The 144,179-nt window shown below is 41.8% G+C and overlaps 2 protein-coding genes across 6 annotated transcripts in view; both read left to right on the forward strand.

Moving 5' to 3' along the window:
* Positions 1 to 8,347: 8,347 nt before the first annotated feature.
* cwc22 (CWC22 spliceosome associated protein) lies at positions 8,348 to 105,337 on the forward strand. The gene is made up of 21 exons (XM_085985979.1): positions 8,348 to 8,562; positions 24,793 to 27,332; positions 32,620 to 32,810; positions 34,635 to 34,702; positions 41,234 to 41,350; positions 43,411 to 43,647; positions 48,327 to 48,455; positions 48,953 to 49,121; positions 49,259 to 49,312; positions 53,267 to 53,402; positions 59,148 to 59,354; positions 59,699 to 59,761; positions 60,169 to 60,282; positions 62,613 to 62,697; positions 81,761 to 81,821; positions 92,336 to 92,413; positions 92,680 to 92,832; positions 97,217 to 97,344; positions 99,017 to 99,118; positions 99,810 to 100,042; positions 104,372 to 105,337. The coding sequence occupies exons 1-21, from the start codon at positions 8,552 to 8,554 to the stop codon at positions 104,968 to 104,970; spliced, it is 5,475 nt and encodes a 1,824-aa protein (XP_085842105.1). The 5' UTR covers positions 8,348 to 8,551; the 3' UTR covers positions 104,971 to 105,337.
* Positions 105,338 to 141,840: 36,503 nt separating this feature from the next.
* Positions 141,841 to 144,179, forward strand: part of znf385b (zinc finger protein 385B) — a 588,958-nt gene continuing 586,619 nt past the window's right edge. For 2 of the 5 annotated variants that reach the window (XM_085985988.1, XM_085985990.1), the window contains exon 1: positions 141,844 to 142,076. The gene's annotated coding sequence lies outside the window, so the exon portion shown is untranslated. Of the gene's footprint in view, positions 142,077 to 144,179 lie in introns of all 5 variants that reach the window. The other 3 variants (XM_085985989.1, XM_085985981.1, XM_085985982.1) reach the window with 3 other exon arrangements.

The following is a 144,179-nucleotide window of genomic DNA, read 5'->3' on the forward strand; positions in this document are numbered from 1 at the left end:
CGGTCTATAATTCCCTGTTTTCTCTCTACCACCTTTTTTAAATAGTGGGGTTACATTAGCTACCCTCCAATCCATGGGAACTGTTCCAGAGTCTATAGAATTTTGGAAGATGACCAGCAATGCATCTACTATTTCTCGGGCCACTTCCTTAAGTACCCTAGGATGTAGATTATCATGAGGATTTATTGGCCTTCAATCCCTTCAATTTCCCTAACACCATTTCCCTACAAATACTGATTTCATTCAGTTCCTTCCTCTCATTAGACCCTATGTTCCCTAACATCTCTGGGAGGTTATTTGTGTCCTCCGTTGTGAAGACAGAACCAAGGTATGTATTTAATTGGTCAGCCATTTCTTTGTTCCCCATTATAAATTCCCCTGATTCTGACTGCAAGAGACCTATTCTTGACTTCACCAATCTTTTTCTCTTCACATATCTATAGAAGCTTTTACAGTCAGTTTTTATGTTCATTGCAAGCTTACTCTCATACTCTATTTTCCCCCTCTTAATTAATCCCTTTGTCCTCCTTTGCTGAATCCTAAATTTCTCCCAATCCTCAGGTGTGCTGCTTTTTCTGGCCAATTTATATGTCCTCTCCTTGGATCTTATGCTATCCCTAATTTCCCTTGTTAGCCACGGTTGAGTCACCTTTTTGTTTTATTTTTATGTCAAACAGGAATGTACAAATTCTGTAGTTCATCCATGTGATCTTTAAATGTTTGCCATTGCCTATCCACCGTAAACCCTTTAAGTAACGTTCCCCAATCCATCCTAGCCAACTCGCGCCTCATACCATCGTAGTTTCCTTTATTTAAATTCAGGACCCTAGTCTCTGAGTCAAATACTTCAGTCTCCATCTTAATGAAGAATTCTATCATATTATGATCGCTCCTCCCCAAGGGGCCTCGCACAACAAGATTGCTAATTAATCCTTTCTCATTACATAATACCCAATCTAAGATGCCCTGATCTCTAGTTGGTTCCATCCCGTATACACTCTTGGAGCTCCTCCTCCACAATATTGTTACTAATTTGGTTAGCCCAATCTATATGTAGATTAAAGTCACCCATGATAACTGCTGTGCCCTTATTGCATGCGTCTCTAATTTCCCATTTAATGCCATCCCCAACCTTAGCATTACTGTTTGGGGGTCTGTATACAACTACCACTAAATTTTTCTGCCCCTTGGTATTTCTCAGCTCTGCCATACAGATTCCACATCATCAGAGCTAATATCCTTCCTTATCTCCTCTTTAACCAGCAATGCTACCCCACCTCCTGGTTCTAGACTACCCAGCCAGGGGAAACATCCTTCCTGCATCTACCCTGTCAAGCCCGGTAAGAATTTTGTATGTTTCAATGCAATTACCTCTCATTCTTCTAAACTCTAGAGAATATAGGCCTAGTCTACTCAATCTCTCCTCATAGGACAATCCTCCCATCCCAGGAACAGTCTGGTGAACCTTAGCTCCACTCCCTCTATGGCAAGTATTTCCTTCCTTAGATAAGGAGACCAAAACTGTACACAATACTCCAGGTGTGGTCTCACTAGGGCCCTATATAATTGCAGTAAGACGTCTTTACTCTTATACTTAAATCCTCTTGTAAAAAAGGCCAACATACCATTTGCTTTCCTAATTGCTTGTTGTACCTGCATGTTAACTTTCAGTGATTTGTGTACAAGGACACCCAGGTCCCTCTGAACACCAACATTTCCCAATCTCTCACCATTTAAAAAATACTCTGCTTTTCTATTTTTCCTACCAAAGTGGATAACTTCACATTTCTCCACATTTTATTCCATTTGCCATGTTCTTGCCCACTCACTTAGCTTGTCTATATCCCCTTGAGGCCTCTTTACATCCTCCTCACAATTTACGTTCCCACCTAGCTTTGTATCATCAGCAAATTTGGAAATATTACATTTGGTCCCCTCATCCAAATCATTGCTGTAGATTGTGACTAGCTGAGGCTCAAGCACTGATCCTTGCAGTACCCCACTAGTTACAGCCTGCCAACCCGAAAATGACCAGTTTATTCCTACTGTCTGTTTTCTGTCCATTAACCAATCCTCAATCCATGCTAGTATATTACCCCCAATCCCATGAGCCGTAATTTTGTTTAATAACCTCTTGTGTGGCACCCTATCGAAGGCCTTATGAAAATCCAAATACACCACTGGTTCCCCCTTATCTATTCTGCTCGTTACAACCTCAAAAAATTCTAACAGATTTGTCAAACACAATTTCCCTTTCATAAATCTGTGTTTACTCTGCCAATCCTATTATTGTTTTCTAAGTGCCCTGTTACCACGTCCTTAATAATAGATTCTAGCATTTTTCATACTACTGATGTCAGGCTAACTGGTCTGTAGTTCCCCGTTTTCTCTCTCCCTCCTTTCTTAAATAGCGGAGTTACATTTGTTACCTTCCAATCCACGGGAACCGTTCCAGAATCTATGGAATTTTTGAAAATGACAACTAATGCATCCACTATATCTATAGCCACGTCTTTCAAAACCCTAGGATGTAGGCCATCAGGTCCAGGGGATTTATCAGCTTTCAGTCCCATTAATTTTTCCAGTACTTTTTTTTTACTAATACTAATTTCTTTCCATTCCTCATTCTCACAAGACCCTTGGTTCTCCACTATTTTCAGGAAGTTTTTTTATGTCTTCTTCACTGCACTGCACTGCACAGAGGTGCACAGCTGCACCCAGGCTCTCCCATGACTCCCTCCATATGCTTATGGAGGGAGTCACAGCACACAGGCTGATCCTCTTCCCTTCCAATGAGCAGAAGATATCTCCCCAGGAGACCAACACAGCCTGGTTGCACATTGCACAGGCGGGCACAAGCAGGGATGTCGTCAGGAGGACCAGGCTGCAGTGGCGCAAATCTTTCAATGATCTCAATATTCACAAAATGTTACTGCAAAGCCACACTCAACCTCACTCTGCTGTGCCACTCATCACATCCTCATCACTCTGCCTTCCCTACCCTACTCCTGCGCATCCTTACTCACACCAACTTACCTTACACCTCCACCCATCCCTCTCTATCTACATTATCACTTCCCCATCTCACTAGCCACCCCTTACACTCGCCCTCATCCTAGTCCAATCATACCAACTAACAACACACAAGGGTAGGCACATGTGTGTTTTAGCCAATGTTCATGTAAAGTTTCTGTTGATGTGCTGTCAAACATTGAAATCTTTATTTTCAACACTTTGCGTTCTTGGACAGATTTGTGTGCACCTTTGGAAGTGGCTTAATGAGTGTAGTGAATGGTGAGACACAACGGCACACCCCGCAATGGTGGTGACTGTGAAAGAAATGGCTTGGACATTGTAGGGATGCTTTATGTTGTTGGTTTGAGGTGGTGCCAACCTGGCGCATCATGTGGCAGCCAGGGTGTGCAGCATCAAGTGAAGTAAATCTGGCCATGGTGAGGCCATCCCTGGTGTCCCAGGCAGTAATGTGGTCGGGTCCTGATGCCCTGTGTCCCGTGCAGCATCAGGTGATTGTGGATGTTGGTGCTGCTGGTGTGCTTGGTGATGCTGGTGTTGAGGCTGATCATGGTCAGATTTTGAGGACCAAGGTGAGAGAGTATAAACCGTACCCATGCTGATGGAATAGATGGCAGGTAAACTTGAGATGACAGAAGCAATCTGTCAATGGTGAGAGAGGTTGTTCCAATGAGGTGACACTGGATAGAGTTTGCTCCAAACACTTGCAACCTGCATAAAGCTCAATCTGTCTTCCAAATGCAATAAGCAACAGCTTCTGAGCTTGGAAAGTAAACATTTGTGAGATGGGAGCTTTTATAGCACATTTCAAGCTGTCAAGTAATGAGATGATTCCATGGCCATTCAACTCCTGCCCAGCTTAACAGACGTGATCCCCAAGCAGCGTGGACCCTGTTGGCGGTGAGTTCAAAATTGTTGTTAATCCTCTGTTAACAAGGTCATAATGACTTGAATTGCCTCCCCATCACTATGTGTCAGGTCTGCTCAGCACTGACAGACCCAACATTTGTTAAAGGCGCATGGCGGCGGGTTGACAGCGGGGTTCCGATCGACTGTCAAAAGAAACATTTTCCCACTCGACCCGCCACCGATCGTGCCCGCTGACTCCCCAGAAAATTCCCCCCTTAACCCTCTCTCGCGCAGATGCTGCCTGACCTGCTGAATATTTCCAGCATTTTCTGTTTTTATTTCTTATCAAGTCCCATGCTCTAACTTTGATTCCTATAGCTTTTGATTTAATTTTGTATGCAAAACTTTGTTAGAAACCCAGAGAATCAAATGGCACCTCTATAAAACAACAACAACAACTTGCATTTATATAGTGCCTTTCGCATAAAAAAAAGTCGCAAGATGCTTAACAGGATCGTTATCAAACAAAATTTGACACTGAGCCACATAAGGGGATATTAGAACAGGTAATCAAGAAGTTTTAAGGAGCGTCTTAAAGGAGAGAGAGAGGTGGAGAGGTTTAGGGAGGAAATTCCAGAGACAGGGAGGAGCGAGGCCATGGAGCGATTTAAAAACAAGGATGAAAAATTTTAAATTGAGGCATTGCTGGATCGGGAGCCAATGTAGGTCAGCGAGCACGGGGGTGATGGGTGAACTTGACTTTGTGCAAGTTAGGATACAGGCAGCAGAGTTTTGAATGAGCTCAAGTTTATGGAGGGTGGACGATGGGGGGCTGGTCAGGAGAGCGTTGGATAAGTCAAGTCTAGAGGTAACAAAGGCATGGATGAGCACAATCAAACAGGTTCGCCAATAAGTTGTGCCAAATTTATGAAGGAAGGGTTGCATTTCTTTCGTACCCACTCTAGGACTTGAGCACATCTAAGAAACTTTTCAAAGAAATTCAACTCGACTGACTTAAACATTTAAGAGTGCAATGAGTTGGGCTTGCTGGATTGTTTTACCCATTTCCCCACCTGTTGAGTTCCCAATGTCATATGAAGTCAGAAATAGATGGTAGAAAGGTGAGAAGCAATAAGCAAAGGAGAGAAACACAAAGGGCCAAACTAATTCATAATGAGAGTGTGAAAAAAGCAAGCCTGAAGGCTTTGTATCTTAATGCTAGAAGCATTAGGAACAAGGTGGATGAATTAGTTGTGGAAATAGAGGTAAACAAGTATGATTTGATTGGGATTACAGAAACGTGGCTGCAGGGTGGGCAAGGCTGGGAACTTAACATCCAGGGATATACAATATTTAGGAAGGATCGGCAAAAAGGTAGGGGAGGTGGGGTAGCATTGCTGGTAAAGGAGGGGATTAATGCAATGGAAAGGAAGGATATTAACTCGGATGAAACGGAATCTGTATGGGTAGAAATGAGAAATAGCAAGGGGAGGAAAACGTTAGTGGGTGTGATATATAGGCCTCCAAATAGTAATATGGAGGTGAGGGAAGGCATAAAAAGGGAAATTAGAGAAGCGTGCGATAAGAGCACAGCTGTCATCAGGGGTGACTTTAATTTACATATTGATTGGACTACCCAAATTAGTAAAAATTCTGAGGAGGAGGAATTCCTGGAATGTTTTCGGGACGGTTATCTGGACCAATATGTCGAGGAGCCGACTCGAGATCAGGCCATTTTAGACTGGGCATTGTGCAATGAGAAGGGACTTATCAGCAATCTTCTTGTACGAGGCCCCTTGGGTCAGAGCGATCATAATATGATCAAGCTCTCAGTCGAGATGGAGAGTGAGGAAATTGAATCAGAGACTAAGGTCCAGAACTTAAATAAAGGGAATTACGAGGGTCTGAGACGGGAATTGGGTAAGATTGATTGGGTGGTGTTTCTGGGGGGATTGACAGTAGAGAGACAATGGCAAGCATTCAAAGATAGAATGGAAGAATTCCAGAACATGTTTATACCGGTTTGGCATAAAAATAAACCTAAAAAGGTGACTCAACCGTGGATAACGAGGGAAATTAGGGACAGCATAAAATCAAAAAAAAGGGCATATCAACTGGCAAAAAAAAGCACCAGACCGGAAGATTGGGGGCAGTACAGGATACAGCAAAAGAGGACAAAGGGATTAATCAGGAAGGGGAAAATAGAATACGAAAGTAAACTTGCAGCAAACATAAAGACAGACTGCAAAAGCTTTTATCGGTATATCAGGAGGAAAAGACTGGTAAAATCCCAAGTCGGTCCCTTGCAGTCCGATTCGGGAGAATATATAATGGAGAATAAGGAAATGGCAGACCAATTAAACTCATACTTTGGTTCTGTATTCACAAAGGAGGACACAAATAACCTCCCAGGAATATCGGCAAACATGGGGACTAATGAGAGGGAGGAGCTGACAGAAATTAGTATCTCTAGGGAGATGGTGTTGGGTAAGTTGAGGGGACTGAAGGCCGACAAATCCCCGGGGCCTGATAAACTACATCCTAGGGTACTTAAGGAGGTGGCCCTGGAGATAGCAGATGCTCTAAGGATCATCTTCCGGAACTCCATTGACTCGGGAACAGTACCCGTGGATTGGAGGGTAGCTAATGTTACCCCAATATTTAAAAAGGGGGGTAGAGAGAAAGCAGGGAATTATAGACCAGTAAGCCTTACATCGGTTGTGGGCAAAATGCTAGAGTCCATTATTAAGGATAAAATAGCGGAGCACTTGACAAATGGGGAAAGGATCGGACAGAGTCAACATGGATTTACAAAGGGTAAATCGTGTTTGACTAATCTGCTGGAATTTTTTGAGGAAGTAACTGGTAAAATAGATGGGGGAGAGCCAGTGGATGTGGTGTACCTTGACTTCCAGAAAGCCTTCGATAAGGTTCCACACAAAAGATTATCATGCAAAATTAAGGCTCATGGAATTGGGGGCAAAGTATTAACGTGGATAGAGAACTGGCTGGCGGATAGAAAACAGAGAGTTGGAATAAACGGCTCGTTTTCGGAGTGGCAGGCAGTGACCAGCGGGGTGCCGCAAGGATCTGTCCTGGGACCCCAGCTGTTCACAATATATATAAATGATCTGGATCAGGGAATTGGATGCAATATTTCCAAATTCGCTGACGACACTAAACTAGGAGGAGGGGTGGGCTCTGATGAGGATGTCAGGAGGCTACAGTGCGATTTGGACAGGTTGGGGGAATGGGCGGATACATGGCAGATGCACTATAATGTGGATAAATGCGAGGTTATCCACTTTGGGGGTAAAAACAGGAGGGTAGATTATTATCTGAATGGCAATAGATTGGGAGATGGGGAAGTGCAGAGGGACCTGGGTGTTCTTGTGCACCAGTCACTGAAGGAGAGCATGCAGGTGCAACAGGCGATTAAGAAGGCAAATGGTATGTTGGCCTTCATATCAAGGGGGTTCGAGTATAGGAATAGGGATACCTTACTACAGCTGTACAAGGTGCTGGTGAGACCGCATCTGGAGTATTGTGTACAGTTTTGGTCGCCCCATCTGCGGAAGGATGTTCTTGCCATGGAAAGAGTGCAACGGCGATTCACCAGGCTGATACCTGGAATGGCGGGAATGACCTACGAAGAGAGATTAAATAGTTTGGGCTTGTACTCACTGGAGTTTAGAAGATTGAGAGGGGATCTCATCGAAACATATAAAATTATGGCAGGCCTGGACAGGCTGAATTCAGAGAGAATGTTTCCAATGGCCGGGGAGCACAGAACCAGGGGCCACAGTCTAAAAATAGCGGGCAAATCATTTAAAACAGAGATGAGGAAGAATTTCTTCACTCAAAGAGTGGTGAGCCTGTGGAATTCCCTGCCACAGAGGGCTGTGAAGGCTAATTCAATAAATATTTTCAAGAGAGAATTGGATATATTTCTGAAGGCTAAGGGGATTAAGGGTTACGGAGAAAAGGCGGGGACGGGGTACTGAACTGGTAAGATCAGCCATGATCTCATTGAATGGCGGAGCAGGCTCGAAGGGCCGAATGGCCTACTCCTGTTCCTATCTCTATGTAAAACCAATATGAAGCAAAGCCTTGGGGCTTTCCAAAGGGAGCTAGAATATAACAAATTATGAAAAAGAACACGAACGTAGCACAAATGTTTCTTTGCTTGAGCATGTACGTCAGAAAAAAGGCAATTTTTCTGAGAACTCTTGGATAAGATGGTCCACCTATGGAAAGAAGGTTTCTCGATCTCAAATTATATTTATTTTGCGGGCGAAGGCGGATATTTCCTGGTTGGGTAGGACTTTGCTGCTATTTATGCTGTGCCAGTGTTGTTGTGCAAGGTGAATTTGTATTGCTCAATGGCAGAGTTTGCTTCCTGGTCCAATTTATCGCGCAGCAAGTGGGAGTTGGGTGGCCGCTGCGTTGCAGCCCTCCGGCCTGAGGGGGTGCTGTCGTTCGCTCGCTCTTGGCAGCACTGCACTGGTGTGCGCGGCGCGTCCTCTCTGCCGTCTCGTTGCACTGGGACAGCGCCATATGGCAAAGTGAAAGTTCAGGTTCTCGGGTGGTAAAGTTTAGTCGTTAGGAACCCCAGCAGCGTGCGGTGCCCGGCCCAGCACCAGCGGGGGCTGCTGCCTTGCTCTCAAAAATGCCCAGACGGTGAGTTCTCGCGTCTTGCGCCAGGTTTCAGTCGTGTTCGGAGTGCAGGCCGCGATGCCTGGAGCCGCTGGTGATCAGGAAGCCGGGCAGAGAGTGCGCTGGGTCGGTAGCTAAAGTGGACGCGCTGCAGGCTGAGGTCGGGGCCCACACGTGTCTCTGTCTGTCTGTGCGTGTGGCGGCGCTGTGTGTGCCCCGGTCGTCAGAGGGTTTGACTCGGGCCGAGGCGGTGGGGAGCCGGACTGCTCGCAGTGTAAAGGCAGCAAGCGGGACTCGGCTCTTTCGATGCCGGTCGCAGACCGGTGCTGCTGTCTGACAAACCTGCTGATTTCAAACTTGGGACTGGTTATCAAACTCCAGGTCAAAGCAGCTGCTCTTCACTCTTCGGGGGTATTTCTTCTGTAAACTTTGTGTTCATGAAGATATTTTTCTGGCATCACTTTGCTTGTAATAATCGCAATTTTAAAAATACAATTTAAAGGCGAAACACATTGTTCTAAGAAAGTTAATTTCTTGTAGGCTGAGCTCCTGTTTTGGCTTTTCCCTTCCCTTTCTCAGGCGAATCCAATAATTTGTTTTAGGTTTGACTAAATGACTATACAAATTCATTATAAAAACTTGGAAGGCACCTTTTTCTGTATTTTAAGCCAGAGATTGTACTGGTTAAACAGAGTAATAGAAGAAACTTTGTTTTACTTCATGTTAACAATCCATGTATGTAACAAATTTAATAGACTGTGCTGATAAACCATTTTGTATTAATGTTGAAATTGTGATTTGTTAAAGTTTCCCATATACGTAACTAGTGAAAACAAATTAAAGTACAAGATCTGGGTGGTGATAGATTTGCCTTGTTTTTTATTTGTATATTTAAAATTATTCATGAGCTTATACAAAAAAGATTGGTGGCTTATTGATGGCTCAGCAAATATACCCAGTGAGTAGCCAAGCCACAAGGTCCCAGATTGATTCCTGATGTATTCTGAGTTATCTGATCTCAATTGGGGTGGCAGTTGGGAATGCTACGATTGGTTTCAACAGCTTTGGCTAGGGAGGGGGAAATTAGGCAGGGTTTCCACTCCTAATCAATATCCAACAACTCCTGCCAGAATTCCACGTGAAAAATTAGGGAAGTCATAATTGGACTTGTCTCTGATGTACCTCCCATGGTCAAATAGTCTGCTGGTACTCGCTGTCAAGCCTTCACACATGAATATGTGCAAAGGCTAGACAGCTATACTTCAACAATGCCTTCAGAAGAGAAGAAAATTGGTAAAGGAGGAAAAAAGCTTACCCAAAAACCTTACGACATCAAATATTTTCATACAATTCCATGTAAATACTGCAGTTTTTTTCCCCGATTACCAGTGGGGGTCCCATAGTGTTTATGATGGTAAGCCAGGTAACCTTTTATCAGTCATGCTTTGCAATCTTAACCATCTCGCCCCTTTTGTGGCTGTTGCTCAGTTATGTGGCCTGTGTAGTTGTCCCTGAAGTAAACACCCAGCAGGCCTCGGAAAGCTCCCAGGGAGAAAGAAGGTTGTAGATAAGTGGTGGCCTTTGAATATGGGGAATCTAAGGCCACAGCATGGTGGCTATGAGGCTTGAGGTGATTGGCTGCAGCCCTGACCATTGCTAACTGGGAGACGGCCACAACAATCCAGCAGCCAGAAACTGGTCATGTGGATAGTCTGAACTCAAAGCTGCCTCCGGAGTCATTAATTGAATTATGCTTAAGTCAGTGGTTTTCATGTCCAATACCATTTTTTGTCCTCGCCCCACAAAGTGACCAAATTAACTTTTCAACGCATATTATCATTGTAATATATTTTATTCCAGATTAATTTAAAGTGTAGTTTAGGTGCCAGCCTAGACTTAATGGTAGCACTCTTGTCTCTGTACCAGTAGGTTGTGGGTTCAAGTCCCACTCCAGACACTTGAGCCAATAATCTGGGCTGACATGTTAGTGCACAACTGAGGGTATGCTGCCTGTCAGTGGTGCTGTCTTTTGGATGAGATATTGCACCGAGGCCCCATCTCCCCTCTCAGATGAATGGACAAGATCTACGGCACTATTCCAAGAGATGGGGAGTTATCCTAGTGTCCTGGCCAGTATTTATCCCTCAACCAACATTACTAAAAATCAGATTATCTCATCGTTATTTTATTTCTATTTTTGGGAACCTGCTGTGTGCAAATTGGCTGCATTTCCTACCCATCAACACTGACTACACTTCCTAAGTACTTTATTGGCTGTAAAGCATTTTGGGATATCCTGACTATATAAATGTATCTGAAAGGCACTATATAAATGCTCGTTCTTTCTGGATAGTGAGAGAAACTTTTCTTGTCTTTTTAGTTTGAGCATACTTTAATTGTAATCTGTTACACCTGTGAACTTGGATTGTGACTGCAAGGTATCTGCGGATTGTATCGAGGATTCCCCAGTTTCAGACTTGTGTGCCTGAATTTTCATGTGTCAATGCTCACATTTGTTAAAAATCACCTGAATTTCCAAATTAATGTCTTTGAACCTGTTTACATGGATTTTTAATTTCCCTTTTTTGTGTTTATCTTCAGTTAAAACTATTAATTTAATATTTGTGTGTGTGAAGCAATTTAAACCAGAAGTAGAATCCAAATATTTGTGTTTGAGCACAAAGGGGATGCAGGTACCACATGGGAGTTGACTAGAGAAGATTAAGGGGTATGGAATCACAGGGAGGTTAAAAAAACTGGATTAAAAATTGGTTTGGAGTGGAGAAAACAGAGTAGGAGTTAACTGGGGGGTTTCCAGAGTGGTTGGAAGTGGTTTGTAGTGTCCCCACAGGGTTCGGTTCTGGGGCCACTTTTGTTCACTGTCCAAATCAATGATTTAGATATTGGCCTAGAGAGAGCTTCTGTAGAATTGACTTTAAAATGTTCATAGGCTTTTGTGGTGGTAAGCTCCCCTGGCGCTAATTCTGACTATATCATGGTGAAATGGCAGAAAAAGAATGCAGAGCCCACTGTGCTCTCGTATCATAAGGAAATATAAATGACAGTATTCAAATTGGCGAGATAACATCATTAAAATTCAAACTAAATGTAGTCCAAAGAGAGCTGAATTCTTGCAACATTTTCCATACAGTAGTCTATTCTATACTTTTGAAATGGTGAATAAAGGGGCTACAACAAACAACTTTGTAGATTTTTATTTTACAAAGAAAAAGTTAAAATTGTTCAGTACCGCCCTTTTCAGATTTCAGTCAATTTTGTTGATGATTACATCTGTTAATCTCATTTGTGGTAATGCTACATTTGGGATATTGGGGAACAAGTATACATACCAAGCAATTAATTTGTGTTTTAAATTATTGGATGAATATTTAAATGCAAGTAAATTGGTTCCTGAATCCTTCTCTTATTTACTCTTCCACCTCCCCTTCCCTGATGGCGAACAAATTTTACTCCATGCTATTAGGTTGTTCACAAAGCCGAATGTCAAATTGTGTTGCAGAAGAGCTTATTGATTTATTTATAAAGAATATGCAACCAGTGTTAATTCCTTGGTTTGTCAGCAAGTTTTGAGAGATCCCATGGTTGCCTAAAAGAAACACAATATACAGATAAGTATTATATTTAATGTTAACAATTTTTGAAATAATTTAGATACCCCAATACAAAATCCAAAGTAAATCATTTGTGAGATTTTGCTTTGCAACAAAATCAAAGCAGGCAAAACTAACTTGGTATATGTGCCAGATGACTACAAAACATGTTTGCAATTTCTGTATTGGATTACAGATTTGTTCTCTTTTCTATATTTCCCATCTTATCTTGTGTGGATCACTCTTCTGATTCAGAGCATCAAAGCTGCATTTTAAATTGATCATGCAGGTGCCAGTGATGCATAGCTCGACTGCCAGTAATCAAGTCCTTAATGAGAGGAGAATGACCTTAGAAGTGTGGGTTGTCTTTAGGTAGTCTGAGTAATTGAGAATGTTCCAAGCAGTGCTGGTGAACAATCCTCATCCATGAATTTTGGTGTTCCAGTTGTATGGCTTCTAAACTTAGACCTGCTTCTGCTCTTTCTTCTAACCTGAATATTGTAAATAGCAGCTTACTTTTAAAATGCAGCATTAAAATCTGCTAGGCAAACCCAAAATAATATGCTGATTATCAGGGGTAAAACATCTATTTACGAATGATTGATAAAATGTCCTTGAAGTTTTGTGTACTTTTTTGAATGGATCAAGAGAGCTGAGAAACATTTGACTACTATGTAAACAGCTGAAACACTCCGGACTTGTCGAGCAAAGGACTGGGACAAGCGCCAACACAGAAATTTGCAGCACAAGAGGAGGCCATTTGGTCCATTGTGTCTGTGCTGACTTAGCTGGAGCAATACAAAACTGTTCCCACTGCCCAGCTCTGTTCTCATAGCCTTGTATCTTCATTTGTTTCATATGATTAATCTGCTGTTCACTTTAAAAGATACAGTAGTCTCTGAATCAACTATGTACTGTGGCAAAGCATTCCATGCTTTAACAATTCTCTGTTCAAAGAAATATCTCCTAACTTCACTCACTTTCTGTGGCAATTTTAAATTGACCCATCAACACTGACTTCCTAATCGGAGGAAATAATCTTTTCCTATTCATCTTGCCAACATTTTTTTATAGTTTTAAAAATATATTATCCTTTGCTGCTTCAGTGGAAATAGTCCCAGAATCTCCAGTCTCTCCTCATAACTAATTTCTCAGCCCTGGTATTGCCCTAATATATCTGCACTATGTACTCTCTATGCCTTTGATGTCCTTTCTATAATTGGGTGACCAAAACTGCACACAATACTCTGTAGCCTAACTATTGCACGACACAAATTTATCCCATCCCCTTTGTCCTTGTGCTTTGTGCCCCTATTTAAAAACCCAAAATGCCATTGGATTTTTTAAATAGTTTTATCTACATGTACTTTCAGGGAATTATGTATTTGAACCCTCTTCCTCCACACTCTTCAGTGTCTTTCCATTGTGTGTATACATACATTCATTGTTTTTCCTCCCAAAATGCATTATGTCACACTTCTCCGCATTAACTTACATGCCACCAGTCTGCTTATCTTGCTAGCCTGTGGTAGTCCTCCTGTAATCATTTATCAAACGTTGTCCTTTTGTCACCAGTAAAATTTAATATCGTGCTCCTCGCAACCAAGTCCAGATCATACACTGACACCTGGGCTCCAACCCATCTCCAATCCTACAGACAGAAGGAAAACTTGAAATTAAGAGAAATGAGCATTAATTTTGAGTGTATTTTTAAAAACCTGGTATTTTCTCTCCTATTTTGCTTCTTATTTCCCTGCATCATGCACGCACCTTCTTCATTGAAGGTTTGAAACTTGTCCCAACTCAACTGGGGACTGTCATTGCATTAGGTTTTTCCACTTTTGATCCTAGTCGGGAGGCATAAATATCAAAATGTCAAAATAAACCAAAGCCATGCTCGTGTTGAAGACTAAAAGAAGCAAGACCAATTTGCTAAGGAATTTGCTGTATCGAACAAGTTGAAGCTTTTAAAAACTTCAGGCTAAAAAAAACCTTTTTGCAGTCACTACAAGAAAAACAAAAGTATGTAAATGAGATGCATGTTCAGTCGCATAAAAATAAATTGATCCTGTGACTTCAATTTCCTGCAATAAAAATTACTGCCAAACACTACTCGGTTCAACCATCGTGCATTCCATCTGTTACTCTGTAGAGAGTCCCTCTGATGATTGCATCACTATGCAGAATTTTAATCATTGAAGTTCTGGATCTGCAGGTGTTCGGTTGTCCTTTGGGAAGAAGCTCTCCATATTATTTGGGCAACTGCATAAAGTAGCTGAGGATCTTCCAAGTTGATTGTCCATGCGGATGGATATTACTTCATGGGCTAAAGACCGTGCCCATTGCGAAGTCATGAGGCTCATCCGATACACGTCTGGGTGAACTGTATGGTGGTCATCTGCATTCTCAGCTCCGTCCACCACTGTCATTTGTGTAGTATTATAGTTATAAGAAACTCGTCTGAATTTTGTTTCCTGACTTGATGTCCATTTAATGCACTGCTGTAGCATTGTCAACAGTGATCAGTTCTTATTTTCAATGAGTTAGTGGATGCCCTGTGGTAGTGCTCATGGTGTGATGGAGATAATGCGGTTACAAGGGTAGGAGTTGAGAAAGTGTATTCATTGTTGCTGAAAGGATTAGTCAAGAGATTTGAGAGGTGTGCACACAAACAGTGTATCAACTACTGTTTGATCAAGCCCTGAGAAATTCGAGCCAATGAAGACTATGTAACGGATGTTTCACGTATCACAAGTGTATGCTAGTTGCTGGACTTGCTGTGTAGTGCACAATACGTTAGAACTGCTACTTTATGGCGATGAAATAAGTAAAAGTGGATTTTTCAAAATGATTAGAGCAGGATTTGGAAGAGAGGAGAGACTGGGAATGTGGCAGTGGTTGGAGACTAATCGGGCGGGAATACTAGCATAGGGGAGCTAGGATTTGGATGCGTTGGAGGGGGAGAATTGCGAGAGGGACCCTGGGGGTGGGGACAGTGGGAGTGGTATGTTGGTCTGGGGAAAAAGAAAATGGATGGTGGGATTTGGGAGCTGGGCTATTGTCACATTTGGGGGAGGGGATCTGGTAGCATTTTTGGGAGACAGGAAATTTCTTTCCCCCCACCCACCAAGAAATTTTGCAACAGTACTTTTCGAACAATGGGCTGGGAGGTGTGTTTTAGCTATTTAAACTATTTAGTACGCTTACACTGTAATTACTGTCTTGCCAATTACAGTAAAAATGCACCTTGCATTTAAAAAAAAACAAAGACAGAGTTCTTAGTTCATTGCTGGGAACTCCCTTGCAGGAGTTCTGCTTTCATAGAAAATGCCTATAGCATTCCAGGCTGTGAGTGGTGAAATGGCTTTAAGCTGGTTCCTGGGTCATGGTCAGGAATGAGGCTAAAGGGATTTATTTGGGTGGGGATGGGACTTATGTGCTTGGGTTGGGTGCTGAGGAGTGGGAGAGATGGGAAGCAGAGAGGCACAGGACTTTGCATGAGGTGAGAGACTTCATTTTGACAGATGTCAGGTAGTGCTGAAAAGATCTGTACCATAGCACCAACTACTTTAGAGACTGAGCCTGGAGATTCGATTAGAGGCAAGTATAACAAATAGATAAGTTTAATGTGTCGGACAGGTGTGATGAAAGTGTGCAATATGTTTAAATGTATTGTAGATATGGAATCTTCCATGGCATTGCTCATGAATAAAAACTTTGAAGTACATAAGTCTTTTTTTGTTTCCCACAGTAGGTATAGATAAATAACAACAGAAAATGCTGGAAAAACTCAGCAGGTCAGGCAACAACCGTGGAGAGAAATTTGAGTTGACGTTTCGGGTTGGACCTTTCTTTGAAGAAGGGTCCAACCCGAAACGTCAACTCAAATTTCTCTCCACGGATGTTGCCTGACCTGAGTTTTTCCAGCATTTTCTGTTGTTATTTCGGATTTCCAACATCTGCAGTATTTTGCTATCGTACAGGTATAGATAAATATTTCTCTTACCAGTTACTTTTCATACATTTCTATAAATAAATCTGCATGCTATATGCTGTAGTTGCATAAATGACCAGCACCTGTTTATAGTTTTTATTTCTGCTGGTTACCTCAAATAGAGTTTATGTTGCACTTTGTTTTAATGTTTAAAATAAACAAATGGTTACTTTCTAAGTATTCATCTGAGTGTTAAAGGTTTACCTGGCTTTTCATGTTAAGTAGTATTTACATAGTATTACAAGCACAGAAACTGGCCATTTGGCCCTACAGGTCCATGTTTATGCTCTACACCAGCCTCCTCCACCCTTCATCTAACCCCATCAACATGTCCTTCTATTCCTTTCTCCCTCGTGTTTATCTAGCTTCCCTTTAAATGCATCTATGTAATTCGCCGCAGCTACTTTGTGGCAGCGAGTTCCACATTCTAACCGTTCTCTGGGTGTTGTCAGCCTTCTTCCATCGCTGGATGGAGGGTGAGAAGGAATCAGGATTGCAATGTGCTCTTTTACACTTTGAATTACTAGTCTTGCTGTCAATCATTTTTTATAAAAATCCTAATCTTTCCATCCCCATCAAAATGTGATGCTCATTAGACGAGTAATGGAGGCAGCTTTGGTCAGCAACTGGAAGTTTTGTTTGGATTGCTTTCTTTGTGTAGCAATGATAGTTCTGGGAGTTATGTCTTCCAAATACTGAGAAAACAAGGTAATAACCAGAAAGATTTTCAAAAATATTTTGAACAATTTTGTTGGTTCTTGCTAGTTGTTTTGTTGGTAGCTGTTTATTGATTGCTGAAAGTTGTTTGACTGGATTGTTGTTCTTGATCGGTAGTTCTCGTTCCTGCTGTGGAATGGTGTGTTGCCTCCCTGCTAAGTTCTCATTTGTTGCTGTTCTGTGCTTATGAAATTTCATTACAGATTGAATTTGTAACACAGCTAACAGGCTGCAAACAGCCTGTTAATATAATAACTGAATTAGTTTTTTTTTGGAAAATTACCTCCAAGTTCAGTTGATGCTTTACTTTTAGGAGACTTACTGAGAGAAGAACAGTAAATAAATGTTATGTGGCTTTATTGCACTAACAAGTAATTGCTTGTACTGAATTATTTATGTAATCCAAAACTTTGTGGTTTACAAGTTTTATATACAAATAACGTTAGTTGCATCATGGGCCATATTGCTGATGGCAATGTGTGAGGCTTAAAACAGCTGGCCCTGGTGTGCTCAGTTGCCTTGTGCCAATATGAAAAGTGGAGAGACTCGCCATGTCTGATGTGGTCTATAGCCAATTGGGACGAATCAAAGCATCAGCAGAAAACAATGGCCAATAAAGCCTAACCCAATAATTCAGTCTCCAGACAGGCACTCCAAATTGAGCCCTAGATCAGACAGTGGAGTAGGCCTCTGAGAGAATCTTCTCCAGGATTTACAACAGAATTCAAGAAACTCTCATAGTGAGTATGAGCATTTTATTCTGGATTGTTTAATATATGTGGGATCCTGCATTCTAAATTTTACTTGGGTAAAAATTTTCAGGCAGCTGAAAAATCAAGATGAAAGAAAGACTTGCATTTCTATAGCGCCTTTCATGACCTCAGGCTGTCCCAAAGTGCTTTACAGCCAATGAAGTATTTTTTGAAGTGTAGTCACTGTTGTAATGTGGGAAACGCAGCAGCCAATTTGCGCACAGCAAGCTCCCACAAACAGCAATGTGATGACCAGATAATCTGTTTTTGTGATGTTGATTGAGGGATAAATATTGGCCAAGACAACAGGGATAATTCCCCATCTCCTCTTCAAAATAGTGCCATAGGATCTTTGACATCCACCTGAGAGAGCAGACTGGGCCTTGGTTTAATGTCTCATCTGAAAGAAGGCACCTCTGACCGTTGTGCTCAAGTCTCTGGAATGGGACTTGAACCCACAACCTTCTGATTCAGACGAGAGTGCTACCAACTGAGCCATGGCTAACACATGCTGGATCAGAACAAGTTCACAAATTTATTTGAGTGATCGATTTCTGCTAATTGACCGTGTGGGCTTGGTAGCCTTGGAAATAGAAGAACAATTTTCTTAGTTTCTTATTGATTCAGTTGGCAGGTACCGATGAAAAACAAACTGCTTTTGATTTTTGACATTTAGTCTATCAGATATTTGGCTGAAAAGAGCACTTCTCTGTTAAGCTCCCAATCACTTGTTTTTACCTTCCAGTCACATGACACTTGGTGTTTTATTTTCATGGAGTTTTATTTGGAGCTGGTGTACTTGGTCACTGCCTTTGTCCTGTCCGACACTGTGCTTAACCAGCTCCCTTGCAGCAGCAGGCGCATGGCAGTCTGGATCTCCCAGGAGCTGATGATGTGGTGCTTGTTGTAATGGGCCAAGTGGGAAGCTTTACCTGTGATGCGCTCGAAAATATCCTTCATGGAGGAGTTTATGATGCTCATGGCCTTGGAGGTGTTGGGGTGAATGTGTTTCCTCACTTTGTAGATGTAGATGGAGTAACTCTCCTTCCTCTCCCTTCTCCACTTCTTGCCGTTCTTTGCTGGCACTTTATTCAATGCTTTCTTGGTGCTCTTCCTGGGCACTGCTTCTTCGACAATTTTGAACTCTATTTCAGAGATGTGACGCCTGTGAGGCCATACTTTCAAGTTTGACACCTTACAAAGACATAAAGTGACAGCAGATGCAAGTGTTATTATAATCGAGAAATGGATGTTGACTTGTCTGATTTTCCAGTAAAGTTGTAAATTGTTTCTTGAAGTTTTTTCATTTGTCCTAGACATGTGATATTGGTTGTGGTATTGCTGTTGTTTAAATAATTATTTTAAGACATTGTAAACCACAAGTAATGTTGAGACAAATGAATGCTTCCCTAATAAATTTTACAGGATATTTTGCTTTATTCTATAGCTATTGATTTAGATGTCTATCACAATGTCTTCTCGGAATGAACTGTGATATTTGAAAACTGGTATTTAATATTTAAGACTGAGAGCTGGCTGAAATAGAAGACTTTTATCCCATCTATTTTGGCTGGATTCAAACAGATGGAAGGGCTATGTTTTAAACCCCATGTGCTAAATAAACCCCAGATTTTAAAAGGGAGCCATGGTAATTTAACAGCAAGTCTATTCCTATTTAAACGTGCATTTTAGGACCTGATGAAGAAAGATATTAAATCTCAACCCCCATCAACTTTTACCTAATTTTTAAAACTTAATTTTGAAAATTCATATCACTTATTAAAATAGAAAATTAACTAAGTAATGCCTGCTTACAATCTGTGTGATAAGCATGGGAGGGTAAGTAGTGCACGTGATTCAGATGCTGAGTTAGCTTTAGGACTGGTATTTAACTCCATGCTGCCGAAGCTTAAAATTTATTTCAGTTAACAGTTTTTATAGGATTGTTTTAAACTGAGAATTAAAACCATTACTTGGAGTCCACCATACAGTCAAAAAGCTCTTTTGTGTTTCAAAATGAACCGATGGTTCCCACCTTTTAACAAAAAAGAAGTAACTCCAGTATATATTTTTTACTCTTCTCCCAAATAACCTTGCTGCTTATTGGTGAATGCTTGCGATGTAAAGGAAGAATTGCTTAGCCTTGTATTGTGAAGCAACTGAATTGCATGTAAAATTACAGATATAATCTGGAAGCCTTCTACTTAACCAAGTAGAAGACTTCCAGATTATATCTAACTTTACATGCAATAAAGTCTTTTTATTCAGGCAAGGTCTCTCTGGTGGGAAACTTTGCGACGGCATTTTGCATATCATAATTCACAAAACAGTAGATCAATTAACAAGGGCGCTGTTACCTCAAATATTACTAAACCTTTCCGCTCTCTGCCTCAACTACTCTCTGTGACGAAACCCTCTTGTGTAAAGAAATTTCTCTTACCTTTATGTATGACGATGATCAAAGCTTGGCATTTAAATTATGTACTCAAAACTTGATTACAGATTGAAATTGAGTTTTAACAGTAGTTTCCAAGTGTTCTGACTTTGTGGGTTGCTTAGGTGCATACTGTGGAGTCTCTCGGGTCACGTATAAAGTCTATATAGCACCGGATGTCCCAAAGCACTTCAGTGTGTGAAGTACTTTTGAAGTGTAGTCGCTGTTATAATGTAGGCAAATGCAGGAACCAATTTGTGCTCAACAATGTCCCACAATCAGCTGTGAAGATAAATTTCCTGATATTCTGTTTTTGTCTTGATTTAACAACTCATTCGAAAGATGGCACTTTCAATAATGCAGTACTTCCTCAGTGCTATGCTAAAGTGACATCCTAAATTGTGTGTTGAAGTCTCTGGAGTGGGACTGGAACCCATGACCTTCTGACTCCGAGGTGAGAGTGCTACCACTGAGCCAAGGCTTGCACCTAATGCCCTGCCAGCACAGAGAATTGGGTGTCAGCCTTGGCTCAGTGGCCTGCATCTAATGGTGGAGTGGCAGAGGGAGGGTGAACATTAAACCATAGCCAGAAGAGGGTGCAAGCTGCAACATAAGGCTGGCGAAGATTGCAGAGATACGATGGAGTGAGGCCACGGATTGAAGACGAGGAAGTGGATTTTAAAGTTGATCTGCTGGGTGGCAGGGAGTTAGTGCAAGTTGTCAAGTGCAGGATTGATGGGTATGTGGGACATTGCGCAGCTAGGATGGGGTTTGCAGAGTCTTTGAAGAGTTGGCATTCGTGTAGAATTAGAGCTGGGGAGAAGGGTGATGAGAGCATTGGAAAAGTTCTGTCTTGGGGACAACAAAAGGAAATGAGAATTGCAGGGGAACTTTTACTAAAATGTTGGTAACTGTGGAACAGATTACTGGCATGATGGTGAAATCAACCTCTGTGTTTCAAGAAGGGACTACACCGGTTCTTGTTAACAAATGGAATTCAGCATTGTTACAAATGCTCCAAGAGAATACTGTGGATTGGTAGGCTAGATGGACCAAAGGTATTCTCCTATCTGAAACTGTTATGTTACTTCAATTTTAGTTTCAGGCTAAAATGTGAAGAGACTGCTAGAGCAAAACCTTTCCACTCTACCAAAACTCTACCAGGATTCAACCATAACCTCTTGGCAAGTGCTCAACATGTACATGCCAGCAATGTGCTTACACCCTACCCATGAAGCACCTACATTATACCAGTGCAACTTTCCCTTCTGTCTAAGTGTGAATGACACTGCTGAGTAATACTTTGATCAGCTTTGTGGTTGGGACTTGCATCAATTAGAAATTAAATTAAGACTGCCCAAATTCATTTTGGTTAGGACATTTATAGTTGGCTGAGATGACATATACGCAGACTTTAAAAAAAGAAGTGGTGTTTTACCATTTGTAGTGTTGGCCTTGGCTCAATGGTAGCGCACTCGCCTCTGAGTCATGGGTTCAAATCCCACAATAAAGATTTGAGCACATAATCTAGGCCGCTACATTTGTGCTGTACTGTTGAAGGTGCTGTCTTTTGGATGAGACGTTAAACCGAGGCCTCCGCCAGACAAAAGATCCCATGGCACTAATTTGAGAAAAAGCAGGGCAACTTTCCTGGTGTACTGGCTGACATCCTTCAACCAACATCACTAAAACAGATTGACTATCCATTGATTTCATTGCTGTTTGTGGGACCTTGCAGTGCACAAATTGGCTGCCACATTTCTGTACATGACAACAGTGGCTGTGCTTCAAAAGTACTTCATTGGCTGTGAAGTGCCTTGGGACATCTTGAGACATTAAAGGCACTGTACAAATGCTTTATTATACAATGAGTTCTTGGTTTTTATTGTTGATGAAAGAATTTGATTTGGAAATCCCTGTCCCATAAATTTTGGGTAGTTTCTGTCCTTCCACACTAAGAAAGAAACAGAAAGGTAGTGACTGTAAAAAAAATAAAAAATAAATAAATGGTGAATTGAAAAAGAAATGCTGCATAAGATTAGAAAACTGAAACTTTATTATTGTTTCATGTATTGATTAGAGAATATTCAAATGTTCTACAGAAGCTGCAATTAGAATGACTACATACCATTTTTGTGTCTTTAGATGTGATACCTGTGTGTGTGTATCTCTAGCTATATTAATTAGCATTAAAATATAAACCCAAAAAAATCAGATTTTCTCCCCAAGGTTGGCAAGATTTGATGGTTAAATGCAGAAGTAGCACAATTGGGGATTTTCCCTGACTATAGTAGTTCTGTGATTAAAATATGTAAATGTTCATCAAGTGGACTTTGTTCTGCAGGTGCCCTTTTTCTTGGCCATGAGCTGTTGGTTCAGCCTCATGGATGTATGCTAAAGGTTTTTAATAGGTTCTTCACTGTACAGTAATTGTGTCCTACAGAGAAAACAGCTGCAGATAACTAGTTCTGCCTATTTTTTTATAAAAACGGCTGCAGATAACTAGTTCTGCCTATTTTTTGAAAAAAAAGGATAAAACTAGATTTTGACTGACCTTATTTCATACCACTCCTGCTGAAAGTGAAAAATTACCCTGGAAGTCTAGTACTGTGTTTCTGTACCTTGGAGCCTGATGGTGGTGCTGTTTTACCACTTTGGATATAAACTCCAATTTATTTTCAGTGGCAAAATCTTCCTTCTAGATTACATTCCAATTGCTCCTGAAAGCACCTTTATTCCCCTTTTCATGTTGTGAATTGAAGCAAAGAGTTCACAATGCAAATGGCTACATTTGTAAATATCTGATACCACTTGGTGGTTTTTGAGTAAGTTGTGCTAGTGAGCCTTCTTTGCATACTTCAAGCTGGACGGACGGTTTGCAGTAAGTGCAAATAATGTTAGTTCAGCTAGCTGAATATTAAGGTTTTCACATTGAGCTATATGTAGATCAGCAAACCACCAGGTTGCATTAGTTCTGTTTAATGGCACCCACTGTAGACCGTAATGTAGCGCTCCAGAGAACAGTTTTGTAAAAAAAGTGACCCCCCCCCCCCCCCCCCAACCTTCTGTACACTTTAATTCCCAGGTGTATAATTGGGGAAAAATAAGAGTAATGGGCTTATATTCAATGAATTTCCTAGATCATATAGTGTAAGCTTACTTCTGAGTTTAAAAAGTTGATGGTAATTATGTGTACATTTTTAGACAAGAAAGGACAAACTTGCATTTATATAGTGTCTTTCAAGTCCTCTGGATGTACCAAAGTGTTTCCCAGCCAATGAATGAGTTTTGAAATGTAGTTACTGTGGTTTTGTAGGCTGACGTGGCAGCCAGTTTTTGCTTTGCAACGAACAGTAACGGGATTAATGATCAAATAATCTACTTTGATGGTATTGGTTGAAGGAATAGATATTGGCCAGGACACCTGGAGAACTGTTCCACTCTGAATAGTGCCACGGGATCGTTTGAGTCCACCTGAATAGATTGACAATGCCTCAGTTTAATGTTTCAGCTGAAGGACAACAGGTGTGACAATGCAGCATTCCTTTAGTACTGCACTGAAGTGTCATCCCAGATGTGCTCAAGTTTTGAGTGGCGTTTGAGCGCACAACCTTTGACTCGAAGGCAAGAATGCAACCGCTGAGCCAAGCTTGCACAAATTAATTGTTAACAAAAGCGGTGGCTTTATTGGTGGCCTAAGAAAAGATGCACTGAAAAACAGTTGCTTTGATCTGCATGATGTTTGGTACATGTATATTTCCACACAAGACTTTGTTTTTGACTATTGATATATGTGACTGATATGCCCTGTAATTGTGTAATAGCAATTCAGTCCTGTTCGGTTTCTGTAATATGTTCAAGGGAAGGAAGTCTTTACATCTGACATATTTAAAGGTAAAATAAATGTTCACTGAAGGGTTGGTTAATAGGTATTAAATGATACTTTATGATCCTGCAGCAAGTTCACTAAACCCGTTGGAGTACATTACATTATTATTGTGTAGTTCATTTTTAATAATTCTTGTACTAATGTCACTGGAGCATGTCTAACTGTGTTTAGTACCGTTAGGTTTTTCTGTATACTGTCAGTAAATGCTGAGCTAAAAGTAATTACTGCCTTTGAGTTTGTTTTTGTTGAGTTTATCCACCTAGTCAGTGCATAAATATAATTTCAAACTTCAAGAGCACTGGGTGACTGGTCAGTATACTGTCCTGAGACCTGGGTTTCAATTGTGCCCTTGTTGGTATGATTAAATTCTGCCTTCTCTGTTGTCTTGATGGTATATAAAAAGAATTTGTGTTAACCCAGTTCTTTGTGGATATGCTGTGCCCATGGCATAAAACTGTCTGGAACTTTGTTTAAATTGACACTATCCAGGTAATCTCAATCACAAAAACTAGGGGGCAGGTGGGTGGGGGAAAGACTTGCCTTTATATAACATTTTTCCTCATTTCTCAAATGTTCCAAACTACAATGGATTAACAAAAATTGAGCATTAGCACTGCAAAGAGTGCTCTAGCGAGGCTTGCATTAAGGCACATTATTGGAGCAGTTAGAGCTTTATTGTGCATCTGAGCATGATGCACTTGACCAGAATGTGATGCTAATGCACAGTGTCCAAAATGGAAAATTGATTGGGAGAAAAAAAATGCTTAAGGGGGGGAATTACAACTGAGCAATATCTCCTGATCTGAATTCTACAGTAGCTGTTACTGATTTCTTACGGAGCTCTTTTCTCTCTTCAGGGACAGCAGCAACGGCAGTGATTCCAGCTCATCCAGCAGCAGCAGTGGCAGTAGTAACAGCTCTTCCAGCAGCAGTTCAAGCAGTTCAAGTGGAAGTAGCAGCAGCAGCAGCAGTAGTGATAGCAGTAGCAGGAGTTCCTCTTCGAGTCCTCAGGAAAAAAGAGGCAGATCACCAAGGAATACCAGTAGGAGAAAAGAGGAAAGGCACTTTGAGAGAAGAGACAGAATTTTCTCGCATGGGGACCACCGAATGAGGCTATCTGATCGAGAAAGAAGGGATGAAAAACCTATCGTCCGAGAAGAAAGACGCTCGGATATCAAACAACTGGGCTGGTCAAAGGATAGAAGGCCAGAGAGTGACAAAAGACGACGCTCTCCTGAGAGTTCTTGGAAGGAACCTTCAAGAAGCCGTAGTCCCCAGGAGATAAGGCGAAGATACAGCCCAGATTCAAGGAGCAAAATTGGGGATGATAGGAATAGAAGACACGGAAGAAAATCTAATAGTTCTTCTCCCAGACAACAAAGGAAAGAATACAGGTCCAGTTCCAGAAGTCCTCGTCGGTTATCAAGGAAAGAGGCTACTACTTCAAAGTTTAGTAGTAGATTAGAAAAAGCTGATAGCCTCAGAAGAAGTCCAGAGAGTCGGGACAAGAGAATATCTATGGAAACTCGTCCAGCCAGCAACAGGAGTTGTTTACAGCTAGAAGAAAGTACACGTCGAACACATTCTAGAAGCTATAGCCCTTCGAGGTCAAGGCAATGCCATCCTAGTCTTGAATCAAAGGAGAAAAATAAAGATGGCAGAAATCGAAGATCAAATAGCTCATCTCGTAGTCCCCACAGAGAAGATTTTAAAAGTTCAAAGAGTCCGGATTCACATTCTTCAAGTGTAAGACATGACTCCCAGAAAAGCAATATATTAGTGGAATCTGACCCAGGGAGAAGGAAAGAAGAATGTATTGTTACTCAAGGCAGAGGGAATACTTCTGAAAGTCCAGACAGTAATGAGCCAAGCACTCAGTCACCAAGTTATAGAAAACAAGCACAGTCTGCAGTGAGCTCTGTTAGAGAATGTTCCAGAAATAATAGCCCTGAAAGTACAAAGCAAAAATCTCCAAGTCCCTCTTCAAGAAGTAGAAGTGATGAACGTGAATGTACTCCTCGAGCACAGCAACAAAAACCTGATGGTTCACCCTGTCCAAGTGAAAGAGAAGTGCACAAATCAGAGTCAGAAAGTCCCAGATCATCCCATAATGAAATCACTGATTTTCATAAAAGCAGCATGGTACTGCCAGATTGTCTAGAAGAAAGTAAAACCTCTGCTGTGCAGGAAGAAGACAACCAAGAACCAAGTTCTGACCAAGGAAAAGAAAATTGGCCTGAAAACATTCATTCCACAAGCAGTAGACCTCTCGCCTGCTCTGCCACAAGTTCTGGGAAAGATTTGTCTGCAACTGTCAGTAATGAATCAAAATGTAAAGATCTTGATTCAGAGAATAGTAAAAAAGATAGGAGTAGAAACTCTTCTAAAAGTTCAAGACGAAGATCATCCAGTACATCATCGTCCTCGTCGTCATCATCCTCCTCCTCCTCCTCCTCCTCCTCCTCCTCCTCCTCCTCCACTACCTCTTCCTCGTCGTCATCGTCGTCTTCGTCGTCCTCATCAACATCCAGTGAAGAAGAGAATAATGATAAGCCTGGCTCTGATTTAGAACAGCCTACGTCACTATGCAGGCATGAGAAGAAAGGATCTAATTCAGAGACTTCGCCACTGAACACACGTACCAACAGTGAGAGAGGAAGTCCAGATGGTAAAGAAGAGGAGAGGTTTGAAGACTTGGAGTCATCGGATGAAAAAAGGACGCTTTGTCCTGCAGACAGTACTGGAAAGATCCCTTCTCGGAATCATAGTCCTTTACAAGAGCAGCCCCAATGCCCAACTTCATGTGGTATAATATATGGAAATCAAATATCTGCTGAAGAAGTGCAAAGTCCTGATGGAGTATCTTCTAGTGAAAAGAAACATGATTATAAAACCGATTCAGATACTTCAGAATCCTCTCCAGTTCGGGTTACACCCAGTTCTCAAAAAAATAGAAAATCTCTGTCAGATACAGAAAGAATAGATGAAAGAAGCTGTCAAAAAGTAAGTCCTGAAAATAAGGAACCAGACAGTACTTTGTCATCTGATCCAACAGGTGACAAGGACCTGCAAACTGTAGAAAGCTCGGAGGTGGAAAATTCAAATATCCAGAGTCCACATGTATCCAGTCAAAGACAACAGAGTCCCATTTTGGACAGTGTGGATGTAAAGCAACAAACCTATCCTCAGAAAAAGAGGCAAAGATCATCTTCCTCGGAGAGGGGGGTTGGTGAAAGGTCTGGATCCGAGAGTCCTGGGGCACCTCCTCACAAAATAACATCCAAGTCTTGCAGTCCTGTTTCTGGTTTGAGGAAGGCACCAGGACGTTCTCATTCCGCTTCATCACAAGAGCAAGAACACGAAGAACATGAGAGCAGCAGGCCAAGGGATGTGTCAGGTACAGTGACTTTTTGATTGGATGAGTAATTCAATATGCTAAGCTTAGTTGTACAACTAAAAATGCGTCCTCAGGAATAAAGGGTCCAAATTTGGGTTTGTATTCAGAATTGTGTGTGATAAATCAGTGATGCTACGTAAATTGAAACAGTTTAAAAACTTGAGCACCAGAGGGAACCAAGCAGCACTGGTTAAGCCCATTTAATTCTCTCATTCCAACAATTATCTAGGACAGCGAAGGCAAATGTTCTTGTATAACTAATAAATATATACTATAATATTTGGTCAAAATGAAGACAACTACTCACTTAAACACCACAAACAGAACTTAGTTTTGGAACCACAAAAACAGAAGTAACTGGCCTGGAATTTGCAGTGGGTAATAACAGGGAATGAACAACCTTCGCTGTTATTACCACTTCAAAACTGACCTCAACTTCAGGATGTAGTGCATGCGCATCCTAAAGCGGAAATCCTGAAATTGCAGTCAGTCATTCATTGCTCCGACACTGGCTGGGCTGTGCCTGCCCCACGCAACCAGCGAGCAGTGTAATCGGGGAAACTGACAAAAACTTTGGCTCTTCCGCTGTAATATCGTTAAATATCCCATTAAAAGTTAGACCCTTTTGGATTAGGTATAACTGGGGTTTTAACAGCGTATTGACTGCTAAACAAACGTTATGGCCTTGAAAAACACACTTTAATTTTGTGGAGTGTCAAATTTATCCATTAAAAAAAAAATTTAATGAAACTTTTTAAAATTTTGTTTATAAAAAGTTTGTTCATCTTTATTTCAGGTTTACCTTTTCCCCATGTGAGAGCCCCAATCTTTGATTTGGTCTGCATAACATTGTTAAAAAGTTAGAATCAAAGGAGCTTACTCACTTCCTGGTTCTCGGTCTGAGAATTCTGCATTATGATTGGCTGCTTAGACAGCTTGTTGATGCCACAGCAGCACACACTAGGAATTCCCCATTAACTTACAATGATCTCAACTGAATGTCGGAAAAGCCGTACTTCTCGCCACAGAGATCGCGAGATCTTTATGGGAAGCTTACTTCAGGGTCAGCGGCGCATGCCTTTGCTTCGCCGCTTACCGCGAATTACGGGCTAATGTGTTCAGTTTTACTTAACATAAATCAGTTCAGAAATCCAGTATATCAACCTTTTGTTTCAACTTAATATAGCATATCATTACAGTACATACTTGGCAGAGTTGGTCCTTTTCAGTGTTTTATATAGTGACTGGTAGCAATTGTGCTGTTTCTGTTTAACATACAAGCAATAAAGGCTGTTTCATCAGGTAACAATTAAGTGCTAAATCATAACAGTTCCACCTTGTACTGTGAGATGACTCCAGGGTAGGTGCTCAGTCTTCTACTCTGCTTTAATCCCAGCTTTCTTCAAAGTTATACCTTGCATACACTTGCGCTATTTAAACTACACTTATTTAAACTGTCCCAATTGTGAAGCTCCTTTTTGAAATGAAATTGAACATAACCTAATGCCCCTATTTGCAACCATGTGATGTTTTAACTTCTGTTCAAACTTCTAGAAAAACTAAAGCCAAAACTTTATCTTTTGAGTTTGTCAAGATTCATACATAACTTCAGGTAAATTATGACCCCTCAAATCACGACCGCACAATCCCTGCTCATCAAGGTTGGAATCTCGATTCAAGATATACTTGTCCAAATAACTCTAGCATTTAGCTTTCAGAATTAGTACTTGGTATATTGTATAATTTGGCTGAAAAAGGAACCTTCCTTCTCTTGATAACGAACCAAACAAAAAGAGGGTTCTTTTGAATCTTTTCTCCTCAGGATGCAGGATCAACCATTAACTAAGGGACAGGCCTCCAGGCCCTTGAAAATAGTAATAGATTACATAGAATTTACAGCACAGAAGCCCAACTGGTTTATGCTCCACATGAGCCTCCTCCCACCCTACTTCATCTAACCCTGTCAACATATCCTTCCATTCCTTTCTCCCCCATGTACTTAGCTAGCTTCCTCTTTAAATGTATCTATGCTATTTGCCTCAACTACTCCATGTAGTCGTACATTCCACATTCTAACCAATCTCTGGGTAAAAAAGTTTCTCCTGAATATATTAATGACTATCTTATATTTATGGCCCCTAGTTTTAGACTCTCCCACAAATGGAAACATCACCTCTATGTCTACCCGATCAAATTCCGTCATAATTTTAAAGACCTCTATTAGGTCACACAAGAATTAGGAGCAGGAGTAGACCATACTGCCCCTCAAACCTGCTCCGCCATTCAACAAGATCATGGCTGATATTCAGCCTCAACTTCACTTTCCAGTCCGATCTCCATATCCCTTGATTCCCCTCGTGTCCAAAAATCTATTTATCTCAGCCTTGAATATACTCCATGATTCAGCATCCACAGCCCTTTAGGTAGAGAATTCCAAAGATTTGCAACCCCCTGAGTGAAGAAATTCTCCCTCATCTCAGTCTTAAATGGCCGGCCCCTTATCCTGACTCTCCGGTCAGGGGAACCAACCTCTCGGCATCTACCCTGTCAATCCCCCTCAGAATCTTATGTTTCAATGAGGTCACCACTCATTCTTCTAAATTCCAGAGAGTATAGGCCCAATCTACTCTGTCTCTCCTCATAGGGCATCCCTCTCAACCCAGGGATCAATCTAGTGAACCTTTGTGTCCTCCTCACAGCTTACTTTCCCATCTAGCTTTGTATTGTCAGTAAACTAGGATATTTTACACTCGGTCCCTTTTATCCAAGTTATTAATATAGATAGATTGTAAATAGCTGAGGCCCAAGCACTGATCCTTGCGGCACCCCACTAGTTACAGCCTCCCAACCTGAAAATGACCCCGTTTATCCCTGCTCTCTTTTCTGTCCGTTAACCAATCCTCTATCTATCCATCCATGCTAATATATTACCCCCAACTCCGTGAGGCCTTAACTTGTGTAACAGTCTTTTATGTGGCACGTTATCGAATGTCTTTAGGAAATCCAAATATACTACATACACTGGTTCCCCTTTATCTCCCCTGCTAGTTACATCCTCAGAAAACTCTAATAAATTGGTTAAACACAATTTCCCTTTCATAAAACCATGTTGACTGCCTATTTTCTAAGTACACTATTACTACTTCCTTAATAATGGATTCCAGCATTTTCCCGACAACTGATGTCAGGCTAACTGGCCTGTAGTTCCCTGTTTCTCTCTCTCCCTCCTTGTATAGCGGGGTTACATTTGCTACCTTCCAATCCGCTGGGACTGTTTTGGAATATAGGGAATTTTGGAAGATCACAACCAATGCAGCCACTATCTCTCTAGCCACCTCTTTTAGAACCTTAGGATGCAGGGCATTTGTCGGCTTTTAGTCCCATGAGTTCTCTACTGATACTAATTACTTTAAGTTCCTCACTCTTGTTAGCCCCTTGGTTCCCCACTATTTTTGGTATGCTTTTTGTTTCTTCTACTGTCAAGATAGTTACAAAATATTCATTTAAAGTCTCTGCCATTTCCTTATTCCCCTTTATAATTTTTCCTGTATCAGTTTTTCTTTTCCAGAGAAAGAGCCCCAGCCTGTTTAGTCTTAACCTCTCAGTTCTGGTATCATCCTTGTAAATCTTTTTTGCACCTTCTCCAGTGCCTCCATATACTTTTTGTAGTACAGAAGCCAGAACCGTGCACAGTACTATGTGTCTCACCATTTGAATCGAATAATGACAGGTTTATTTTAGTATTTGCTATGGACCTTGACCTTGAAATAGTGGATTTAGTCTTGAAGTATTTAATCAATGTTGTATTCACAGAATCACAGAAACCCCACAGTGCAGATAGAGGCCATTTCGGCCCATCGAGCCTGCACCGACACATATCCCACCCTATCCCCGTAACCCCACGTATTTAATCCCCCTAACACTAAGGTTCAATTTATCATAGCCAATCAACCTAACCCGCACATCTTTTGGACTAACTTTTTCTTTTTACCATGTTTATAATTTTTTTGAAGCCATTTACTCATTTTTAATCTTCAGTTTTTCCTCATGATCATTTTTAACTTAGCCTACTTCAGCTAAGTTCTGCTGTGTGGTTGGGTGACAAAGACATGCTTGCAGTGGGCACGACATGAGTTAATCTGTTGGAGTTGCTAGCTTTTCTCCAGTTGGATGCTTTGGTATTTCAACAATATTGTCTCTAGTTTGGAACTGACAATTCATCTGTGTTATAAATACCAAATTGAAGTGTTTTTAGTGGTTCTAGGATTTAAACTTCTTACTTCTAGATTGGGTGGTGGATATTTGACTACAATAACAACTGCTCGCATTTACACACTGCCTTTAATGTAGTAAAACATCCCAAGGTGCTTCATCGCTACAAGTTGCCCAGTTCATACAGGTTCTATTATGACAGTGGAGCAATGTGTTGTGCAACAGAGTAGAATAGGAATAGAATAGAAAAGTTTGTAACAATTTCCAAAATTGAATTCTCACTCTTGGCTCAATCATTGGTAAGGGGGTGAGCAGAGTCAGATATTTCCCTTTCAGAGGCTTGAGATCATATTTCCTTAGTTGTTTAATGAGGATGTGGATAATAATATAAATATAAACATACCAAGTTTAGCAACTGATGGCATAAATGCTTCATTACTTGAATTAAAAAAAAAAGTAAAATGCTTCAATATTTTGGAACATTTAAAACCAGTACGGTTAATTTGTTTTGTCATTTTTCAGTTGCTTATATCGCAGCATAGTTTCCAAGTGCCTATATCCCATCATTGTATCTATTTCCTTCAATGTTGGACTTTGCAAACTCTGCAGTCCTCCAATTTTAAACCTCCTCTTTCTTGTGCAGAAGATCATGCCTGTTTTTCAATGTCCTTGGAATGGTCAGAGCAAAACTGCATGGTGGCAAGGGATGTAATTTTTTTATTTTAAATGAAAAGAATATAATGGGAATAAGCACAGTTTACCTTTTTGTCATCCACTCTCTCCCCTTGTGATGTCACAATGTTTAATATGAAGAGAAGGGAATACTTCAGTAAACACTATAAATAGTTAGTAGATTAATCATCATGTAATTTGAAATCAAATTGATAGAGATGTGGAATTTGTCCAGTTAAAACTTACAGCACGTTCTACAGCTGATTATGGCAACATGTACTATTTGTTTTTAATCATTCCTTATTTCAGCACCTTGAGTGTGCAGCCTTATTTAGCTTCTAGTTCAAATAAATTAAGAGTGTGATGCAAAAATGTGGCCATAACTTTTTTACATTTTGGTTAGCCCCAGAAATGGCTGAGAGCACTCTTCAGGATGACAAAGAGACCATTCCTGCCAGAGAAACTCCCACTGATTTGGAGAACCCTGTGAATACAGGGCATGGGGCAATTTCAAGTAGCTCAGATAGTGAAGAGAGTGCAGCCAGCAGTGGTACAGCCGTCCAAAAAATGAAAAGCAGCATCGTCCAGATACAGGTAAGGTTATTTTTCAGTCAGTATGAATACTTTGAGAGGCTACCAGTAGCTGAAAACAATTGGTTTACTCAAACTACTTTTCTTCAAGAACTGTAATTGTAATTTCCATGTGTGTTTGTATGAAGTTTCTTTTTCCCTATTGCTGGAGTGAATAACTTGAATTCAAACTCCATAACTCGGGAATCCCCAAGTCACACACCAATTGCAGTAAAGGTTGGACTGTTGGCTGACATGGTCACAGGCTGGTACCAATCCCACTCTGAACCATTGCTGGCCAAATCAGAAGAGCAGTCTGATGGTGACTTCAGTTTTCATTTCCATATATGAGGAAGTATTTGGCCTCTATGGTGCTTCCTCACAGCAGCGTGGCTGAAATTAGAACTCAACACAGTGGGATGATTATAAATATGAACTCAAAATAGTGCCGAGAGATCTTCAACAGCTACCTGAATCAGAGAGACAAGTGCACAGGACTTTGGTCTGCAGCTGCAGCCAAAGGAGCACAGCTGCACACCCACAGTACTGCACTGGAATGTTCGACTGGAGCTAAAACTGAGTAGTAATGTGACTTTGAGTTTATATTCATGATCATACCATCGTGACGAGTTCTTAAGTTCAGCTGATTACTGTGAGAAAGGGAAAACTGGAATCGCCACCAGCAGCAGTTCCATGAGGTGTGCAGCCCAAGATCCTGCTGTTTGGTACTGCAAATGGTTTCAACGATCTGTTCACCAATAGCCAAAAATGATTTCTGTGTGGACCAACACCATTCAATTCATCGTTCGAATATTTATTATCCTTCTCTAGTCCCATCACTATACACTTGTAAATGATGGGCTGTAATTTGCGGCCCGTACGGATGTGTACGAGGTGTGTACGCGCCCGTAAGGGCCGTGCAAGTTCCGGGTTTAGGCATGCGCTAAAACCTGGAACTTGTGATCCGTCAAGAATTTTCTTGACGGATCATCCGCGTCCCCGGGAAAAGGGCATCCACGGGTGGAGAGTTGTGCTATTAGCCCAACTTCTGCCCAGCGAATGCCTGAAATTCCTGTGCCTGGTAAAAGAATTTTTTAAAGTAAGATTTTAAAAAACAGAAAAATAACATTTTATCAATAATTTATACATTTAAAAACCTGTGAAATAAGGTAAGATAATTTTTAGCCTCTTTAAAACATGTAAATTTATTTATCAAAAAATTAAATTTTTGTTTTAAATATTTAATTAAATGCCATTTTAATTAATTTTAAGTTTTTATTTGAAGTTATTTTTTGGGGTGTTCCATTCATGCTTATGGGGTTTCTGTACATACGGAATCCCCATAAGCATGAATGGGGATCCCCTTCTGTCATCTGTTGGGCCGGCCCACGTGATCCCAAGGGTGCTTGCGAACTGCATGCGCCCCTGAGCTAAGTGGGCCTCTTCGCACGGGTACCCACAGAGGCCCAGGACCTCCCGGACCACCAGGTAGGCGCAGATTTTATTTGCAGATCGGAGGCATTTCCCTGTGGAGAGAGCGCGCACGAGCGAGACAGACTGACTGCGGGCCAGAGAGAGAGCTCTCGCTCTCTTTATTTTCCCCCCCCCCCCCCTTCTCCCTGGCCGTCTGTCTCTCTCCCCATCCCCCTCTTCCTGTCCACCTCCTCCCCCAACCAGCTCACACAGTATGGGGATAAATCAGGGTAGTGGGATTACTTTTGGGAGAATCAGGAAAATGGTACTTGATGAAATAAGCTTCATGAGAGTCCTAAATTCACACCAGGACAGAAGGGCTGACTTGCCTCTGTGCTCTGATTTTCTTTTTTTTGGTGATTTTTATTTTCTCAGCTCAACTCGAGCCAGGAGAGGCGAGATGGCCACAGTCCACGTCAAAGAAGCTCTTCTCCCGAGTACAGGTAAAATTGGATTTTATACATTTTCTAGGATTACACTTGTAAACTAACACAGTTCATTAATTGTAATGCATATTTTCAAATTTTGATCCTAGCGCTAAGTGAGCAATTTTCCATGTGTCTGCGATTTAATACGGACTTGCTGTTAAGCAGAAAATAGCTTGGGTACCCATTTATTTCTGCTGTTAAATGCTCCCCATTAGTATAGCAAAACATGCTATTGAACCAGCCTGATGCAGTTAATTTAAGTCTTGATGCCAACACTAAGAACTCACACATAGATCAGGCTTGAATGCCACTGTCTGCCTTAAATTGAGGCATTATTTATTTTTTCACATTAGAATTTCTTTTGCAAATTTTTTATACTGTGCAGTTACATCATGGAACAAGGCAAATGAGATTTAACAACATCATGTGTTTGTGTGATAGAAACATAGAAGATAGGAGCAGGAGTCTGCCATTCGGCCCCTCGAGCCTGCTCCGCCATGCAATGAGATCATGGCTAATCATCCAAGTTCAGTACCCTGTCCCTGTCTTCTCCCCATATCCCTTGATCCCTTTAGCCCTAAGAAATATACAGGAAACTTTCCATTTACCGGCACCTAAATAACCGGAAATCTCGGTTAACCGGCAAAATTCAGGAGTAGGTTCAGGTAAGTTTTACTTCATATTGTAGTTGCCTTACTCGATCTGTTGCTGTGCAAGGGTGCGGCTGTTGCTAAGTTACAGAGACGCTTGGAACTTATGGTCATTGTTCTGAACCTGTTGCTAAGCAACAGGGTTTGTTGCTTTATACGGAGCTCTCATCTCTCCGTATCTTTTACTATAGCTTTCGGTTATCCGGAATTTTTGATGAACCGGCGTCCCGTCTGTGCTGGATAAAAAAAAGTTTCCTGTATCTAACTCCTTGAATGTATTTAATGAATTGACCTCAACTACCTTCTGTGGTAGAGAATTCCACAGGTTCACCACTCTGGGTGAAGAAATTCCTCCTCATCTCAGTCCTAAATGGCTTACCCCTTATCCTTAGACTGTGACCCCTGGTTCTGGACTCCCCGGCCATCGGGAACATCCTTCCTGCATCTAGTCTGTCTAGTCCTGTTCGATACCTCTAATGAATCCGTTCCCATTGAATTGCGCATCTCTAGTTTTGTAAAATGGCACTTAAGCAACATTGGTATTTGCAGCATTTTTGTATCGTAAGTTATTGATGTGGCAAAATCTAAGTAATGTCCTATGTGAATATGTTGAAAGTGGGACATGCAGCACTTACTGCATCATAGGGGACTACACGTTAAAACTGACATGGACAAAAGATGATGCTTCTAAAAAATATATATTTAATAAAATGAAAATAAGCTGTGCACTTAATCACAAACCGAAGTATTTGCATTTTTGATAGTTCAAAACATTAGATGTACTTCCACTGTTTTTATAAAAAAAAAAAAAAAACTTTATTGGCAAACCCTTAAAATGCAGCATATCATTATAAATATTTATTTATGTGCAAAATAACATGGAAGAATAAGTAATCTCGAATGACAGGACTGGGAGCCAGAGGGGCTAACTCTAGTGACATGATCGGAGAGCTGAAGTAAATTGATTTGAAGGGTGTGGCGGAATTGTTCAACACTTCAGTAGAACACCTTTCACTGCATCACCCTGGCCATGCAGGATCAATGCATGCCAAATATTACTAAGCGCTGACCAAACAAATGTGACCGCAAAGTAATCGAAGCTTAAAAAGGAGGAAAAAAATTATCTGTACAAATCCTGCAAGGAAAATGAGGAAGGAATTCACAGGGATCTATATAATAACATGTAGAAACATCAATGTGCAGTTGGAGGAGGCAAAAGAGACCTGCAAAGAAGCATAGCTGCAGACACAAAATATAACTCAAGTCTTTCAACACCAACATGTATTTCAACTTTTTAAAGTCAAAAATCACTTGAAGGCACTTCACAAATGGTAAAGGAACACTGTTAAGCCACGAAGGAAGAGGTTAGAAGTGATAACCAAAAGCCTACTTGAAAAGCTGGTTTTTGGAATGCTTTTAAAGGAGGAGAGAAGTTTTTTAAAATTTATTTGTGGGATGTGGGCGTCACTGGCATTTATTGCCCATCCCTAATTGCCTTTGAGAAGGTGGTGGTGAGCTGCTGCCTTGAACTGCTGCAGTCCGTGTGGTGAAGCTACTCCCACAGTGCTGTTAGGGAGGGAGTTCTAGGATTTTGACCCAGTGACGATGAAGGAACGGCGATATATTTCCAAGTCAGGATGGTGTGTAACTTGGAGGTGGTGGTGTTCCCATGTCCCTGCTGCTCTTGTCCTTCTAGATGGTAGAGGTTGTAGGTTTGGGTGTGGAGGCAAAGGGACTTTGGTAGGGAGTTTGTGAGTGGGGCCACATAAGCTGATGACTCTGCCACCAATGGTGGAGTGACTGGAAAAGGTGGCATACAAGGTCAGAACCATAAAGGGTAGGGCAACATAAGGCTGAAGGAGGTTGCAGAGATGGGGATGGGGGCATGTCTGTGGAATGATTTGAAGACTAGGATGGGCACTTTAAATTTAATATGTTTGGGGGACTGGGAGCCAGTGTCAGTCATGTAAGATTGAAGATGGGGAAGTGGGACAGGATATGGACAGATACATTTGGTATAATTTGGAGTTTGTGGAGGATGCAAGGAAAGAAAGACAAGCATTGGAATAATTGAGTCTTCAGGTGACAAAAGCCTAGATAAAGGTTTTGGCAGTGGAGGGACTGAGTTGGGCAGTTTTGCATAGGTGGTAGGCCGTCTTCGTAATGGATTGAATGTGGTGCTTCAAGCTCGGCTCTAGGTCAAATAGGATGTCACGGTTTCAGTTCTACAACATTAAAACACAGAAGAGATCAGAAACCTGAAAGATGCAAATAGAGCCAAAAATAGATGAATGTAAGAAGTCACACAACACCAGGTTATAGCCCAACAGTTTTATTTGAAATCACAAGCTTTCAGAGCGTTGCTCCTTCGTCAGGCGAAGTGGAGAGATGCATAAAGACACAGCTTATATAGTCAGAGAATAATGCCAGATGATTACAGGTAATCTTTCTAACTGCCATTTATCACACCTCAGCAGAGAGATAATCACAGCAATCAAAGGTGTGAATGGTGTCCAAACAGGTTAGTCAGGAAAACATTACATCAAAGAACAATGAGGTGGGGTCACAAAGGGTAAAATGTTGCAGATGCTGGGGTCTGTATGAAAAACAAAAAACAGACAAGAAATTTCCAGCAAAAAAAATGTTTTCTTGTCTGTTTTTTGTTTTTCATACAGACCCCAGCATCTGCAACATTTTACCCCTTGTGACCCCACCTCATTGTTCTTTGATGTAATGTTTTCCTGACTAACCTGTTTGGACACCATTCACACCTTTGATTGCTGCAATTATCTCTCTGCCGAGGTGTGATAAATGGCAGTTAGAAAGATTACCTGTAATCATCTGGCATTATTCTCTGACTATATAAGCTGTGTCTTTAGGCATCTCTCCACTTCACCTGACGAAGGAGCAGCGCTCCGAAAGCTTGTGATTTCAAATAAAACTGTTGGATTATAACCTGGTGTTGTGTGACTTCTTGCATTTGTCCACCCTAGTCCAGCACCGGCATCTCCACACCAAAAATAGATGAGCATAAGCAAGTTAATATGCTATCTAGTTAATTCCTCACTGTATTCACAGTATAAACAATATGTCCCTGTCTCTCCCCCACCCCAGAACAAATGAATAACTTCAACATAAATGAGATGGAAGTTCAAGACTGGCTAAAAGGCCTTGAAAAAGCTTTGGAGGTGGATGGTATTTATCCGAGTACTAGCAGACAAGGGATGAGACTTGAGGTATTGATGGTCATTTGAGGGAATAGATGAATACTGGTAGATTCGAAGCAGGCTATCATTGCAACTACGGGCTTATTAGTCTCGCATCAAAACTAAGAATGAATTGTGATAATCTAGTAATTAAAGTAGTAAATACTTATTGAAGGAGTTATTTTGGGATCTATGGGGTTTACTGTTGAGTGAGGTGCTCCTGGAGTTGCTGTTTGAAAACTCAAAACGTTTCTAATTTACATTAACAACTTGTGTTCAGAAGCTGAAGGTAAACATGTAAGTTTGGGAATCGTATAATATGGAAGTGGGCGGGACGATGGCAAATAAAATTTAATGTGAAATATTGCACCTTGGCAAGGGAAAAAAATAGGGTGAGATAAGTAACCCCTGAGTGGTATTCATAGCTAAGGATGAAAGTAAGAGATCTAGGATTTTACGAGACTCCATGCTCAACATATGTTGTCCTGCCCGCACCCTTCAGTCCTATGGTTCTGTCCTTTTGTCACTTTTATGTTAATGTCCATTAATTGCAGAGCAGCAACCAACAAAGCAAATAGAATTGTTACACTCTACAGTTGAAACTAGTGTACAGTCAGAGGAAATTTTGTTCAAATTGTAATGTGCTCTGGTTAGATAACACCCTGTGTGTTGTGTCCAGTTCGTCAGATACAGGAAGACTTTCAAAACCTGTAGGCAGTTAAAATAAAAGGCCATAGAATTGATTTCTAGCATCAGAGGACTGAGTCTGAGGAAAGACTGGAGAAACTTGGTCTTATCAGCCTTGTAATAAGTCACCTGAGGCAAATAAAATACTTAAATAATATAGGAATGATAGATCCAGTATACCACTTCAAATTGAACCAGGAATAAGGGGGCACAAGTTCAAAATATTACAGCAATTATAGAACTAATGTTATAGTTCTTCATACACAGTTTGATCAATACTGCACATTGAATGAACTTTTGGATCGAGTAATGGTTGTAAAAGAACTGGAATTATTTAATAAATAGCTAAATGTCTTGATGGGTGGATGAGCTAAGATGGGCCAAATCAGTGTCTAACTTCTGATAAATATACCTGGAGACTAACTGCTGATTGCCAGGAGACCCATCATTTATGGAATTTTCTGGATCCAAGGATACATCAGCCAAAATATCGCACTGAAGAGCTCAGTGTATCCTCTCAACTCCTGCCTATTGATCTTTGGAAAGTTAGAGAGTTCTGAATAGCTACGTTGCAGCGAAGCAGAAGGTAGCCTTTGCTTTCAATAAATGTTGTATTTGGAATATTATTTGCTGAGAATCAACAAATTTGTTGCTTTTTTGGTATTAAAGAAAAAATTATAAGCATTGCAGTGAACTTCATCATGATTATAAAAGACAAATGTATCACTTGATCAGGTACAACCAAAAATATGGAGTTCATAGTGTCTTTGCCCCTTTGATTGAACTGTAGTGCAGATGTCTTCTGATGTTGCATATAATATTCTTTTGATTTCTTGTACGTTTTCCCTGTTGTTTCAGATAATGTTTTTCTGTGATTGTGATCTGTATTTGGGTTTTTGTATTGCTACCAGTCACAACTTGACAAGGGAGTGCATAGTAGATAACTAGTGGGAAGTTAGATCAAAAGCTGGTTACAAAGGAGAAAACAGTGGAAGTTAAGGGCATTTTCTTTGCTGGGAAGTGGGTGGCGGTGTCCTTCAGAGTTAGGGTTCTAGGACCACTCCTGTTCACTGTGTACATCAATGATTTGGGCTTTCAGATGATGGTAAAATGGGAGGCATAATAAATAGTTTGAGGATCAAACGAAGCTGCAAGGAAATATTGGTAAGAAGGTGGAATGGACAAGAAGTGGTAGATGGAATTCCATGTCAGTAAATGTAATGGAAAAAATATATATAATTGGACAGGGGAAGGTTGGGTGATGTGGAAGACCAGAGGGATTTGGGGGTTCTGATCAACTAGACATTAAAAGCAGCACCTCAAGCACAGAAAGCTATAAAAAAAACGAATTGAATGCTGACGAGAGGCAGAGTATAAAAGCTGAGATCTAATGGAGAATCTATATAAAGCCTCAGACCACAGTTGGAGCACTATAGTAACGGTTTTGAAGCAATCGTGAGGATACAGCGCAGATTCACTTGGGTGCTGCCTGGTATGAGGAATTACAAATATGAAGAAAGACTTTGAAACATTGAGGCTGCTTTTGTTGGAATAGAGGAGATTGCAGGGTGAGTTGATGTGTTTAAAATTATGAAGGGATGGAACAGAGTAGCTAGAAATGGAGAGGATCATTTTGAACTTGCTGCCGGAGTATAAAACCGGCACTTAATTTTCTGTTTCTCTGCCTTATTGATGACTATATATTAAGTAATTCTATTTATAAAGGTCGAGTGGCTCATTCCGTAGTAAATTTTAACAAGTGAAACGCAAGTTTATTTGAATGACTTAACCATCCCCTTGCTGCAAGATGTAAACTTGTTTGTGGTGAAAATGGAGCAGTCAGCTCAGTGGTAACTGTGTGAAGTTCCAACTGCAAGCTTGTCTAAAGTGCCTTTTATATCAGACCATTGAAACTAGTTCCTTAAAAGTTTCAAGTCTGGGATGCACTTCCATAGATCATCAGAAAAGTATGTCTACTAACCTGTTGTCTTTCTCCTCTTCAGACATAAAGGTCATGAGAAGTCACGGTCAAGATCCCCAAGAGATTATCCTGACAGGAATACCTGTGACAGAGGACCATCTAGCAATGGCAGATATAATGATAGAAATTTACAACCTAGGTATTTTTTTCAGTTTTGCAATACAAGGTCAACTGTTGAGATAATAAGAACATAAAACTTAGAATAACAGAAGACCATTCAGCCCACATAAAGTCTACTCCTCCGACAGACCACAGCCCTTATGGAGTGGAGTCCACCAATTTCCTCATCCTGAGAAATTTCTACACATTTTGTGTTCACCTCCAAGATAATCGTGAAACTGTAGAGTATTACAGTTTTCCCCTTTTCAGTGTTCAACCACAGCTGGCTGCGCTCCAAATCTGCTACCCCTCCCATGACTTGGCCTAGCAACACGGGGACCATCGTTTCTGTAGCAAATGTGATCATCTCAATCCATACTTCTCCCTCTAACTGTCAAGCATTCACTGCTTAGTGGAGAAAAAATTCTTCCGATTTAAGTCTTGGTTGAGTCCTGTCTATTTTGAACAGCATCCACCAGTTCTGAACTCAGTACGAGTTAAATAGTTTATTTGCACCTTCATTGTCTCTCAAAGCTTTGAAGACTTGGATGACATCACCGTTCCATCTTCCCTCCAATAAAACATCAACTCTGCATAAAAAGGGAGGCACTTGGTAAAGAATCAAGTGGTATCCTTCTTGCAAAAAAGAAAGCACTTAATGTATCCTGGTGTGATTTTACTTGGCCCAAAGCTACAAATACTGGTTCATTCCAAAATAGAACTGATTCATTGTGTGCATGTTCCAGTGTGCATTTTCTTGTATATATCTGTTAAAATCCATTTTCTGTTCCTTTGCTCATCAACTTAATTAGTGTGGTTCTCTTGGATTTTTTTTTTCTCTTGCGACCTGAACACGCAACTTCATGTCATCACTGAATTTTATAATAACACAAGAATTACTCTCCTCCAAATTATTGAAGAATAGTGTGAACCGCAGGATATCCAGAAAAAACGCTGCAGAACTCTGCCACCCCAGGCAGAGCTTTTTCCATTTATTGCCAACCTCTGCTTCTGATTATTAAGCTAGTTTTCAATCCACATTGCTAATTTGTTAATTCCATGGGCCTTAACCTTTTAAAAATCTTGCATATGGAATCCAATGAAATACCCATAGAAAGTAAAGTTGTATCTCTTGGATAAGACATTTCCAGTAATTCAAATTAGCTTCTCAAAGAATTCTAGCAGATTGCTGAGGCATGACCTTTTACATCTCAATCCATGCTGTCTGCATGTGGATCTAACATTTGTCCTCCTCCAGCTATGAAAGAAAGCTTTTGTATTTATCTGCTTCTTACAATAAGTTGGGATTTTAAATGGATGTAAACTTGTAGAAAGTTAATGGAATATAAAGCGGTTACTTTTCTGTTTAAATATGTTGCAGAATACTTTTAACTAAATTAATTTGAAAATTACATGTCTTTAAGAATATACTAGTCAATCTCCCTTGGTGTTGCACACAGAATCAAGAACAGAAAGTCTGCCTTTATTTTCTTCTGATACTTGGATTTTATATTACGTTATTTATAATTAATTAGAAAACCTTATGCGATGTAGACCATTTTTTCTCCAATAAAACTTCAACTTTTGGTTGGGGCATTGGAATGAATCTGCTGTGCAGGCTGAGGAACTGGGACATGCAAAACTGAGGCACTACAGCACCACCAATGGTTTTACTAGGTTTGCGAGAATGGTACCAGGGATGAGGAACTTCAGTTATGTGGAGAGACTTGAGAAGCTGGGATTGTTTTCCTTGGTGCTTCTCTGGTTAAGGGAAGATTTAATAGAAAGAGCAGGGGAGTGGGACTAATTGAATAGCTCTTTCACAGAGCAGGTACAATGGGCTGAATAACCTCCTCTGCTGTAAGATTCAGTGATAGTTACAACATATGTTTTCATAGGCAGTTTTCATTTTCAGTGTGGTCATAGGAATTTATAATGGGAAAAAGTTGACCGAAATCTTAACAAAAAATGTGATGGGAATTATGGTTTTATGGACTGGGTGTGTGAGCAGACATGAGATTTTTTTTTTTTTTTTTAGATACATCAATCTATTCTAAATCGTCTAAGGAATTTCATTAGAATAATTGCTTCTCATTTTAGAGGAAGAGACAAAGAGAGAAACATGAACATAGATCGTGAATCAGATCGCAGGAAGAGAGCAAAATCACCATCACCTATAACAAGAAATGAGGAAGAACCTGTTATTCAGAGCTCTTCCGAACCACCAATGAAAAAGAAAAAGGCAGAGTTGGATCCTATTCTAACACGGACAGGTGGAGCGTACATTCCTCCTGCTAGACTAAGGATGATGCAAGATCAAATTGCTGACAAAAGCAGGTAAGTGGAAAATTAAGTGAAGATCTACGTTAATTTGCTGAAATTGTAGGGCATAGAATAAATCGTATGTTCTTGCAGACAACATATCTGATTGCACTACGTAAAGAGTTGTGTTTCTGTTTTGCCCCAGTGTTGGCATCAGATGACCGATTTAGTGCCAAGCTCACCTGCATTCTATTGATGGTACACTTCAGCAATCATCTGCCCCATGCTCTGTGACATTTCTATTTCTTCCTCTCTCTCACTGAAATTACCAAAGTAGTAATTGGTGTGAAATATGGAGCTGGCTTTGTGCTCGTATATCATCCTCATTGGAAACTGGTTCGAAACTTCCTAAACCTGTTTCCCTCCGTTTGCTTATTAGCTGTTCAGGATTGATTTTAAACTCTGGGCTCAGTAACATAGAGCAGTCTTGTTTCAGAATATGATGCTTCAAGTCTTTAATCTGCTGACCACCCAACTTCCTTTTCTGGCTCCCATGTTAGCTGACATTGTTAACGGTTCTCTCTCCTCGGGTACTGTCTCCCTCTCCGTCAAATCTGCCATCATCACCCCTCTCAAAAAAACAAACCTTGATCCCTCCATTCCTGCAAACTACCGCCCCATCTCCAACCTCCCTTTCCTCTCAAGTCCTTGTATGTGTCGTCGCTTCCCAAATCTGTGCCCATCTTTCCCGCAATTCCATGTTTGATTCCCTCCAATCAGGTTTCCGCCCTTGCCACAGTACCAAAACGACTCAGCAAAGTCACAAATGACATCCTTTGTGACTGTGACAAAGGTAAACTATCCCTCCTCGTCCTTCTTGACTTATCTGCAGCCTTTGACCACTCCATCCTTCTCCAACACCTCTCCACCGTCGTCCAGCTGGGTGGGACTGCACTTGCCTGGTTCCATTCTTATCGTAACCAGAGAATTATCTGCAACGGCTTCTCTTCCTGCTCCTGCATCGTTACCTCTGGTGTCCCCCAAGGATCTATCCTTGGCCCCCTCCTATTTCTCATCTACATGTTGCCCTTGATGACATCATCCAAAAAAACAGCGTCAGTTTCCACATGTACGCTGACGACACCCAGCTCTACTTCACTAACTCTTCTCTCGACCCTGCCATGGTGTCTAAATTGTCAGACTGCTTGTCTGATACACCGTTCTGGGTGAGCAAATTTTCTCCAGTTAAATATTGGGGAAACCGACGCATTTTGTTTTCGGTCCCCGCCATGAACTCCATTCCCTAGCCACTGACTCCATCCCTCTCCCTAACATCTGTCTGAGGCTGAACCACACTGTTCGCAACCTTGGTGTTATATTTGACCCTGAAATGAGCTTCCGACCACATATCCGCAGCATAACAAAGACTGCCTATTTACATCTCCATAACATTGCCCTTCTCCGCCCTTGCCTCAGCTCATCCACTGCTAAAAACCCCCATCCATGCCTTTGTTACCTCTAGACTTGACTATTCCAACGCACTCCTGGCTGGCCTCCCACATTCCACCCTACGTAAACTTGAGGTCATCTAAAACTCGGCTGCCCGTGTCCTGACTCGCACCAAGTCCCGTTCACCCATCACCCCTGTGCTCGCTGACCTACGTTGGCTCCCGGTTAAGCAGCACCTCAATTTCAAAATTCTCATCCTTGTTTCAAATCCCTCCATTGCCTCGCCACTTCCTATCTCTCTAATCTCCTTCAGCCCCCCCCCCCCCCCCCCCCAGAGATATCTGCGCTCCTTTAATTCTGCCCTCTTGAGCATCCCTGAATATAATCGCTCAGCCTTTGGTGGTTGTGCCTTCTGTTGCCTCGGCCCTAAGCTCTGGAATTCCCTGCCTAAGTCTGTCCGCCTCGCTACCTCTTCCCTCCTTAAGATGCTCTTTAAAACCTACCTCTTTGACCAAGCTTTTGGTCACCTGCCCTAATTTATACTTCTGTGGATCGGTGTCAAAGTTTTTGTCAAAATGCTCCTGTGCAGCACCTTGGGGCGTTTTACTATGTTAAAGGTGCTATGTAAATACAAGTTGTTGTTGTAATCTGATGGCTTTTAAATGGAATTGACTTTATTTGGAAACAAAAATACATCTTAAATATAGATTATTTTTGTATTTTTTGTCAATAATTGTAAAGAATGAAATCCGCTTTCCATGTATGAAATGCAGTTGGTATTGAACCAAACTTGGTGCTGGAGCCTGCCTGATGCCCTCGACGAGTCTTTCCCTGACCCTCCTGTGAACCAACCGTCTCCCTCTGCACCACATTGCAAAATGTCCATTCACCTCCCCATCAAGGAGTAACGCAATAATATTTTAAGCCTGACTGAAACCTGTCTTACTGACGGAAACTCATTCTTAATTAAGCCCCCCAGCCCAGATTTATGTTTACGTTGCACCATATCCTCTGCCCAAATGAAGATCTCTGTCCTGTCATAGCCAATCCATTATGCCCGCAACTCATTTTCCTTTCTTTGCCGTCCTCAAAAATCTCTTGGATCTTGCATCCTCCTATCCCTTGCACTGACCAATGAATCATTCAGGATGACATCAGTTTCCACCTGGACTCATTTTTTCCTGCTGTTGCTGACTTCCTTGCCCTCAACCTTCTAAATCCTTTAAAACCTTGAGGCCTCAAATCTCGATCACCAAAACGACTCTTTCTGATTATTTATCCTTGATTCCTTTCTTCCTACCCACTCTATACTGCTCCACTCTCTCTTTTCATCCTTTGAAAAATGACTCTTCAATTCCACCCCCCCCCCCCCCCCAGCCGTGACTCCCAACTACACCTACTGCCCTTCTCCCAACAGAGTCCTCGTTCCCCTGTACGCTACACTGTTTTCCCCCTTCTCCTCCCCTCCAGCCCTCCTCAAATGTATCACATCCATGAAACATAATTCCTTGCTACTCGCCCAACTTCCACTCAGTCCTATGCTGGCTGACTTCATCAATATTCCCTTTCCATAGCACTGTCTCCACCTCTTTCAAAACCATCTTTCATAGCCTGTACCCCAAATGCACCCTGAATCCTCCCCATTCTTTCCAGCCACTACTCTATCTTTGCTCTAATCCTGGAATGTGTTATTGCCTTGTAATGTGTTTATCTCTACCATAATTCCTTTATCGAGACACTCCACAACGTGGATTTCACGCGGCCCACAGCACAGAAATTGCCTTGATGAAAGCAATAAATGGTATCCTGTGCAACTGGGACCATGTCCACTTCTGCTTCTCAACTTATCCGCTGCTTTTGACACCGCCAACCCAGTCCGTTCCCCTCTGCAGTTCATTCCTATAATGAGGGTTTGTTATGATTTTCCAGTCCTATTGTTAGAAAGTGAGTTTATCTTCTGAACTTATCTTGCCCATACAGTTACCTTTGTTTACTCCTTGGCTTCATCCTTAATCCCCTCTTTTTTTTGTTTACATGCTACCCCTCAGTGGCATCATCTGAAAACTGGAAGTGAGCTTCCATGTGCACACAATGAGTCCCAGGTTCACCTGTCCACCTGCACCTTTGGTTCTACTATTAACCTCTCCAGACATTAAGTTCTGCATGAGGCATAACTTCCTCCAGCTTAACTTTGTTAAAAATTAAGCACTTTGGCTCCCACTAAGACTTCCATGCCATTGCCCTGAGATCCATGAATCTCTTAGGCCCACCCCTACCTTTATTGTCTCACCCAGTTGTGCGTCATCTGCAAGCACCTTGGATACTGATCATTTCTCGCTCGACCATTAGCAGCTATTTTTCAGCCATTATGGCCCAGAAATTCGGGTCGGGGGCTTCCCGCGGGTGCAAGCCCCCAACCTGCACTTACCTTGCGCGCCGACCGTTGAGCTGTGGGCCCCCATGGAATTCCGATCCTGGGCCTGCTCCAGCTGCCGGTGCACAGTGCTTGCGTATCCCAGGGGCGCAGTTAGTTCGATGCGTCCCCTGGGATCACGTGGGTCATGGGGAGCCAATCGGAGCAGGGAATGCTTCATTCAGAAGTTTGACAGGAAGTGCTGTCAAACTTAGAAATACTACGGCCCCCAAAACATCACTAAATCTTCAGATACATTTTTTTTTAAATCACATTTTTTAAATAAACTATAAATTGCATGAAATTACTATTTTAAACAATAATTTAAATTTTTGAAAATTTTATTTTCTAACGGGGCTAAAAATAAACTTACCTTTCTTTAAAGTATTTAAAAATAATAAACCTGTGGGGAAAAAATATTTTAATTTTAATTAATTCACCACTTACCTTGTAAAAAGCAGGCCTTACGCCTGCTTTTTACATGTCTAACTTCTGGAGACTTACCCTCCCGGGAAAACCTGTAATAAAAAAAAACGAAGTTCGATGCGCACGCACAGCCTCTGCCGCGCACGCATTCGACCTCTGAACCCCTGCTTTCAGGGGAACGGAAGTGCCGGTTTCCCACGCATGCGCACTTCCATTGGGCTTACGGGCGAGTACCCCATGTGTACTCACCCGTGGAGACCCAAATTTCTGGGCCTATGTCTCTTTGTCTTCTGGAACTTGCTATCTCTGTTCCTGCGTTCAGAAGCCTCCTTAAACCCTTCTCTTCAACTTTGCTTTTGTTTCCCCTCTTTAACAACTGTCTGTTTTTCCTTAGTTGCTTGGTATCTACCTCTCTATAAAGTGCCATTCTCTAATAATGCCACACTTGTTTCTCTTTTTGTTGTAGTTTGGCATATCAGCGAATGAGCTGGGAAGCCCTGAAGAAGTCAATTAATGGTCTCATCAACAAAGTGAATGTCTCAAACATAGCTAATATTATTCATGAACTTCTCCAAGAAAATATTGTTCGGGGAAGGTATGTATGTGTGTCACTTTTATATATCTTGAGCAATCAGCGACGTGTTATAACGCATGAGCATAGGTACGAATTCTTGTGAATTCATGGTATGACAAAACAACTATAAACATTATTTGGAGAAGATATAAAATCTGCCCTAAACCTCAAAGATCAACTAATTGGTGCTCATTTTTGAAGAAAACCAAATGTTTTCATTTGTAGTGACAAAAATATGCATAAGTAGGGTTTCTGTCTTTCTGTAGTTGCATTGATTTTGATGGTTACAAAACATTATTTCTTAAGTATGAATTAAACCTTAATGAAGACATGGAAAAAGTTGCAGAGGGAAAATCTTGAATTAAATAGTACTAAAAGTTGAAGATTGTTCTGAATCTAACCCGTTTGGAGGGGATGAGGCTTTGTATTCCAAGTATTTCCCCCTTTTGTTCAAAAAATGCACCTTCACCAAAATGATTGCATATTCCAATATGTATGTATGTGTTCTTTCCATACAGGGGATTGATTTCTAGATTTGTTATACAGGCACAGACTGCCTCTCCAATATTTACACACGTTTATGCTGCTGTTGTGGCAATTATAAATTCTAAGTTCCCTCAAATTGGGGAGCTGATTCTCAAGAGATTGATCCTAAATTTCCGCAAAGGTTATCGCAGAAATGATAAGGTGAGCAAATGTTACTTTTGGGTTCAAGTAAAAATCATATTTTTCCTGTAACAATAACTATAATGAATCTAGTACACATGAACTTTTGCTTTTCAATTGGTTACCAAAAATCTGACACTTGTACTTTTTTTCCCCAGCAACTGTGCCTTTCAGCCTGCAAGTTTGTCGGTCATCTCGTTAATCAGAATGTTGTAAGTATAGCTATAAATTCCTGTTCCTAACAGTGCATATGTGAAGATAATTCTGTTCAGTTTCATTTGCAGTTCAAATGGCTACTTGGACACTGGACCTCCTTGATTATCCACACTTGCAATTATCTAGAAGAATTTATGTGGAAGTTGGGGCTTTTGCACAGATCAACTAAAATGCAACTGGATATTTTAATAAATGTTTTCATTGCTTCTTAGTCAATTTAGAAGCATAAATAGTTGTTGCCTGGATGTCCAGTACATGGTAGAATTGCTATGCATGAAGCTCTTGATATCTAGCTTTTAGTGAAAAAGCCAGTATGAATTAGGACTTCTGGTCCAGGAGATCAGCAAAAGTTACACACATAGCTTTTTAAAATTTGCTAAGAATTTGTTGATTAGATAAATTGACTAATCAGAAACTAGAAACTTGCCATTTCAGATTAAGTATAGGGTGGTTTTCAATTATTTGGCAATTTCTCACACCCATAAGTGACATTGATCATGATGTGCGGTTTAAATTGATCTTTAGGATTGGTTTTATAATTTTTTTTTACAAAACTACAATTCAGAATGAGCTGCTATTGTTGAAATGAAAGCACTGAATCTGAAGTTGGGAATGCAGTTTGCAATTCTCACACAAAATAATAACATGAAAGAAAGATTTAATCTTTTAGTGGATATTGAGTTCGGTTGCAGAACATCAATCAAATTGACCCTTTGTTGTGAATTGTGGTGGTGCACAATTCTGAGGCTGATGATGATTAGATAAGGTTGACCACTTCAACTTCCTGCACTGCCTCTCCTCTGTAGCCTGATCCTTTAATGGTTCTGTTCTTGTCCCAACATAACTAGCACATTTTAATGACTTCTCTTCCTGTTTACCCATGGTCACCCATATGGCAAAGTTTCTATCCTTGCTCATCTACATTCCGTGACATTATCTGTAAGCTTGGGTCAGCTGATTACACACTGCTTTATCTTGCTGTAAGGCTTGCGGTGATGTGAATGTTCCTCCAGCTCAAGGCTGAAGCCATCTTGCTCGGTTCAATCTGTTCCATTCACCACCTTAGCTGCTCGTTTAGGCCGATTCTTATGGCATGCAATCTCGGTGTCTTGTTTAATCCTGATCTGAGCTTCAAAGGTCATATCCAATCCATTGCTACGTCTGCATATTTTCACCTCCTTTAGCTTCCATTTCCATATGTTGCCACTACCTTACCTGCCATTTAAACCCTCACCCACGCCTCCCAGATTTTCCAACATTGACCTCACTGGCCTTTCAGCCCCCACCTGACACAAACTCCAACTCAATTAGAACTTAACCACCTGCATGCTGTCCCATATTAGCCATTCATAATTCCTCAGACAATTAAGCAGCCCGTGCCCACACGAGCAAGAACCGGACAACGTCCAAGCTGATGCTGATAAGTAGAAGTAACATTATAGAATGGTTCCAACACAGAAGGAGGCCATTTGGCCCATCGTGCCACACAAGTGCCAGGCAATGACCATCTCCAACAAGAGACAGTCTAACTACCTCCCCATGACATTCAACGGCATTACCATCGCCGAATCCCCCACCATCAGCATCCTGGGGGTCACCATTGACCAGAAAGTTAGCTAGACCAGCCACATAAATACAGTGAGTGGGTATTCTGTGGCGAGTGACTCACCTCCTGACTCCCCAAAGCCTTTCCACCACCTACAAGGCGCATGTCAGAGTGTTATCGAATACTTTCCATTTGCCTGGACGAGTGACTTAATAAGATTGTTGGCATGCAAGTCAAAGCAGCCTGTTTGATTGGCACCCCACCCACCACCTTAAACATTCACTCCCTCCACCATCGGCACACTGTAGATGTAGTGTGTACCATCTGCAAGATGCACTGCAGCAACTTGCCAAGGCTTCTTCGACAGCACCTCCCAAACCCGTGACCTCTACCACCTAGAAGGACAAGGGCAACAGGTGCATGGGAGCACCATCACCTCCCAAGATCCCTTCCAAGCCCCTCTCCATTCTGACTTGGAAATATATTGCTGTTCCTTCATCGTCGCTGGTTCAAATTCCTGGAACTCCCTCCCTAACAGCACTGTGGGAGTACCTTCACCACACGGACTGCAGCGGTTCAAGAAGGCGGCTCACCACCACCACCACCTCGGGTGCAATTAAGGATGGACAATAAATGCTGGCGTTGCCAGTGATGCCTCACACCGTGAATAAAAAAATAATGAAGTCCTGCTCACATTTCACCTTGTCACCACTGCTTTTTATTGGGCCTCTGGCCTGGCACCTTAATTTAAAAATTGCCCCATGACCTTGTTGCACTTTACCACTGCCACCTCGACCAGCCCCAAGCTGCAGCTTACACCCTCAGCACTTTTGACTCTGGTCTATGCATCATCCTTTTGCTCCACCATTGGCGGCAGAGTTGTCAGTCATCATCAAGCCTCTTCACTGTGTTATGTTTCTCTGCACTTTAAAGATCTCCACAATCTACCACCTTGACCATGCCTAAGGCCATTAACTGTTCTCCTTACACTGCTTAATATTTGACTTCCCTATTGTGAAGCACCTTGGGATGTTTTGCATATTAAAATTGCTATACAAGTGCAGGTTACGAAGACTTGACCCATTTTCTTTTTGTGTCTTGATGGGCATGTTTTTGCTGTATATAAGCAATACTTTGCTACTCATTTTTAAACCTACAGGAAACTTTGGTTTATCCGGAGGTTGTATGTCCGGAAACCTCGATCTAACGGCAGAAATCAGCAGCCGTTTTGGTTCGGTTTTTTTTCTTCTAGCATTTTTTTTTTTTAACAGTCAGGCTCTGGAAAGCGTCTCTGTAGCTTAGCAACAGCTTCAGAGACGCTTCCAAGGTACGGGCCGAGTGTTTACAAGCTGTTGCTAAGCAACAGTGTTTGTTGTCAGGTACGGAGATGAAAACCTCCCGTATCCTTCAACATTAGCGCTGGTCTATCCGGAAGTTTAGATGGATCGGCAGCAGCTCGGTCCCGTCGGTGCCGGATATCGCGAAGTTTCCTGTATTTACTGAAAACGTTGTCAATTTTTTTTGGTACAACATGATTTTAAGTTTTATTTTGTTTTACATCGGTGCAATGATTAGACTAGACAAAGAATGTTTAGTTATGGATTGGCATTTCTCTCCACTAAGCATGAAAATATTTACCGAAGAGAACCTAAATAGTGCCAAACCTAGTCGGTTCAATGAACACCATAAATTATATTTTCCAAGTGTATTTGCTAATTTTTGAATATTAGTTTTTCAGGTGGATGAAGGGAATGAGCTAAATATAACTAATCTGAATACTTGTAAAGAACCTTATCTAAACTGCTCAAAGCACTTGACACAGTTAATTACATTTCAGTGCACTGATTGCGATATATGTAAATACAGCAGTCAAACTGCATCAGCAATGTCCCACCAACAGCAGAAATGAATGACTAATTAATCTGTGTTTTTAGTGGTATTGGTTGAGGGAGCAGTGTTGGTCAGGACACTGGGAGAAGGTCACATATTTTGTTGAATCGTTGTATGGGATCCTTAATACCTGCTTGAACTATTGGAACAGGCAGACAGGATTTCTGTTTAATATTTCACCTGAAGGATGGTGGACTTGACCCCTCATTACTGTACAGATTGTCAATGCAGATTATACACTTGAGCCCACTACCTTCTGACCTAGAGGCAAGAGTGGTATAAGCTGACGGTGACTAAATAATGATGCAACTTAAAGGGGCAGGAATTTGAAGAGGGAAAAATGGGAAGGAATTTGAAGAGGGAAAAATGGGAAGGAATTTGAAGAGGGGACAGTTGGATACTTGTTGTTCAAAGCACTGCTATCCACGGGAGAAAATAATTGTGACTCTTCAAAATAACACTAGATTTAAAAATTGCAGACCATAAAAATACTTGTTTGTTTCTTCTGAATTAGGCCCATGAAGTGTTGTCTTTGGAAATGCTCACATTACTGCTAGAGCGGCCCACAGATGACAGTGTTGAAGTGTCAATTGCTTTTCTGAAGGAGTGTGGAATGAAGCTGACGGAGGTTTCTCCTCGAGGCATTAATGGTAATTGTGTAGCATTTTAACAAAATTAACTCCGGTTTTGCTTATAGAGTCAGTGTTGTACAGCACAGAAAGAGGCCCTTCGGCCCATCGTGTCTGCGCTGGCCATCAAGCCCTATCTATTCTCATCCCATTTTCCAGCACTTGGTCTGTAGCCTTGTATGCTATGGCGTTTCAAGTGCTCATCTAAATGCTTCTTGAATGTTGTGAGGGTTCCTGCCTCTACCACCCTTTCAGGCAGTGAGTTCCAGATTCCAACTACCCTCGGTGAAAAAGTCTTTCCTCAAATCTCCAGTAAACCTCCTGCCCCTTACCTGGAATCGATGCCCCCTGGTTATTGACCCCTCGACTAAGGGGGAAAAGTTCCTTTCTATCTACCTTATCTATGCCCCTCATAATTTTGTATGTCTCAATCAGGTCCCCCCCTCAGCCTTCTCTGCTCTAAGGAAAACAACCCCAGCCTGTCCAGTCTCTCCTCATAGCTGCAGCGCTCCAGTCTAGGTAGCATCCTGGTGAATCTCCTCTGCACCCTCTCCAGTGCAATCACATCCTTCCTATAGTGTGGCGACCAGAACTGCACACAGTATTCCAGCTGTGGCCTAACTAGCGTTTTGTACAGCACCATCATAACCTCCCTGCTCTTATATTCTATGCCTCGGCTAATGAAGGCAAGTATCCCATATGCCTTTTCTACCTTATCTACCTGTCATGCTGCCTTCAGGGATCTATGTACATGCACACTAAGGTCCCTCTGATCCTCTGTCCTTCCTAGGGTCCTACCATTCATTGTGTATTCCCTTGCCTTGTTAGTCCTCCCAAAATGCATCACCTCACACTTTTCAGGGTTAAATTCCATTTGCCACTTCTGCCCATCTGACCAACCCGTCTATATCGTCCTGTAGCCTGAGGCTTCCCTCCTCGCTATTTACCACTCCACCAATTTTCGTGTCATCTGCGAACTTACTGATCATACCTCCTACATTCATATCTAAATCATTAATGTACACTACAAGCAGCAAGGGACCCAGCACCGATCCCTGCGGTACACCACTGGACACAGGTTTCCAGTCACAAAAACAACCTTCGACCATCACCCTCTGCCTCCTGCCACTAAGCCAATTTTGGATCCAATGTGCCAAATTGCCCTGGATCCCATGGGCTCTTACCTTCTTGACCAGTCTCCCATGCGGGACTTTGTCAAAAGCCTTACTGAAGCCCATGTAGACGACATCAACTGCACTACCCTCATCCACACACCTAGTCACCCCCTTAAAAATTCAATCAGATTGGTTAGGCATGATCTCCCCCTGACACAGCCATGCTGACTATCCTTGATTAATCCTTGCCTCTCCAAGTGGAAACTAATTCTGTCCCTCAGAATTTTTTCCAATCGTTTCCCTACCACTGATGTTAGGCTCACTGGCCTGTAATTTCCTAATTTATCCCTACTACCCTTGAATAATGGTACTACATTAACTGTCCTCCAGTCCTCTGGCACCTCCCCTGTGGCCAGAGAGGCTCTGAAAATTTGTGTCCGAGCCCCTGCAATCTCCTCCCTTGCCTCACACAGCAGCCTGGGATACATCTCATCTGGGCCTGGGGATTTATCCACTTTTAAGTCTGCTAAAACCGCAAGTACCTCCTCCCTCTCAACACTAATTTGTTCAAGTATATCACAATCCCCCTGCCTGATTTCTATGCCTACATTGTCCTTCTCCATAGTGAACACAGATGCAAAATATTAATTTAAAACGTCACCTACATCTTCCGGCTCGGCACACAGATTGCCACTTTGGTCCCTAATGGGCCCTACTCTTTGCCTGGTTATCCTCTTGCCCTTAATATACTTATAAAACACCTTGGGATTTTCCTTTTATTTTGCCCGCCAGTGTTTTTTCATGCCCCCTCTTCGCTCCCCTAATTTCTTTTTTAAGTACCCCCCTGCACTTTCTGTACTCCTAGGGCTTCCACTGTTTTTAGTCCTTTGTATCTGCCAAAAGCCTTCCTTTTTTTTCCTAATCCATTCTTGTATATCCCTTGACATCCCAGGTTCCCTGGACTTGTTGGTCCCACCCTTGACCTTTACGGGAACATGTTGGCGCTGTAAGACTCCCACTGCTCTGATGTGGATTTTCCTACAAGTAGCTGATCCCAGTCCACTTTGGCCAGATCCTGCCTTATCATATTAAAATCGGCCTTTCCCCAATTTAGAACTTATATTTCCGGTCCATCTTTGCCCTTTTCCATGACAACCTTAAATCTTGCTAAATTATGGTCACTGTCATCAAAATGCTCTCCTACTGACACTTCTATCACTTGCCCGGCTGCATTCCCTCTCTCTCTCTCTCGTTGGACTTTCTACATGCTGGCTCAAAAAGCTCTCCTGGATGCACTTTACGAATTCCGCACCCTCTAAGCCTTTCACGCTCTGACTATCCCAGTTAATATTGGGGAAGTTGAAATTCCCTACTATTATTACCCTATTATTTCTACACTTCTGAGATTTGCCTACATATCTGTTCTTCTATCTCCCCCTGACTGTTTGTTTGGAGGCCTACAATACACTCCCAGCAATGTGCTTTCCCCCTTTTTGTTTTTAAGTTCTACCCATATGGCCTCATTAGAGGATCCTTCTAAGATATCATCCCTCCTTACTGCAGTAATTGATTCCTTGATTAATATTGCGACACCCCCTCCTTTTACACCCCCCTCTGTCTCACCTGAAGATTCTATACCCCGGAATATTGAGCTGCCAGTCCTGCCCCTCCCTCAACCATGTCTCTCTGATAGCAACAATATCATACTCCCATGTGTTCATCAACACCTTCAATTCATCTGCCTTACTCGTAAGACTCCTTGCATTAAAATAAATGCCATTCAGCCTTGCCATACGCCCTTGTGCCGTAACATATGCTAATGGGATCAAGGGGTATGGGGAGAAAGCAGGGACCGGGTACTGAACTTGGATGATCAGCCATGATCGCATTGAATGGTGGAGCAGGCTCGAGGGGCCGAATGGCCTACTCCTGCTCCTATCTTCTATGTTTCTATATTTGCTTTGCCTTCCAGGCTGACTTGTTTTTTCCTCTGTTTGGCTGTGCATCACCCCTGTAACTATAGCTCCACTCCGTATCCCATCCTCCTGCCAAGTTAGTTTAAAAAACCCCAACAGTACTAGCAAACCTCCCCACAAGGATGTTGGTCCCTTTCTGCTTTTTGCTTACTGGGGTTGCAAAATTCTGGGAATTTTTAAAAGAGGAAACTTTCCATGGGAATTTTTGGGAATTTATGGGAAGTTTGAGTTTTTTTGCACACTGATGGTTTTTGTCTCTGACCCTTATGCCATCAAAATAGACATACTGTTCCATACAAATAAAAACAGGCTTTCAAAACTTTATTTAGGTTATAATTTTTAACTTTATTGAACCCCCACAAAAAAATCCATCTAAAATAAAATAAAGAACGTCAGCTTATTTAGCCTGTAATTTGTCCTTATTTTGTCCCTTTATGTCTTCTACTCATGAGTCTTCTGAGTCTTCTACTCATCATTGCTCCTCCTGACTCTCTGACTCTGGCTCTGACATGTCCATTTCCTCCTCTGTATCACTGTCTAGCTGTGTGGTGGACACTTCTGTATCTGTCTCAGTAAGTTGTAGGTTCGCCCGGATAGCCACCAGTTTCTCCACTCTCTTGTTAGTCAGCCTGTTGCGCACCTTTGTATGCGTATTCCCAAAAAGTGACCAGTTTCGTTCAGAGGCCACTGATGAAGGTGGGATTTGGAGTATCACCGATGCAATGGGTGACAGGGCTTCGGATGCACAAAGTCCCTTCCACCAGGTATGTGCACTGATATGCTTGCATGATTCCCATATCCCGTCCCCATTCCAAAGACCTTGCTTGGTAGAGAACTTTGCCAGACTGCCCAGAACTTTGCCCACATCCAGATTGAGGTGGCGTGAGGGTAGAAATCACACTAAATGCTGTTGATCTGTTCGCCAGAAAGTATTGATCTCCCAACATGCTTTGGGTCCAGCATGTATGCTGCAGCATGAATCGGCTTGACACACAATTCTGTATGAATTGAACAATTGCCTTCTCCTCTGCTTTGAGCAGCAGGGATGTGGGTAGGGCAATGCTGATTTGTTCTTTTAAATCAGTAAAAAGCCCGAGAACATCTGACAAGACAGTGTCATCTCCTTCAGAGTAGTTTAAGGCTGCTAACTACTCTCCCAAAACATATTGTCCAGCAGTATTTTCTTGATGGTGGTTTCCATATCCCCAGACTGGGATGTTGCTATTTCTTGCAGCGACTCCTTGCCCTCCAGAAGGCTGTTGTACATTATAATAATGCCATCCCATCTAGTGTTGCTGGCAGCTTCAGTGTGGTGTTCTTGTTCTTTGTCGTTTGCTTCGAGTTGTAGGTTGCTGCAACTACCTGTTTTCCCCTGACATACTTAACAACTTGCTTGGCTCTCTTGTACAGTGTTTCCATGGTTCTCAAACCCGTGATGTCCTTGAGGAGCAGGTTGAGCCCATGAGCTGCGCACCCAATAGACGTAATAGGAGGGTAGGCACCCTCCGCTTGAGCCCAAGCAGCCTTCATATTCGCAGCATTGTCAGTAACTACTGCAAAGACCTTTTGTGATCCAAGATCATTGATGACCGCTTTCAGCTCATCAGCAATGTATGTGCCTGTGTGTCTGTCATCCTTCGTGTCTGTGCTCTTGAACACTGGGAGAGGAGTGGAGACGATGTAGTTTATGATGCCCTCCCCTCGTACATTTGACCACCCATCTGAGATAACTGCAACAGTCTGCAATCTCTGTCGTTTCTTTGAGCTTTCCTTGGACTCTGTTATACTCAGCCTCCAGCAAATAAGTAGACAAAGCATGTCTGGTGGGAGGACAGTATGCAGAGCGAATAACATTGAATAATCATTGGCTGTGAGCATGAGGGGTGAGCCTGTCGCATATACAGCTCGAGCAAGGCACTCATCTGCATTCTTCTGGCTATGGCTATCCATTGTATCAAAGAACTTTCCAAGTGGGCCCAGGAGTTGCTGATAAGGAGCCTGATGCTGAATGTGAACCATCATCTTCTTGAATGGAAGCAGAGGAACTCTGGGCTGACTGCTGTGAGCTTTGAGTGAAGTTGTTGCATTTGGATAAATGCTGCTGCATCTTTGTGGCATTCTTTACATTTGGCTTTGTACAGTGTTTGCACATGTACACAGTCTTTCCATCTTTAATGCCTGGGGTAAAATGCTTCCACACATCCGATGGTAAACGTGGCATTGTTCTATACAGAGAAATGAAGGGCATTCGTCTCTGTGCCGAACTGCGGTTGATCAGCACGATTGCAACAGGGTGAGTAAATTTTTCCTGATGCTCCATATGATGGAAGCATGACCTGTGCACCCACGATGCTACATCACCAACAGAGGGAGCTAATTGCTCATCCAACCAATCAGGACACATTTGTTCGCAGTCACAGACAAAACTTGTAATTATTAAAACAAGCCAAGTAAGAAGATAAACATATATTGATTAAGAAATTCCTTAATAATTAAGATTCCATCTCTGTTAGTAATTTTAAGAGAGGACCTGTGGGGGAAAAAAATGAAAGAAATACAAAAAAACACAATTATACGAGCATGTGCTTTTTTGGGCAAAATTCCTAAGCTAAAATTTCCAGAAATTTACCGGAAACTTTCCACCAATTGCTAACTGTATTTGATTTCTATTGCAGCAATATTTGAACGTCTTCGCAATATCCTTCATGAATCTCAGATTGATAAGCGTGTCCAGTACATGATAGAAGTGATGTTTGCAATTCGAAAAGATGGTTTTAAGGATCACCCCATCATACCTGAAGGTCTTGATCTGGTTGAGGAAGAGGATCAATTTACTCACATGCTTCCTTTGGAAGATGAATATAACCCAGAAGATGTGCTCAGTATGTATTCAAACAAAAACTAGTCCATAATTTGTCAACCGCTGAAAAGAAAATATATTGCATACATGCAAGATTTTCATGCAATTCTACTGAACCTTGACTCTTGATTTTCTCCTATTCAGTTTTGTTCAGTGGGGATTTAATGTATCATGCAAAATAACTTTCTGCTTGGAGCAATGTTGTGATTACATTAGAGTAAAATGTAAACTAATGTGCGTGGATTTATTCAAAACTACCAAACACACACTATTTAATAAACTTGTCATTTTAGTTGTTAGATAATTAAGTTTTAAGCATCCTAACAATCGCTTGAATTTTTTCATTATGTAAACTTTCAAATATAGATGTCTTCAAGATGGATTCAGAGTTTCTTGACAATGAGCAGAAGTACAAAGATATAAAAAGAGGTGAGATTTTGTAATTCATGATTTAATGAAAGACTAAAATCTAAATATACAGTAGAAGCTGCTTATTATTGGATTTTAATAGGGGGTATGTGTGAGAAGTGAGGGTGTAAAAGCAGTTCAGTTAATTTCTATCCAGCCATTTCTTTAACTCTCGCCAGATGCCAAGTCCATTGAGATTTCAGTTCAAGATTTTAGATTAATCTTTATTTTCTATATGCCATACACTTGCTCTTTTCATATTGCTCATCAGTTCCTCGTAGTATTTCTGTAAATATTAAATGAAAGATAGTAAGGCAGCACTGCTGGAATAATGCATTCAAACATTTTGTAAAGTATAATAAAAATGTGATCTGCATTGCTGATTATAACCATAAACTACAGGCTTATTATAAATGTATTCCACACAGAAATCCTTGATGAAGGTAGCAGTGACTCTGCGTCTGGTGATGAAGAGGGTGGTGATGATGATGCTGATGGTAGTGAGAACGACAACGCTGAGGATGATGATGATGAGGAAGAAGGTAAGTATTTTTGCCCCTTTTATTTAATTTCAATATTGTAGGTTTTAAATTTTATTAGAGAAAAGTCACAATTTTATTATACTTTAAAACTATAGTTTTATAAGTCACATATATGTTGGCGTTCAGTACAGCATGATTATTGCTGCATTTAATTCTGGGGTATGTTCATGTAATTTCGCTAGAATTTTTTTGTTAGTTATGCAGTATTTATAGATTAACATTTTATGGAGCCCTCTTAAAATGCTGTTCTTATTGGCAAAAAGTGATCTTGACATTTTTTAATTTGTTCTCGGGATGTGGGTGACGCTGGCAAGGCCACATTTATTACCCATCTCTAGTTGCTTTGGGAAGGTGATGTTGGGCCTTTCACTTGAATTTCTGCAGTCGTTGGCAATGGTGTTCCCACAATGGTGTTATATCAGGAATTCCAAGATATCAACCCAGCAAAGATGAAGGAAAAGAGAAAAATAAAGATTTGCATTTATATAGCGCCTTTCACGACCTCTGGATGTCCCAAACCGCTTTACAGCTGTTTAAGTACTTTTGAAGTGTAGTCACTGTTGTAATGTACGGAACGGTACTGTATGTCGTAGGCAGGGCACTGTCACTTGGAGGTAGTGTTGTTTTCACAGCATTGCTACTCTTGTCCTTCTCATTGGTGGAGGTCGCGGGAATTAAGGTGCTGTCAAAATGTATCCTTGGCATCCACCACCTCCTTGGTGACATCATCCAAAGACATGGGGTCAGTTTCCACATGTACACTGACAGCACCTCTCAACCACTTCTCTTGACCCCTTCGTGCCATGCTGTCTGACTGCTTGTCCAATATCCTGATTTGGATGAGCCACAAATTCCTCCAGTTATATATTGGGAATATTTAATATTGATTTTCCACAAATTGACTTGTTTGCCTTTAATACACATGTTCAATGCCTGCAACTTATGGTTTTTTAAGAACTGGAAATTCACCTCATTTTAAAACACAATGCTTAAACATAACTAATTCCCAAATCCTTGCAATGATGGAAAATGATTGAAAACACAAAGTGTGACATTGGCCCTGTCTTTTATTTAACAGTTCTTTTACTTTTACTTTTTATGTTTACTTTTACTTTTTATGTTTACAAAATCTCTTTACTTTTCATTTTCTATTACCTGCCAGTCTTTTTTCAAACCCGCTCTTGGCTCTTCTAATATTTTCTTCTTGTCCATATTTTTACGCACTGCTTGATTTTTCTTTTGTATTATTAACCCTGGACTTTTATATGCCCCCTTTTTAAGTCTGATTTAAATTTTTGCTTTATCCAAGGAACTTCAGATTTTGCTCCACTTCCTTTACTACTTTGAGCAGTATGTCTAGTTTAGCCTAATTACTTCATGTTGCAATTTTTGACCTACAAAGGAATTGGATTAATTTATATTAAGATGTTACTATCAAGTTAAATTCAGTTTACAAGATGTTCAATCTATAGAGAACACAGGCTTTTGGCAATTCAGATTATTAGATTCAATAAAGCGGCAGGAGAAATTGTATTTCTCGCATAACACGAGTTTGGCACAATGGGGTTCCTTAAGGCATTCTACCAATCTTTACACGCAATGCTAGAATGGCTTCCATTATTTGAGCCTCGTGGTAGGTAGCTGCCAGGAGTCCATGCCTAGGAGGACAGTAGTATGTTTGTTTGGAAGCTTTTATGGCCAATTGCCAAACACAGAGAAACGGGGAAGTGTTGGAGCTGAAGTCTTTGGCTACCTTTCTGTTGGGACAAAAAGCTTAATCTGGATAAATTTAGAGTGGAAGTCGGACAGAGAGAGAACAATCTCTTCCTGAGGTTAGAGCTACTAAATTAACAAATTTGCAAGTCAATGGAAAGAATTTTACATGTTACCAGGGCTGGTGTGGCATGCTTTGTTATTTTCCGTTACAATGTGTGTTCTAAAGTAAAAATTCTATTGGTTCATGAATTGCATTTAAAGCTTACCTTTCTCAACTGCCTGTTTATTGAGAAGAGTCAATTAAACAGTTAATTCTTTTCATTCAATGGAAAATACTTTGCTGGAAGGAGTTCATGTCAAACTCCTAGCACATTATTTAAGTGTGCAGTGCATTTGTGGAGTTCTGCCACCACCTCTTCACACCAGCATGTAATAGCATAATGAGACAGCTTCCAAGTTCCAGCAGAGCACAAATGCTGATGGGGTTGCTCTGGTATGGTCCATAGAATGGCAGAATAATGCACCAGCAGGCTAACTTGGTGATTTATTTGTTGTGGAAATCTATTTTTTTTAACAGTTTAAAAATCAATTGGAATTATTCTACTTTATTTTAGGGGAAAAGAAAATAACCATACATGACAAGACTGAAGTAAATCTAGTTTCATTTCGTCGTACCATTTATCTTGCTATCCAGTCAAGGTAAGCCAATGTTTCAAGTTTTATGGAATACAGGTAGACTATCCTTTATCCGAAAACCTCGGGACCAGCCGAGTTTCGGATAAAGGAGAATTTCGGATTTCGGAAGGTGGGTCCGCGGGGGGGAGGGGGTCGGCGGGGGTCCGCGGGGGGGGGGGGGGTCGGCGGGGGGTCGTGCGCACGACTTACGCTGACGCTCAGCGTAAGTCAGTCGGGGTCGGCGGGGGTCGGGGCCGGCGGGGTCGGCGGGGGGGGGGGATCGGCGGTTGTCGGGGCCGGCGGGGGGGTCGGGGGCTGGCGGGGTCGGCGGTTGTCGGGGCCGGCGGGGTCCGCGGGGGGGGTCGGCGGTTGTCGGAGCCGGCGGGGTCCGCGGGGGGGGGTCGGCGGTTGTCGGGGCCGGCGGGGTCCGCGGGGGGTGGTGCGCACGACTTACCCTTTATCCGAACTTCTGAAACCGGAACCCTCTTTTTCGTTCGTACGCACGACTTACGCTGAACAAAAAAACCTTCGGTTTTTAGAGGGTTTCGGTTTTCGGAAGTCCGGATAAAGGGTAGTCTACCTGTACTAGCTTTAAAGCACTTTTTTATTGCACCATAGCATAGAAAATAAAGTTATTTCTTCACTCAGAGGGTGGTGAATCTTTGGAAGTCTCTACCCCAGAGGGCTGTGGATGCTCAGTCGTTGAGTATATTCAAGACCGAGATCGATAGATTTTTGGATACTAAGGGAACCAAGGGATATGCGGATAGTGCAGCAAGGTGGAGTTGAGGTAGAAGATAAGCCATGATCTTATTGAATGGCGGAGCAGGCTCGAAGGGCCGAATGACCTACTCCTGTTCCTATTTCTTATGTTCTTATTTAAAACAAAATTCTTGACAGTCTCAACCTTGTCCGTCTCCCTGCAATATAGTTGCATACTAGTGCATAATTCTTGAGGATTTGGGATATGTACAGTTAAATATCGAAGTATGAAATGAGTAATTTAACGCATTGTTTGAATTAGACTGAGCTGAAGACTTCAAATTGCAATAACTAAAGAAAATACAGTATTAATAACATGAGTTAGCTTTGTTTTTGACAAAAAGGGCATGGTATGTTGATTTTATTTAGTAGATATACCATATAAGGTGCCTGCCAGGGTTTGACTAATGAGTTTAATCACCATTCTGCCTAACCCTATAAGTCACTTTCTTGACTGTGATATATAGTCATAGTACTTGGTGTTGCATTTGTTAATGGTTTTTATTTCACAAATTCAGGACTAGGGCCAGAACTGATCAGCTTAAATAACTGGAGATAAAAATAATCCAACATGATCATGCCTGAAGAGAATACACACATAATAGGATGAAAAAACTGACCAAACAGATTATACATTTGGCATTAAATTTTCTAACTGCAATTTTATATCTGCAAGATGTTCTGTTGTGGTGTTTTAGAAATCATCTAATCAATTAATGACCCAGAAATTCGGGTCGGGGGCTTCTCGCGGGTGCAAGCCCCCGACCTGCACTTACCTTGCGCGCCAGCAGTTGAGCTGTAGGGCCCTGTGGAATTCCGCTCCGGGGCCTGGCCCAGCTGCCGGCGCGCTGTGGTTGCATGTCCCAGGGGCGTAGTTAGTGCGATGCGTCCCCTGGGATCACGTGAGCCATGGGCAGCCAATCGGAGGAGGGAAAAGCCCATTCATAAGTATTGACAAGAAGACCTGTCTAAACTTATGAATGCTATGGGCCTCAAAATAGCAGTAAACCTTCAAATAAATTTTTTTTTAAATCACAATTTTTAAATAAACTATAAATTACATGAAATAACTATTTTAAACAATAATTTAAATTTTTGAAAAAAAACAATTTTATAAAAAAATGGGGCTAAAAATAAACTTAGCTTGCTTTAAAGTATTTAAAAATAATAAACCTGTGGAAAAAATGTTTTAATTTTAATTAATTGACCACTTGTAAAAAGCAGGCCTTACGCCTGCTTTTTAAATGTGTAAATCCTGCAGGCTTACCCTCCCGGGAAAACCTGCAAAAAAAGCCTAAGTTCAAAGCGCACGCGCAGCCTCCCCTGCGCGCGCGTTCGACCTCTGGACCTCTTCGTTCAGAGGATCGGAAGTGCTGGTTTCCCGCGCATGCAAGAAACCGGCACTTCCATCGGGTCCATGCGTGAGTACCCCGTGCGTACTCACGCGTTGGGACCCAAATTTCTGGGCCATTAACTGATGTGAGTTTTTTTTTAAAGCGTCATGGCAGTGCATATTTTTTAACATCTGATTGAAAGAAATTATCTTATATTTCTATGTTAGAATATGCCATGGGCAGGGGGGAGAAAAAGGTGGAAGATTTAACATGTATTTTTGTAAGACTCATATAAGCACATCTCACAGGATTATATATGTGAATGAACTTGGTATAAATATTGGCCCGTATTTTCCGATTGCAGGCCTCCCGTGTGCGATCTGGAAAAATCTACGCCCTTACCTAAGGGCTCCCGGGACACGCGCACGTCCGATCCTGGGCCTCTCCAAACTCCAAGTGCACAGGGCCCACACGTCCCTGGGATCATGTGGGCCATGGGGAGCCAATCAAAGAAGAGAATCTCCTTTCATACACTTGACAAGAAGACCTGTCAAATATATGAATGGAGATCACCCCAAAAACCTAGTAAAACTTTAAATAAGTTTTTTAAAAAATCACATTTTAAAAATGACTTGAAATTACAATAAATTAAATATTTTAAACAATTTAATTTTTTGAAAGAGTTTTTTACAGGGCTAAAAATAAACTTACCTTTATTAAATGATAAATCAGTGAAAATTTTTTTTTATTTTTTTAAAAAACTTTTTTCAATTCTTATCCTGGTAAAAGCAGGCCTAGTAAGGGTTTTCTCCAGGGCACCCACAGGATCTGTCAAGAGCATTCTTGACAGATGGGAAATGCCGGTTTTCAGTGCATGCCTGAAACCGGCATTGCCGATGTCCCTACGGGTGTGTACCCACCCGTAGGGATCGGAATATCTGGGCCATTGTTTGAGATAGTTACTTGAATTAGATATATATACCAATTTTATGTTTTTAAGTAAGCCATCTCCATTTTCTATAACTCCTAGCTTCCAATCCACACAGCTGCTTGTAACCATTCTTGTGGGAAAGATTAAATTTCTCCATGGCTTCCAGCAGCGATGCTGCACGAACTATCTGTGCTCATTTCTGTCATGGGCAAACGGATGTTTCTGCAGTTTTGCTGGACACACTGTTCCCCCACGTTTGCATGCTTCACCAATGTCCACTTGAACTGGCAGATGGGACTTCAGTTTAATGTCTCGCCCGAAAGAAGGCACCTCCCTCACTTGGTATTGCAGTGAAGTGGCGGAAGAGATTATGTGCTCAAGTCTCTGGAGTGGGGCTTGAACCCACATTCTTCTAAGTGAGAGGCGAGAGTGTAATAATTGAGCCAAGGCTACAACCTATTGCATCACTGTGTTTATAAACCCTTCAAATGTATTTGTTAGAACCTCGGAACAGGAGTAGGCCATTCAGCCCCTTGAGCCTGTTCTGCCATTCAATGAGATCATAGCTGTTCTGTATCTTCACTTCATCCACCTGCCTTGGCTCCATATCCTTTTATACCCTTATTGAGCAAAAATCTAACGATCTCAGATGTAAAATGAATTCCACACTTTTACCACCATTTGCATGTAGAAATGTTTCCTAACTTCTCTCCTGAATGGCCTGGCATTATGTCCTCTTTACCAAGGCTCCCCCACCAGTGGAAAAAGTTTATCTCGATCTACCCTATTTGGTTTCAAAATACTAAAAATCTCAATCAAATCACCCCTTAACCTTCTATATTCCAGGGAATTCAAGCCTAATTTATGTAATTTCTCCTCATAATCTAACCCTCGGAGCCCTGGTAACATTCTGGTGAATCTGCACTGCACTCCTTCCAAGGCCAATATATCCTTTCTGCGGTGCAGTGCTCGGACCTGTACACAGTACCCCAGATGTGGTCTAACCAGGGCTTTGGATAGCCGCAACAAAACTTCGTCCCTTTTATATTCTAGCCCTCCAGTTATAAAGGCTAAGATTCAATTAGCTTTTTTGATTATTTTTTGTACCTGACTACCACATTTCAGTGATCTGTGTATATGGACCCTAAACCTCTTTGGACCTCCACTGTTCCTGGCTTTTCAGCATTTGAATAATACTTGGATGTATCATTTTTTGGTCCAGAATGGATGACTCCACATTTACCTGCATTGAAATCCATCAGCCACAGTTTCACCCACTCACTTAATCTATCAATGTCTCTTTGTAATTTATGCTCCCGTCTACACTACTTATGATTCCACCAATCTTTGTATCATCGGCAAACTTGGATATATAGCGCTCTCTTGTGTTATTTAAGTCAGTGATAAATGTTGTGAATAGTTGAGGCCCCAGCAAAGATCCTTGTGGGACACCACAAGTTACTTCCTTCCAATTCGAGTACATACCCATCATCCCTACTCTGTTTTCTACCGCCTAATCAATCTCTTAATTAGGTCAATAATTGGCCTTCAATTCCATGAGCTTTAATTTTAGCTAACGGTCTCTTATGTGGAACTTACGGACTTCCAGAATGCATTCGATATGGACTGCATCCGTAGATATTGCCCTGTCTATTACTTTAGAAACAGCCTTCCTCTTTGTTCAAATTGAATTGCAAATATTTGCCGTAAAAATTGATGGGATTAATTGCTGTGCTGTAAAGTTATCTTTGGGTGCAATCTCCTAACATCCTGTGTATCACAGAACAGGTTTGAAGCATGTTCATTGTTCTTGTGGAGCCATTGTACTGGTTGCGGAGCATAAAATGGATTAAAGTAAGCTTATGTTGGAAGGGCAGTTGGGATTCAGTGCAATGAATAGTTTCAAGACTTCTGAGTTTACAGTGCTTAGTGGAAAAGGTCACTTTTGAAGTTAATAAATATGTACAATTTTTCTTCCAGAAAGCCTAATCTACATACTTGCAATTGTTGCTTAAAGGGTTATTCTTGGGATCAGGTCCAATGTTGTACTTCTACCATATATATTTACGGAAGAAAATGCCTTTTATTTTCCTTGGGTGGGGTTACACTGCAGGCCCAAATATGACAAAGACTTTGATCTTGCTTAAGAAAGTAGGCTTGTGTTGGGTGAGTTCCTCAAGAAATGCTGTCTATTTTTATTTTTTAAAATATTTCCTAGCTCAAAGTAGTTGGCTGCCTTCCTCATTTTTACTGCAGCTAATTAGCAGTCCAGCTCTAATGCAATATATTTAGTCTTCCCTTGACGATAGACAATCTTTTAGCTTGGGATTTCATGTCTATGTCTGGAATATGACTAATAGAATGCCTCCTGCTGCATATTGTTTTGCAGGGTTACCATTCCAACTGTTTTCCTGGGAATCCTGCTTAATATCTATTATAAATAGTTCATACTGGAATCTGGAAATACAAGGTTACACAGATTTATTCTTGGTGGCTTATGAAATGAATCTTGATGCACACAATAGAAACAGGACTGATGGTTTTTTTCACAAATTTCATCAAGACTTAGTGGATAAGGATAAAGGTAGGGTGTTCTTGGAATAGCTTTACATGCAGCAATGTTTATTTTAACACGCTCCCAAATAACGACTTATTCGGAAAATAGAAACACATGGTATTACAGGGATGGTGGTAGTTTTTCTGGCTGGAGAGAGGTATGCAGTGGGGCCACCCAGTGGCCGGTATTAGGAGCATTGCTTTTCTTATATATAAATAATAACCTGGCCTTGGGTATAGGGAGTACAATTTCGAAGTTTGCAGATGACAGAAAACTTGGCAAGGTAGTAAATAGTGAGCAAGATAGTAGCAGACTTCAGAGGACATAGACAGATTAGTGAAATGGGCAGCCACATGGCAGAGGCAATTGAAGGACATCGCTGCAGGAGTTCCTCAGGGCTGTGCCTTAAGTCCAACCATCTTCAGATGCTTCATCAATGACCTTCCCGCCATCATAAGGGCAGAAGTGGGGATGTTCATAGATGATTGCAGAGTGTTCAGTTCAATTTGCAACTCCTTAGATAATGAAGCAGTCCATGCCTGAATGCAGCAAGACCTGGATGACATTCAGGCTTGGGCTGATGTGTGGCGCAAATGTTACTTGCCACTCAAGTGCCAGGCATTGTCCATCTCCAACAAGAGAGAGTGTAGCCACCTCCCCCTGACATTCAATGACATTACTGTCGCCGACTCTCTCACCATCAACATCCTGGGGGTCACCATTGACCAGAAACTTAACTGGACCAGCCTCATAAATACTGTGGCTACAAGAGCAGGTCAGAGCCTGGGTATTCTGCAGCAGGTGACTCACCTCCTGACACCCCAAAGCCTTTCCATCTACAAGGCACAAGTCAGAAGTGTAATGGAATACACTCCACTTGCCTGGATGAGTGCAGCTCCAGCAGCACTCGAAACTCAACATCATCCAGGACAAAGCAGCCCACTTGATTGGCACCCCACCCAGCACCTTAAACATTCACTCCCTCCACCACCAGCGTACCGTGGCTGCAGTGTGTACCATCTACAAGATGCACTGCAGCAACTCGCCAAGGCTTTTTTGGCAGCACCTCCCAAGCCCGCGACCTCTACCACCTAGAAAGACCAGGGCAGCAGGCGCATGGGAACACCACCACCTCCAAGTCGCACACCATCCTGACTTGGAAATCTATTGCCGTTCCTTCATTGTCATTGGATCAAAATCCTGGAATGCCCTACCTAACAGCACTGTGGGAGTACCTTAAATCACGGACTGCAGCGGTTCACGAAGGCAGCTCGCCACCACCTTCTCGCAGGCAATGAGGAATGGGCAATAAATGCTGGCATTGCTGTTATTTTTTTAGTTTACATTATTAAATGCGATCCTTTCCCCCTTCATTGACTAACCGTTTGTAATTGAAGTCTGTCCTGGCTTTTGAAAAAATGTTTATCAGTGCATAAAATAAGCCATCTCCTGGGATGCATGCAGAAAGGTTACAGTTTACAAACCTTAAGATCTGCTCTCCTATTAAACTCTCTATGGAACTATTTGTCATCGATGTGAATTAATTTGACAATTCAATTACAATTAAAGATTTATTCCTCATTAAACAGGTGGTTGAGTCTCAAAGAATCAAGGGATATGAGGATCGGGCAGGAAAGTGGAATTGAATTTGAAGATCAGCCATGATCTTATTGTATGGCAGAACAGGCTCGAGGGGTTGTACGGCCTACTCCTGCTCCTATTTCTTATGTCAGTAATCGGTTAGTGACGGCCGAATGTGCTTCCAGTCCGGGAGCAAAGGTCGTTGAATGCACTTCCTGCCTGGGAGCAAAGGCCAACGAGGTGTCGAATCGGGGAAAAAAAATAGCAACTTGTGATTTCTTAAACTCCTAAAAATCATAAGATTTATTTTCTCCTGATTTATGAAGCGGTGGGGTTGGCAATAATGTGATTTAGCCACGAACACTGGAATAGATAGAATCATACAGCACAGGAGGGCATTCAGCCCATCGTGCCTGTGCCAGCTCTTTGGTAGAACTATCCAATTAGTCCCACTCCCTTGCTCTTTCACTATAGCCCTTCATATTTTTCCTTTTCAAATATTTATCCAAGTCCCTTTTGAAAGATATTATTGAATCTACTTCCGCGGCCCTTTCAGGCAGTGCATTCCCGATCATAACTCGTTGCATAAAAAAAAATTTCATCTCCCCTCTGGTTCTTTTACCAATCACCTTAAATCTGTGTCCTCCGGTTGCCGGCCCTCTGGCCAATGGAAACAGTTTCTCCTTACTGTATCAAAACCCTTCAAAACTTTTGAACACCTCTATTAAATCTCCTCTGCACCTTCTCTGCTCTAAGGAAAACAACCCCAGCTTCTTCAATCTCTCCAGATAACTGAAGTTCCTCTTCCCTGGTACCATTCTAGTAAATCTCCTCTGCACCCTCTCCAAGGCCTCAAGATATTGGAACCTGACCTGGGATTGCTTGATGTGAAGAGGGGAGTTAAGAGAAAAAGATAAAGTGAAGATAGCAAGTTATTAACTCTTCAGGCTCCAAAAAGTATTTGCGCAAAGAACAAAAATAATGTAAGATCTGAATTTTCTGATGTTGTTGTTAACTGGCCATCGACAAAACAGTCGCGCTCAGGAATTTGTCGCCCGCCCAGTACAAATAAAAATTAGAGGGAGCATTGGTCAGGAGGTGAGTTACGCACTGCAGAATACCCAGCCTCTGAACTGCTGTTGTTGCCACAGTATTTATGTGGCTGGCTCAAGTAAGTTTCTGGTCAATGGTGACCCCCCCCCCCCCCCCCCCCCCCCAGGATGTTGATGGTAGGGGATTCGGCAATGGTAATTCCATTGAATGTCACGGGGAGGTGGTTAGACTCTCACTTGTTGGAGATGGTCATTGCCTGGCACTTGTGTGGCACGAATGTTACTTGCCACTTATCAACCCAAGCCTGAATGTCATCCCGGTCTTGCTGCGTGCGGGTACAGACTGCTTCATTATCTGAGGATTTACGAATGGAACTGAACACTGTGCAAACATCCCCACTTCTGACCTTATGATGGAGGGAAAGTCATTGATGAAGCAGCTGAAGATGGTTGGGCCCAGGGCACCGCTGCAGGAGTTCCTTAGAGCAATATCCTGATGTTGAGATGATTGGCCTCCATCAACCACAACCATCTTCCTTTGTGCGAGGTATGACTCTAGCCAGTGGAGAGTTTTACCCCTGAATGACTGCTTTTGTCGTTATCGGCAAATATTTATGCAAATTTAGTCTTTCAGTTTTTTTTGTGTATAAAAAGAATGTATACAGGTAGACTATCCTTTATCCGAAAACCTCGGGATCAGCCGTGTTTCGGTTTTCGAAAAATTTCGGATTTCAGAAGGTATTTTATAAGACTGGGAAATTTGTCGGCGGGGGTCGGGGTCGTGCGCACGACTTACGCTGACCCTCTGCTCGGCGTAAGTCGTGCGCACGACATGACTAGAGTGGCGCACGACTTACGCTGAATGAAAAAACCTTCGGTCTTTAGAGGGTTTCGGTTTTCGGAAGTTCGGATAAAAGGTAGTCTACCTGTACTACAGTTTGTGGAAGATCATAACTTTTGTCGTCCAACTTTCTGGATTTGAGAGGTTGTTTGTAACAGTGATTGCAGACACTTAAAATCTGGGTTTCTGCCCAAAGTGAGCCAGCATAAACATGTTCAGTTACTTAATGCCTCCTTTTAGTTTAGTTATTCTATTTGTTGATTAATATGTAATGCTGCAAGTGCTGTGTGAAAATGTTACCTGCTTTGAGTGGTGAAATCTGATAACAGAAGAGTTCCACTGTTGCACTCACCATAATCTGGAGAAAGCAAACTTCTTGGCATGTGCTTAAATACTTAGAGAACTATAACCTGCTGGGAAAACATTTATATTAAAATTAAACTGTCCTGTCATTATTAACAAATGTTAAAAATGTGAAGATGACTCAGCAGACCTCTTGAGACTAGATGTAAAATTTCAAGTTCTAAAATTTCAAGTTCTAAATGTTCAATGAACACTGGCTATAATTAAACTCTCTTCATTTTGAAGCCCAAGAGATACAAGAATGCTGGGGTTCTGAACCAAAATTTAGATGTGTGAGTTATACTTAAATTATGTATGATCTTTTGCATCACTGTGAAGTTGAAACCACTGAAATAAATGTATAGTATAATAGCACGGTAAATGTTATGACTGGAGATAGGAAGTGAAGAAAAAGCCTCCAATTATTTAATTAATTTACCATGAAGAAAAAGCCTCCAATTATTTAATTAATTTACCATGTCTATGGGATAATTTGTATCACTAAGAACATGGGTGAACGGTTAACCTGTGCAATAACACAACATTGGCGTAGAAAAGTTTATGTTTAGGGGAACTCTGCTGGGTAAAGTCATTAACCTTTGTAATTGGAATTGTCTTGCAGAAACTAATCACTTTCTGTTCTTGCATTCGAGAGCAAACAAATTAAGTTGCTGTGAAGTGTGCCAATAACTTTTTGTTTCGTGTATAGAGCTAAGTGAGCTTGAATTAAAGTGTCTCAGTAGTTTAGTTTTTTGCCCTTGATTGCCGATGCACAATTCTCCAAGCTAACATATTTTCTTTAGCCTAAAACGATATATTTTAATTGATTCCACTTGCCGCTTGGATTAATCAGTCCTCCAACAGTCCAGGTGGAACTGCCTGCAATTTAGCTCATTTTCGCATTATCTTGAATTCCTGCAAACCTGATGGGAAATGAAATGCAATCTCTAAAAATGAACTTGTTACTCACATTCAGAAATTCTCAATTAACTGTTAAAATCACAGGACGAAATTGTGAAGCTCTGTTAATTGTAACAATAGAAACCTAGAAACATAGAAGATAGGAGCAGGAGTCGGCCATTCGGCCCCTTGAGCCTGCTCTGCCATTCAATGAGATCATGGCTGATCATCCAAATTCAGTACCCTGTCCCTGCCTTCTCCCCATAGCCCTTGATCCCTTTAGCCTTAAGACATATATCTAACTCCTTCTTGAATACATTTCATGAATTGGCCTCAACTGCCTTCTGTGGTAGAGAATTCCACAGGTTCACCACTCTCTGGGTGAAGAAATTCCTCCTCATCTGAGTCCTAAATGGCTTACCCCTTATCCTTAGACTGTGACCCCTGGTTCTGGACTCCCCTGCCATCAGGAACATCCTTCCTGCATCTAGTCTGTCTAGCCCTGTTAGAATTTTATAAGTTTCAATGAGATCCCCTCTCATTCTTCTAAACTCTAGCGAATATAAGCCTAATCGACCTAATCTCTCTCCATACGTCATTCCTGCCATCCCAGGTATCAGTCTGGTGAATCTTCACTGCACTCCCTCCATGGCAAGAACATCCTTCCTCAGATAAGGTGACCAAAACTGCGCACACTACTCAAGGTGCGGTCTCACCAAGGCCCTGTATAACTGCAGCAAGACGTCCTTGCTCCTGTACTCTAATCCTCTCGCTATGAAGGCCAACATACCATTTGCCGCCTTAACCACCTGCTGCACCTGCATGCTTACCTTCAGCGACTGGTGCACAAGGACACCCAGGTCTCGTTGCACTTCCCCTTTTCCCAATCTATTGCCGTTCAGATAATCTGCCTTCCTGTTTTTGCCACCAAAGTGGATAACCTCGCATTTAACCACATTATACTGCATCAGCCATGCATCTGCCCAATCACCCAACCTGTCCAAATCATACTGAGTTTCTCAGCATCCTCCTCACAGCACACAAGCCCACCCAGCTTTGTGTCGTCTGCAAACTTGGAGATATTACATCTAGTTCCCTCGTCTAGATCATTAATATATATTGTGAATAGCTGGGGTCCTAGCACCGATCCCTGCGGTACCCCACTAGTCACTGCCTGCCACTCGGAAAAAGACCCGTTTATTGCAACTCTTTGCTTCCTGTCTGTCAACCAGTTCTCTATCCAAGTCAGTACCTTGAAAAAACATTCTTTTCATCCCCCGGACAACAACTGAGACATTTACTGATAACTAGCTGTACTTTCCTTCCCTCAATGTAAACATTTCAATGTTGGTGTAGTAAAGATTAGAAGTATTTAGCAATTGACACGAGCTGGTCAGTCACTGGATGTCTTTTTCATTGATGCAGAATGTCGAATTTGTTTCTTTATTGAAATCATTTACATGGATGCCTGTAAAATACTGGCATCAGAATATTGTCAAAAAACTAAATGCATTGTTAAACCATCCCATTATGCATCGCCAGACTATCTCAGATTGTTGGATAATTTGAAGCTTTGCATGACATCACTACTTTTGTTTATATCCTATTCTGACAGTTGTATTAAGAACATGAAGTGTGGAATTGAGAAATGGCCATTTGGCTCTACAAACATTATCCTTCCCCAAATGGCGTACTGTTTAATCTCTGGTGGACTCATCCCAACCCAAGTTATCTCTTGAGGAAATGTTCTGAGAACTTTACACCCAAATCCCACCCCTCCAACCCACAAGCAAATGATGCAAAGCTCCAGATTACCTAACCAATGCTGTATTTTTAAAAAATTATTTATTCAGCATCCTCCACAGCTAAGGAGTATAGCCTAGCTTAATAGGTTCTAGCAAAACAGTGTGTGTTGTGTATGCATGTGCAAATATTGTTTTGTGTGTGAGCACCATTTTTTTATTGCCTGTACCAAGAAGCTGGGCCTTCTCCTTGAGCCTCTACAATCCTTCGGTGATGGTACTGCTACAGTTGGAGAATTGCAGGATTTTGGCCCAGCAACGATCGAGGAATGATGGTCTGTATCCAAGTCAGGATGGTGTATGACTTGGTGGAGAACTTGGATATGATGTTTCCATGAACCTGCTGCCCTGGTCCTTCTTGGTGGTAGTGGCACTGTCAAAGTAAACTTGGTGCAACCTTTAAGGTAATACATCCTGAAGATACAGTACACCAGTAGTGGAGGGGCTGGATATCGAGTTCATTGTCGGAGGTACTGGTCAAGTGGGCTCCTCTGTCTTGGACAGTATCGAGCTTCTTGAGTGTTGTGACTGCACCCATCCAGGCATTCAATATGCAGCACTAATAACATAATCTCTGTATATCTCATTGTTGAATTCCCTCTTGCAGTGCGTTGTCCTGTCCTTGTGCATTCACCCCGAATGCCATCACTTCATTTGTTTCACTTGGAGTGATAGAAATTACAGTACAAAAGGTCATTTTGGCTGTGCCAATGCAAGCTCTTGAACTGAAGCTGTCGACTCAGTTCAGTGTAGAAAAATATGAAGTAATACAGTTTGGCAGTAAAAGCTGGGAAACGTCTCAAAATGTGACTTTCTACTGGAGTATGTCGGCTGAGGGGTCATGATGTACAGTTACACAGGTCATTAAAGCTGGCAGCGCAATAGGTAAGGCCAAAAAGTGTAACAATTCTTGGCTTTGCATGTAAAGGCGTAGTACTTTTAAAAAGCATGCATGCAATGTTGAACTTGCCGAAGATCTTGATTAGGCTGCAGTTAAAGTGCTGTGTACATTTATAGGAAGCATTTCAAAGCAATGAAGAAGAATCACTAGGCTGTTTCCAGGAATGAGGGATTGATGCTATGACGAGCAACTTGAGATATTAGGGCTTTTTTCCACTGGAGCTGGAAGGGTTAAAGTGCAACTTGATTGCACTGGCTTCAAGATTATGAAGGGTTATAATGAGGTAAATAGTGATAGATTGTTTCTACTGTTCAGTGAAACGGTAATGAGGCATAAATATTAGATAATCACCAAAATCAAGGAGAGGTCAGAATTTCTTTTTTACATTGTTAGAATGCGGAATTGAACTGGGTTTGTGGAGGGTAACACCAGTGCAGACTTGATGGGCTGAATGGCTTGTTTCTATGCTGTATGATTCCACTGTAATCTTTGGCCCTCCAATTCAACTGAACAACCAAAACCAGCACCCCAGCTAATAATCTGCCACTCGAACAGTTATTCAATCCACTCCCTCTCCATAACCTGAGCACTGGTTCTTGGGGCAGTTTAAGCTGTTGCCATGCTGTCGACCGGATAATTTCATCCCACCACAGGGCCTCAGACTTAAACTTTGGGCTTTTTCATAATGTGTTTAAAACCAGGATTTGTCTCCTGACCTCTGCCATATGAATGTAACCCAAATTTACTGTGTCCTTTTGTGTGCACATTTTGGCAGCTGCTGCTCCAGTCCTGAGCTTGTTAGTTCTGTCACTTCCCCCAGCCATTCCCTTCTTGTCACCCAGATGTGTGTCGCCTTTCATTTCTCCCCTCTCGGGTACTTTTCCCCACCAATCCTACCCCCTTTCCATCACTGCTTCCTACTTTCCTGCCACCATCTAAGGCTTGAATCTCTCCTTGAATAAGCCTACAGCAACCCTCTGTGCTTCTTTTGACATTCTCCGAAGGGCCCATCAAGACACGAGGCAGCAACCCCAACTGCCCCATCCTTCTTGCACAACGTGTCGACTGGGCGATTACCTCACCAACCACCACCTTGTCCCACTCGCCCCACCCATCACTGCCTCTTTGGACTCTGCCAGCATCAGCCACATCCCAATCTTAATATTTATCGCCAGCATGTCAGTTCCCTTGCTATCCATGACCTTATTGTGGATAGCATTGACATCCTGGGTTTGATTGAAACTTCGCTCATGGGAGGCAACTTCTTGCCCCTTAACGAAACCTCCCCGGCTGACTTTTTCCTCTCTATAAATTCATTGACCTCCGGTCCTCCCTAATTATCTCCTTCCATGTAAACTGTCCAACCCACATTCACGAGCACTCCCCGATCTTGCCACCTCCCTTGGTTTTCATCATTGACCAAGCCATCTCCAATCATTTCCTCGTATTCCTCACCACACACATCCCCCTGCCTCCTTCAAACCCCACTTCGTTCTATGTCCTCTGCTGGGAAAACTCTCCAAGTCACTTCTAACTACTTTCAAGTTCTGAACTGCCTAGCCTTTGGCCATTATTCACCATAATACGTCTGCAACCATGAGTTAGCTCAACCACTCCCTAGAGTCAATGGCTAGGCCACAGTTAAGAGCACTGTGTAGTTGTGGGAACCTCATTATAAAGAACATTGAAGCCTTCCATAGTGTACAGTACAGCATAGATTCACTAGGCTGATACTAGGGATAAGAAACCATTGGTCTAAAGAGAAACTTTTTTTTATGCTGGAACTATTTCCACTGGAGCAGAGAATGCCAAGACGATATTTAATAGAGGCTTTTTAAATTGTGTTTTGTTAGAGTGAATAGGGAAAGACTATTTTCCTCTGGCTCGGGAGTTAGGTGTTCATCAATTAAAATTGCTAACATTTCTTTACACAGCCTTTCAAGCTTGGAATGCTTTGCCAAAAGGGAATATTTGAGGCAGAAACTATTGAATCTTTTGAAGGAAAAGTTGATTAGAAATTGGTAGTGGTGCCAGAGGCTGAGCTGCAGGGGAGGGTGGGAGTAGTTTTGGATTGCTTCAGCAAAAATGCGGCATAGACACAATTAGCTAAATGACCTCCTTTTGCATAGTAAACCTCTATCATATTTCCTGCCCATTTTGACCTCAGAATCTGCATGACAGCAATTAGCCTCCAATTGAACAAAAAACTAAATATTACAGGTGCTGGAAATCTGAAACAAAATACTGGAAACGCTCAGCAGGTCAGGTAGCATCTGTGGAGAGAGAATAATTAAAATTTCAAGTATAACCCATTATCGTAATACAGATTTTTGTTTTTGATTTGGCTTCTAACAGAGCCTGAACAATAAAACCCAGCGGTCTTAAAGGGTTGCACACTAGCACTGTGGCAGCAGAATAATACATTGTGCTTTCAGGGTTATGCAGTTGAGGTGAATAGTATAGATGCATTTAGGGGTTAGCTACAGGAAACTTTCTGGTATCCGGCACTGACGGGACCGAGCTGGTGCCGTACCATCAAAACTGCCGTCGAAAGCAGCGCCAATGTTAAAACATACGGAGCTTTTGAGCTCCGTGTGAATCAACAAACCCTGTTGCTTAGCAACAGCTTCAAAACAGTCGGCCGCAGCTTAAAAGCGTCTCTGTAGCTAAGCAACAGCTTCAGCTAGACCTTGCAGAGCCTAACTGGGGGAAGAAAAAAAAAGCAACGAGAAGTAAAAAAACTTATAGGAAACGGCTCCTGAATTTTGCCGGTAGATAGAGCTTTCCTGACATTTAACCTCCGGTTAAACGAAAGTTTCCTGTAGATAGCATATGAGAGAGAAGGGAATAGAGGATTATGCTGACAGTGTTAGATGAGGAAGAATGGGAGGAGGCTCGAGTGGAGCATAAACGCTGATGGCATGATCCTGTGCTGTATATTCCGTGTAACAGTAGCGTTGATTTATTTTGGAATCTAGGGATCTTAAGTTATGAAAAGAAATTCTCAGAACTTAAAAGTTTCCCCTTTCCTATCTTGGGATTCTTTGATTTGTGCTGCGCTAAAGTTCCTTGGGAATTGGAAAACCTGTATTACTTGACAAGTACTCATTCTTGATGCTTGACAGGGTAGATGCCGAGAGGCTGCTTCCCCTTGCTTGAGTGTCTAGAACTAGGCGTCATAATCTCAGCATAAGGGGTTGGCCATTTAGGACTGAGATGAGAAATACCTTCACTCAAAGGGTTGTGAATCTTTGGAATTCTCTACCCCAGAGGACTGTGGATGTTCAGTTGATGAGTATTTTCAAGGCTGTGTTCGATAGAATTTTGGGCACTAAGGGAATCGAGGGATATGGGAATAGGGCGGGAAAGTGGAGTTGATGTATAAGTTCAGCCATGATCTTATTTAATGGCGGAGCAGGCTCGAGGGACCGTATGGCCTACTCCAGCTCCTAGTTCCTGTGTTATTTTAATCCCACCATGGCAAATTGGGAAATTAAATTCAGTAAAATCTGATAATTTGAAAGGTAATATAAAAACCCAACTGATTTACTAATCCCCTTCAGGGAGGGGAACCTGCCACACTGACCTGATCGAGACCTTTAAGATTAAGAAAGTATTTAATAGGGTAGATGTAGAGAAAATGTTTTCACTGGTGAGTCTAAAACTAGAGGTCCTCAATATAAGATGGCCACTAATAAATCCTATAGGGAATTCAGGAGAAACTTCATTATCCAAAGAGTGGTAAAAAAGTGGAACGTGCTACCATGTTGAGTAGTTGAGGAAAATAGGGAAGTTAGACAAGCATGTGAAGGAGAAAGGAATAGAAGGATATGTTGATGGGGTTAGATGAAGTGGGTTGGCAGGAGGCTGGTGTGGAACATAAACGCAGGCATAGACCACTTGGGCTGAATGGCCTGTTTCTGTGCTGTAGACTATATGTAATTCTTTATGTAATACATGCGACTACATGGTTGACTCTTAATGTACACGGGGTAAGCAGGGACGGGCAATAAATGTAGACTTGCAAGCAGTGCACACATTCAATGAAGAAAAAAATATATATTTTTTTAAAGGCTGCAGTGGGGAGGCCAGAATCCTTTGCATCTTCACCAATGGTACAGCACCACTGGGAAAAGTTACCTTGCGCACTACAACATTAGATCTAGCGCACTGCCTCCCCATATTGAACGCCAGCACCCAGCATTACAAAAACTACTGTAGTTAAGTTTATCTAGGACATTATCAGTAAAAAGCTTCAAAGAATTAATGATTCTGAAGTGAAGCAACAGGTTAACATGGCCATACTTGGATTTTCACTTAATTGCAGTCCGTTGTTTCAGCCCATTGAGGTGGCAGCGGATGACTTTCCCACCTGGTCAGTGTGGATTGAAATATTTGGGTGGAAAACAACCCAGTCTAACAAAATCATGGACTTTGAGGTTATTTCAGGAAAATACAGTCCCTTTTCTTGATTCAGTGACCAATTAGCATATTGATAATCCCACTTTTTAAAAATTTATTCATTCATGGGATGTGGGCGTTACTGGTAAGGCCAGCATTTATTGCCCGTCCCTAATTGCCCTCGAGAAGGTAGTGGTGAGCCGCCGCTTTGAACTGCTGCAGTCAGTATGGTGAAGGTACTCCCACAGTGCTATTAGGGAGGGAGCTCCAGGATTTTGACCCAGCGACGATGAAGCAAAGGCAATATACTTCCAAGTCAGGATGGTGGAGAACTTGGAGGTGGTGGTGTTCCCATGCGCCTGCTGCCCTTGTCCTTCTAGGTGGAAGAGGTCGTGGGTTTGGGAGGTGCTGCCGAAGAAGCATTGGCGAGTTGCTGCATTACATCTTGTAGATGGTACACACTGCAGCCACGGTACACTGGTGGTGGAGGGAGTGAATGTTTAAGGTGGTGGATGCAGTGCCAATCAAGCGGCTGCTTTGTCCTGGATGGTGTCGAGCTTCTTGAGTGTTGTTGGAGCTGCACTCATCCAGGCAAGTGGAGAGTATTCCATCACACGCCTTACTTGTGCCTTGTAGATGGTGGAAAGGCTTTGGGGAGTTGGGAGGTGAGATGCTCACCGCAGAATACCCAGCCTCTGACTTGCTCTTGTTGCCACAGTATTTATGCGGCTGGTCCAGTTAAGTTTCTTGTCAATGGTGACCCCCAGGATGTTGATGGTGGGGGATTCGGCAATGGTAATGCACTTGAATGTCAAGAGTTGGTGGTTAGACTCTCGCTTGTTGGAGGTAGGCATTGCCTGGCACTTGTGTGGCACTAATGTTACCTGTCACTTGTCAGCCCAAGCCTGAACGTCATCCAGGTTTTGTTGCATGCGGGCATGGACTGCTTCATTATCTGAGGAATTGTGAATGGCACTGAAGACTGCGCAGTCATCAGCGTACATCCCCATCTCTGACCTTATGTTGGATATATATCACCCAGATAGGGTAACTTCAAAAACTTTTCCAAAATATGTTAGGCAGACACAGTAATATGCATTGAAGTTCCATAGGTTCAATCCTCAGTTATGTGCAACCCAGAACACTCTAAATCTCACTTAGCACAGTGCAATACTGTACTGTATACTGTGCATGTCATATGTTTAAATAATATAGACAAACAATTTGAATTGCTGTAGCCAGACATACAGAAAACTGTCTTGGATTGCAAAAGGGAAAATAGGTTGGGGAACAGGCTTTTTAACACAAGGAGGGAGATGAGGCTGTAATGTTGAGGAAGGAAAACCAGTAGCAGTAAAAAAAAATTGAAACTTTCTTGTTTGGAATTGGGCTACAAATACTTGTTGAAAATGTTGCACAATTTAAGCATTTTAGTATTCATCAAGGCTTGTGAAATATTGAATAGGAAAATGTAAGTAAGATTGTATCTATGCTTAATGATTTATTCCCAGTTCATAAAATCAGTTAATTGTTTGATACAACATTACGCATTGTGATTTTGCCTCTACCTGCTGCTTAATTTGTTTTTTTTTTATACAATTGCAATTTGAGTAAAAGGTGTGGTCAGTTCAGATTTTGGGGCTTTTATTAATGACATTTAATGTCCTTCTTGTATCTCTACAGTTTGGACTTTGAAGAATGTGCTCATAAATTATTGAAGATGGAATTTCCTGAAAGTCAAACCGTGAGTATTGATTTATGTAGTCTGCAGCATGTTGCTACAATTGGAAATATTGCTGGCACCCATAAGGAGCATGACTGATCTAAACTGCTCCTTTACCAACTGCAATTTGAGTGAAAGGTGTGGACTTCGTCATTGACATCTGCCCTTGTTAACAGTCGGCTCCCGAGGTTTGAAAAGTGGTCCACGTTGTCCAAGGCCTCGTCATGGATTTTGATAATCGGGGAGCAGTACTCTGTGTGGGGTGGTGGGTGGGTGGGGGGGGGAGTTGGTAGAGGACCTTTGTTTTACAGATGTTTAATGTAAGGCCCATGCGCTCTCACGCTTCAGTGAAGGTGTTGACGATGGTTTGGAGTTCAACCTCAGAGTGTGAGCAGACGCAAGCGTCGTCTGCGTACTGTAATTCGATGACAGAGGATGGGACGACCTTGGATCTGGACTGGAGGCGATGGAGCTTGAACAGTTTCCTGTTTGTTCTGTAGATTAGCTCCACTCTAGCGGGGAGCTTACTGACGGTGAGATGGAGCATTGCAGCCAGGAAAATCTAGAAGTGCGTTGGTGCGATGACACAGCCTTGCTTGACCCCGGTCCATACGTGAATTGGGTCTGGTGGATCCGTTGGTTGGGATCATGGCTTGCATGTCGTCGTGAAGCAGACGGAGGATGGTGACAAACTTTTGAGGGCAGCCGAATTTGAGGAGGACACTCCATAATCCCTCACGGTTGACAGTGTCGAAGGCCTTTGTGAGGTCAAAGGCGGGCATGTACACCGGTTGGTGCTGTTCCCTGCATTTCTTTTGTAGTTGACGCGTGGTGATCATGTCCATTGTGCCCCTTTAGTGGGCGGAATCTGCATTGCGACTCTGGGAGGAGCTCTTCAGCCACTGGGAGAAGGCGATTGAGGAGGATTCTTGCGATGACTCCCTGTGACAGACAGCAGGGAAACTCCTCTAATCACCGCAATCGGACTTGTCACTTTTCTTGAATTTGGTTATGATTACGGTGTCTGAGATCTCCTGGCATGCTCTCCTCCTCCTTCCAAATAAGAGAAATGAGTTCATGTATTCACACCAATAGTGCTTCTCCGCCATGTTTAGCGCTTCAGCGGGGATTCCATCTGCTCCTGAGGCCTTGTTCTTCAGTTGTCGGATGGTCTTTTCAACCTCCGGGCTGGGGTTGTGCTGAGATGGTGGTGGGTAGCATGCTGCGGGATGGAGTTGAGGACACTCGTGTCGAAGGCAGAGTCTCGGTTAAGGAGATCTTCAAAGTGCTCCTTCCAGTGGGCACTGACTGCCTCTCCGTTCTTGGTCCGCAGTGGGGTAGGACCTTGGGTGGTCTTGACTGCGCTAAAGAATCCACGCACGTTGTGGTTGTCGGCTTGCTGCTGGATCTCCTGCGCTTTCTCCACCCACCATCTTCTTTAGGTCGCGAGTCTTCAGGCATCTGTAGAGCTGCTTTCTTGCTCGTGTGTGTGACAAGTGCTTTAGGATGGTTTACTACGTTAAAAGTGCTATATAAATGCAACTTCTTCTAAAGAAAAGTGTAATTAATTTAATTGAGTTTGAGTGTTTTATCTGAACACAGTATTGAATGGAATGCATTTCATTATATGGCATTCCCATAGCTAAAAATGCAAACTGGAAGTGGAATCCATTTTTTGGAGACATGTGTATTCTTGGCAAAATGCTGCTGCCATTTATCATTCCTGTTCCATTCACTGACCTATTTTTTTTTTACTTTGTCTGCAGGGATTGTATTCTGGAACAGCTCTGCCTGTACAGAATTTTTATTATATCTAGTGTTGCAATATATAATCTGCATGGTCTTTGGGTTTCAACTTAGCATGTACAGTAATATTATATTGCTCCCTCTGATAGTTTCAGCCAAACTAACAATGACATAGATGATGGCTTGTTATTTCTTCACCAGTACAACCATTGTAGGAAAACTGGGTCATTTGTGTGTGCAGTGGGAAGGGGAGGCAAAGCAAGAGAAGGGAGGAGAAAGAATGACAATTGTGTCCTCAATACAGCCCAAGATCTAAAAGATGCTTAGTTATTTTTATATTTTTGTAATGGAAACATTGATGCTTTAGGTGTCAGTATGTGTCTGGCTAATACAGTAATTTTACTATGTCATACTGCTATTTTCAATAAAATCAGGGCTGTAATATTCTGTGAATCATCCCTCCTGTCACTAGTTCCCATCAAAAGAAATAAATGGACGCTGTTTGTTACAGTGCTCAAACGTATACAACACCAATTTTATCAAAGTTCACTTGCCTTCAAAAGTAAGTGGATTGTAGCTGTCATGGAAAAGTGCGTAACTGCAGTTTGGTCTCTTGATTTTAAAGAGGCTTGAGTTACATCTTTCATTTAGGCAGTGTGAAGTCATTTGGTAGTTAAGCTTTCTCATTTCCCAACATCAACCTGCATTTGTATAGTGCCTTTATTTTAAAAAAAAGAGTCCCAAGACGTTTCACAGATGTGAGTGTGGAAAACGAACGCCAAGCCGGGAGATGAGCGATTAGAAGGGTGATGAAAAGCTAGGTCCAAAAGGTGGATTTTGTAGGAGACGGAATTCCAGTGTATAGCACCCATGTAACGGAAGGTGCTCCGAACAATGTTGGACAAAACCACATAATACCAGAGCTGGAGGAATGCAGAATTTTGGATGGGTGGGGCCATGGAGGGAATTAAAGATGAGGATAAGGATTCTAAAGTTGAGATGTTGGGAGACAGAGCCGATGTAAATCATTTAGGACTGGTGTGATGGGCGAGCTAGACCTTGCGCAGCACAAGATGCGTGCAACAGAATTTTGGTCAAACTGGAGTTGAGGGTGGAGGCTGGCAAGCCTGCAACGAGAGTTTTGGGATAGATGAGTTTGGAGATGACCAAGGAAAGGTGTAAGGGTTTTGCTGGGAGAGGAGTGGAAGTCAAGTTGGATGTTGAAGTAATGTTTGTGATGGAGAGCCTGTGGAGCCTGAAGCTCAGCTCCGAGTCGAACAGCATTAAGGACTTAACCTGATAATTGCCCTCAAAATAAATTCCAAGGTTAGGTTAAATCCAATAAAACATGAAACACAAGACACAGATGCAGCCAAATAAAATTATAAGACAACTCTGCTCTCTCCCTCACTATAAAATGAGTAGGGTGATTTATGGCCCACTTTTCTGCTTTGCAAAGAAAATTCTCACTTGGAAATTCAGTTGAAAGCATTTTTATTCTTTTTCTGTGAATTCTCAATAAAACCTGAAGTTTTGTGATTACATTTTGCTTTTTTTTTTAACCCCAAGAAGTGCATTTGTTTGTATCTGATTTTGCTGCTTTGTTTTGATGGGGTGGGGAATACAAAACTCCAGAAACAGAAGTCATGTTTATAATGGCTGTGGCAGCTTTGTAATTTGGTGTTTATAGTACCGAGTATTGGTCCAACAGAATGCATGCTTGCTATACAGGGAGATGCAGCATTGATGCAGACAGAAAATTCAATTTTGTAACAGTTAAATAACCGAGGTGGTGCGGAGACCTATCTGAAGAGGTGATTTTTTGTTGATACGGAATGTGGGCCTGCTTGTCACTGAGAATGTGTCATAATGGTGCATTGTTGTATGATTCAAACTTCATTGTACAAGGAACTTGACAGGTCACAAATGGGTATATGTTTCCATCCTCTCGACAGCATGGAAGTTATTTTTTCAGCATTACATGTATTAATAATTGTTCTATCTTAAATAAGTCTCTTTTAATAATGCTTGCAGGTGATGCAGATTCAGTCACAAGAGACTGAAGAATTTGCCCAGATTCTTATTCAAGTCTAATGCGTAATTGTAATGCATTGAATTTTCTTTTGAATAGTTATCAATTTTAAAATTTGTTTTATTGGCATAGGTTCTAATTCAGAAATTGTCCATGTAACCAATTAAATTGAATAGTGAAGCAATTCATATAAAATATTTGCTCTCTATAGTGGGTCATCAAAAGGTCACATTTTAAAATGTGATAGTTGTTGCATCTTTACTGTTCTGTCAAACTGCTTCCTCAGAAATAAGGAACTATATCAGTCATGGAAGAAGCACTGAGAGTAGCAAGGGCGCAGAATGTACTCTGGGTGGGGGACTTCAATGTACATCACCAAGTGGCTCGGTAGCACCACTACTGGCCGAGTCCTGAAGGACATGGCTGCCAGTCTGGGCCTGCGACAGGTGGTGAGAGAACCAACATGAGGGAAAAGCCTACTTGACCTCGTTCTCGCCAATCTACCTGTCGCAGATGCATCTGTCCATGACAGTATTGATAGCAGTGACAACCGCAGAGTCGTTGTGGAGATGAAGTCCCGTCTTCACACTGAGGACACCCTCCATCGTGTTGTGTGGCACTACCACCATGCTAAATGGAATAGATTCAGAACAGATCTAGCAGCTCAAAACTGGGCATCCATGAGGCACTGTGGGCCATCAGCAGCAGCAGAATTGTATCTTAACCTCATGGCCTGGCATATCCCTCACTCTACCATTACCATCAAGCCAGGGGACCAACCCTGGTTCAATGAGGAGTGCAGAAGAGCATGCCAGGAGCAGCACCAGGTGTACCTAAAAATGAGGTGCCAACCTAGGGAAGCTGCAACACAGGACTACATGCATGCTAAAAAGCAGAAGCAGCATGCTCTAGACAGGGCTATGTGATCCCACAATCAACGGTTCAGATCAAAGCTCTGCAGTCCTGTCACATCCAGTCATGAATGGTGGTGGATCATTAAACAACGAACGGGAGGAGGAGGCGCCATGAATATCCCATCCTCAATGATGGGGGAGCCCAGCACGTGAGTGCAAAAGACAAGGCTGAAGCATTTGCAACCATCTTCAGCCAGAAGTGTCGAATGGATGATCCATATCGGCCTCCTCCTGAGGTCCCCACCATCACAGAAGCCAGTATTCAGCCAATTCAATTCGCTCCACGTGATATCAAGAAACGGCTGAGCGCAAAGGCTATGGGCCATGACAACATCCTGGCTATCGTGCTGAAGACTTCTGCTCCAGAATTAGCCGTGCCTCTAGCCAACCTGTTCCAGTGCAGCTACAACACTGGCATCTATCCGACAATGTGGAAAACTGCCCAGGTATGTCCTGTTCACAAAAAGCATGACAAATCCAATCTGGCCAATTACCACCCCATCAGTCTACTCAATCATCAGTAAAGTGATGAAAGGTGTCATTGACAGTGGTATCAAGCAGCACTTACTCACCAATAACCTGCTCACTGATGCCCAATTTGGGTTCTGCCAAGACCACTTGGTTGCTGACCTCATTACAGCCTTGGCCCAAACATGGACAAAGGAGCTGAATTCCAGAGGTGAGGTGAGAGTGACTGCCCTGGACATTAAGGCAGCATTTGACAGTGTGGCATGAAGCAGCCCTAGTAAAACTGCAGTCAGTGGGAATCGGGAAGAAAACTCTCCACTGGCTGGAGTCATACCTAGCACAAAGGAAGATGGTTGTGGTGATTGAAGGCCAATCATCACAGCCCCAGGACATCGCTGCAGGAGTCACTCAGGGCAGTGTCCTAGGCCCAACCATCTTCAGCTGCTTCATCAAGGACCTTCCCTCCAACATAAGGTCAGAAATGGGGATGTTCGCTGATGACTGCAGTGTTCAGTGCCATTCACAACTCCTCAGATAATGAGGCAGTCCATGCCTGCATGCAGCAAGACCTGGATGATCAGGCTTAGGCTGATAAGTGGCAGGTAACATTCACGGCACAGAAGTGCCAGGCAATGACTGTCTCCAACAAGCAAGAATTAAACGACCGCCCCTTGACATTCAATGGCATTACCATCGCCGAATCCCCCACCATTAACATCCTGGAGGTCACCATTGACCAGAAACGTAACTAGACCAGCCACATAAATACTGCGGCAACAAGAGCAGGTCAGAGCTGGGTATTCTGCGGCGAGTGTCTCACCTCCTGACTCACCAAAGCCTTTCTACCATCTATAAGGCACAAGTAAGGAGTGTGATGGAATACTCTCCACTTGCCTGGATGAGTGCAGCTCCAACAACACTCAAGAAGCTCGACACCATCCAGGACAAAGCTGCTTGATTGGAACCCCCTCTACCACCTTAAACATTCACTCACTCCTCCACCGGCGCACCGTTGCTCCAGTGTGTACCATCTACAAGATGCGCTGCAGCAACTCGCCAAGGTTTCTTCACCTCCCAAACCCGCAACCTCGTCCACCTAGAAGGACAAGGGCAGCAGACTCATGGGAACATCTCCACCTCCAAGTTCCCCTCCAAGGCACACATCATCCTGACTTAGAAGTATATCGCCAATCCTTCATCGTCGCTGGGTCAAAATCCTGGAACTCCCTCCCTAACAGCACTGTGGGAGTACCTTCACCACACGGACTGCAACGGTTCAAGAAGGTGGCGCACCACCACCACCTCGAGGGCAATTAGGGATGGGCAATAAATGCTGGCCTTGCCAGCGATGCCCACATCCCATAAAAATGAATTAAAAAAAAAAATCATGTATGTTTTCATTCCTGTATCTTGGTTTATTGCTGTACATACATGCAAGACCAAAATTTGGTAACTCTTGAGAATCTGCCAATTGTATTGCCGATCTGCTGGCGGAGGCCAGTTTGGGTATTTGTGACCAGAAACCAACAACCTTTTTGTGTGGTGTAGGATGTCTGCAGTAAGGCACTGAGCTGCCCAAATTTGTTGTAATAGAGTAAGCGTTCTTTGCAAAGGCCCCTGTTGTTCAACCAGCTCTTCCTGATGAGCATACTATGCTTAGCCATCTGGGCAGTAAAAATGCTAACTAAACAGCTTTATGCAGCAAACTCCATCCTATATTATTGCTCACAACTGTAAGTGCTTTATTCATTCAGTTCCTTTTCTACAGAAGATTAATAATTGTTTATTATGGCTCTTCATCCCTGGTTGATAATGGAAATGGGCAAATAATCAAGTCAAATAATCAAATGTATGAATGTTATAGTAATGCCTAATGAATGGGATTGAAGACCAATTCAGTAGGAATAACATGAATTGAATCTTTCTTGCATTGAGCAGTTGTCAGACAGTAGGAGATTAATGCTTGAGATGCGCAGTGAGACGATACATTGTGGAAGGCTTTGTCCCACTGGCCACATTCGCCTCATTCCGCCTTTGAAACTGACCGCAACTTCAGGATTTAGCGCATGCGCATCCTTATGCGGAAATCCTGAAGTTGCAGTCTGTCATTCACGGCTCCAACACTGGCTGTGCTGTGCACCCCCCCCCCCCCCCCCAACAGAACCGTCAATCAGTGGAATCTCTCAAATCAGGGAAACTGATGAAAACTTCAGCTCCTCCACAGAAATAACTGCTGTTAAGTTCCCCACTAAAAGTTAGCCCCAAAGGGATTAGGTGTAACTGGGGTTTTAACAGCGTATTGACTGCTAAGCAAAGGTTATGGGCCCTGAAAAACTAATTTTAATTTTGCACAGTTAAATTTATCCATTTTAATAAATATTAAAATTTTTGAGTTTGTTTATCTTTATTTCAAGTTTACATTTTCCCCATGAGAGCCCCAATCTTTGTTTTGCTCTCTAACATGTTTAAAAAGTTAGAACTTTCAGAGCTTATCCACTTCCTTGCTTGCTGTTGTGCGAATTCTACGTTTTGATTGACTGTTTAGACAGCTTGTTGACGTCACAGCAGCTCGCACGAGGGGATCCCCACTATACTCCATTGATTTGAAATATACATCGGAAAATCCGAACTTCTCGACACAGAGATCGCAAGATCTTTGTGCAAAGCTTATTTCGGGGCCAGCGACGGATGCATTTGCTTCGTCGCTGACCGCAAATTCCAGGCCATTCTTTTTGGTGTGTAGCTCCCATTTTCTGGGCCAGTCAAACAGTGATCGGCTTATGGCTGCATAGTTTTAAAAAGACAAGTATAATCCATGCAGGGTTACCCACCCTTTTTAATGATCTGAGGTTTTACATTGTTTACTTGTGGTAAACCACTGTTAACCTGTACATGCCTGTGTGGTAAACCACTGTTAACCCTGTACAAGTCCAGGCATGTCTCAGCCCCTGGCTCCACCCCTAAGCCCGGGTATAAAGGTGACTCACCACCCTTCCCCCCGAGAGCTCTTAGGATGGATTCACTAGCAGAGGCATGCTCTAGTTCTTCGTCAATAAAAGCCTACTTCATTTAAGTCCATCTCGTAGTCTTTGGTATTGTTGATAGCGCATCATTACTAAAACATGTTTCTAAATAAAAAGGCATTTGGGTGCTTTTCACAATGTTTCTGGAATTAAACTGAACTTTCAAACTCGAACATGTGTAATTTTGTTGAACAAGAAACCAGATAAGACCAGACTGTGTATAATAAAATGTTCAGTATTTCATCTGACAAGAACTAACACGAACTAGAACTTAATCAGAGCTGTTGTCAACGATAGTGGACATCAGGGGATTGGGAAACCAAATGTCCTGGCCCAGAGCACTTTCTTTAAGAGGGACTGTACTGAACTTAATTTTAAACCAATCCTCCATATATGATATCTAGCATATGGTGCACTCTTCGAGCCCACAAACTTATGTCATGATTTTTGAGTGATATTTTTGTCAATATTTACAATGTAAGCTATGTAAACATTTCTATGGAAATGTTAATATTGGAACTGCCAGCAGTTACCTGTAATAATTCTGTCACGCTACTAACTGGTGCTGCAGAGTCTTCTATCCACGCACCCAGCAACTGAACCTCTACTGTCCATAGCTGAAAAGCTGTTTCTCAGCTTCTGAGTTTAAAAACATCAGCCATAGGTTAAAAAATTTAGTGTAAATTTGTGCCTGCAAAAGACGTTCCTTCAAAGGATTTTGTGCCTTCCTATAGCCCCGTTTAAATGTTCATGCCTCCCCTTTACCCCAATTCCTTCCTGGCCTACCCCTGTTCCTTTTCAGCCTTGGATTTAACTTTGTGCTTCCATGGCCCAGCTGAAATTTTCTTGTCCCCCTTCTTGTTGCTACCTACTTCTTGCTCACTATTTTACCTCTCCCCTCCACTCTCTAAACTTTTTTTCAGGCCACTTGCTCTTAACATATTCTTAGCATATTAAGACAAGAAAGAGAATCTTTCCTTATTCTAATTTGAGTTCTTTTTTAAAATAGAGTTGAGTTTTGAAAGTAAATAGAAAATGACCTCTGTCTTGATGATCAGAAACATTTCTTAGAGATGTCATTAATTATAATGGTTAGAGGAGAGACAAACTTACACAGATGCACATGCAGTAACCATGGCCACTCGGAGTCATCCGTAACCTTGCCCAAGTAGACATTCTTAATGTGGCTCTAGACAGTAAATGCTGGCCAGCTATTTAGTCATGGTGAGCATCACATCCAAGGCTGCTTCTGTCCTCTCAACATCCACTTGCAGGAAAGATCACTATAGCGTGGGAACTTTGACTAATTCCCGCCCTTCCCCCCACAAAAGCCCTGCCCAGGAGCGCTGAGACCAGATGTACCTAAGTGTGTCCTCGGCTGAGAACAGCTCACTTAGCTACGTATCAGAATTCAAATCTGGGATTTTCCAGTCTCTCTGGCTTAGTAGAACCCTATAGAATAATACTTCGACCCACAAGGCCATTGGGGGGAGCAAGACACCTATTTTAACAAAGCATTACTATTTTGATGTGACAGCTCACGGTGATTACCACCTGGCCCAAATAATAATTGACCATGAATCCTATGATCTTCTATTCTGTACCACATTGGCATTAATCTTGTGTGTAAATTGACTGCCTTGCTTGCCTGCATAATTGTTACTATATTTCAGTGTACTGAAGTGCTTTGAGATGTTTTTGAGAGGTGATGAGGCACTAAAGATATAGATGACTTCTGTATGGAGACTGAATGAGTGATGTCTATTAAACTATGAATGCTGAAAATGGACAGGAGGTCCATCAGAATCTGAAAGAAAATGCTTTGGGCGGGTGGGGCCTTCAGAGCAGGTACTGACTTTTTACAAAGTAAGCAACGTGTTTAATAGTTTGTGAATAAATTTAAAAATGGGAAGAGGTGAAAAGTGCTGGATATCAATCATTTTTTAAACTGAGTTGGCAATTGAACAACAAGGGGTAAATAAAATGGAGGCAACATAATAACTAATTTGCATAATTATCTTAAGTGTAAAATACAAAGAATATTTTCACAAATTGGAATTCACCTCATTACAAACCACCTGACTTAATGGAGCCATCAGATTGTGTTTCCTCTTCCCATTGCAGGATAGTACTTGATTACCACTGGACAGTTCTTCATATAAATATGGCTGAAATCGAACTCGGTAGTGGTAAATTAAGCTCGTGTCTCATCATTCTCTCCACGTATAGACATTCCTATACAGTGTTTCACCATTTCCTCAGCTCTTTTCCCCATTTACTTTGCACAACCAAATTATTATTATTATTTTTTTTTTTTTAAACTGTTAAACCCGATTTCTTTTCTCTTCACAGAAAGAACTATGCAACATGATTCTGGATTGTTGTGCTCAACAGAGAACATATGAGAAATTTTTCGGCCTCTTGGCTGGGGTTAGTCATTCATTGTAAACATCTATTATTGTTTCTGTGATTTTATTAATAGATTTGCTAAAGATTGAAGCTGAAGAGGGATACTGTTAAAATAGGCAAGGATGTGGTCAGGAGTTCTAATTGTAGTTGTTCTGCAACCGTGTGATATTTCTGCTTTTAAGTACATAATCATTAATGGTCCTTGAATATAATCTTTAGTGTATTGATTTTGTTGAGTGGCAGATTGCACACTTCACGTTCCTCTCTGCATTTCATTATCCTTGCAGCGCTTTTGCATGTTGAAAAAGGACTATATGGAGGCTTTCGAAGGAATCTGCAAGGAGCAGTATGAAACTATACATCGCTTAGAAACAAATAAACTACGCAATGTAGCCAAGATGTTTGCACACCTCTTGTACACCGATTCAATTCCATGGAGTGTAAGTCATAGCCAGTGGCAAGACTGCATTTATTTGTGTCTTTTAAAATTCAGTGTTTCTCTTATTTATTATGTTTTTCTTAAATTAACATTGTGACCCAATTAATATATTAGGTTGAGTAAGGCAGAAACACTTGTACGCCATATATCACAAAATTTGAACTTTCGATTAAAAAGAATAGTGGGGGAAAATGCCTGGTTTTGGTACATGATGTTGTGGGTTACTCAATTATAACTGTTTTTAAAATAAAATACTTCTTATCTGTACAGTCAAGTCATAATCAAAGTGGATGTGTGAGCTGCAGTCTTCCTCCTATACTAATTTGACTTTGCAGGTATGCTGGAGGAGGTGTGTTTTTTTTTTAGAATAAAGTTGATGTAGCATCAACTTTTTCTAGCCTTGGGGAAACTGAATGTATGCTTGTTAGAAGTGTGTTGGAAATGTGGTTGTGCCACACTCCAATCTCATTTGTAGTCGTGAGACTTTAATGTGCTTAATAAAGCACCAACCTTACTTTTTCTTTTAACTTAGCAGGTAAATTTTTACAAATTAGTGAGCTTTTAACAGTTTATATATTAAAATGTCAACACAGAGCACCTTTTGCTTTATTATGCTATCAGCTACTGTGTTGCTTATGTCCTAGTCCTTCAGGCCAAATCATCTATTTGAATAGACTGAACTATGTCCGAATAATATTCATCACAGCTGCTGTTCTGGAGTGTTTAATTCTTTGATTAAAGTCCGTCCTAAATTTTAAAAAAAACTTTCTTTTTCTTTCAAAATTAAATGCAGTTGAGTCTCAATTATGGTGAATTGTACATTACCATGAATTACATTGAAATTACAACACAAAAATGGTCTATTCGGCCCAACCAGATTGTCTTGGTGTTTCCTCATAAGCAGTAATCCTGATCCATTGTACTCTCCCTGTTCCATATCCCTTATCTTCCTTTTTTCAGACAGCTATCTGTAACTTATTCTGAAACATTGACATGGTCTCTGCTTCAATCACTAATTCCAATAGAGCATTTCACGACCCTCTGTGTAAAACCCATCCTGTTCTCTGACCTAAATCTCTTGCGTTTAATCTTAGCTACGTCCCCTCATTCCAGACCCCTCAATATGGAAACTGTCTTTCAATAAACCCTGTCCCATCATTAAGCAGTTTTAAACACACCTTTGTTCTAATTAAAACAGCCCTAGTTTTTGAATTTGTTCTTCATTTTTGTATTTCCTCATGCCAGGCAGCATCCTAGTGAATCTACACAGTACCCTCTTGATTGCTTCAATATCCTTCCTACAGTACAAAAGCAAAATACTGTGGATGCTGGAAATCTGAAATAAAAACAGAAAATGCTGGAACTACTCAGCTGGTCAGGCAGCATATGTAGAGAGAGAAACAGTTAACGTTTCAGGTTGATGACCCTTCGCCAGAACTGGAAAAAGCTGGAGATCGAACAGGTTATTAAGCAAGTGCAGGGAAAGGGGGGAGGGGAGGAAAGAACAAAAGGGAAGGTCTGTGATAGGATGGAAGGCAGGAGAGATTAAGAGATGGTGCAAGGCAAAAGGAGATGGTAATGGGACAAGTTAAGAAACAAACGATGGCTCTAGATGGAGAGACAGTTGCCATGTGGGAGAGAGAGAAAAAAATATATAATAAATGAAATAAAAAGATAGGGGCAGAGGTCATGGTCTGAAATTGTTGAACTCTATGTTGAGTCCAGAAGGCTGTAAAGTGCCTAATCGAAAGATGAGGTGCTGTTCCTCGAGCTTGCATTGAGCTTCATTGGAACAGTGCAAGAGGCCGAGGTCTGAGTGGAGCAGCGAATTAAAGGGACAGGCGACCGGAAGCTCGGGATCACCCTTATGGACTGAACGGAGGTATTCCGCAAAGCGGTCACACAATCTGTGTTTGCTCTTCCCAATGTAGAGGAGACCGCATAGTGAGCAGCAAATACAGTATATTAAATTGTAAGAAGTCCAAGTAAATCACTGTTTCACCTGAAAGGAGTGTTTGGGGCGCTGGACAGTGGGAAGGGTGGAGGTAAAAGGGCATGTGTTGTCCTTCCTGCGCTTGCATGGGAAGGTGCTGGGGGAAGGGGTGCTGGGGGTGATAGAGGAGTGGACCAGAGTGTCGCGGAGGGAGCAGTCCCTTTGGAATGCTGAAAGGGGAGGTGAGGGGAATATGTGTTTGGTGGTGGGATCACGCTGGAGGTGGCGGAAATGTCGGAGGATGATCCGTTGAATGTGGAGGCTGGTGGGGTGAAAGGTGAGGACAAGGGGAACCCTATTGCGGTCTCGGGAGGGAGGGGAAGGGGTGAAAGCAGAAGTGCGGGAAATAGAACGGTCAAGGGCCGCGTCAACCACGGTAGAGGGGAATCCTCGGTTGAGGAAAAAGGAAGACATGTCAGAAGCACTAGTATGGAAGGTGGCATCGTCAGAGCAGATGCGGTGGAGATGGAGAAACTGGGATAGAGTCCTTGCAGGAAGTGGGGTGGGAGGAAGTGTAGTCCAGGTAGCTGTGGGAGTCAGTGGGCTTGTAGTGAATGATTGTCAATAGCCTACCCCCAGAGATGGAGACAGAAGTCCCACTGTCCAGGGCCCCAAACACTCCTTCCAGGTGAAACAGCGATTTACTTGTACTTCTTGCAATCTAGTATACTGTATTCGCTGCTCATGATGGGGCCTCCTCGACATTGGGGAGACCAAACGCAGATTGGGTGACCGCTTTGCGGAACACCTCTGTTCAGTCCGTAAGGGTGACCCCGAGCTTCCGGTCGCCTGTCACTTTAATTCTCCACTCCACTCCCACTCGGACCTCACCGTCCTCAGCCTCTTACACTGTTCCAATGAAGCTCGACGAACCGCACCTCATCTTTCGATTAGGCACTTTACAGCCTCCTGGACTCAACATAGCGTTAAACAATTACAGACCATAACCTCTGCCCCATCTCTTTTTTTCATTTATTTTATTATTTTTTTTCTCTTCCCACATGGCAGCTGTCTCTCCTTCTGCCAGTGCCGTTTACACTTCATCTAGAGCCGTCTTTTGTTTCTTATCCCATTACCATCTCCTTTTGCCTTGCACCATCTCTTAATGTATGAGGAGAAATTGTGTCGATTGGGCTTATACTCACTGGAGTTTAGAAGATTGAGAGGGGATCTCATCGAAACCTATAAAATTCTGTCGGGCCTGGACAGACTAGATGCAGGAAGGATGTTTCTGATGGCCGGGGAGTCCAGAACCAGGGGTCATAGTCTAAGGATAAGGGGTAAGCCATTTAGGACTGAAATGAGGAATTTCTTCACCCAGAGAGTGGTGAACCTGTGGAATTCTCTGCCACAGAGGGCGGTGGAGGCCAGTTCATAAGTATATTCAAGAAAGAGTTGGATATATTTCTTAAGGCTAAAGGGATCAAGGGATATGGGGAGAAGGCAGGGACCGGGTACTGAATTTGGATGATCAGCCATGATCTCATTGAATGGCAGAGCAGGCTCGAAGGGCCGAATGGCCTACTCCTGCTCCTATCTTTTATGTTTCTATGTCTCTTAATCTCTCCTGCCTTCCATCCTATCACAGACCTTCCCTTTTGTTCTTTCCTCCCCTCCCCCCTTTCCCTGTCCCTGCACTTGCTTAAAAACCTGTTCGATCTCCAGCTTTTTCCAGTTCTGACGAAGGGTCATCGACCTGAAACGGTAACTGTTTCTCTCTCCACAGATGCTGCCTGACCTGCTGAGTATTTCCAGCATTTTCTGTTTTTATTTCCTTCCTATAGTGTTGAGCCCAAAACTGTACACAGTACTCGAACTGTACTCAAAGTTTTGTATAGATTCACCATTGCATCTCAAACTTATTTTATGGCAAGAGATACCGAATATAATTCGTATTCCATTTTATGGCCTTATCCTTGAACATGTCTGGACTTGATGGGAAGAATGACCTTGCTCCACAATTTTCACGTTCATTCAGATGCTGGAGGGGGAATAAGTCCTGGGTGACATGGTGTGTGAATACACAGTTCTTTCACCTCTGGGGAAGCTTTATGCTGTTTTGAAGTTTAATAGCTTGCAGCAAGCTAGTTCAGTCAGGAATTTTTACATTTAAAAATTAAAATGGGTGGACATGAGATGCAGCACTTTTTGTGATCATGGCCCACTCGGTCTTGAGAGGAGCAGAGAAAAATCCAACTGCCCACCTGTTCGTTGTCTGTTATGAGCAACAGATATTTTATCATAACCTTCAATGTATCATTTTAAGATATTTTGTACCTTTTGAACATTTATAATAATGCTAGAGGATGCGCTTTCAGAATTTTGAAAGAGTTAGTTAATTTGTGTTACATTTAGGGTTAAGTTTCAGTCCAGTTTCCCTGCCTTTCTATAGGTACTCGATTGTATCCATTTAAGTGAAGAAACAACAACATCTTCCAGCAGAATCTTTGTGAAGATCCTTTTTCAAGAGCTCTGTGAATATATGGGGCTTCCCAAACTAAATCAAAGGCTACAGGACATGTAAGTGTAAACTGAGTTGTATGACTCTTTATTTTTGTAATAGTTGAGTCCTTGGTGGTGTAATTACCAAAACCAAGCAACTGACTCAGTACTCAAATTTACATTTGTTTTTAACTATTTTCAATTGAGACATCATGTTGTAACATCTACTGTTTATCAGACAACAATGATGTGCCTGCTGATTCTAAAGCAGATCATTGTGAAATAGAATGTAACCTTTAGAGAACCAATAATTTAAATTCCCATATTCTTGAAATATGCTTAAAATAGTTCCCTTAGTTTTATTTTTGTTCAAACTAAAACATCTGCAAATGCTTTGAAAAAGTATAATTGCTGCATTTGTTTCAATTGGCTGCAAAATTGAGTTTTTTTAGTTTTGTCCTGGCAAAGTTTAGGGATAGAAATAGTAATTAGTGTTTTTGATATTGGTGTGTTTTTGATGGGTTTATGACTATTGTTGCAATAATTCAGCTAAACTGTTGTATGAAGTAAGTGGTCTGACTGAGCCATTTGGCTCAGGACCCCCTCCACTAGAAATTGGGTTGGAATTGCCTGGATTCAAATCATAACTTTTACAGCCAACAGAGAGAGACTTGCATATATACCAAGTATTTTCTTACAGCCTTGAAAGAGCAGGAAAGTCCCTGGTAATAATGGTTCAAGTACTTGCTCATTTTGGTTATGAAAATTATGGTATGAACAGATTTTTAAATAAAAAACAGTTTCTTACCAATATAGAGAGACCCTTGAGTCAAGTGTCTTTACTGTTAGGCCACTCCAAAGATGTCAGTGAGAAGTAACCCTGTGTGTCTTGGAGCATCTCCATGGTAAACAGCATGGGTAGTGACTTCACACAATTCTGAAAGTTGCTCTGGAGTCGCCCAACCCTGGGAATCCACTCTCGGTTGGGGTACCTGCATCATGGTATTATAGGGTCACAGAACTCAAACAGTGCTCAGGCTGATTTGAAGTTGTATATCCTGCTACTTACGGAGAAGCTGATCTGGGACTCCTGCTACACCTCAAAATATTTTACCCATAAAAAGCAGAACGTCTGATGGGAAGTTTCCACTTTATATTAAAAAAAGTTGTAAATGCTTCGTTCATGAACTACAGAAGCATGTACAACATTCTTTATGATACTTTGTATGGCTCCCAAGGATTGTATAATTGCTGTATTTTGAACTACACCGTTTACATACAAAAGGGCTTGCAGTGGGTCATACCTGTTAAAATGCCAACAAACTTCCATTGGAATGTAAAGTAACTTCCACTTGTAAAGATTTTCAAATATTTCTAAGACACTATAAAATATATCAAGGATTGGATTGAAACAAAATTGCATTTGAAGCTGTATTTGGATAAAACTTCAAATTAATCACTTGTTTTCCATTCCATTATGTAAATAGGCAGATTATAGCTGATTTGACAAAACCAAATAAATAAATGAAATTTGATTAATTGTTTAATATTTGAATATTTATCACAACTTATTTTTGTGAATACTTTTTTGAAATGAAATGTATAATTTTATTATCTCTAGTGTGACTCCGGGACCGCAAATGCATTGACACAACTTGCATAATTTGAGATTATATTGTGTTAAAGTTTGCATTTCTTCAAAATTTGACATTGGTTTTTAAGAGGTTTTTTTAATGCATGTTTTTTGCAGGACACTACAGCCTTTCTTTGAAGGTCTCTTTCCCAGGGATAATCCACGCAATACTCGATTTGCTATCAATTTCTTTACCTCTATTGGTCTTGGAGGACTAACGTATGTATCTATATCTATATATATATATAAACGGATACGTCTGTCTATCTGTCTGTCCTTCTGTCTGTCCTCGGGTGTGCGTCTGTCCGGCTATGCGCTCGAAAGTTAGAGCGTACCTATGCGCGCGTTACCTCCGAAGAAAGCGTACGCTTCCAGGACGCTGGTAAGCGTATTTACTTTTCGGTCGGACCAAAATTGTTCGCGCCTTATGCAAAAAAACCTTCAAAATTAAACTCATTATCTGCTAGCATTGATTGACTGACGTCAAGGTTCGACCAATCCTGTGCCGTCACGATTGACCAATCCTACAGTACGGTCCCCTGATGGTTGGCCAATCGGTGTGTGTGTGTGGGCGGGACTAATCGTTTTCATCTCGGGGATCTGGCAGCCATTGTTTCAGTGCCATGACTTCAGCTTCCAGCTCAAACTACTTTGAAAGTTAGTATCTCTTTTAAAAATAACAAGATTTACCAAAAACGTTTTATAAGTACTTTCACTTTCATCTTTCAAGGTACAAAGGGACACAGGCAGGGCCCAAAAGCCTGGCACTCGATTTAAACCGCCCGCCCCAAAACAGCCCTGGCAAAGCCGGGCTCCCCCAGCTAGTACTTTCATATTTTTGTTTGCTTCACAATAGTTCATTTATTTTGTATTTGGTTCCAATAATATTGGTTATATTTTTCCAATTCAGAGATGAATTGCGAGAACACTTGAAAAATGCACCAAAAATAATAATGACCCAGCGGCAAGATGTCGAATCATCAGATTCTTCTTCATCCTCTTCCTCCTCTGGTTCGGATTCAGATTCTTCCTCTGATTCAGGATCTGAAAGTAGCAGTAGCAGCAGTAGTGGCAGTGATAGCAGCTCTGGATCATCTAGTGACAGTGACTCCTCGACCTCCAGCAGCAGCAGTGGTGGCTCAGGTACGTGCTTTATGGTGTGTTTTTGTCCACTGTCCCATATTTCTATGAATACACACACTTCAAAAAAAAGTTTTTTTGCCCCATGCATCTCTTCACTCTTAAACACATAAGCAACCTTTTTTCAGTCCTCTGCTAATTTTGCTGTTGAATTTATCCCTAGTAGGTGCATAAGAACAGTCATATGAACATAAGAAATAGGAGCAGGAGTAGGCCATTCGGCCCCTTGAGCCCGCTCCGTCATTCAATAAGATCATGGCTGATTTGATCTTGGCCTCAACTCCATTTTCCTGCCTGCTCCCCATAACCCTTGATTCCCCTGTTTATCAAAATTCTGTCTATCTCCACCTTGAATATATTCAATGACTCGGCCTCCACCGCTCTCTGGGGTAGAGAATTCCAAAGATTCACGACCCTCTGAGAGAAGAAATTCCTCCTCATCTCCGTTTTAAATGGGCGACACCTTATTCTGAAACTATGCCCCCTAGTTCTAGATTCCCCCATGAGGGGCAACATCCTCCTTGCATCTACCCTGTCCAGCTCCCTCAGAATCTTTTATGTTTCAATAAGATCACCTCTCATTCTTCTAATCTCCAATGAGTATAGGCTCAACCTTTCTTCAGACAACCCCTTCAACCTAGTGAACCTTCACTGAACTGCCCCTAATGCAAGTATATCCTTCCTTAAATAAGGAGACCAAAACTGTACGCAGTACTCCAGGTGTGGTCTCACCAATGCCATGTACAGTTGTAGCAAGACTTCCCTACTTTTATACTCCATCCCCCTTGCAATAAAGGCCAATATTCCATTTGCCTTCCTAATTACTTGCTGTACCTGCATGCTAACTTTTTGTGTTTCATGTACGAGGACACCCAGATCCCTCTGTACCGCAGCATTCTGTAGTCTCTCCATTTAAATAATATTTTGCTTTTTTATTCTTTCTACCAAAGTGGATAACCTCACATTTTCCCACATTATACTCCATCTGCCAAATTTTTGCCCACTCACTTAACCTATCTGTATCCCTTTGCAGACTCTGTGTCCTCCTCGCAACTTGGTTTCCCATCTATCTTTGTATCGTCAGCAAATTTGGCTATAGTACACTCTGTCCCTTCATCCAAGTCATTAATATATATTGTAAATAGTTGAGGCCCCAGCACTGATCCCTGTGGCACCCCACTAGTTACAGTTTGCCAACCTGAAAAAGACCCATTTATTCCGACTGTGTTTTCTGTCTGTTAGCCAATCCTCTAGCCAGTCTAATATATTACCCCTAACACACTGAGCTCATATCTTGTGCAGTAACCTTTTATGCGGCACCTTATCGAATGCCTTCTGGAAATCCAAATACACCACATCTACTGGTTCCCCTTTATCCACCCTGCTTGTTACATTCTCAAAGAACTCTAACAAATTTGTCAAACACGATTTCCCTTTCATAAAACCACCTTGGGGAAGTTCCTGACTTTCACCTTCCTTGGTGATAGAGCGTTTCTCTTTTTTTCCTCTCATTAGGAAAGTACAACTATAATGGGAAACCCACAGTTTTGTTGATGTAAGGAAAAATCCCTATTCTTTAATTCGGTTTATCCATAATCAATTTTGCTAAATACTAACATTGGTAACTGGTTGAGAAGCAACATTTGGTGACTGGATCTCTGTTGTGGCATTCAAGGTCTTCCAATTAACTGTTAAATTGAGGTGTGATGTGTTTCTGAAATTAGCAATTTCAGTAGACATTTAAGACCGTGGTAATGTTGAAGCTAAAATCTTATGGGACGTATTTTGGAAAGACAGATGTGTTCAGATGCAGCAACTTAGGTCTATACTGATCAGAGTTATGGGAGAAAAGCTGTACAAACATGATTTTTATTTTTGAATTGTAACATTTTTTGATGACATAGGCTGAAGTTTATGGAAACATTTTTGCAACCCATATGCAAAGTCCTGAGAGATTAAAATGTGCATCTTCAGACCTCATGTAAGATTAGATAACCACTAGATATTTCATTTTTTTTCTTATCCAATTTTCTCCCCTCCCCTTGCCCACTTAGCTGAATGTGTTGACTGCTTACTGAGGTACAGTTCCATGTGCAGCTTTGCATTCTGCTATGTTGCTCAAGTGGCCTCTTAGTTTGTGAGCCTTGGCAGTGAGTGTCGGTGGTTACTGGAGATTGGGGACATGGTGGTCAACCCTGGGTCTACTCTTGGCCAAAGTTCAAACACATGCACTTCTAGGAAGGGTCACCAGATAACAATCTGAAAAGTGAAACCAGTTGATTTAGCCCTCCTTACTCTGGAGGCACAGAGACCAATTTATTGCCCGTACCAGCATTCTGGCTGGGATCAGTGAACTTGGCACATTCTGTTTTCTTTTGGCACATCTGACCATTCCAGAGTATTGTTAATGTTTGTGATGAAATCTCTGAATGGCTTTGGTCTTCTATCTTTTATTTATTGACACTCACCTATTTGGATATTGTTTAGGGTACTTTTATTAGTCGTATAATGGACAGATTTTTCATTTAGTGCAGTAAACTGAAGTCTCATAAGGTGTTGCTTAGAATCAGAATGCCAATATACAAATGACAAGCATATGAGTAGATGTTGCTTTTGGCCTTGTTTGAATTAACATCTTTTCCATGTAATCCAGTTTGTCAGCCTGAGAGCAGGTGTTGAACACAGCAGGTAACTTTGACAGTTGCATTAAATGGTTTTGATTTTTTTCAGTTCAGAGGAATCATTAACAATTTGAATCACTAACAGGTTTTCATAAGCTTTAGAGAAATTGATAATGCATGTGCAGTGCAGTGTTTGCGAATATAACCGTTCTTCCCTCTTTAGTCAAAACAACACTTTGCATTTATATAGCACCTTTTTAGAGAAACATCCCACGGTGTAATCGGACACAAATCCCAGTTATTTAACTTGTTCCAAATGTACATAAATGCAATTTTAAGCAATGATAAAGTAAAATTAACTGTCAACTTAAATGAAGCGTTTTCATCCACCAATAGTTTTGGATAAACAAATAGCTTTACTAAGCTACTAGAATACTGAGGAGCAAAGTAGGAAAAATTCAAGAGGTGTCACTTCAACCAAGAGACAGATGGCTGCTACATAGACAGCTGCAGGTCTGTGGAGCTGTTTGATATGACCTGAACAGACAGGTCCTTAACCAACTGATTTTTGTAGCCTGCCAAGCTAAGCATCGATGGGCTTCCTTACTGTTTTTTTTTGTACACTGAATCATACTGATTTTCTAATGTACCCTTGGATTGATGTTCCCAATTTCTTCTGAATTGTTTAAACAGTTACTGGAGAGTATAATAATTTATTGTTAAGACAGCTAAATTTCTTTTCAGATATCTGGCTGATTTTATATTTAATATTTAGGGTGAGAATTTAACTGAAGGATGATAAAATGCAGCAAGTATGTAAATTCGCCCCAAGAGGCACAACATTATTCTCAACAGAGAAATTCCATCCACTTCTGGTGTGATTGAAATTGAAGAAAACAGATTGAAAACTCATTAAATACTGATAAGTTTTGGGATTAAATAGACACTCAGGATATGAAGGAAGCGATATTAAATTTGTACATGTACACACAGAGATTATCTAATGGTCCTGAATAGCTGCAAGCAATCTGTCGAAACTGCTGTTCATATCTGCTGTCTTAATAAAATGAAGCCATTGGGAGAATACTGTGTTGTAGAAGATTTTATTTCTCTTGCTTCCCCAAATGCACTTAATTAACATGCAAGTTATTGTTGCATCTAATCTGCATTTTATCCCAGGTTTTAGACTATATAAGACTGTAGCCTCTTTTTTTCGAGCCATGTTCCAGTGATCCATATTTCTTTCAAATTGCCCTGGTTGGACATTGTAAAATCCAGATTTAAGGCTTTGGTGGTCCATTACAATGATAATACAGGGTTTGTTATTTCTCCAGTTATAGGATGATGAAATGGAAACAATTTGTTAATGCATGTTGAGTTGTGGTGCCCTAGTTATTTCTTGTTTGTCAATTTTAATTGAAATTGTGATTAAAATGATACAAGTACCACCAGAGGTTAGATTGAATATGCAAATTAACAGGCAAGCAATTCTACTAAATGCCAACTCCTAACACATCATTGTAAAATTCATATAATTTAACGTTTAAGAATTGTGCAACTCCCAATTTCATTTGAAATAAACCCTATGTAGATGTATCTGTATATTTTAAGATAAACATACCTCTATTTGTGAAAAGATATAGCCAACAAGAAAATATTTAAAACCTACACATTTATAGTGATTGAGTATATACTAAATTTTTCTTCACAGATTTAAATTCAAAGAGCAAGAAGGTACAGAATAAAAAGAGAGAGGGAGATCAAGAAAAGATGGACAGTAGAAAACAACCAAATGTGGAAGAGCGATCTAGAAAAGAGCAGGAAAGCAGGTATCAAGGCAGCAGTGAGGAGCAGGAAAGAAAACTGGATAGAAATAGTGGCAGAACTTATAGACAATCTGGAGAGAGAAGAGATGAATCAGCCAGGTATAATAGAGAGGAGACACATGAACGAGATCGGAAACGCAGTGATAGGGACAAGGAACGTGATAGAAACAGAGACTTGGCGGATAAACATGCTGAATACAGAAAAGATGACACAAGGAACCATTCTCGCTCTGAAAATGATAGAAACCGCTCCAGGAGCAAAGATGGCAATGATCACTACAGTCGAAGAAGAGAAAAGTCGAAATCTAGAGAGAAAAGTCGCAAAGAAATGACCTCCAGAAACAGTGAGGAGGACTGCCCAAAAAATGGTGTAGATAAGCGATCTGGAAAACATGATCGTCAGGAGGGCAGATGTTCAGAGCGCTCTAAGGATTACAGAAAGGATGAAGACAGGTGCAGAGAAAGTTCCCCAAGAAGACACTGAATAACATTTACAGTGCTGTTATTTGGAAAAACTGCATTGCCAAAGCTCTTGGGGGCAATACAAATGCCACAACTAAAGGAGAAGAAACGACGTCTTGCATAGAACTGCTGATCTGTACGTAGTTTCCACTGGAACCTTACAAACTGCTATTTCCAGTTGTCATCTTTTGTAATTAATAAAATCTGCATTTAAAACAAATTCTGAGGAAATACCTTCAAGCAATTCTTCCTTTTGGACAAATCTGAAAGGTGTGCAGATTTATTTTGTGGACAGTGATATCTTTGATAATGCATTTATAGAGGATTTGACATTCTCTTGTTTCATGTAAATGTTTTGTTTGTCAACTCAAATAAAAATCGTGCAGATATGTCATTTCTTTGAAGGATTTTATCAAGTACCAATACAGTTCAGTTTGTACCACATTTTGGTTTAACATTAACAAGTCAGGTTAAAAATCAAAGTTCAACAAATAGACCCTGACTTTGATAAGTAGTTACATAGTTTTTTTATTTTTAAAAAGTACCTTAATAAAGTTAATTGTTTAAATATAATAAGAACTATGCATAACAGTAATTTGATATATAGAATGGAAAATTTATCGACATGTAAATTTGCTATGCTCAGTCTATATGTATAAATAATAGAATTGCAAATTAGTACTTCAAAGTGCCTTTTCTGAACTATTGGTAATTAGCATTAACTGGTGTGTAGTAATATGGACAAGTTGTTCTGGTCAGTTTAATATCCTAACACTGCATTAAAGTTTAAACTTAAGGTATTAATAATTCAAAACTGCAACTGTAAAATGCAATCCAGCTCATTTTATTATTTCACTGGGAAGTTTAAAGCTTAATTTTACTTGTACAAATTTAAAATTTGCTGCATGTTCAGAACAGCACTGTAGAATGCACAATGTTCCCATTTATTCTGTGATTTTTATTAACCAAACACTGAAGACTATCTCTTGGTATTGATATGTCATTAGTGCCCAAGACTTTAAGCCCTAACATGCTGGTTGCTTTGCAGTAGGTACAAGGTAGGTGTGTTATTGACTTAAGCTCACTTTGTCATTGAACTACTTGAGACTAAATCTATAGATTGGCAGTTGTGAAAGGTTATATCAAATCTAGTTGTGGTGGTAAATAGGTTTATGACCAGCTGAATTAGCATTATTCAAATAGTTATAGTTAAGTATGTGTGATTGAAATTACCAAAATATAATCTACTTGTACCTGTTACAAAACTGATCTGTTGCACTATTTGCTCATTTAAAAAAAATTCTCTAGATGTGGGTGATGCTGGCAAGACCACATTTATTGCTCATCCCTAGTACCCTGAGAAAATGATGGGAATTCTTCTTGAACCACTGCACTCCTTGCAGTGATGGTGTTCTCTCAATGGTGTTAGGTAGGGAACTCTGGAATATTGACCCAGCATCAATATAGGAATGTCGGTATACGTCCAAGCCGGGATGGTGCGAGACTCGAGGAGAAGTTGGAGGTGATGGTACTCTCATAATCTTGCTGCTGTTGTTTTTCTCAGTTTTCGAAGTTGGTGCTGTGCGGTGCTTTTGAAGTGAGTTTGCCGAGTTGCTGTAGTGCATCTTGATTGTATATACTGCAGCCAAAGCACGCAGGGGTGGAGATCGAGTTCAGTGGCTAGGGTGCCGATCAAGCGTACTGCTTTATCCAGGATGGTGTTGAGCTTCTTGTCTGGTGTTGCGGGTGTACCTATCCAGATGAGTGCCAAGTAAGCCATCATGCTCCTGTTGAGCCTTGTTGATGGTGGAGAGCCATTGAGAGGTCAGGAAGTGAGCCACTTGTTACAGAATATCAGCCTTGCCATGTGTTAATATGGCTGCTCCAGTTAAGCTTCTGGTCAATGGTGATCTCCAAGATGTTGATGGTTTAAGATTTGGTAATGGGTTACCTTTACAGATCAGGCCAAGATGGTTTTGCTGCCTTTTTGGAGATGGTCATTGCCTGGCACTTATGTGACCCTTTTTTTTTAATCTTCCACGTGTCAACCCAAGTCTGGATATTGTCCAGGCCCTGCTGTAAGCTGGCATGGAGTTTGTCATTGTCAGAAGAGTTTCGAATGGAGCTGAACATTGTAAAATCATCTGCAAACTGCCCTACTCAACCTAATGTCAGACCATTGATGAAGCAGCCCTGAGGAGTTCTAGCAGTGATGTTCTGGAGCTGTAATGGTTGGCCTCCAACAGTCATGGCAATTTTTCTGTGTGTCTTCTGAAGAATTGCCCCATTGACCTCTCTTTTACTTGGACTCCTGGATGCCATACTTAGTCGAATGTTATTTTGATGTAGAGGGCAGCTACTCTTGTTTTTCCTCTGGTGTTCAGCTCTCTGTCCGGGACAAGGCTGTGATGTTTGGGTTTGAGTGATGTTGGTGGAACCTGAACTGAGTGTTGTTAAATAGGTGTCACCTGATGGCACAATTATTGACTCCTTCCATCACTTTACTGATTGGGTGGAAACTCATGAGTTAATAATTGGCCAGGTTAGACTTATCCTGCATTTTTTGGAAAAGACTTAGGTAGTTTTCCACATTGTTGGTAAATGTCAGTGTAATAGCTTTTCTGGAATAGCTTGGCTAGATAGTTTTGATGCACATGTCTTCAGCGTTATAGCTCAGATGTTAGCAGGGCTCATAGCCATCACTGTGTCCAGCATACTCGGCTACTTAGTGACATGGAGTGAACATGGATTGACATCTATGATGGTGGGGACTAGAGGAGGTGGAGAAGGACCATCCACTCGGCAATTGTCTCTTGCACTCATGGTAGGCTCTGCTGTTTTTCAAGATGGGCATGCTTGTGATGCACCCTACTGTTAGTTGCATGATTGTCCACCACCATTTTCAAACTGGTTATGGCAGGATGACAGAACTTTGCTCTGGTCCATTAGTTGTGCACTCACCTGTGTCTGATAGCCTGCTGCTTTTGGTGTTTAACATGCAGGTAGCCCAGTTTAGTAGCTTCACTAGTTTGGTGTCTCAGTCTAAGGTATGCCTGGTGCTGCTCCTGACATGCCCTTCTACACACGCCAGTGAACCAGGATCGATCGATCTTGATGATGGCGGAGTGAAGGATATGCCAGGTTATAACATTACAGATCGTGGTAGTGTACAACTCTGCTGATGGCTGTGTTTCTTGGATGTCCATTTTTGGAACACTAGATTTGTCTTTACTCTGTCCCATGTACCATGATCTTCGTCCTCAAGGTGAAAACAAGACTTTGTCTTCACATGGACTATGCAGTGGTCACTCCTACCAGTGCTGTTATTGACAAATGTATCTGCGACAGGTATGTTGGTGAGGACAAAGTCAAAGTTATTCTATCTGTTGGTTCTCTCGCCACCTGATGCAATCTGGCAGCATTTGAAGGTAGTCCTGTATATAAATGATGAAATGGCACTAGTGTCTCTGAAGGCATCAACGCCATCATCAAATTGGGTATACAAAAGGCCTCTGGAGGCAATGGCAGCTCAGAGAATTGTGTACATAGCTGCCTCCAATATCTTTGGATCCACATACAGTCTGAGCTCTCAGCTAACCTATTCAGACGAACATTTGTTTGTATTGGTCTGCTTGAACCATCTGTGGTTCAAGGAAAAATATATGGCCAGGGACTTAATTCAGATGAGACTTTTGAACAACTGCATGCTCGAATTGCTCAGTTTTTGTTACCTTTGGTGTTTCAGATGCTTCCCAATATAAATGCAGTGAAATCAAAACAGCAGCTGCCTCACCACATTGCAGAATCGCTTCCATTGGATGTAACATTACAAAGAATGTCTAAAGTTCAAACTGATTCTAAACCAGGGGTGTCAAACGTAGAGTACACGGAACAGTTTCATGCAGCCCACTGTGCTTTGCTTAGGTTTGCCGAAATTCCCGGGCACTGCTTCCAACAGCCCGTGAGAACAGCGCCTTTTAAATTTCGCATCACTGCAGCACCTGCCCCCTGCCGCTACAGAGAACTGCCCCCCCCCCCCCCCCCCACACTCAGCGGTGAACGGAGCCGGCTGGTACACGAGAGAAACTGAGTAGGGAGAGGTGCAGGGCTCGGCTGGGCTGGACTGGACGAGGGTGACCAGAGACTAAGGGGCAGGAGATTGGGACTCTGGGGAGAAGGGTGTTGGAAGATTGGGACTTCGGACAGGGGGAGAGGCGACCGCAATGGGGGTCGAGGAGAGGGTGATGGGGGAGAAAGGGAGACTGGTGAATAGGGGTTGGGAGAGACTGGGAAATGGGGACTCGGGATGGTGGGAGTGGGGAGAGAAACTCGGGAATGGGAGTTGGGAGATTGTAGCTCGGGTGGGAAGAAAGGGAAATGGGGTAGGGGTATTGGGGTGGGGAGAGCAATGGGGTGGGCTGGATGTGGGACCCAGCGTTCCCTGCAGAGTTGGGAGCAGCAGGAACATGAGTGGAAGTGGTACTGAGAGAGGAGCAGCCAGTAAAGGGATGAATGAAAGCTTAGGGACCTTACTGTGGATAAATAGTGAGAGATTGTTTTCACTGGTAGGCGAATGGGGAACAAGGGTACAGAAACTGAGCTGCATGCCTTGATTTTATATTGCAAGCTCCAATACATGGTGAGATGCAGAGGGGCTAGCAGTGGCCCACAGTTGTGCTGTGGAGCTTGGAGGAACATTCCTGCTCTACACTATTTATAAAAAAAATTAAAAAAACTTTTCTGACTATTTCTTCAGCAACCTCCAGCAGTCCATTTAAGGACCGCTGCTGAACTGGAAAAATGAGTTGGAGCTTGCATGGTGCATACTCCACCTGGGTTTACATGTATTTTGCAGAAGGGTCCTGAAGCCGCCTTTACACACTTTGCTTGATCCACTGATTTCAGACAGATGCCTGAAAACCAGTATTGTGCCCAGAAATTGATAAGATGTTGTGCCCATTTTACGCCCAAAAAACGAGTGAAACGCACAGTAATTTCTACCCGTCTCCCCAAATAATTTTTGCTGAATGAGGCATTTGCCAAGTGCCAGGATGTAAATTGAGTTTAACACCCCTGTTCTAAACGGTGTCTAGAAACGAGAATTATATCCTTTCAATAAATAGAAAATTAATGTGCATTGAGAGGGCAACTAATTTTAATTTATCAATCTTTTCAGCTTCAAAATAATATTGAATTTTTCAATGTTTCTAGAAGTTGAAGTTTTGGAAAATGCAGGCAGCATTATCTAATTCTTTGGGCAAGCTGGGCAATTGCATGATCCTGCAAACTTGATAAGTTGTGATTTTGGTCATTACTCTGCTGGGATTTATTTGTCTCTTAAGTAAAACTGAAACTTTACATGCCTAAATTCATTATAAGTATGTATGATGATGTTTTATGTAGTTAGGTGCTGCAGTGGTTTTAGAAAGCCTAAATCTTTAGGGTTTCATTTGTTTTTGTTTCCTAAGAATGCTGCGATGGGGAACGGTTGGTTTACGACAAATTAAAAAAGGATAATCTTAGATTCTGTCAGTCAGACCATAATGGTCTGCTTAAGTAACTTTAAGAGAAGCATGTGTATTAATTTTGTTTTAAAATGTGATTGTTTTGCAGTGATTATAATAGCCTTTCTGTGCATGTAAGAATTGTAGGCATGGATCATACAGGTTACATAGAAACTGATGACCTACTTGGTATGTAATAATTATGTATGTATCCAAGCATTTAGAATTGTATAGTTACCATTAAGAAATGTTGCTGACTTAATCATGTTAATTTGTAGGTTTTTTTAATTAAAGGAGCTGTAGGCTTTAATTTGTGCCTTACTATCCTTTTTAAACTGAAGGCTTTGTAGGGATTCATGTCTCCAGCTTTGTCCAGTAGCAGGATCTATTTTTCAGGAATTTAATAAATCATTATGTTTAAAGTATGGGTTACTGTCAAGTTATACTAAATGTTTAAGATATTGCATAAAAATGGCTTATCCACGCAACGCCTAATATGTTTTAATTATTGCATGGTGTCCCTTTAAGATTGATTTATGGTTGCTCCTTGGTTTACCTTTTTTTAAGTGAAAATAGGGCAATGTGGTTTGATTCTCTGCTTGTCTTACTTCATTGAGTTCCTGATCTCAACCACACTGTGCACAAAGCACCAAGTGGAGCCAGCCTTGGATGTGTGTTTAAACAAAGCTGCTTTATGTGCTTCCTAAAAACTGTTGATAAACGGCATTAGCAGCAATCCAAGAATATACCACCACCCCTGTACCTACAGGAAGTGCATAGTATGTTAGAGGACCTGAAGGGGGCAGGAATCAAGAGGAAAGTAGAACACAGCTCTCCAAAAACAAATACCAATTAAGATATTTCCGGCTTACTTGGCATGTTTTAGTATTGTAACACTTGGAAAATGAGCTCAACATTACAGATGTAAACTGTTAATTGGCTATCAAATACAGTACATCCAATTGATTGTTACTAAAATGACACTTCAGAACATTGAGTTGTAAGCTATTAGGCATATGATCAGCACCAAGTCGCACATGTGATGTGGCAGTCATTATTGAAGATTTGCAATATGTTGTAATGCTGACCTGACGCATTTAATTTATACAGTTTGTGATACACGAGAATAAGCATATATAAAAGCATACAGCTCCTTTACATCAACAAATTATAAATTAGCATTGTGAGCCTTTCCCTGATATTTGCCATTTCCTAATGTTAAAACTTTAACAATGTTATTTGCTTTGTCAAAAGTTAGTATTTAGTATTTTTTGTGAGATGAACAGGATAATATGCCTGACCAAGATCGAGGTGGCATCAATAATGAACACTGAGACATCAAAGGCTGAACAGGTTGGTTTGCTCTCTTCTGCTTTACTCTGTTCTTGTTGATAACCTGAAATTCAGTTGTAGGCTGAGATATATTTGTTATAACCCCTACAGGTGCTGTTTTTTGCATGTGTGGATGACTCCATTTATTGATGCTGTGTTTAAATTTCTGGAAATGCTTTTATATAAATGCAAAAGATGGATTTGGTGTCGAGTGTCAAGAATTTGGAAGCGAACGTAGGGCTGATGGTGTGATGTTCAGCATCAATAGAGCTGCCTCACACAGTTACTGGCGTCCTGCTTTATTGGCTGTCAGGTCCTCCTTGTTACACAGTAATGCAGTGGGGTAGCAACTGCAGTGAGGAGAACCTGTACACATTGTGTGCTGGGCTCGTTAATGCCCCCAAAAATGTTAAGCTAATGAACCATAATGTAGTTGGAGCACCTGAACAGAAATCCAGACTACTTCGAAAAAGCAGGCACTGCAAGGGATGGTCCGTTCAATATGTTGGGTCCTTTCTCTGAAAGTGGATTCATTTGATTGGACCCGTTGTAAGTAGCTGTTTGGGTACTAGGTTGATGTTTAACTACTTTGCCAAAAATCAGTTTACTGTCCGCTAGACCCAATTTGCTATTAAAATTTCCTCAAGATATTTCATTGAATGGTGCCTATGTATGACCTATGGTTATCTGTCTGGGCATCCTTTTGTATTTATTGCTTGTGGTAGAGGGGAATCAAGCGGCATGCCAAATAGGCGCATTTGCATCAGGTGATTAGTTTGCCTTCACGCTGGCACCAGTGTTTGCAGGGCCAGACAAACTGAGCTGGACAGATCCAAAGAAAGCTCATAGAGAAAATCCTCCAAAGAGGTCAGCAGAACTGCAAATTCCTGCAGACAGACCTCACAATCACTTCCAGGACATGGATACCTCTGTTACTGGCTATCGAGGTAACTGTATTGGTCATTTACATTACTAGGTCCTTCCAAACATCAGCAGTAGATATCTGTGCAATTTTCCAACCTGCAGTGCACTGTTGCATTATCACATTGCAAATACCTTGTTTGCCTGGGCTAACTCAATTCAACTTTTCCCTCATGGAAAACACAAGAGGACCCGACAATTTTACCACCTGGCTGGATTCCCTGAAGTGCAGGGCAGGGAATAATTGATGGCATGAACGTGGCCATAGTCCTTGGCTCCAATGCCATCCCCTTCATCATGACCATAAAGGGCTTCCACTCCAAGTATGTGCATTTAATCTGTGATCATAGGTTCAGAATGAGGCACATGAATGCCTGGCAGTTCCCACGATTCATTCATTTTGTCAATCTGCAGTGCCACCATTATTTTCAAGGCCAGGAAGACTGGATTCAGAATGAAGGATATTCATGACTATTTACCCCCTTGAGAATAAGACCAATGTGATGAGACGCATGCTGTATTGGTGGAGCAGATCTTCTGCACCTTGAAGCAAGGTTCAGGTGCCTGGATCGATCAACACAGCCCAGCCAAGATGTACAAAATTGTCACCTGTGTGTTACACAACTTCATCCTGTAAAGGTTCCTTGTCAAGGTGCAGGCAGGAGATTACAGACTGCAGCAAATAGTTTGAAGACAACCTTGATCAGGAGATTGAAAGTTTATCTGCAGACATGGATGAATTGTAAGGCAGGCTGTAATCGAGGACACCTTTAATTGCCTGAAATATCCAGTACACAGCAGTCATCTGCACATGCCCCAAATCCTTGCCAACTAACACATTATTTCATTTGGGCATAGTTGTATGTCAAAACCCATGAAAACAACATAATTTCTTCAACACCCTTAATCAGCGTTATAACAGAGAACTGAAGACATTTTCCAATACCGGTGAACCCAACTTTTATTTACTCTTGCAGTTTATGGTGCAGGTGTGTTCACTGTGCTGTGCTCCGGTGCTTTCCCCTCTGTGCTCCGAAATGTTCCTGCGGTGCTGGATGAAGTGAGTTGGATGGCTGCGGGATGTCCGTATCTGCCTGAAGTAATGGAAGTGGCCCAGTATCCCAATGTATTGGCTCAATAGATGGCCCTGCAGCTACAGGCACCACAGGTATTGATGTAGTGGCTGCCAGGCTTGTATGCTTAGGTCACATTTGTAGTCATTTGAACGAGACAACAAGGTGATATGAATCTAACTTCACCTTCTGAAACATCTGTGCCATCTTCTATCATTCTTCTACTACTGGGCACTCTTATCAGCATAAAAGAAAGATTTGTATTTATATAGTGCCTTTCACGACCTCAAAGTGCCAAATAGTTTTACAGCCAATGAAGTGCTTTTGAAGTGTAGTCACTGTGGAATGTAGGAAACGTGGCAGCCAATTTGCACAGCAAGGTCCCACAAACAGCCATGTAATAATGACCAGATAATCTGTTTGTGATATTGGTTGAGTGATAAATGTTGGCCAGGACACACTGGAGACCGCCCTGATCTTCTAAGAGTGCCATGGGATCTTTAATGTCCACCTGAGGTGTTCACATCTCGTCCAAAAGATGGCACTTCCAACAGTGCAGCACTCCCTCAGTACTGCACTGAAGTGTTGGCCTTCTAGATTGTGTTAAAGTCTTGGGTGTGGGTCTTGAATCCACAACCTCTGGCTCAGGCAAGACTGCAACCACTGAGCCATGGCTGATGCATAGCCAAAGATTTATCTGGGACAAGATTGTTGGGTGTATGAGTTTGTTGATGCCAAGCTTTATCTAATGCGTTTCCCAACCTGTTGAATGCACAGAAGGCAAGATTGGAGCCCAAGGTCTATAGAGCCCCAATCATTGCATTTGTTAAGGAAACTTGGACTGACTTTAGCACCTTGGCCAATAGACTCTGCTGCGGAAAACTTTGTAGTGTCTCATGGTGATCTGTGCATCATTTAGACTGTCGCGAGCTTCAGGTTACAGGTTTGGTACTCTGTCAACTCCACCCCCGTCCCCCCCCAAAATTGCTGCTTGGCGCACTCTCAAATGAGTACACAAAATGCTCACATTAAGCTATCAAACTGCATTTGTAAACAAGCCTGTGAAACCTGAATCCCTGGGCTCAGCAACTGGACGAGTCCTCAGGCGAGCAGGTTGTGGCTCCCCTATTTCACCTGCCCTTGCTCCTCATTCGTAGGGCTCACCACCTGAAACTCACGAACTGTGGCCCCAGACCTGACAAGTTGGGACTGGCCCCAGACCTGACAAGTTGGGACTGGTGCTTGTCACTGTAGGAGGCTGTGACACTTGGTGTCAGGTGTTTGGGCCAGGTTGCACATTTCCTATTAGGGTCATCTTATTCTCCTGATAACACATGACAACGCTGCCAGTAAGACGACACACAAAACACTGCTTATGTGGCAATAAATTGTGTTACGATGCCCCAGTATACATGTTTCATCAATCACAATGAGTAGGGAGATGAGGAATTAAAGAAAAATTGCTTAATTGGGAGCCAATGCAGGTCAGCGAGCACAGGGGTGATGGGTGAACGGGACATGGTGCAAGTTAGGACACGAGCAGCAGAGTTTTGGATGACCAAGTTTACGTAGGGTGGAATGTGGGAGGCCAGCCAGGAGTGCGTTGGAATAGTTAAGTCTAGAGGTAACAAAGGCATGGCTGGGGGCTTCAGCAGCGGATGAGCTGAGGCAGTGGCAGAGATGGTCGATGTTATGGAGGTGGAAGCACATTGACATGGCAACAATACAGTATACAGCAAAAACGTGCATGATTGTGCATTTGGGGAGTAGGTGAATGAGTGTTAGTCATTCTGTCTCTTGCGATCCTGTACCAAGATGAAATTCTGTGAGCATACCGTGTAAACTTGTGCACACGCTGCCACATTCTGTGGGCAGGTAAAGCGGCATTGACCGTTTCTGCCACCTCCAACCGAGTTGCTCTTCACAGCATGGTAACTCTCGCCACCAAAAAGAACCATCCTTCTAGCCAGCACCTCCTGAAGCATAACTTCCAGAGCTGCAATTTGAAATGATGCTCTCTAAGCTTGGCTTTGCTGCAGGCATTTCTTCAGTTCAGTCTTTGAAGAGCTGCTGGTGCCAGGTAACCCACCCCTTGTCCCCTTTGCACTCCCAGAATATCTTGTGCTGAGAGCACCCCAATAATATATAAATGAAGTGGCTTTGCATCATGCTGCAAGGTCAGCGCCATGCACTGTGTGTTATGCCAAATGGCAACCCTTGCAGCACCACTGCATTTGGACGGTGTGATCAGCCAAAACTGACTGGTACTTACACATGGGTTTGGAAAGCAGCTGATGCTCATCATTCAGCTGGTGTTGATTTTTAATCTTCATTTTACTGCATCAGTTCGAGTTCATGTTATGCTGCACTTTTAATGAAGTTATACCTATTGAATGACCTGGAGTATCTGGGGTGGCTTAATTTTAAGGGAAGGGAGAGGGGTGGGGAGAAGCATTCCATTCACTTCACTTGCTATGGCATTAACCATAACATGGTTGAATTCCATATTCAATTAGAGGGTGAGAAGGTTGGATCTCAAACAAGCGTGCTAAGCTTGAATAAAGGAGACTATGAAGGCATGAGAGCGGAATTGAGTAGAGTGGATTGGGAAAATAGATTAAAGGGTAAGACGATACATGATCAGTGGTGTACATTTAAGGAGTTATTTTACAACTTCCAAAGAAATATATTCCACTGAGAAGAAAAGGGTGTAAAAGAAAAGAGAGCCATCCGTGGCTAAGTAAAGAAATTAAGGATAGTATTCGACTAAAAACAAGGGCATATAAGGTAGCCAAATCTAGTGGGAGGATAGAGGATTGGGAAAACTTTAAAAGACAGCAAAAAATAACAAAAAGATTGATTAAGAAAGGGAAGATAGATTATGAAAGTAAATTAGCAAAAAATATAAAAACAGATAGTAAGAGTTTTTATAGTTATATAAAAAGAAAAAGGGTGGCTAAAGTAAATGTTGGTCCCTTAGAAGATGAGACCGGGAAATTAATGGTGGGAAATATGGAGATGGCAAAAACACTGAATTAATATTTTGTATCAGTCTTTACAGTAGAGGACACTAAGAATATCCCAACACTGGACAAACAGGGGGCTAAAGGGGGGGAGGAGCTAAACACGATCAAAATCACTAAGGAAGTGGTACTCGGTAAAATAATGGGACTGAAGGCGGATAAATCACCTGGACCTGATGGCTTACATCCTAGGGTCTTGAGGGAAGTGGCGGTAGGGATTGTGGATGCATTGGTAATAATTTTCCAAAACTCCCTGGACTCTGCAAAGGTCCCGGCAGACTGGAAAACTGCTAATGTAACACCCTTATTTAAAAAGGGCAGTAGACAGAAGGCTGGAAACTATAGACCGGTTAGCCTAACATCTGTGGTAGGTAAAATTTTGGAGTCCATTATTAAGGAGACAGTAACAGGACATTTGGATAATCATAATTTAATAGGACAAAGTCAGCATGGTTTTATGAAGGGGAAGTCATGTTTGACAAATTTGCTGGAGTTCTTTGAGGAAGTAACATATAGGGTGGATAAAGGGGAACCAGTGGACGTAGTGTAATTAGACTTCCAAAAGGCATTTGACAAGGTGCCACACAAGATTATTGCTTAAGATAAAAAATCACGGGATTGGGGGTAATATTCTGGCATGGATAGAGGATTGGCTATCTAACAGAAGGCAGAGAGTTGGGATAAATGGTTCATTCTCAGACTGGCAATCAGTAACTAGTGGTGTTCCGCAGGGGTCAGTGCTGGGTCCCCAACTCTTTACAATCTATATTAACGATTTGGAGGAGGGGACCGAGTGTAACATATCAAAGTTTGCAGATGATACTAAGATGGGAGGGAAAGTAGTGAGTGAGGAGGACATAAAAAAACCTGCAAGGGGACATAGACAGGCTAAGTAAGTGGGCAGAGATTTGGCAGATGGAATACAATACTGGAAAGTGTGAGGTTATGCACTTTGGCAGGAAAAATCGTAGAGCAAGTTATTATCTTAATGGCAAGAAACTGGAAAGTACTGAAGTACAAAGGGATCTGGGGGTCCTGGTGCACGAAACTCAAAAGGTTAGTATGCAGGTGCAGCAAGTGATTAAGAAGGCCAATGGAATGTTGGCTTTCATTGCTAGGGGGATAGAATATAAAAATAGGGAGGTATTGCTTCAGTTGTACAAGGTATTGGTGAGGCCGCACCTGGAATACTGCGTACAGTTTTGGTGTCCATACTTAAGAAAGGACATACTTGCTCTCGAGTCAGTACAAAGAAGGTTCACTCGGTTAATCCCGGGGATGAGGGGATGGACATATGAGGAGAGGTTGAGTAGATTGGGACTCTACTCATTGGAGTTCAGAAGAATGAGAGGCGATCTTATTGAAACATATAAGATTGTGAAGGGGTTGGATCGGGTGGATGCGGGGAGGATGTTCCCGATGATGGGTGAAACTAGAACTAGGGGGCATAGTCTTAGAATAAGGGGCTGCTCTTTCAAAACTGAGATGAGGAGGAACTACTTCACTCAGAGGGTGGTAGGTCCATGGAATATGCTGCCCCAAAAAGCTGTAGAAGCTACATCATTACATAAATTTAAAACAGAAATAGACAGTTTCCTAGAAGTAAAGGGAATTAAGGGTTACGGGGAGCCGGCAGGAATTTGGACATGAGTCTAGGTTCGGATCGGTCATGGCCCTGTGGGTAGCGGAGCGGGCCCAGGGGCCGTGTAGCCTGATCCTGCTCCTATTTCGTGTGTCTAATTCTGTTAGATTCAGGAGCTGGTTCTGTGATAGTGGATTGGCGGTTAGGATCAGATCAGCCATGATCTTATTGAATGGCGGAGCAGGCTCGAGGGGCCGATTGGCCTACTCCTGCTCCTATTTCTTATGTTCTTATGTTCTAATTCCTGGTTTGATTACAGATTGCATTGTGTATGATTTCTTATAAAAATAATGGCCCGGGTTTTACGGGGCTTGTGACACGGTTGTAAGTGCCCTGCAAGTTCCGGGTTTCCGCATGCACGAAAACCCAGAATTTGCAAGCTGTCAAGGTTCACCTTGACAGATCATACGCATCCGCTGCAAAATCACTTTCGCTGACACAGGGTTGGCCCAACTACTGCCCAGCGAACACCCATGAAACCCTTGCGCCTGGTAAAAGCAGGCATAAGGCTGCCTTTTACCAGCGTAAGGATATAAATAAATGTTAAAATAAAGTTTTTAAAATGATTTAAGCATTCACTTACATTTAAAGTTAGTTTAAGTCAATTTTGTCCCAGTTAAAAATGTTTAAATTTATTTTTCAATAAATGTACGTTTTATTTTAAATGTTTGATTAAATGGTATTTTAATTCATTTTGAACCTGTGATCATTTATTTTTATTTCAGTGTTGGGAAATTGTATTTTTTAGATGCTTTCTATTATGCTCATGGGCATTCCGCACGTAAATGGAAGCCCCATAAGCGTAATAGGAATCCCCCCTTTCATTGGTTGGCCTGGCCCACATAATCCCAGGGATGCTTGCGAATGGGCCTTTACACAGGCGTACGCCTGCAGGCCCAGGACCACAAGTGTCCGAAGCTCCGGAGACAGCAGGTAAGTACGTACTTTTCCTGTGGCTCGGACCCCGGCGGCAAGTCTCCGACCGCAATTTCTAGGTCATTGTTTTCATTTTGCCCGTTCTTAAACAGTGCAGTGTACTGTTACCATAACCATTTCAGCATGTTCTACACTGAAAATAAGAGAGCAGACAATCAATGTTTTTGTGGGTCATCGTACATTGCTTGTAGTTTATGTTGTGATTTGAGTAAAACCCTATTGAACTGACTTAATTTTTATGTAAACTCTTATGTTGCACTTAAACAGACAAGTCCAACTAGAATACTCTACCCGTTTAACTAATAGGTACCGCATCCATCTTAGATCATAGTATTCTATTAAATATGCAAGATGAAAGTATATTGTCCCTGCTTAAAATTATTTTGTCCTGTTTCTACTTTTTTAATGCACAGACATACTCTCCAAGAGTCCTGATTTATATTGGTTGAGGTAATTAGGCTGATTTTCATTTTCTGCTGAGTTTTTTAAATGAACATTTTCATGTTTGGTGTTATAAAGTGAAGTAAAACCTGAATGCTTGTAACATGCTGCCATTGTATCTGGATGATTCATCTTCCTCTGATCATTTCATTTACAGAATTAACTAGTGTAAATTGAATGGAAATATGGTCTTATTTGGATTGATGTAATTATCAATATTTACTAGAACAAATACCTGAGGAAAATTTTAAACAAGCAGTTTCAAGATTGGAATTTTTCAGTTGCAGTTTTAAATAAATATCCTCCTGTTCTGTATTTATTCGAAATACACAAGTACCATTTCTGGCATCCTCTGAGAGCCATTTTGGCTGTTTGCAAATACACCAACCATTTGTATCCGGGCCAATTTACCTGCAGCACATGGCTTGGCATTCTAGCAGTTTTGGTTTGAAGCCCAACGTGACTCGTGTGAAGTAAATTGAGATTCCTTTGGGGCCCTCACTCCAGATTTATAATCCGAGTCACTTGCATCTACACTTTCAAATTTCTAACTGTCTAGCCTTTGGCCCTCTGTTCACCACGAGATTTCTGCAGCTACCGATCTGCTGATTCTCGCTATCAACTCCACCTTTGCCTTTGTCCCCATTAAAACCATTTCTCTCTCACCCTGGTCATTGCCCCGGTAGAGCCCTCATCTCCCTTCCCTTAAGGCCAAGGGACGCAGACTTGAACGTTTATGGCAGACAACTGGTTTATCCATTCATCGCCACATCTAGCTGGACCACATAAAGCACTTTTGGGTCCTACTCTCCTCTGCCAAAACTTCTCTACTCTAGGATCATCCTGCCCTGCCTCCTCCACCCTCCCCTCCAACAACAAGTGCGAGGAGCTCATAGACTTTTGTCACTAAGATTGAGACCATATATTCAGCTACCTCTGCCGCTTCCCTTCTTTCCCCTAGCTCACCAGGCCAGACTTGCCCTCGTCCTGAACTTGCATCTTTGTTCAGTTTCTCCCCTATCTCCTCTCATGCCTGCTCCAAGCTTCTCTTCTCCAAGAGACCCACCTCCTGCTCCCTCAACACTATTCCCACCAAACTACTGATATTTCAACGTCCCTTCCTGGCCCCCATAATGGCTGATATTGTTAACAGTTCTCTCTACTCGGGTACTGTCCCTCTCCCCTTCAAATCTGCCGTCATCATCCTTGACTCCCCATCCAGGGGAAACCTCCTCCCAGCATCTACCCTGTCAAGCTCTAAGAATTTTATTTGTTTCAATGAGATCACATCTCATTTTTCTAAATTCTCAGGAATATAGGCCTATTCTACTTGGTCTCTCCTCATAGGACAATCCCCCCATCCCAGGAATCAGTCTGGTGAACCTTCATTGCACTTTCTCTGAGGCAAATATATCCTTCCTTAGGTAAGGAGACCAAAACAGTACACAGTATTCCAGGTGCGGTCTCACCAAGGCCCTATATAATTGCAGTAAGACTTCTTTACTCTTATACTCCAATTCTTTTGTAATAAAAGCTAATATGCCATTTACTTTCCTAATTGCTTGCTACGTGGACCACAACAACTGGATCCTCCCTCTCCTCCTTCAAGTTCTTCTCCAGCCAAGAGGAGATTTCCTTAACCTTGGCACAGGCAGGCAACACAGCCTTTGGGACTCCTGGTCGCAGCTGCAGAGAGCAGTATCTATCCCCCTGACTATACTGTCCCTTACCACTACCACATTCATTTTTGCTCCCCCCAGTTGAATGGCCTCCTGTTCCAAGATGCCGTGGTCAGTTTGCCCATCCTCCCTGCAGCCTTTGTTCTCATCCACACCGGTACTAGTACCTCGTACCTGTTGAACAATGGCAAAGGCTGAGGCTCCTCCACCACTGCATCTGTGGTCCCCTTACCTGCATGAGTCGCAGTCACATCCTCCTGCCCCTGACCATGAACCAAATCTAAACCACTACCTAACCTAAGGGGTGTGACTCCCTCCTAAGTCAAAATATCCAAGTAATTCTCCCCCTTCCTGATGCATCGCAATGTCTGCTCCTCAGATTCCAGCTCAACAACTCTGAGCAGAAGTTCCTCGAGTGCAAACACTTACTGCAGATGTGGTTGCTTAGGATCATGCTGCTCTACACAAACTCGCAGATGCGGCACACCTCCTGCACTCATCTCTATCTAACCTCGTTATATATTTAATTAATTAAAGTTTAATGTAATCAATTCACTTGGTTTATTTTTAGTTTTTTTTTTACTAATTAACTAGTTAAAATTATTAATTTAATAAAGTATTTGTTATAGGTTCCTAGTTTTAAATGCTTACTGCCTCAAGCTTACACAAATGACTACAAGTGTTAAAGGCAAAAAGGAACACCTCCTTCCCCCTCGAACCAAATTTTCACCTTCCCACTCCGTTTGCGATCCATTGCGTTCATGTTGTGATCTGTGGTTACGCTCTGTGCTTCCTATGTAGAAAGAGCAGGAATTGGAGGAAAAAATCAAAGCAGAGTAGTATGGTGCTGGATTGCATGTTTGTTATTGTGAGGTGTGTTACAAATAAGGTTGATGAGCTGCAGGCACAAGTTGCCACAAGGGTTATGGTATTGTGGCTATAACAGAGACCTGGCTTAAACATGGGCAGGAATAGGAGCTAAACATTCCTGGCTACAATGTATACAGGAGGGATAGGGAATGAAGAAAGAAAGGAGGGGGGTTGGCAGTATTGATTAGGATAATATTACAGTTCTACAGAGGGACGATATACTAGAAGGTTCAAAGACTGAATCTATTTGGTTGAAGTTACGTAACAGTGCTGGGCATTTACTATAGACTCCCAAATAGAAGGAGGTAGAGGAGCAAATCTGTAGGCAAATTTCAAAGAAATGTAAATATAATTGAGCAGCAATAGTAGGGGACTTCAATTACCCTAAAGTAGACTGTGGAGAAAAACATGTAAAGGGCAAAGAGGGTGAAGAATTTCTAAAATGTGTACAGGAGAACTTTCTTAATCGGTGTTTCGAGCCCAACGAGGAAGGAAGCGGTGCTGGATCTCATTCTAGGGAATTAAGTAGGGCAAGTGAAGTGTGTTTCATTGGGAGAACATCTGGATAATAGTGATCATAATGTAATTAAGATTAAAGTGGTTATGGAAAGGGACAAAGAAAAATCAACGGTGAAAATACCCAACTGGAAGAGAAACAATTTCAGTGATTTGAGAAGGGATAGGTGGACTGGAAGCAAAGATTGGCCAAGAAAACAGTAAATGAACAATGGCAGGCTTTCAAGGCAGAGATAGTTTGGGTACAAATCAAGCATATTCACATAGGAGGAAAGATAGGGCATCCAAAGCTAGAGCTCCCTGGATGACAAAGGAAATAGAGATTAAAATAAAACATTAAAAAGGAGGTTTATGACACATGTCAGGTAAAGAATACAACAGAAAACCAGGCAGAATACAGAGTGCAGGGGGGAATTGAAAAACAATATTAAAAAGACAATGAGAATATGAGAAAAGATTAGTGGATAATGCAAAAGGGAACCCAAAGTTGTGTGTAGTTTTGGTCGCCTTATCTGAGGAAGGATGTTCTTGCCATGGAGGGGGTGCAGCAAAGATTCACCAGACTGATACCTGCGATGGCAGGAATGACATATGAAGAGAGATTGGGTCGATTAGGCATTTATTCGCTAGAGTTTGGAAGAATGAGAGGGGATCTCATTGAAACTTATAAAATTGTAACAGGACTGGACAGACTGGATGCAGGAAGGATGTTCCTGATGGCCGGGGAGTCCAGAACCAGGGGTCACAGTCTAAGGATAAGGGGTAAGTCATTTAGGACAGAGATGAGGAGGAATTTCTTCACCCAGAGAGTGCTGAACCTGTGGAATTCTCTACCACAGAAGACAGTTGAGGCCAATTCATTAAATATATTCAAGAAGGAGTTGGATATATTTCTTAAGGCTAAAGGGATCAAGGGATATGGGGAGAAGGCAGGGACAGGGTACTGAATTTGGATGATCAGCCATGATCTCATTGAATGGCAGAGCAGGCTCGAGGGGCCGAATGGCCTACTCCTGCTCCTATCTTCTATGTTTCTATGTAAAATGTTTTCTAAACATCTAAAAGAATAGTTCGAGGAATGGTGGGGCTGATTAGGGACAAAAAAGGCAACGTCTTGTGGAAGCAGAGGGCATGACTGTGGTACTGAATGAGTGCTTTGCATCTCGTCACAAAAGAAGAGCAAGAAGTTAATGTCGCAGTAGAGGAGGAGGGCGTAAAGATATTGGATAGGATAAATATAGATAGAAAGGAGGTGCTAAATAGATTGGCATTATTCAAAGTTAACAAGTCACCCGGTCCAGATGGGATGCATCCTAGGTTGATGAAGGTAAGAATGGAGATGGTAGAAGCTCTGACCAGAATCTTTCAATCCTCTTTGGCCATGGGAGTGGTGTCAGAGGACTGGAGTATTGCAAATGTTATACCCCTGTTTGAAAAAGTGGAGAGTGATAAACCTGACAACTACAGGCCAGTCTAGCATCAACAGTGGGAAAATTATTCGAGACCATTGTCGAGGACAAAATTAATTCTCACTTGGAGAAGCGTGGGTTACTAAGGGACAGCCAGCATGGATTTGTTAAAGGCAAATTGGGTCTGACTAACCTGAGTGTGTTCTTTTGAAGTAACAAAGGGTTGATGACAGTAGTACAGTAGATGCATACATGAGCTTTGAAAAGGTGTGGAGATGCCGGTGTTGGACTGAGGTGGACAAATGTAAGAAGTCACACAACACCAGGTTATAGTCCAACAGTTTTATTTGAAATCACAAGCTTTCGGAGCGCTGCTCCTTCGTCAGGTGAAGTGGAGAGATGCATAAAGACACAGCTTATATAGTCAGAGAATAATGCCAGATGGTTACAGGTAATCTTTCTAACTGCCATTTATCACACCTCGGCAGAGAGATAATCACAGCAATAAAAGGTGTGAATGGTGTCCAAACAGGTCAGTCAGGAAAACATTGCATCAAAGAACAATGAGGTGGGGTCACAAAGGGTCAAATGTTGCAGATGCTGGGGTCTGTGAAAAACAAAAAACGGACAAAAAAACATATTTTTTGCTGGAAATCACAGCAGGTCCGGCCGCATCTGTGTAGAGAGAACAAGCCAACGACGACTCGCGTCTGGATGACCCTACGTCAGGTGGGGTTACATGTAGCGTGACATGAACCCAAGATCCCGGTTGAGGCCGTCCTCGTGTTGGCAGAACTTGGCTATCAGTTTCTGCTCTACGATTTTGCGTTGTGTGTCTCGAAGACCGCCTTGGAGAATGCTTACCCGAAGATTGGAGGCTGAATGTCCTTGACTGCTGAAGTGTTCCCCGACTTGGAGGGAACACTCCTGCTTGGTGATTGTTGCGCGGTGTCCGTTCATCCGTTGTCGCAGTGTCTGCATGGTCTAGCCGATGTACCATGCTCCTTTCCTGCAACGTATGAGGTAGACAACATTGGCCGAGTCACATGAGTATGTACCATGTACCTGGTGGGTGGTGTCCTCACGTGTGATGATGGTATCTGTGTTGATGATCTGGCATGTCTTGCAGAGGTTGCCGTGGCAGGGTTGTGTGGTGTCGTGGTCGCTGTTCTCCTGAAAGCTGGGTAATTTGCTGCGAACGATGGTCTGTTTGAGGTTTGGCGGCTGTTTGAAGGCAAGTAGTGGAGGCGTGGGGATGGCCTTAGCGAGGTGTTCGTCGTCATCGATGACATGTTGAAGGCTGCGAAGAACATGGCGTAGTTTCTCCACTCCGGGGAAGTACTGGACAACGAAGGGTACTCTGTTGGTTGTGTTCCGTGTTTGTCTTCTGAGGAGGTCTACCCGATTTTTTTGCTGTGGCCCATCGGAACTGTCGATCAGCGAGTCGAGCGTCATATCCCGTTCTTACAAGGGCGTCTTTCAGCGTCTGTAGGTGTCCATCGCGTTCCTCCTCATCTGAGCAGATCCTGTGTATTCGCAGGGCTTGTCCATAGGGGATGGCTTCTTCAACGTGGGTTAGGGTGGAAGCTGGAGAAGTGGAGCATCCTGAGGTTGTCCGTGGGCTTGCGGTAGAGTGAAGTGCTGAGGTGTCCGTCTTTGATGGCGATTCGTGTGTCCAAGAATGAAACCGATTCTGAGGAGTGGTCCACAGTGAATTTGATGGTGGGATGGAACTTGTTGATGTTATCGTGTAGTCTTTTCAGTGATTCTTCGCCGTGGGTCCATAGGAAGAAAATGTCATCGATGTATCTGGTGTATAGCGTTGGTTGGAGGTCCTGTGCAGCGAAGAAGTCTTGCTCGAACTTGTGCATGAAGATGTTGGCGTATTGGGGTGCGAATTTGGTCCCCATGGATGTTCCGTGTGTTTGGGTAAAGAACTGGTTGTCGAAGGTGAAGACATTGTGGTCAAGGATGAAGCGGATGAGTTGTTGGATGGCGTCTGGAGATTGGCTGTTGTTGGTGTTGAGTACTGAGGCTGTCGCAGCGATGCTGTCATCGTGGGGGATACTGGTGTAGAGTGCCTCCCAAAGATACACAAAGCCAACACACCTGGACGTCCTATATAGTACTGATAAAGTACCACATTCAGAAAATAGAAACACATGGATCAAAGGGATGGTGGTAACTTGGGTACATAATTGGCTGAGGGATAGGAGGCAGAGAGTAGTGGTGAAGGATGTTTTTCTGACTGGAGCTAAGTATGCAGTGGGGTCCCCCAGTGGTCGGTGTTAGGACCATTGCATTTCTTGTTATATAAAAGTGGCCTGCACTTTGGTACAGGGAGTGCAATTTTAACGTTTGTGGTTGATACAAAACTGCAATGTTGTAAATAGTGAGCAGGATAATAGACTTGAGGAGGACATGGACTGGTGAAATGGGCAGACACAATTTAATATGGATAAATGAGAAGTGATGCACTTTGGGAGGAACATCATGGAGAGGCAATATAATCTAAATGGTACTATTTTGAGGGTGCATATTCACAAATCTTTGAAGGTGGCAGGGCAAGTTGATGAGGCGGTTAAGAAAGTGTATGGGATACTTGGTTTTGTAAATAGGGGCATTGAATACAAAAACAAGTCAGTCATGCTGAACCTTTGCAAATCACCAAGTCTCAGCTGGAATATTGTGTACAATTTGGGCATCACACTTTAGGAAGGATGTCAAGGCCTTGGTGAGGATAGAGAGGAGGTTTACCAGGATGATGCCCAGGGATGAGGGACTTAAGTTGTGTGGAGAGATTGGAGAAGCTGGGATTGTTCTCACCAGCAAAGGTGTATAGGAGACCTAATAGAGGTTTTCAAAATTATAATCGGTTTTGATAAAGCAAGCAAGAAGAAACTGTTGCCTCTGGCAAGTAGGTTGATGACCAGAAGTCACAAATTTAAAATAATTGGCGAAAGAAGTAATGGGGAAATGAGATTTTTTTTTCACGCAGAGGGTTGTTAAGATCTGGAACGCACTCCCTGAAAGTGTAGTGGAATCAGATTCCATAGGAACTTTCAAAAGGGAATTGGACAAGTACTTGAGGACTAATTTGCAGAGTGATGGGGGGAAAAAGCTGGTGTGTGGGACTAAATTGGACAGCTCTTTCAAAGAATCAGCACAGACACAACGGGCCGAATGGCGGCCTCCTGTGCTGTAAAATTCTATTATTCTAAGAGAATATACTCTAATGCACCTCACAGAAACAACTGCAATAGTAAATCATGTATGATTTCCTAATCTAATTGTAAAATAGTTCAGTTGCACACAGTTAGACATCAAGGGTTATAACAAAATTCAGTCGATGATGACTCTCTGGAAAACTTGAAAAATCTGTATGTCCAGTAAAAGTTCACCCTGTGGGTCATTTGTGATTTAAGGAAGACAGAAATAGGTTGGCAGATTGGGTGAACAGAAATTAGATGAAATTCAATGTGGAGAAATACAAGGTGACCTATTTGGGAGAAAAAACAAGGAGAGGACATGTACACTAAATAGTAAAACATTAAAAGGAGAGGAACAGAAGGACGTAGGGGTTCAGATTCACATATCTTTAAAAGTGGGAGGACAAGTTGATAAGGATTTAAAAATGGGATCCAAGGTTTTCTAAATAGGGATATACAAAAGCAAAGCAAAAGCAAATCTTTGATTAGAACACAATTAGAATATTGCATCTCATTCTTGGTGCCCTACTTTAGGAAGGATGTTAAGACTGTGGAGAGTGTACAGAGAAATTTATTAAGGTGATATGAGGGATGAGAGAGTTTAGTTATGAGGAAAGACTAGAGATAATGGAGCTCTGTTGACTAGAACAGAATGTTAAAAGTAGATCTAATAGAGGTTTTGATCAGATAAAAAGGAAGAAACTATTTCCAGTGGTCGATGGGTTAGTTACTAGAGGGCATCAATTTTATATCAGAATTGGGAAATGGAGAAGTTAGCAGAAATGTATTTTTTATACTGTTAGTGGGACATGGAATGCCCAACCAAAAACAATGGTGAGTCTAATTCATAATTGCTTTTCTAAAAAAAGAGCTGGTACCATGTGATTGGCCGAATAGTGGCATCCTGTGCTGTAAAGGTCTATCATTTTATTGCAAATGTTCCTTCCGAAGCAGCTGTGATGCCATCAATAATTTGCTGAAGTTAATCTCTTAATGTAGTGCTTGTTCACTACTGAGTTAATGCTGCCCAGTCTGTTTCTCCCTTTATGACTAAAAATTAATTTTTTAAACTAGGCCATTTAGGGGGGGAAAGGCAATTGTATTTTGCAACAGTTGTGCAAGTCAAGCACTGCAAACACTAATATAATCTATGAATGATGGTATACCCATTTTAAATATTCCAAGGGGGAAACATTTTTGCAATATTAAGTTTATTGTCCAAGTTAAATTTGGTATAAATAACAATCACATCTTGGCGTACTGAACCTATTTATTTTGTTCACAGAAAAAAGTTTGCATATGCTAAAGATTGGGAAAACCACAAAGTATATTAACTTGCAGTATGCACAATAAGCCTAGTCCCTTTTGATTATATTTATCAAGATCATTCTTCTAGAGTGTTGGGTGCCCTATTGCTACTTCAATTACTAAACATATAAAAAATATCAATGGTACAAAGTTCAACTTTTAAGACTTCAGTAAGCCAAGTACAGGAAACTCTTTGGTATGCGGCACCGACGGGACCGGGATGGTGCCGGTTGATTAAAAATTCCGGATGATGGAGAGGGTTATCTACCAAGGCTATTTTTAATAAACAAAAATTAAAAAATCAAGAAATGTGCAGTATACAGTAATTGGGTACTCACCTACAGAATGTTGTGTTAAATGGATGGTGGAAGATGCTTGATTAAGTCGAGTACTGCCAGTTGAGGGTAATCCATAAATCTAATTATTTAACAGTAAAACAAAACTTATACAGTAAACGACTGTATACAGTACTGTAGTTGACTGTACACTTATTCCAAGTCAGCTGGCTCATCATTGAGGTGTTCCGACCTACGACAGCACCAAGAAGCCAAGTAGTGGCAGTTTGGAGAACTACTCCCACTGACTAACTCGGCCACCGCGGGAAACTCGGACTCTGCAACATCTCCGGTTATTGAGGTGTTGTTTTCGGAGTATGAATTTTGCCAGTTAGAGAATTCCGGATATTTAGGTGCTGTTTAAACGAGAGTTTCCTGTATGGAATGCACAACTGTGATTGTACAGCCAAACAAATAGTTAATTGTCCGAGTCTTCTGCAATACACAGCAGCAGATAATGACATAAGTAAGACAAAATTTTATGGGCAATATTGCCACACCCCTCCAAGTCTGCCACTGGGAAGGTTAGCAGATTCACAAAAATTATGCTTCTGCTTCTTAATTTGGCCTAATTAGAGTTGAACCAAAGATACTGATGTACGCTTTGTCATTGCCCAACCCAACATTTTCAGTGCCCTCCTCACTGGCCCCCCAAAACTCCACTCTGCACATACTCCAATGTGTTCACTGATCCACCACATGCTTCCAATCGTACTCATAAATCACCCCTATCCCTGCCGACTTCATTGGCTCCACATACCCTAGTGTACAAACTTCAAAATCTGCATCTTCAAATCCTTTGATGGCCTTGACACCATGCCCCATCCAACTTTAATGCCAGCTTGAGCCCTATATCTTTATCTGCACCCTTTGTTCTGCTACCCAGGGGTACATGCTTTAGCCATCTTGGCCCCACACTCAAACTCCCTCCCCAAACCCCTTTATCTTTCTACATTTCTTTCTATCTTTAAAATCCTCTGTAAAACACAATTCTTTGCCTGTAACTAAAGCCATCTATCCTAACTCCCTACCCATCCTACTCCTCGTTGAATCTGACCTCCAACTTTGAAAGTAATAGAAAATTTGTCTTAGTACCCCAGTAAATCTTAAATTTTTGTCCTTCCAGTGTACTTTAATTTGTTTCCCCCCCAAATCTTACATTTTAAAATGTCTTTAAGCAGTAGTTATATATACTATGCAGTTTTTTTTTAGTACTCCTACAATCATTGTTGAATTCCATACAGTTCATCTAGATTTAGTTTATATGCTGAGTAGGGTACAACTTGTATTTTGAGAGTTTGGAGTTGTTTACTCTCGCTTTTATTTTCTAATTGAGAAGCTGAAGAGAGTCACTCTGTTTAGTATCATTATCACTTTTCCTAGCAATAATCTGGTATAAGAAACCATATTGACAGAAACTTGCTGTGTTCCAAGTATACTGAAAGTAATATAGCAGGGTAAATCAACAATGTGTAAATTGCAAGAATCCACTGAGGACTGGGTCCAGAAGGAGACTCGGCAGGAACTGATTTGGTTCCAACTATCTTCCCAAATGGATGTGTTTTCCACCTTTTTAATACTTCTTAGCAGAAGAAGCAGCTGACAGTCCTAAAAATAAACTGTAATGTTACAGCATTCTTGCACTGATCTTTCCTTTATTCAGTTATCTATCTTCATAATCTTACTTTCTATTTGTTTTCAACTTTTTTCTATTTCAAGACCAATTCCTAGCGCACCCAGATCTACAAAAGCCACTGCTTGATATCCATTTTTTTACACCGCATCTTGGCTCAAAGGAACAATGGTAGAGAAATATATTTGTAAATGCAGATCCACATAACAAATGTTACTGAAGGCAGGTAATGTGGATCTTGAGCCAACAGAGGGTATTGTAAAAATGGTGGTGCTTTCCTGTCGTATTCCTCATAGACAAAAATGAAATGTGTCTCTCTCCATTTAACTATCTCTTTGCTTGTTTCCCACTCATTATTTTTCTTTTCCTCGCTGTACTCTACTTTTTTTTTTATTGTGTGTCTGTCTCTCTCTGCCAGAGTCTGTCTCACCTTTATGCAAGTCTTTCCTTTCTCTATCTCTTCATGACTTCAACTTTCTTTCTCTCTCCACGTTATTTCTCACTACACATTATTCTGGATGTCTCCCATGCTGTAACTATCTCATCTCTTTCCTTTCAGTTCCTGCAGAGACCTAGAGGCAGATTTTAGACTCTGACCTTAATAATTACAGACCTTTTGTTTCTCCCTGGATTGGAAGCCACAACTCTCGTGGGCATCTATGCAACCTTGGCACGTCCTTTGGAATATTTTGATAACAACAAAAATATGTCATCAATTTATACACCAGGAAGTCAAGCTCATCTCGAGAGGCATCTCCTGATCCCATTTCCAACACTGCCTGATTTATCTGTTTATTCAATACTTTTTCCTTAAAAAGTTGTCAGGCAAAAGGCTGGGGGAGAGCTGAAGTCTAATCCAATTATGATGACCTTTCTCCTGAAGAACTCCAAAGTGATTTGCAACATCCAACAATTTAAAAGCAATTGGTGGTGCTTACCCACTTGGGTGAGAAAGAAGTTGGCAGCCAGCTGCTGGGAGACGATGGGATGAGGGACTGAGGTATGGAAGCCAAGTGGAGCATCAGATTATGGGACCAAGATGGTGGCCAATAAATATTTCATGTATCCAGTCCATCCTATGCACATGCTTGGAAAGATAAAACTTCCATTTATATCATGCTGCATTACCAATATTGCAAAGCCCAGTCCAACAAACAGCAAATGAGATTAGTGACCAGCTTGTCTGTTTCTTGGGTGGTGGTGATTGAAGAAGAATGTTGGCCAGGATACTTCCTAATTCTTTTTTGATTAGTGCCACAGGATCTTTTATAAAAACGTGAACAGGTAGGTGGGGCCCCAATTCAATGCCACATCCGAAACATAGCAACTACAACAATGCAACACTCCCTTAGTACTGTGCTGATATGTGGCTACAATGCTAACTTGCATTTATATTCTGTCTAATGTAAAAAAAAAAATGTCCCAAGGCATATACAGAGGCATAAGGGAATAAAAGGATAAAGAGCCAAAAAAAGAGATAAGAGGGATGATCAAAATCTTGGTAAAATAGGTTTTAAGGAGGGTCCTAAAGGTGGAGCGGTGGAGGAATTGAACACCATTCCAGAGCATAAGGCCCAGGGAGCTGAAGGTAGAACTGGGAGAAGCGGGGCTGCACAAGAAGCCGGTGTCCCAAGAATGGAGAGTTGAGGGGGAAGGCTTGTGGCATGTTGGAAGTAGTCAGAGAGATAGGGAGGAGGGCTGGCCTTGAAGGGATTTAAACATAAAGATGAGAATTTTAAATTTGAGACACTTGGGGTCTGGGAACCAATATATAGGTCAATGAGGATGGGGCAATGGGCGAGTAGCCCATGGTGCAGGATATGATGTGGGCAGCAGAGGTTTGAATCGGCTGAAGTTTATGGATGGCAGAGGATGAAAGCATTAAAGTTGTTGAGTCTCGAGGTGACCAAGGCAGTTTCAGTGGTAGATGGGTGGAGGCAGATCATGTGATGGAAAGGCTATGGGGTTGGAAGCTCTGCTCAAGGTCGAGTAGGACATTGAGCTTGGGAACAGTCTGGTTCAGTTTGTGACAGTAACTGGGAGGGTAAAATTGTTTTGTTTTAAGAGCTGACACTTGTGTGTTCTTTACAATCTGGCTATAATCAACCAGACAAGCTGGCTCACGCCATCTGGTCTTACACCAGCAACTGTGAATAGCAATATTGATGATTTACTTGGTAACAGAAAGTTTGAAAAAACTCCTCCGTATTGTTTGATGGTAATCTTTCTAATCCAATGTGATGTATATAAACTACCTCCCATAAAATCAAATGGTTTTACAAAGGCTTTTCTTGTGGCTGCAATGCACAATTGTGACACATACTTTCTGCAACTGACCTTTGTGTTAAGTGAAAGGATCTATTTACAGTATCTATATTCTCATGTCTGTTCATGTTCCAGTAATTATGGGTAGTCTATCATTGCAAGACCTCTGTGTATGTTATGATGGCAAACATAGCATTTGCTAACTTTTTGAAAAAAGGCGAGGAATTAATATGAACAAAAATACAATCCATTTTTTCTTGGAAAACTTAACTCTTTCCCACCCAAGTCCTTCAGAAATGGCCTTGTTATACACTTGTACAAGTTAGCCCCACTGTCACTAAAATCCTGTATCTCCCATAACACACTTTCTATTCACCAAGGGAGAAGGCGGCAATCTATCTCCTCCTGAGCCAATGATAAAGTTACGCTGGGTGAGCTAGTAGTAGATGCACAAGTGTATTAATTGTCTTAATCATTAATATATTATATTCCTTCCCTTCTCATGTTCAGTAACTATCTCCCTGCATGGGATTTATTGTGTCGTAGAGGTAAAACCTGTGATGTAATGGACAGTTTGCAGTCTGCCAATGTGGAAATGTGTGATGCTACCAGGTAATTGACTTTTGATTAGTATTGATTGGCCATATTTTGGCAGAGAAAGTTGAAGAAAAGCAGTAGGTTTTGCAATAATTAAATAATAAATACATTGAGAATTCCAATTCATATCTTTCTAGTATCCATTATTAGAATGTGTTGCTTTGATTGGTATAATGGTGTGCCATGAAAATAATTACTCTAATCAGGTGGCTCGATGGGCCGAAATGGCCTCTATCTGCATTGTGGGGTTTCTGTGAGGTGTCTATCCCTTTGTTCGTTAACAGTATTTTTCAATTGCTAGTAATTTCTTCCTATGCAAAGTTGCTAAAAAAGATGAATTCCCACTGAATATAAATTTTGGGCTCTTTCTGGTGAGGTTACTATAAACTCAATTGTTAAAGCTCTGTTTATCCCATTTTTTTTATCCAATCTTCAATTACTCTTAACAGAAGAGTATGGGATCACAGGCATTTTTAAAAAAAAAAAAAAAAAAAAAATTTATGTCTTTGATAAAGTGCTGCATAGATGGCTGTTAAGCAAGTTTCCATCTTGTGGGATCAGCAGCCAAATTTTAAGATGGATTACAAATTGGCTACATTCACATAGGCAGATGATGATTGTTAATGGTAGTAGCTCTGCCTGGGGTCCAGTCACTAGTCAAGACCTACAGGGAATCCATGTTGGAACTGTTGCTCTTCACCATCTTTATGAATGATTTGCATGAACATATTTTGGGGGGGGGGGGGTAGAAATTGTTATGCATTGACCATTTTTCAATCAAGCGCAAAGTATGCCAATTTAGCAGTAGGACTGCGTGCGCCCAATCTGCGCAGGTATGGGGCCCTTTTAAGGCGTCGGGCCTAATGCCTACTGAAGGACACCTTGCTGAAATTAGTCACTGATGAGTGCTTATGATTCTTCAGCAGCCCTGGCAGCTGCCAATGAATCATCGAATGGTACAGCACAGAAGGAGGCCATTTGGCCCATCATGCCTATGCCAGCTCTTTGGTAGAGCTATCCAATTAATCACACTGCCCTGCTCTTTCTCCATAGCCATGTAAATGTTTCTCCAAGTATTTATCCAATTCTCTTTTGAATGTTACTACTGAATCAGCTTCCACCACCCTTTCAGGCAATGCATTCCAGGTCACAACAACTCGCTGTGTTTATTTAATAAAAAAAAAAAGTTTCCTCATGTCGCCTCTGGTTCTTTTTCCAGTCAGCTTAAATCTGCATCCTCTGGTTACCGACCCTTCTGCCACTGGAAATAGTTTCTCCTTAATTACTCTATCAAAACCCTTCATAATTTTGAACATCTCTAGCCAGTTTCCTCTTAATTAAGGGTAAGTTTAAAAATAACTTCCTGTCTAGTGAGTATCTTGTATCGTGCATCAATTTTCCCCTCCTCGGACTTGCTTGAAGTCAGATTCCAGTGAGGCAGGTTCATCTCTTCGCTCAGGTGAGCTTCCTGTGGAGGAATGACCAGCGTCAGCAGCTCACGCTGAATATGCTGATTAGGCTCGAGGACCAATTTCCTTGGAGCCTCGTGCCCCTCAGTTCAGGCATGTGCTTGTCGAAGATGGGTCCCGACCAAAATCTACTCTTGGAAGTTCATAAGTTTCCCAATTGCACTAAGGTATACATGGGAGGTATGACTCTAGATGAACTAAATAGACTGTTGACTGATTTAGATACATTGGGAGAATGGACCGGAGTGTGGAATTTGTCCTTCAATAAATGCAGTATGTATTTGGGTCAGGGAAATTCTAGGCATGTGTATAGCATGAAGGCTTATCTTAAGTCTGCGGAGCATGAAAGTGAACTGGAGGTCATTGTTCATGAAATACTGAAGGCTCATGAACAGTGCCATAAGGCTGTAGAGAAAACAAATAAGGTTCTGGATGTGTAGCTAGGACAGTTAAATACAAAACTGGAAATGACATTTACCCTGTGCAAGACCCTGTACAAGACCTGCATCTACAATACTGTGCCCAGTTTCAGTCCCCCTCACATGGTGGGGCATATTGAACCCCTAGAGAAGCTCAGGATGAGGTCCATCAGAAAAATATCCCCTCAGAACTCTTAGTTCTCAGAACTTGGTCAAGGACCTGGGGCTTTATTTCTTTGGAGAATTGTAGACTTTGAGGGCATATGATTGAGTCTTGAAAATGATGAAGGAATATATTTTGCTTGGTTGGATAGATTATTTGAACTTGAAAGAGAGATGAGGACTAGGGGGTATCAGTACAAAAGTAAGAAATCACAAATGTTTGGTTAGATGGCAGGAAGTACTTTTTGCAGAGTCACTGACCTCTGGAGTAGATTGCCAAAACATGCAATGAGTATGAATTCATTTCAGGCCACCAGTAGGGAGCTTGACCAATTCCTGTGACTGGAAGCCATCTCAAGTTATAGAAGGTAGATGAGGTCAGCAATGACGGGTGTTATCAGCTACGGCAGTCTCCTGGAGTTTCTCGATGACCTTTGGGGGTCTGAAAGGTCGCCAGGAGCTGACTGAGGGTGAGTTGATGGTCATAGAGTCATCGAGTCATAACGGCACAGAAGGAGGCCATTTGGCCCATCGAGTCCATGACGGCTCTCTGGAGCAATCCAGTCAGTCACATTCCCCCGCTCTATCCCCATAGTCCTGCAAGTTTATTTCCCTCAAGTGCCTATCCAATCTCCCCTTAAAAACACTGGAGGGAATTTTGCCAGCCCTATGGAGGCGGGACTGTTGGGAAAATGGCAGAAACTGGGAGCGGGTACCGACCCCGCTCCCAACCCCGTGCCATCTTCTCAGGAGGCGGGTCCCCGACTCGCACAGGGACCCGTCTCCTCGAGGCGGGAAGGGGATTAGAGCCAATTAGCTGCCTGTTAACAGGCAGTTTTGAGGCTTATCCCCATTTTATCCCTGCAAGTACGGGCTTCCCAACGGATGCGAACCTTACCAGGGTTAGCAAGGCAAGCAGTGGGTCTACAGGGGTGAGAGGGATCAAAGTTCGCTGTAGAGGTGAGTGATGGGTGCAAGTGTGGAGAGGCAAGTATGAGAGGTGAGTGTAAAGTGTTAGAAAAAGTTTACTTACCTTTGCTTCTTCCTGCAGGCTTCAACCCTTGGGGATTTGGAGAGTCTTGCATCACGCCGGCAGAGATGACAGAATGGCTGCTGCCTTCTCAGGTGCAGCAGCAATCTGCTTTCTGCTGAGGAGAGGGGCTCTGGTGAGTCTTTGTGCAAGGGCTCACCTTAGAACAGAGATTGTCAGTGTTTGACAGCTTCTCAAAGCTGTCAAACGCTGACAGTTCATTTGTCAAAAAAATTTTGACAGATGAAACATCATACGCTGATGTCCTCTGTCACCGGCTTTCCATTAATTGGCCGACTAAGCCTGCAGGGCAGACTTGATTTAATGGCCCAGAAATTCGGGTCTCCATGGGTGAGTACACATGGAGTACTCACCCGTAGGCCGAATGGAAGTGCCGGTTTTCTGCATGCACTGCGCATGCGCGGGAAACTGGCACTTCCGATCCTCTGAACGAAGAGGTTCAGAGGTCGAACGCACGTGCAGGAGAGGCTGCGCGTGCGCATCAAACTTACGTTTTTTTTACAGGTTTTCCCGGGATCGTAAGCCTACAGGATATAGAAATGGTAAAAGCAGGCGTAAGGCAAGTGGTCAATTAATTAAAATTAAAACATTTTTTCCAGAGGTTTATTATTTTTTAATACTTTAACGCAAGGTAAGTTTAATTTTAGCCCCGTTAGAATATAACATTATTTTTTTCAAAAATTTAAATAATTGTTTAAAATAGTTATTTAATGTAATTTATAGTTTATTTAAAAAGTGTGATTTAAAAAAAAAAAAAAAAAAAAATTATTTGAAGGTTTACTGCTATTTTGGGGCCGTAGTATTTATAAGTCGTGACAGCTCCTCCTGTCAATCTTATGAATGGGCTTTTCCCTCCTCCGATTGGCTGCCCATGGCCCACGTGATCCCAGGGGACGCATCGCACTAACTGCGCCCCTGGGATACGCAAGCACTGCGCGCTGGCAGCCGGGCCAGGCCCCGGAGCAGAATTCCACGGGGTCCTACAGCTCAACTGCCGGAGCGCAAGGTAAGTGCAGGTCGGGGGCTTGCACCCGCAGGAAGCCCCCGACCCGAATTTCTGGGCCAATGTCAATCAAGGGAAAATAGCGTGGGTTGGCCAGACGTCGTTGGGAGTGGGACTGAAACCCAAAAACCAGCAGACACGCCCCCATTGAGAAATTCCAGCCCCTTGAGTGTCTCCCCACCACTTTCGTCAGCAGCGAGTTGCAGGACTGCATAGGCTGCACCATGTCTTGATGGAACAGACTCAATGGTCCAGTTGCTCTATTGCCCTGTTTGGTATATTTACAAAGGAATTACAGAATGAGCTTTTGAAGTATTGCACGTATTTGACACTGCTATGTTACAATGTCTCTGCTAATCACTGCTGATCTGTACGAAAACGAATGGAAGCTTCTGGATAGATGTATTCTCGTTCTGGAACTCTGCAGTCAGTATTTGTACTAATTTTGTTGGACAGAATCTCCCCCAGATGAATGAATGAACTTTCATTTAAATGACGTCTTTCACACCCAAAAGACGTTCAAAAGCACTTCACAGCCAGTGAAATACTTTTTGAAATATGGTTACTGTTGTAACGTTGGAAATCAGGACAGCCAACTTTACCACATGCCCAGCAAGCACCACCATCCAGGAGAAGGTATGCTGTCCTAAATCAACCTCAATAAAAGATGAATAAACTATTTCCAAGAGTACGTAAGCTGTTGTATTACAAGCAGAATGCTAAAATGTCATCCAGCAAAGAGTTTTTTTGGTTTTATAACTCTGCGTATGGTAATAGTGAAACTATAAATACTTGCGAAAATATACTTGTGATTATTGTTCTCAACATTTAGCAAGTTTACGTTGCCTGTTTTATTCGGTTTCTGAAACCCCCTGAAATTTGAAGGAGAAACCTGCCTTTGTGAAAGGCCAGTGTGGAATATTTGCTTTGCTTATCCAGTATCCATTGGTTTGCAAGAATTATGGTGACCATTTATTATACATTGCCACTTTTTGAATTGCATTGTTATACTGATTGTGGATCAGTTTTTCCATCGCATTTAAGGAAGTTTGCAGGCTGATAAGTTTTGACATGACAAATACTGGCCTGCTCTCAAAGATCTGTCCGATTGCTCCCCTGGGTAAGGTGAGGTACACTTCGCGCGCGAGGATAACAAAGTCATATTCTGCCATTAAATTAATGTTTTAAATTCCATTCTACCCATCTGGGATTGACTTATTTTTGATTATCCTTACGGCACTGTGTGAAAGAAAAGATTAGCTAGAATGATATCTCCGTTTTTGTAACTTCCATGTCTCGGGCTGTAATTATCAATACGCGCGGGCAAGTTTCATTTTTTTTAAAATTCCAAATGTACAGCGATTGTAAGCAGAACTTTAAAATGCGTTACAGATGTGTCACCAGTTACACATCTTACGATTAAAGCTACAATGTGTTGCACTGTACGGCAAAAGGTGAAAATCGAAAGACTGCAGGATCGCTAACATTTAACCCTGGGTTGAGGGTGCATGAACAAGGTGTGTTTCTCAACTTGGGACCCAACTTCTGTATTCTATCTTGAAGATAATCTGATTCGTCTGCTTAACGGTAATTACGTTTCCATTGATACGAGCTTTTACTTGACAAAGCCAGGGACTGACTTCAAAGTCCCCAGGTTTTCTTTGATTTGTTCCTTTAAACGGTTTTACGGAGGGAGGCGAAACTTTCTTTTCATTTGAGTTTGAAATAGTTTAACTTATCCGAGCAGTTTTGCGGCTGTATAAACAATACCCCACCCCCTCTACTAACTTGCGAAGTTTATGCTTCTGTGTTTTTAGTGGAGTTCTGTAGAGAAGGTAACGTCCATTGTGAATGGGAAACCCCCCGTGCACTGATCAACACAGTTGCTTCAGTTAGTGTCCCACTTATCACATTGCCTTTGTAGCTCCGGTTAACTGGAATACTGAGAATTGGAAATTAATATCCTCTGACAATCTGAAGAGTTGTTGAGGAGGAACCGATTGTTGACCAGTCACGTCCTCCCGGTTTAACCTGTAACCCATGCTCCTTGTTGGAGCATCTGTAACGCTATCCGACTAGAACGGCCCTAAATAAATGAGCTGCATTCAATGTGGATAAAGCGGTTCGGCACGCCGCCATCGCCACTTGGACTGTACCCAGTATTGTCACTTTAAATACGTTGGCTGATGGGTCCATAGATGTCGAAGTAGGCCCGTAAAGTGGAATGTGTGTTGGGATCTCTGCTGTTTGTGATCGTATTTAAATGATTACTTACATTCAGAAACTAAATGCAAACTGACTAAATTAGGTGATAACAATCTTGAAGAGATGGCCAAGGACTTACGAATAAATCTAACAATATGCCAGTGAGTCAAACAGTAGCAGATGACACTGAACAGGGACACCCGTGAAGTATTGCACATCCGAGGATAAGCTAGTGACCTGCTACTGCTATTTCAGCAATATTCCGCGAATGTTGCTGAAATAGCAAGGATATTAGACTGTGCACTTAACATATCCAATAAGCAAGGCAAAAAGAACAATGAACTATGTAGCAAAAACAAACCACAAGTGGGAGAAATAAATAATTTGCATTTATAGAGACGTTTCAGGTCATTGATGTCCCAAAGCGTTTCACAGTCAATTATTTTTTTTAATTTATTCATTCATGGCATGTGGGCGTCGCTGGCAAGGCCAGCATTTATTGTCCATCCCGAATTGCTTTTGAGAAGGTGATGGAGAGCCTCCATTTCAGAGGGCAGTTAAGAGTCAACCACATTGCTGTCACAAAAAGGCCAGACCAGGTAAGGACATCAGTAAACCAGATGAGTTTTTATGACAACCCGGTAGTTTTATGGTCACTATAACTGATGCTTGCTTTTTGTTCCAGATTTTTTTTATTAACTGAATTTAATTCCACAGCTGCCATGATGGGATTTGAACTCATGTCGCTGGATTATTAGTTCAATCCTCTGGATTACGAGTCTAGTAACAACCACTATGCTACCGTTCCCAATATTAATGCAATTAATTGGTTTTTTAAAGTGTAGTTACTTTTGTTAGATTGTCAAAAGCAGCAGACAATTGGCACACAGCAAGATTCTACAGACAACCTTCAGATAAATGACCAGTTAATCTATTTTTGGTCATGATGGTTGAGGGATAAATATTGGCTAGAACACAGGGGGAACTCCCCTGCTGCATGGGAACGTGGTGTCATGGGATCTTTTATGTCCACCTGTCTAGGTGGGTGGGGCTTCGTTTTAATATCCTATCCAACAGCCAGCTGAGTAGGGGAATAGAGGCAAATCTCTAGGAATAATTTAAGAAACCGTGGGATACAGTGGTGGGAGGGAATGCCATTTTTTCTGAATGGATGAGCATTGATGGGATAAAGGCCGTTCATCCCAATCTATCATGTATGAACAATTTAAAAACCGAACATTAGATGAGGACTAAAATCACTTTCTTTTTATTACGTCCCAAAAAATTAGTTGAAGTGGAAATGGATGTGATGTAGGTTTATCTCTACTCCTGGAGTCAAATTGAAATGGTGAACACTAGATGATTTAGTATTCTGAAGCTTGTAAAATACTGCAGGGTGGGCAGATAAGTGACATATAATTTAATGTAGAAAAATACGGACTAATACAGTTTGGAAGTACGAATATGTAAAGAAAATACCCCGTAAATGGTAAGCTTTTGAACAGAGGAGCAGAGACCTTGTTGTGCAGTTACAGGGATCATTAAAGGTGGCAGTGCGAATACATCAGGCCATAACAAAGCAAACCGAAGCGTCGGTTTCTGTCTATTTGCGGCTAATTGGGGGTGTGCAGGCTTGATGGGCTGAATGTACTAGTAGCATTGTGCTTCTATAAGTACTATTAACTGCTCGAATAATTTTGGTGTAGTTACAATTTTATTTATAATTGTGCTATAAATGTGTATAATTAATTTGGGGCATAAATAAATCACATGCACAGCAGATGACAAAGAAATCATGTGCGCAGCAGATGACTATCCGGTAACGTTTACCGATATGAGATCAAGTATATTGAAAGAACTGGGGCACACCAGCTTGTGCAGGTAAGCGGGGTCGTCCCTGGGCGAGATGTGCGCAGGCGCGCGCGCCTCCTGCCGGAATGTGTCGGTTCCTGAGAGCCTGATGGAGAAATCCCAGTAAAGTGGAGTCCGGAGCCGGTCCCTCGGAGTCAGCTGCACCATCCGGACAGATAACCGAAAGGTAATGGGAACGGAGAGGGAGCCCGACTGTTGTCCGCGTCTTGTGTCGGAGCTGCAGCCCGAAGGTGGCAGCTAACTGCAGGCACGAGGTATTTGCAGAGGACGAGGGTTTTTTTTTGTGTGTGAAATTTTGCAATGTTTCGGAGCTGATCTTTCTGGCGCAGGTTGGATGTTTATTTTCCAGTTTGAGAGTAATTTCTTGCTGGTGTCTGTTTTTAAGGTTCTATTTTTTTTCGGTGGTGGAGTCGCAGCCGGGTGGGCGGCCCGAGGTATCTTTATATTCAGAGCTGGAAGTGGTTTAAAATTGTTGTAAATTGGAAGGAATCTTCGTGTTAAACCGAGAGAATTCAAACTGAATTCAGAAGGGGCACGTGGAGAAGTGGCGTGATGGGAACTATTTTTAATCGGCGTTCTCCTGTTGTGGATTTTGCTGGGTTTCAATCTCAGCAGTTTAACAATGTAAGTTAGTTGGAAACGCGAAAGAAACTTTAAATACAGCAAAATGCTGCAACTTATGCGTTTTACGATTCAAATGACGTGACCTATATTGTTCCATTGTATTGTAATTTTTAAACCTGAAGGATATACACAAATAACAGGATTTTAAAAAATCATATATGGAAGTCGAGAACCTTTGGCGTAAAAAGTGAGAATACTACAAATGCTTTATTCATTTGCTCACAGCGTATTTGTCGAACTAAGCACATTGGTGCGGGTTCTCAACATATCTTTGATGTTAGCGCGTTAATAATAAAAATAAAAGGGACGTTGGCTAAAATGGGAAGGGGGCCGTTAACTTTCTGCAGCACCGTATTTAAGTTAGAAAGAAAATATTGTTACATCATGCCAAAAAAAAACTCAAGGTAGAATTCATGTCCTGGTTCTTGTAATCATGTCGCAGTTTTTCAAAGGGATTGATCATTGTCTGTCTTCAGTATTGGAAGGTACGTTCCTAACTCAGTTATAATGAGCTCGAGTTGAATTCCTAAGCGAATTTCACAAACAAAAATCACGTGAAATGCTCTTACTGATTATCAGTCCAACGTGAGACCTAGATGCAGTAGAGTGAAGAAATAATTTGCTGCCTTAATAGATTCCTGTCAATCTGGTGGTTGGCTGTCAATCACATTATATTTGTAATCCTCTTTGGTTCTATGTCGAACAATCAGGTCTAAATTTAGCACTGTCGCACAGAGAAAAATAACTTTATAATGGTGAGTTTTGGCCTACTCCTCCTATTTCTTATGTTATGCTTCCAGGTGGTCATGAATTGATAAACATTATTCATTTTTTATTCTCCCTTTCTGTTGTTTTCTCCAGCCCCCATGAGTTCATCTAATGTTCTGTGTCATTCATTAAAGAAAAGGGCTTCCTCTGACCCCTGGTTTAAAATCAACCAGTAGGATATGTCTTCAAGCAACTTGGCTTGACCTGTTGTTCAGTTTGTCTCCTTTCCACCAATCAAAGTATCACACCTCCACTTGATGGTTCTTTTGGATGGCACAGCTAAGATCAAGAGTTCATTTTTGTGTTGTTACTGGAGAGATCCCTTCTTGATATTGAGACACGAAGATGAAAGGTCAAGGCACCTGTGCAGGACACCACCAAGGTTATAAAGAGTAAAACAGAAGGCAGAGTAAACCAGAGATTTGTAATTGGGTGATGTAAAACTTGGTATTAAAATTTGAAGATTGTGGGACAGTTGAAAGACAGAGGGTGATGGAGAGTTGCAGTTTTGAGCTCCTAGGAAAAAATGTTAAAATAAGAGAATAGTGAATCTTGATTTCAAGACCATGCGAGTGTGTAGGCAAAAGGGAAGGACATGCAGAATGATATATTTGGAGCTTCGAAGGAAGATGAGAAGGAGGTTCGGAAGTGTACTGATGACCATAGTGTATCTGTTTAAAATGTAGGCAGGAGAAGGTGTAACAGAGAGGTTGATGGCCAAAGATAGTAAAATGATCACCAATTGGAAAACAGCCTTTTCTGATAATCCTGTCCATGTGGTGAGGGAGATATTGGAAGATCTTACCTGGATAAAGGAGCACTACTGAAGTCTCGAACTTTATGGAGCCTCAAGGGTTCATGAAGGGAAAAGATATGTTTGGCATAAAATGAAACCACATTTCTTGGCGGTTGCAATGACAAAGATGTGGGAATGGCACCTGAGGTGAGAGGAAATAGTGAGGTCA

This window comes from Somniosus microcephalus, chromosome 4, assembly GCF_052327205.1.
Source record: "Somniosus microcephalus isolate GS21.2 chromosome 4, FLI_Smic_1.0, whole genome shotgun sequence".
NCBI classification, from domain to species: domain Eukaryota; kingdom Metazoa; phylum Chordata; class Chondrichthyes; order Squaliformes; family Somniosidae; genus Somniosus; species Somniosus microcephalus.

Bases quoted from the DNA above. Each gene is read 5' to 3' on its own strand.
- cwc22 (XM_085985979.1), top strand. The intron at 49,122-49,258 runs GTGAGCAAATGT...TTTTTTCCCCAG, and splicing joins GTTATCGCAGAAATGATAAG to CAACTGTGCCTTTCAGCCTG. The intron at 60,283-62,612 runs GTAAGTATTTTT...ACTTTATTTTAG, and splicing joins TGATGATGATGAGGAAGAAG to GGGAAAAGAAAATAACCATA.